The following is a 144179-nucleotide window of genomic DNA, read 5'->3' on the forward strand; positions in this document are numbered from 1 at the left end:
GTATCCTTTGGGTAAATACCTAGTAGTGCAATTGCTGGGTCATAGAGTAGTTCTATTTTTAATTTTTTGAATAGTGGCTGTATCAGTTGCATTCCTACCAACAGTGCAAAAGGGTTCCCTTTTTTCTGCATCCTCACCAACACCTGTTGTTTCTTGTGTTACTAATGTTAGACATTCTAACAGGTGTGAGGGGGTATCTCATCATGGTTTTGATTTGTATTTCCCTGATGATGAGTGATGTTGAGCATCTTTACATGTGTCTGCTGGCCATCTGGATATCTTCTTTGGAAAAGTGTCTATTCTTGTCTTCTGGCCATTTCTTAACTGGGTTATTTGCTTTTTGGTTGTTGAGTTTGATAAGTTCTTTATAGATTTTGGATACTAACCTTTTATTGATTATGTCATTTGCAAATATCTTCTCTCACCCACAGGCTGCCTTTTAACTTTGCTGACTGTTTCCTTCGCTGTGAAGAATATTTTTACCTTGCTGAAGTCCCAATAGTTAATGTTTGCTTTTGTTTCCCTTGCCTTCAGTGATGTGTCTAGTAAGAAGTTGCTGCATCTAAGGTCAAAGAGGTTGCTGTCTGTTTCCTCCTCTAGGATTTTGATGGTTTCTTGTCTCATATTTAGGTCTTTCATTCATTTTGAGTTTATTTTTGTGTATGGTGTAAGCAAGTGGTCCAGGTTCATTCTTCTGCATGTTGCCATCCAGCTTTCCCAACTGCATTTGTTGAAGAGACTTTTTTCCATTGGATATTCTTTCTTGCTATGTCAAAAATGAGTTGACCATATAGTTGTGGGTCTATTTCTGGGTTTTCTATTCTGTTCCATTGATCTAAGTGTCTGTTTTTGTGCCAGTACCATACTGTCTTGATGATTACAGCTTTATAACATAGCTTGAAATCCAGAATTGTGATGCTTCCAAGTTTTTTTTCTTTTTTCGGGATTGCTTTGGCTTTTTGGAGTCTTTTGTGGTTCCATACATGTTTTAGGATTATTTGTCCTAACTCTGCAAAAAAAAAAAAAATGCTGGTGGTATTTTGATAGGGATTGCATTAAATGTGTAGATTGGTTTGGATAGCATAGATATTTTCACAATATTTATGCTTCCAATCCATGAGCATGGAATGTTTTTCCATTTCTTTGTGTCATCTTCAATTTCTTTCATAAATGTTCTATGAATTTTCAGAATATAGATCTTTTAACCTTTTTAGTTAGGTTTATTCCTAGGTATCATAGTTTTTGGTGACTTTGATGCTTTTAAAGAATTTGTTTCTTGATATCACAGATTTTTTTTTAAATTCCTACTTTGTAAATTTTAAAACAGTGGTGAGAAAGGAAGTAAAGTATTAATAACTGTAATGAAGAGAAGCTAGAAAGACACTCCGTGTTTATGTGTGTCTTATTGTTGATAATCTCACTTGAAACAGTGAGGTTGGCTTCATAGACCACTGTTATGTACTGAACTGTGTCTCCCTAAAATTCATATGTTGAAACTATAACTCCTCCTGTGACTATATTGGAGATAGGGCCTTTAAGGAGGTAATCAAGGTTCAATGAAACCATAAGAGTGGAGTCATGATTCAATAGGGTTAGTGACCTTATAAAAGAGAAGAAACATCAGATCTCTCTCTCTCTCTCTCTCTCTCTCTCTCTCTCTCTCCCTGCCTTCCTCTCTCACCCCCAACCATCTCTGTCTCTCTGTCTCTCACTGTCTTTCTCTCTCTCTCTACCATGTGAGGGCAGAGAAACACAACCATCTGCAAGCCAGAAAGAAAGTCTCACCAGAAACTGAATCCTGCTAGAATCTTGATCTTGGACTTTACAGTCTCCTGAACCATGAGAAAATAAATTTCTTTTTTTAGCCACCCAGTCTACGTTATTTTGTTATGGCAGCCTGAGCAAACCAAGACAACCATTAAATGTCTGGCAGGGTAAAAGAAGGGCTGCATAATGTGTACAGTTAGAGAAAGTCAGATAATCTAAGTCAAAACTACTATTTTGAAAATACATTGTATCTGAGTCTTCAGCAACATCTTGGCTTTCTTTTTAACATATTAAGGAATAATTTTGGGAATTCTTTGAAAAACAAAGATTCCTGTGCCATTGGGCCACAGCCTCAGAGATTTTAATTCAGTAGGTCCAGGGCAGGTTCTGGGTTTTGTTGGTCTTGGTTTTACCTTCCCCAGATGATTCTGATGCATCACCAGATTTAGAAACCACTGTGCCAGGGAAGCATATCAGAAAGGATAGAGTCAATGAGTGCAATACCCTTCTCTCATGTTTTCTTCTCCTCTTCTCAAACCTGTGTATCCCTTACCAACCATTCTCTTACCAGTAAAATGATTTTAAATTAATCAGTGTTGAATTGGAATCTGTGTGTAGAAATTTTCTGAAAAACAACAAAAAACCCCACCACTCTCCAGTCCAACAATTAGATGTTATGCAAAAAAGCGGAACAAAAGCCTGAGAAAGCCACTGAATCAATTCTATCTGCTCAAGAGGTCTGTTACAGATTTCTAGAATCTTGTATTCAAAATGGCCTTCTGGATTCATCTATTTACTTTCATTTCACCTTTGCATTTTTTGTCTCCCAGACTATAAAGAAGTGAAATCCCAACATTCCTTTTCCCTCCTCCCCCTCCTCTCTAGTTGGTCACCAAATCCTACTGATTGTGCGTTTTTAAGTCTGTCTCAAATACTTCTCTACTTCTTTATTATCCATAAGCTCTCTTATTTCTGATACATACAATTTCACACATAATTATTGCAATAGCTCTGGTTTTCCTTGCTTGCAGTCTTGACCTGCTGTGATCCAATCCAGATTCAGGTCTTTCATAGTCCTGACAGTGACTGGCAGGGTTCCTCTTCCTTTCAAACTTAACCTCCACAGCATTACCCCAGCTCTGACCCCTAAACACACACTGACCCCAGTCACACTGAACTGTTTTATTCTCTCAATAACTTATTATTCAAATGAATTCCTACATTAGCTATTGTCAACCATGTCTCTGCTCAGAATAGGACTTCCCCAAGACTTGTCCAATTGTAATCATCATTCCTTCCAGACCATTTTAAGTTCTGCCTCCTCCATGAAATGCTATAGCTCTTCCCCTTTAGGGTTATTAGGGAAAAAATCATTTCTGTGAATAGCTCAAATCTCTGAATAGGCCTATGTTGGATAAGAAAAGAATATGGGGAGGTAAAAATCAAGCTTTGACATTGTGCCTCTAGAGCCTGGGATGTAAAACAAAGTCTGAAGAAGCTATGATGAAGAGAGAACCCAGTGCCTGGAGAGAGTCAGCTCTGCATCTTTTATTTCCCCAACAGCTCCCCAACAGTATTGGGGGAGGCACAGCCTTTTCTTCACCATGCAACATGGCCATGGAGAACAACACCGCCATGAGGGGAAGGCCTGAACCATCTCCCACATGAAGGACCATTTAAGCTATAACATCAGGGACCACTACTCACAAAGTAAGGAGAAAGGAAGGAGTTGAAAATCCACTGAGGGAAAGGTAAAATATTCCACAATTGGCACTACCATTATAACGTCTGAAGTTCCTAGAGCTGAAATTTTGAGAGAGGCTCTTGTGAGAAACTCAATTAACTTTCCTTCCAAGGACTCGCTTTGGGAAGTACTTATTGTTAATAATTTCCAGGGCCTGGGGGCGCCTGGGTGGCTCAGTCGGCTAAGCAACCGACTTCAGCTCAGGTCACGATCTCACAGTTCGTGGCTTCGAGCCCCGCGTCGGGCTCTGTGCGGACAGCTCAGAGCCTGGAGCCTGTTTCAGATTCTGTGGCTCCCTCTCTCTCTGACCCTCCCCCGTTCATGCTCTATCTCTCTCTGTCTCAAAAATAAATAAACGTTAAAAAAATTTTTTTAAAAAAATAAAAGAAAAAAAATAATAATTTCCAGGGCCTGATGTAACTAACTTTAAAAACATTTTTTTAGAGGGAGAGCACATGCACAAATGGGTGAGAGACAGAGAGAGAGAGGGAGAGAAAGAGAATCCCAAGCAGTCTCCATGCTCAGCTTGGAGCCCAATGCAGGGCTTGATCCCATGACCTCAGGATCATGACCTGAGCCAAAATCAAGAGTCACCACTAAAAACCTTTTATAATATCAACCCTTTCTCTCTGTACAGACAAATGGCACACATGGAATTCCCATGCTGGCCCAGTCACCTGTGAATTCAAGAATTTGCTGGAACTAAAGTAGGTTTGGGGCCCTCAGACATGCAGTCTTTGCATCCCAGACTCAAAGAAAAGCAATTATTTCTCTTTCATGTTTTTACTCCCAGTTTCAGCATCCTCAATACAAACTCACTCTTTTTCTGTCTCCCATCACATTAGGCTTTGTATCAATCCTTAAGGAGGATGCTGGTGACAAAAGTACCAACTTTGGAGTCAAGACCTCTGACCAGGTGTGTGACTTTGGAAAAGGCCATACACATCTTTCTTTTCATGGCCTATATCTTTATCTGTACCAAAAAAAAAAAAAAAAAAGCATAATGTATATTAATGTCTAAGGTGTCAAATTCCTCTAAAATTCTTGGGGATCAGATATATAAATTTATATTGAACCTATCTATAGTGAGAATATACCTCCATGTCCTGGCAATGGCATTAAATAACTTATCTACTGACTTTTCTAGGCCTTACTCCTGGTACCAGATTGCCAGATTTTATTTTATTTTTTTTTAATTTTTTTTTTGAACGTTTATTTATTTTTGGGACAGAGAGAGACAGAGCATGAACGGGGGAGGGGCAGAGAGAGAGGGAGACACAGAATCGGAAACAGGCTCCAGGCTCCGAGCCATCAGCCCAGAGCTGACGCGGGGCTCGAACTCGCGGACCGCGAGATCGTGACCTGGCTGAAGTCGGACGCTTAACGACTGCGCCACCCAGGCGCCCCCCAGATTGCCAGATTTTAAACCTGTTTTGCTACTTACTGGCTACAAAAACTTGTGAATGTTACTTAACTTCTTTGAACCAGCCTACCAATCTAAAAGATGAGAATAACAGCTCTTTCTGCATAAGGCTGCTACAAAGATTAAATGAGTTAATACACACAATATGTTTAGAGTAGCACTGCACCTAGTAAGAGCTCCATGAATGTCAGCTACTATTACCATCCCTATTGTCATGATAAACTGAGAGTAGCAACCTGCTTTGAGTTCTCCCCTGATTCACGAGAATCAATTAAGATAATATATGCCGAAGTGATTTGTAAATGTAAAAGTGCTATTTAAAGTTAGGGAATTATACAAATGCTCAGCAACTGGTGACAAGATTAGGAAGAAAAAGTACCACATATCCATATAGTGCAAAACAATTCAGCAACTGGAAAGGAGGAAGTACTGGTACATGCTACATACAGATGAACCCAAAGACATTTTGCTAGGTGAAAGAAGGCAGACACATAATATTGCATATTTATATGCACTGATCTGCAAATTTATAAAGACATACAGCAGATTAGCAGTTGCCTAGGACAGGAGGTGAGAGCAGGGAAATTGAATATAAACAAGCACAAAGGAACTTTTTAGGGTAATGGAGATGTTCTACAGCTGGATTGTGATGATGGCTGAACAACTCTACACATTTAACAAACCATTGAGTAATATACTCAAGACAGGCAAATGTTACGTTCTATAAGTTATACCTCAATAAGGTTTTAAAAATAAGTAAGTAAATATATATAAAGTTAAGGAATTATTATCATCTCATAGGTGGTGTTATAAATTCTTATCATCTCATAGGTGGTGTTTAAAATGATTTGAAATTTTGGGTTTTTGTGGAGATAGCAAAAGTGCTTTAAAAGTTGTAAATCTTTACACAAAGTATTATTACCAATAAAAATAAATCACAATAAACATATCTTAAGGCATTCTATGATTGGTACATTCCAATCCCCCAACCACCACACACACACACACACACACACACACACACACACACACCCTCACTGAGAAATACTCCCACAGGAATACCCTGCTTTGGTGAGCCTGAGTCCCACAGCCAACTGATTCCCATAACCAAGCTTTCTCTCCCTTTCCCTCAGCACTTCATCACCCCATCTCTGGAACAAACTGTAACATCTTTAGAGCTAGTCCTCAGTCCAAATCTCAGCTCAGCCACATGTATCTCCCTAGGCAAAGTATTTACTGCTGAGCTCCTTTTCCTTGAGGGCAGGAAGACAGGCACAGAAGCAGAAAGATTAGCCATACATTGAGAGAGCCTAGTAATACTCTACACAGGATTTCCAAATTCAGCTTAGCCCCAATCCCTTCACAGAAGCTTCTCTACTCCTTCAGCTCTTTCATGTAGTAATCCGTGTAAGTGCCTTCTCCTACCTTGACTTTGAAGTTCCTTGAAAGCAGGGATCAGGTATATATCTTTCAAACTTCTAGGCTGGAGGTGTTTAAGAAATATTTATTGAAACTGTGTTATTTCTACTCTTCACTGAGTGAGCTGGCTTCTCAGGATCACTTTCAGTGAAGAAGCATATTGGTCATGAGTCAATATCATTAGAGCCTGAAGTTTAGTTCCATGATAGGTTTATCCTAATCCACCTAGTCTGTCTTACTTATTTCCTTATGGGAACAAATATTAATGTGTCCAACATGGAGAAATAGCCAGTGTATGCCCAGAGAATAAAGCTTTTTCTTAGTGCAAGGCCCACTGTGCTTATAAAGTTTGGACACTGATGACATATTCTAATCAATTAAGTTAATCAACTTAGATTCATTACTTTGTTCCCTATGTCCCAAGGTTGGTAAACACCATTAGCAAATAGAGTCAAGTAAATATTTTAAAGAGAAAATACCTTCATACAAAAGCATCGCCAGAAACTGTTGTCAGTTGAATAATTTGTTTACAATATTTTGTCACTAACAGGCCCATCTCTACAGAGCCCCTCCTGGTATCCCTCCTTGGAGAAAGTATACTAAGCCATATGACTTATTTTAGCAAATGGAATAAATTATCCTATAATTGAATAAAATCGTTAAAAGCCATTGTGATGTTCTACCATTATTCTTCCCTCTGCCTAAAAATGGTCTGACCCCATCAGCCTAGGTCGCCTAATGAACATGTGGAGTGGACCTCCAGCCAATCCACAGCCAATATTTACTATGGGCAAGATATACACTTAACTGTATATCTTTGGGGGTTATGCTTTGATTAGTCACTAATAGCGGACTAGTGCAGGAAGCTACCGATAGATGTTTCATCCTCTCCCTCCGGCCTTTGTCACATCACGGGCATAGAATGCAGTTTGAAGTTCATTCTTTAATGTTTATTTATTTTTGAGAGAAAGAGAGACAGAGTGTGAGTGGGGGAGGGACAGGGAACGAGAGAGATACAGATCTGAAGCAGGCTCCAGGCTGGGCTCAAACTCACAAACCACTAGATCATGACCTGAGCCAAAGTCAGACGCTTAACTGACTGAGCCACCCAGGCACCCCTTGAAGTTCATTCTTTAAAAGCAATCAGTAAAAGAGAGAAGACATATATCATAGGGATGTTGAGATTATCTGGTGGGATAACATACGGAGAGGACCTAGGATTTTATGAGCTCAGTAAGCATGAGCTCCGCCCTCCCACAACTTCTCCCTTTCCCATTTTATTCCCACTACAGACAAATGTCTACTATAGTCTTGACTCTATACTGGTGACATGAAAAAGTCATACATAGTTTCTACCTTAAGAATCTCCTTGTCTAATTCCTATGAGGAAAATGCAGCATGTGCATGCTTGCTTCCTCATATATTTAAGTAAGTCTCCAGCATGCAAGAAGAAAGTTAAAAAATAGGATTAGGATGTGCCTTGAACAAGCTATTGTTCATCATTTTCCCCACTGTTCACCACAACCAACCACCCCTTCTCCTATACACACACAACTATCACCCCCACCTCCAGCTGGTATTCCTTGATCCTCAAGGTGGGATCCTTCCTTGAGGGATCAATGCCATCCTTTGTGGTTCCACAGAACTCTGTACTTCCCCTTCTTCTAACTATTACTTAGGATTGGATTTGTTAGTTTGTGAATTGGTCTTCTCACTAGATTCTATGACCCATCAAAGAAGAAACTGTATCTTCTTTATTGTATTCCTAGAAGCTGGCTCATGCAAGGTAAAAGGAAGGTATTTATCAACATTTTTTAATAAATGAGTGAATGAGTGTGCTCAATTAATTCTCCTTCATAATGACTTTTGAGTTCTCACTGCAAGTTGCTAAATTTGTTATGCCAAGTGTCCAAGGCTCCACTCAATATCCTCATAGATATTTTTTTAACTGGCAAGAAATTCTCTGTTATGAAATTGGTATGTAATTTACATATACCCACAATCTTAAAGTACTCTCAGAGCCCCATAGAAATTCAAATGGGCAATCGACAAATTAAATTATCAGCTCCTAATTAAGCAGATGTTGACTTTCACTAAAATTGGTAACATATATCCTAGAAATTAATGAATAGCTTGAGAATAACCATGAACTTCATGAAGCTAAAATCTGCCAAAGCCAGGGATGCTGAAGTATGTTCAGGAGAGTTTCCAAATGTATATGTTTCTATAGTTGCTTCCACTGCAAGAACTAAAGAATAAGTAAGCTAATTTCCTTTAAAAAAAAAAAAAAAAGACCAAATTGAACTCAAATTCTATTCATCCTTTGGAAGGACTCTAGAGTCGCCAAAGTAGGACCACATCCTCACTTACTCTTGGGGTATCCAAAAAGCTTTGATTATATGAGGTTCTTTCTTTAAATGAAGAAAAATTGGGGTGCCTGGGTGGTGCAGTCGGTTAAGCGGCCGACTTCAGCCAGGTCACGATCTCGCGGTCCGCGAGTTCGAGCCCTGCATCGGGCTCTGGGCTGATGGCTCAGAGCCTGGAGCCTGTTTCCGATTCTGTGTGTCCCTCTCTCTCTGCCCCTCCCCCATTCATGCTCTGTCTCTCTCTGTCCCAAAAAAATAAATGAACGTTGAAAAAAAAAAATGAAGAACAATTGAAGGACCAAGATGGTGGAATAGCATGGAAGTTTTTTTGCATCTCTCATCCCTGAAATACAGCCAGATCAACACTAAACCATCCTGAGCACCTAGAAAACTGATTTGAGGATTAACACAACAATCTGCACAACCTGAACTGGAGAACTTGGCAGGTAGGCGGCATGGAGAGGTGAACCTGGGGAGAAAGCTGCGGAGGGCAGGGAGCTGGTTTTGCTTGTGGAGAGAGGATGGAGATGGGGGTGGTGGGGAGAGTATGGAAGGCATCCCCCCTGCCCTAAAGCAGCTGGAGAGAAAAGAAATAGTACACAAGGACTGAACAAAAAAAAGGAGAAAGGAGAAAGGAGAGGGTTTAAATTCCATTAAGACTCTATAAACAGGGGGAGCGCAGAGTCTGAAACTCTGCAGCTCTATACCTGGCGGTGCTCTGGTGGGAAGGACAAATCCCCAGGAGCATTTAGCAATGTCTTCAGGGTCCTTGGGCCACACAAGGAGAGGCAGTTCTCCTGCTGGGAGGACATTTGGTAGAGGCTGTGTGGCCTCCCCAAAGGCAAAGGTCCCAGTGGACTCCAGAGAAAAACCACATTCGCTGGTGCTGTTACAAGGATGTTAAAGGGGAATCCTGGCCCGAGATGTGTGTTGTGATTTTCCATAATCCCTGAAATGCTGCTGCTATACAATCAAGTGAAATTTTTGGGGGGCAGGCTGGCACCCAGCCACAGTCTCTGGGCATCTGCAGCAACGCAGTATCCTGAACATTCCTGGGGATGCCCAGCACCTGGCCATTGCTCAGCGAGACCCTACCCCAGAAGGTCTGAGCGGGTCAAAGCCACAGTCCCATAGAAGTGAGATAAAACTCAGGAAGGAGGTGCCACCTGGAAGCTTGATGGCTTGGTCATGGACAGCATAAAAGCAGGGAGTGGATGGAAGCCAGAGACAAAGGACAGGTGCTTGACTGTCAGTTGGGGAGAGTACAGAGTTTTGATTCAAGAGATTGGGTATGGGGTGACACCATTTTCACCCCTCCCTTGCATGGGCATACAGGCCTACACGCGCCACAGCAATCTACCCCAGTAAGCTAAGCAGCGCCATCTAGTGGAGAACGGAGCCATTACACTAAGCCCCGCCCAACTGGGCCAACCTTGCTGTTCAGAAACAACACAAGTCTCTCTGCCTGCTTAGTTTATAGGCTATAAAGTACTTCATAGTTCGACTTCTGGAGAACGGATGTAATTTCAATCATACTCCAGTCTGTTTGCAGTGTATCTATTCAATTTTTTTCTTTTCCTATTCTTGACTACAAAAGAGAAAAAATTTATTTTTATTTTCCATTTCTATTAAAATATTGTTCTTTAATATTTTCTACTATATTTTGTGCTCTTTTGCAAATTTTTCAAGTTCTATTTTTTAATTCCATCATTTCATTTTATTCTATTTCATTGTATTCATTTTTTCAAATTTTCAAACATTTTCCTTTTTTTCCCTTTTTTCTCTAATCTATCAAGCTTCTTTCAACAACCAGACCAGACCACACCTAGGATCTAGCACCCTTTATTTGATTTTTTGTGTTGTTTTTAATTTTTTAATTTTAATTTTTTTACCTTATAATTTCTTTTTCTCCTTCCAAATGATGAAACAAAGGAAATCACCCCAAAAGAAAGAACAGGAAGAAATGACAGCCAGGGACTTAATAAATTCAGATACAAGCAAGATGCCTGAACCAGAATTTAGAATCATGATCATAACAATACTGCTGGGGTTGAAAACAGATTAGAATACCTTTCTGAGGAGATAAAAGCTAGTCAGGATGAAATAAAAAATGCTATAACTGAGCTGCAATCTCGAATGGCTGCCACAGTGGCAAGGATGAATGAGGCAGAGGAGTGAATCACCAATATAGAAGACAAACTTATAGAGAACAATGAAGCAAAAAAAAGAGGGAGACTAAGGCAAAAAAGCACGATTTAAGAATTAGAGAAATCAGTGACTCATTAAAAAGTAACAACATGAGGATCCTGGGAAGATGGCGGCGTAGGAGGATGCTGGGCTCACCGCGCATCCTGCTGATCACTTAGATTCCACCTACACCTGCCTAAATAACCCAGAAAACTGCCAGAAGACTAGCAGAATGGAGTCTCTGGAGCCAAGCGCAGACGAGAGGCCCATGGAAGAGGGTAGGAAGGGCGGAGAGGCAGTGTGCGCTCCACGGAGTGATGGGAGGGAGCCAGGGCAGAGAGGCGGCCCGCCAGCCAAGCAGAGCCCCCAAGTTTGGCTTGCAAAAGCGGAGAGGCCGGAAGGAGTGTGTTCCGACAGCAAGCGGGACTTGACATCTGGAAGGTTATAAGCTAACAGCTTTGCTGGGAGAACGGGAGGGCTGGAGGACAACGGGAGGGAGAGTTGTTGAGCCCTGACGACAGAGCTCAGCTTGGTGGGGAACAAAGGCGCTCGCCAGCACCATCTCCCTCGCCCATCCCCCAGCCAAAATACCAAAGGGAACCAGTTCCTGCCAGGGAACTTGCTTGCACCACACAAACACCCAAAGCTGTGCTTCTGCGGATTCATCCCTCTGGCAGGTCTGACTCCCTCCTGGTGCCACAGGGCCCCTCCCGAGGCAGACCACTGAAGGAAAAGTGAGCTGAGCCTGCCCCTCCCGACCCTGTGAACCTAGCCGATCCACCCCAGCTAACACGCCAGATCCCCAGCACCACAAGCCTGGCAGTGTGCAAGTAGCCCAGGCAGGCCACGCCACCCCACAGTGAATTCCGCCCCTAGGAGAGGGGAAGAGAAGGCACACACCAGTCTGACTGTGGCCACAGCGGTGGGCTGGGGGCAGATATCAGGTCTGACTGCAGCTACGCCCACCAACGCAAGTTATTCAAGACAGCACAGGGGAAGTGCCCCGCAGTCCTGCACCACTCCAGGGACTATCCAAAATGACAAAATGGAAGAATTCCCCTCAGAAAAACTTCCAGGAAATAACAACAGCTAACAAAGTGATGAAAATGATTTAAACAATATAACAGAAAGTTAATTTAGAATAATAGTCATAAAATTAATCGCTGGGCTTGAAAACAGTATAGAAGACAGAAGAGAATCTCTTGCTACAGAGATCAAGGGACTAAGGAACAGCCAGGAGGAGCTAAAAAATTCTATCAATGAGCTGCCAAATAAAATGGAGACAACTATGGCTCAGATTGAAGAGGCAGAGGAGAGAACAGGTGAACTAGAAGATAAAATTATGCAAAAAGAAGAAGCTGAGAAAAAGAGAGATAAAAAAAATCCAGGAGTATGAGGGGAAAATTAGAGAACTAAGTGATGCACTAAAGAGAAATAATCTATGCATAATTGGTATTCCAGAGGAGGAAGAGAAAGGGAAAGGTGCTGAAAATGTACTTGAAGAAATAATAGCTGAGAACTTCCCGGATCTGGGGAAGGAAAAAGGCATTGAAATCCAAGAGGCACAGAGAACGCCCTTCAGATGTAACTTGACTCGATCTTCTGCATGACATATCATAGTGAAACTGGCAAAATACAAGGATCAAGAAAAAATTCTGAAAGCATCTAGAGATAAACGTGCTCTAACATATAAAGGGAGACTATAAGACTCCTGACCCATCTCTCTACTGAAACTTGGCAGGCCAGAAAGGAATGGCAGGAGATCTTCAATGTGATGAACAGAAAAAATATGCAGCCAAGAATCCTTTATCCAGCAAGTCTGTCATTCAGAATAGAAGGAGAGATAAAGGTCTTCCTAAACAAACAAAAACTGAAGGAATTCGTCACCACTAAACCAGCCCTATAAGAGATCCTAAGGGGGATCCTGTGAGACAAAGTACCAGAGACATCGCTACAAGCATGAAACCTATGGACATCACAATGACTCTAAACCCATATCTTTCTAGAATAACACTGAATGTAAATGGACTAAATGCGCCAACCAAAAGACATAGGGTATCAGAATGGATAAAAACACAAGACCCATCTATTTGCTGTCTACAAGAGACTCATTTTAGACCTGAGGACACCTTCAGATTGAGAGTGAGGGGATGGAGAACTATTTATCATGCCACTGGAAGTCAAAAGAAAGCTGGAGTAGCCATACTTATATCAGACAAACTAGACTTTAAATTAAAGGCTGTAACCAGAGATGAAGAAGGGCATTATATAATAATCACAAGGTCTATCCATCAGGAAGAGCTAACAATTATAAATGTCTATGCGCCGAATACAGGAGCCCCCAGATATATAAAACAATTACTCACAGACATAAGCAACCTTACTGATAAGAATGTGGTAATTGCAGGGGACTTTAACAGTCCACTTACAGAAATGGATAGATCATCTAGACACACGGTCAATAAAGAAACAAGGGCCCTGAATGATACATTGGATCAGATGGACTTGACAGATATACTTAGAACTCTGCATCCCAAAGCAACAGAATATACTTTCTTCTCGAGTGCACATGGAACATTCTCCAAGACAGATCACATACTGGGTCACAAAACAGCCCTTCATAAGTATACAAGAATTGAAATCATACCATGCATACTGTCAGACCACAATGCTATGAAGCTTGAAATCAACCACAGGAAAAAGTCTGGAAAACCGCCAAAAGCATGAAGGTTAAAGAACACCCTACTAAAGAATGAGTGGGTCAAACAGGAAATTAGAGAAGAAATTAAAAAATATATGGAAACAAACAAAAATGAAAATACAACAATCCAAATGCTTTGGGATGCAGTGAAGGCAGTCCTAAAAGGAAAATACATTGCAATCCAGGCCTACCTCAAGAAACAAGAAAAATTCCAAATACAAAATCTAACAGCACACCTAAAGGAAATAGAAGCAGAACAGCAAAGACAGCCTAAATCCAGCAGAAGAAGAGAAATAAAGATCAGAGCAGAAATAAGCAATATAGAATCTAAAAAAAACTGTAGAGCAGATAAACGAAACCAAGAGTTGGTTTTTTGAAAAAATAAACAAAATTGACAAACCTCTAGCCAGGCTTCTCAAAAAGAAAAGGGAGATGACCCAAATAGATAAAATCATGAATGAAAATGGAATTATTACAACCAATCCCTCAGAGATACAAGCAATTATCAGGGAATACTATGAAAAATTATATGCCAACAAACTGGACAACCTGGAAGAAATGGACAAATTCCTAAACACCCACACTCTTCCAAAACTCAATCAGGAGGAAATTGAAAGCTTGAAAGACCCATTACCAGCAAATAAATTGAATCAGTCATCAAAAATCTCCCAACAAGTAAGAGTCCAGGACCAGATGGCTTCCCAGGGGAGTTCTACCAGACATTTAAAGCAGAGATAATACCTATCCTTCTCAAGATATTCCAAAAATAGAAAGAGAAGGAAAACTTCCAGACTCATTCTATGAAGCCAGTATTACTTTGATTCCTAAACCAGAGACCCAGTAAAAAAAGAAAACTACAGGCCAATGTCCCTGATGAATATGGATGCAAAAATTCTCAATAAGATACTAGCAAATAGAATTCAACAGCATATAAAAAGAATTATTCACCATGATCAAGTGGGATTCATTCCTGGGATGCAGGGCTGGTTGAACATTCACAAATTAATCAATGTGATACATCACATTAATAAAAGAAAAGAGAAGAACCATATGATCCTCTCAATCGATGCAGAGAAGGCCTTTGACAAAATTCAGCACCCTTTCTTAATAAAAACCCCTGAGAAAGTCGGGATAGAAGGAACATACTTAAAGATCATAAAAGCCATTTATGAAAAGCCCACAGCTAACATCATCCTCAATGGGGAAAAACTGAGAGCATTTTCCCTGAGATCAGGAACACGACAGGGATGCCCACTCTCACCGCTGTTGTTTAACATAGTGCTGGAAGTTCTAGCATCAGCAATCAGACAACAAAAAGAAACCAAGGCATCGAAATTGGCAAAGATGAAGTCAAGCTTTCACTTTTTGCAGATGGCATGGTATTATACATGGAAAATCCGATAGGCTCCACCAGAAGTCTGCTAGAACTGATACATGAATTTAGCAAAGTTGCAGGATACAAAATCAATGTATAGAAATCAGTTGCATTCTTCTACACTAACAATGAAGCAACAGAAAGACAAATAAAGAAACTGATCCCATTCACAATTGCACCAAGAAGCATAAAATGCTTAGGATTAAATCTAACCAAAGATGTAAAAGATCTGTATGCTGAAAACTATAGAAAGCTTATGAAGGAAATTCAAGAAGATATAAAGAAATGGAAAAACATTCCATGCTCATGGATTGGAAGAATAAATATTGTCAAAATGTCAATACTACCCAAAGCTATCTACACATTCAATGCAATCCCAATCAAAATTGCACCAGCATTCTTCTCGAAACTAGAACAAGCCATCCTAAAATTCATATGGAACCACAAAAGGCCCCGAATAGCCAAAGTAATTTTGAAGAAGAAGACCAAAGCAGGAGGCATCACAATCCCAGACTTTAGCCTCTACTACAAAGCTGTCATCATCAAGACAGCATGGTATTGGCACAGAAACAGATACATAGACCAAGGGAATAGAATAGTAACCCCAGAACTAGACCCACAAACGTATGGCCAACTCATCTTTGACAAAGCAGGAAAGAATATCCAATGGAAAAAAGTCTCTTTACCAAATGGTGCTGGGAGAACTGGACAGCAACATGCAGAAGATTGAAACTAGACCACTTTCTTACACCATTCACAAAAATAAACTCAAAATGGATAAAGGACCTGAATGTGAGACAGGAAACCATCAAAACCCTAGACGAGAAAGCAGGAAAAGACCTCTCTGGCCTCAGCCGTAGCAATTTCTTACTTGACACATCCCCCAAAGGCAAGGGAATTAAAAGCAAAAATGAACTACTGGGACCTTATGAAGATAAAAAGCTTCTGCACAGCAAAGGAAACAACCAACAAAACTAAAAGGCAACCAACGGAATGGGAAAAGATATTTGCAAATGACATATCGGACAAAGGGCTAGTATCCAAAATCTATAAAGAGCTCACCAAACTCCACACCCGAAAAACAAATAACCCAGTGAAGAAATGGGCAGAAAACATGAATAGACACTTCTCTAAAGAAGACATCAGGATGGCCAACAGGCACATGAAAAGATGCTCAACGTCGCTCCTCATCAGGGAAATACAAATCAAAACCACACTCAGATATCACCTCACGCCAGTCAGAGTGGCCAAAATGAACAAATCAGGAGACTATAGATGCTGGAGAGGATGTGGAGAAATGGGAATTCCCAATTGTAGGTGGGAATGCAAACTGGTGCAGCCACCCTGGAAAACAGTGTGAAGGTTCCTCAAAAAATTAAAAATAGATCTACCCTATGACCCAGCAATAGCACTGCTAGGAATTTACCCAAGGGATACAGGAGTACTGATGCATAGGGGCACTTGTACCCCAATGTTCATAGCAGCACTCTCAACAATAGCCAAATTATGGAAAGAGCCTAAATGTCCATCAACTGATGAATGGACAAAGAAACTGTGGTTTATATACACAATGGAGTACTACGTGGCAATGAGAAAAAATGAAATATGGCCCTTTGTAGCAACACGGATGGAACTGAAGAGTGTGATGCTAAGTGAAATAAGCCATACAGAGAAAGACAGATACCATATGGTTTCACTCTTATGTGGATCCTGAGAAACTTAACAGAAACCCATGGGGGAGGGGAAGAAAAAAAAAAGAAGAGGTTAGAGTGGGAGAGAGCCAAAGCATAAGAGACTGTTAAAAACTGAGAACAAACTGAGGGTTGATGGGGGGTGGGAGGGAGGGGAGGGTGGGTGATGGGTATTGAGGAGGGCACCTTTTGGGATGAGCACTGGGTGTTGTATGGAAACCAATTTGACAATAAACTTCATATATTGAAAAAAAAAAGTAACATCAGAATCATAGGGGACCCAGAAAATGAAGAAAGAGAAAAAGGTAGAAGGTTTACGTGAGCAAATTATAGTGGAAAACTGTCCTAAACCAGAGAAAGATACAGACACAAAAATCCAAGAAGCACAGAGAACTCCCATTAGATTCAACAAAACCAACCATCAACAAGACATATCATAGTCAAATTCACAAAATACTCAGGCAAGGAAAGAATCATGAAAGCAGCAAGGGAAAAAAAGTCCTTAACCTATAAGGGAATACAGATCAGGTTTTCAGCAGACCCATCCACAGAAACTTGGCAAATCAAAAAGGAATGGCAGGACATATTCCATGTGCTGAATCAGAAAAATATGCAGCCAAGAATTCTTTATCCAGCAAGGCTGTCACTCAAAATAGAAGCAGACATAAAAAGTTTCCCAGTCTAACAAAAATTAAAGGAGTTACTGACCACTAAACCAGCCCTGCAAGAAATTTTAAGGGGGACTCTCTGAGGGGAGAAAAGATGGGGGAAAAAAAAGACCAAAAGCAACAAAGACTAGAAAGGACCAGAGAACACCACCAGAAACTCCAACTCTATAGGCAACATAATAGCATAAATTCCTATCTTTCAGTACTCACTCTAAATGTCAAAGTACTAAATGCTTCAATCAAAGGACACAGGGTAACAGAATGGACAAGAAAACAAGATCCATCTATATGCTGTTTACAAAAGACCCACTTTAGACCTAAAGACACCTTCAGATTAAAAGCAATGGGATGGAGAACAATCTATCATGCTAATGATCACTAAAAGAAAGCCAGAGTAGCCATATTTATATCAGACAACCTAGACTTTAAAATAAAGACTGTAACAAGTGATGAAGAAGGGCATTATATCATAATTAAGGGGTCTATTCACAAAGAAGACTAACAATTGTAAACATTTATACTCCAAATGTGCAAGCATCCAAATATATAAATCAATTAATCACAAACATGATGAAACTCATTGATAATAATACCATAATAGTAGGGGACTTGAACACCCCACTTACAGCAAAGGATAAATCATCTAAACAGAAAATTAACAAGGAAACAATGGCTTTGAATGACACACTGGACCACATGGACTTAACAGATATATTCAGAACATTTCATCCTAAAGCAGAGGAATACACATTCTTCTCCAGTGCACATGGAATGTACTCCAGAATAGACCACACACTGGGACACAAATCAGCCCTCAGCAAGTACAAAAAGATCAAGATCATACCATGCATATTTTCAGACCACAGCGCTATGAAATTTGAAATTAACCATAAGAAAAAATGTGGAAAGATAACAAATACTTGGAGACTAAAGAACATCCTACTAAAGAATGAATGGTTAACAAAGAAGTTTAAAAGGAAATTGAAAGGTACAGTGAAGCCAAGGAAAGTGATAACACCACAGCCCCAAACCTCTGGACCACAGGAAAGGTGGTCATAAGAGGGAAGTATATAGCAATTCAGGCTTTCCTAAAGAAGGAAGAAAGTTCTCAGATACACAACCTAACCTTACACCTTAAAGAGATGGAAAAAGAACAGCATATAAAACCCAAAACCAGCAGAAGACAGGAAATAATAAAGATTAGAGCAGAAATCAATGCTATCGAAACCAAAAAAAGAGTAGAACAGATCAATGAAACCAGAAGCTGGTTCTTTGAAAGAATTAACAAAACTGATAAACTACTAGCCAGTTTGATCAAAAAGAAAAAGGAAAGAACCCAAATAAATAAAATCAATAATGAAAGAGGAGAGATCACAACCAACACAACAGAAATAAAAACAGTAATAAGAAAATACTGTGAGCAATTATATGCCACTAAAATGGGCAATCTGGAAGAAATGGACAAATTCCTAGAAACATATATAAACTACCAAAACTGAAACAGGAAGAAATATAAAATTTGAACAGACCCATAACCAGCAAAGAAATTGAATTAGTAATCAAAAATCTGCCAAAAAACAAGAGTTCAGGGCCAGATGGCTTTCCAGGGGAATTCTACCAAACATTTAAGGAAGAGTTAACACCTATTCTCTTGAAGCTGTTCCAAAAAATAGAAATGGAAAGAAAACTTCCAAACTCTTTCTATGAAGCCAGCATTACCTTGATTCCAAAACCAGACAAAGATCCCACTAAAAAGGAGAACTACAGACCAATTTCCCTGATGAACATGGATGCCAAATTCTCAACAAGATACTAGCCAACCGGATCCAACAATACATTAAAAAAATTATTCACCACAACCAAGTGGGTTTATACCTTGGATGCAGAGCTGGTTCAATCTACAAAGAACAATCAATGTGACTCGTCACATCAATAAAAGAAAGGACAAGAACCACATTATCCTCTCAACAGATGCATAGAAAGCATTTGACAAAATACAGCATCCTTTCTTGATAAAAACCCTCAAGAAAGTAGGGATAGAAGGAGCATACCTCAAGATCATAAAAGCCATATATGTAAGACCCACCGCTAATATCATCCTCAATGGGGAAAAACTGAGGGCTTTCCCCCGAGGTCAGGAACAAGATAGGGATGTCCACTCTCACCACTATATTGGAAGTCTTAGCCTCAGCAATGACACAACACTAAGAAATGAAAGGCATCCAAATCGGCCAAGAGGAGGTCAAACTTTCACTCTTCACAGATGACACGATACTGTATATGGAAAACCCAAAAGATTCCACCAAAAAACTGCTAGAACTGATCCATGAATTCAGCAAAGTCGCAGGATATAAAATCAACGCACAGAAATTGGTTGCACTCCTATACACCAATAATGAAGCAACAGAAAGAGAAATCAAGGAATCGATCCCATTTACAATTGCACCAAAAACCATAAAATACCTAGGAATAAATCTAACCTAACAGGTGAAAAATCTATACACTGAAACCTATAGAAAGCTTATGAAAGAAATTGAAGACACAAAAAAATGGAAAAAGATTCCATGCTCCTGGATAGGAAGAAAAAATATTGTTAAAATATTAAATTATTATTTATTAATAATTTTTAATATTTTAAATAGTTTTTTAATTTTTAATAATATTTATTAATTATCATTATTTAAAATATTAAATTAAAATATTAAAATACTACCCAAAGTAATCTACATAAACAATGTAATCCCTATCAAAATATCCCCAGATTCTTCACAGAGCTAGAACAAACAACCCTAAAATTTGCATGGAACCAGAAAAGACCCCAAATAGCCAAAGCAATCTTGAAAAAGAAAACAAGAGCTGGAGGCATCAAAATCCCAGACGTCAAGATGTACTACAAATCTGTAATCATCAGGACAATATGGTACTAGCAGAAGAACAGACACTCAGATCAATGGAAAAGAATACAGAACCCAGAAATGGACCCACAAACATATGGCCAACTGATCTTTGACAAAGCAGGAAATAATATCTAATGGAATAAAGACAGTCTCTTCAGCAAGTGGTGCTGGGAAAACTGGACAGCGACATAGAGAAGAATGAATCTAGACCACTTTCTTACATCATACACAAAAATAAACCCAAAAATGGATGAAAGACCTAAATATAAAACAGGAAGGCATCAAAATTCTAGAGGAGAAAACAAGCAAAAACCTCTTTGACCTCAGCCACAGCAACTTCTTACTCAACACGTCTCTGGAGACAAGGGAAACCAAAGCAAAAATGAACTAGTGGGACCTCATCAAAATAAAAACCTTCTGCACAGTAAAGGAAACAATCAGCAAAACTAAAAGGCAACCAACGGAATGGGAGAAGATATTTGCAAATGACATATCAGATAAAGGGTTAGTATACAAAATCTATAAAGAACTTATCAAACTCAACACCCAAAAAACAAATAATCCAGTAAAGAAATGGACAAAAGACATGAATAGACACTTCCAAAGAAGACATCCAGATGGCCAACCGACACATGAAAAAATGCTCAACATCACTCATCATCAGGGAAATACAAATCAAAACCACAATGAGATACCACCTCACACCTGTCAGAGTGGCTAACATTAATGACTCAGGCAACAAGAGATGTTGGTGAGGATGCAGAGAAAGAGGATCTCTTTTGCATTGTTGGTGGGAATGCAAACTGGTGCAGCCACTCTGGAAAACAGCCACTCAAAAACATTTTTGAGGTTCCTCAAAAAATTAAAAACAGAGCTATCCTACAACCCAGCAATTGCACTACTACGTTTTATCCAAGGGATACAGGTATGCTGATTTGAAGGGGCACATGCACCCCAATGTTTACAGCAGCACTACCACAATAGCCAAAGTGTATACACACACACACACACACACACACACACGTGTGTGCATGTATATACACAATGGACTATACACACACACACACACACACACACACGTGTGTGTGTGTGTATACACAATGGACTATTACTCTGCAATAAAAAAAGAATGAAATCTTGCCATTTGCAACTAAGTAGAGGGTATTATGCTAAGTGAAATTAGTCAGTCAGAGAAAGACAAATATCATATGACTTCACTCATATGAGGACTTTTAGATACAAAACAGATGAACATAAGGGACGGGAAGCAAAAAATAATATAAAAACAGGCAGGGTGACAAAATGTAAGAGACTCTTAAATATAAAGAACAAACAGAGTGTTGCTGGAAGGGTTGTGGGAGAGGGGATGGGCTAAATGGGTAAGGGGCTTAAGGAATCTACTCCTGAAATCATTTTTGCACCATGTGCTAACTTGGACGTAAATTATAAAAAATAAATAAATTCTAGAAAGTAAAAAAATAAAATAAAATAAAATAAAATAAAATAAAATAAAGTAAAATAAAGAAACATTTTTGTTCTGCTTGTTTTTACATAACAGTTCTATCACCTAACACATTTCAAACTGATGACTTGGAAGTACTATCTTTCTTTGGTAGGAAAACATCCTCCCATCCCATGTTCCTGTTTGGCTTTAGACCACTTAAGCCTTTTCTTTTAGTGTAATAGGATTAACAGAAGCTAATCACAGTTCAAGACTATAGTTTACCAACCTGCCTTTCTCTTGTTTAGTGAAATTCCCCTTCACACCATCACTCAGCCCCTGCTGATCCTGAGAGGCACTACAGAAGGCAGGAAGAAAGGAATGCATGCTTGCTTTCTGAATTGAAAAAGGATTTCATTTGTTTTAGAAAAGCCAAGCTACCAAAAATTAAATCAAATCAAATAAAGCCTTCTCAATTCAGCCATAAAGCCACACACTAGAAAGGCAAGTGTGAGGCAGGTATTTTGGGGAACTACATAGTTGTCTACAGAGGTTCCAAAGTCCTTTCAACTTCTATCAGGATGACTATAGATCATATAGTCTGCATAAAACTTGCCATTCCACAGCATTATCAACAATAGCCAAACTATAGAAAGACCCCAAGTGTCTGTTGACTGATGAATGAGAAGATGTAACATATATAATATATATAACTGGATATATATATATATATATATATATATATATATATATAAATAACATATAATGGAATATTACTCAGGCATCAAAAAGAATGAAATCTTGCTATTTGCCTTGACATGGATGGAGCTGGAGTGTATATGCTAAGCAAAATAAGACAGAGAAAGACAAATACCATATTATTTTCACTCATATGTGGAATTTAGGAAACAAAATCATATGAACATATGATAAAAGAAAAAAAAGAGGGAAGCAAACCATAAAAGACTCTTAATAGAAAACAAACTGAGGGTTGATGGAGGGAGGTGGGTGGGGGATGGGCTAGATGGAGGATGAGTATTAAGGAGGATACTCGTTTTGATATGTAAGTGATGAATCACCAAATTCTACTCCTCAAACCAATATTACACTATATGTTAACTAACTAGAATTTAAATTAAAAATTGGAATAAAGAAATGAAATAAAAACATCTTTAAAAAAAAAAAAAAGATTTGCTATTCCATTTTATAACTCCCAATCTCTCCTCTCCCATCTGCCAGGGTTGTAGTTCAAATAATCTGATTTTTTTTTCTCCCAAAATATCAGGGAATCAATGTATATACAGCTTCAAGTTTTCAGAACCACTTAAGTTCCCTCTGGGGAAGTAGTAACCAAAGCCCTCAGTATGCTTCCTTCAGCAGTGCCAGGATTCTATAAAGTCCCTCTCAAGTTAACTCCTCTGGCCTGGCAGCAGGTGAATATCCCTGGAACACTGGGAAGAGCACAGAGACCTTTGCAGCCTGAAATATCAACTCCAACACCTCCTTTTCTCTTTTTCTCCTCTGTTTTCCCCACCTCTCTTCCCCTTTCCACTTTTCCCCACCCCCAATGCTCCCCTACTTCTTCCTCACCCTCCTCTTCCCACCCCTCTCCTTAAAGCACCCTGTGGATGTTGACTGTAATTTTCCCCCTGGGGAAAAAGGAGTAATTCACTTCCAGAGGATTTGCCTGGAGGAGCCACAGACAGGCGAAGTCCAAACCTGTCAGCTACTGTATTCCCTCTCTCCCCAACCCAAGCTGGCCACAGAATAAGGGTATAGGGTCTGCCTTTCCTTGCACCACCTGGACCCTTCTCGCCTGGGCCTCCACCAACAAAGGGCTCAGGAGGTGAGACCCTGGTCCACACCGCCAACCCTGTAGGCCAGGTTTATAGCGTGGACAGCGCTGCCCTCTAGTGTTTGCAACCGGGAGCCCTGAGGGCGCCATCAGCTTCAGAATTTCTCTTTTACAGGCTAAGCAAGATCTGAAGCACCTCAGAGCTCCGACCTCCAAGTTCTCCTCCACCGCCACCGCCCTCATCGCACCCCGGCTCACCTTTTCATCCCACCCACCCCCTTCGCCGTTCAGTGGTGTCCTGCGCGCCTGCAAACCTGCCTGGTGATTTAGTAAACTGCTCCCCGCTCCTGTTCCTGTTCCTGCTCCTGCTCCTCCTCCTCCTCCTCCACCTCCTCCTGCCAGCTCTCGCTCACGCCTCCTCTTCCAGTCGGGGCACCCAGACTTCGCAAAGCGCAGCGCCTGCCGCCTGCAGCGCCACGGGGCAGCCCAGCGCATCGCGCTCCCAGCTCCTTCTGGCTGCAGCCAGGGGGCACGGGCGCTGGCAAAGGACGCTCGAGGGCCCAACGACCCTGGACTCAGCGTGCTCCAGAGCTGGGTGTTGAGAGAAGCTGTGCCTTCATAAAGCTCGGGAGAGAACGGAGCGCGTTTGGTGTGAGACTTGGGGAGCCAGCGGGACGCCCTAGGTCGCCCAGTACGACGCGGCTGCACGCACCGTCCACAAGGTGAGGGGCGCACGCTTCCGGGGACGACCTGGGCCTCCCTGCTCACCCCCTCCCCAGGCCAGGGGCTCAAGCTCTGGTTGAGGGATTTTTGCCCCCTCTGAGGCGCGAAGGCGGCCGGATTGGGACAAGGGAGGGAGACTACAGGGGTCGCGTGGGCACTGTGCCTGCCCCCTGGACCTCTTAGTAAGGAACGCATTTCTAGGTTAGACAATCCCCAAATGTGTGAAGCTGCGTGTCGACATTGTGTATAATTGTGGTTGAAGAATTTTATCCTGCTGCCCTTGCCAAAAGACTTGAGGCGGCTTAAAGATGAAATGAATGTGGGAGGGGTGCTAGGAGGAAAAAACTTGAGTGGAAATCACGCGGAGATGGGTGTGCGGCGAGGACCGCTGGAGGACGAGGTGATTTCAAAGCCAACGCTGATTGAAAAACCTTTGATTGGAAAGGACCGTACCGTTGCTCCAGTCCTCAGAAAATAATGATGTGCTTAGCCTGATAAAGAAAATACCCAGATGGGGAGATGATGGGTTTGACTCATTTTCTTAAATTACAAAATAAACCTTGAAAGTGCAAGTTAAGACGTGAAGTTTAGTCTTTGGCTATTTCCAAACCCAATACTGCAAGGTGAGAGAGACTGGCCTCCTGCGTAATGAAAAGGAAAGGGAATCCAGGCTAAATGGAAGTGATTCCTGCTCCTATCACAGGATGATACATGATTTTGCCTTGTTAATACATATATACTTTTGCTTTTTTGTGCCTTTTTTTTAAACCTGTATCCAGTTTTGTATAGGACCTTGTATTCAACTCCACCCTGCTTGTCCTTGAGTTACAAGGGTGAGGCAGAGGGTGTCAGCATCCCAGGATGATGCTTTCTAACCTTCCTCACTGTCCTTCCCTGCCTCCTGCACCAAATCTGAGTCCAGGAGGGAATAATAGATGGTCAAGTAAGTTGGGGGAGGGGTGTTTTTCCAAAATATGTCAGGGTTCTCCTACCACTCTTCTTTTACCCCAAGCTCCAGCAGTTTATGCTCCTGTTCTGAACTTGACATTACTAATACATTTTCCATGGTTACACATTTGGACATAATGTTCATGACCTTAGACACCCAGGGTGGACTTATGAATCTAGGGCTTCCCTGACTTAACCCTGTTTATGGAGCAGGAAGCAGGGGCCTGGATCTGGCTCTCCATGCAGCTTCTTTCATAGGGAGCATATTTGCAATACTTTCGAAATACAGATTTGAAATACAGAAAGGAAATTATGAGCCAGCCTTTCTGTACTTCTGGTGCACTTGTATTCCTACTGAATTAAATGAGATGACCCTGTCTTCAACAAATAAATGAGTGGAGGCGTTTGAGGCCCATTTAGCAAGTGCAGAAAATATGCCTGCCTGCCTTTCTCCTCCCTTCAGAACTTTAGCCCTTAGACCACAGAACTGTGAAAATGAAGCTAGCCTCCCAAGTGGGACTCAGTTCAATTTCTGTACCATGTTTAAAGCAAAGTGTGTTGCTTATTTCTGAAATTGCACAGCACCTCCACAACTAACTATTTTGCTGCCTTGAAGTGGGAGAAGTACTTCTGCCCAGATATTTCATCACTAGAGATCTATACAGAGAAACTCATTCAAATCCTGACTCATCATTGTTGATAGAACTTAACTATTATGTCATCATCATCTGATATGGGCTTTTGAAACCCAGGGATTTCTACAGATCTCTGTATAAATTGAGACTTGTAATGATAGAAGTGGAAAGGAGCTCAAAAAATAATGTAGCCAAAACTGTGGTTCTCAGAGTCTTGGTAAATGCATGCCTAAATATTCCTTTAGGTGGTAATTCTTCCTCTTATAAAGATTTCCAGGGATGAAGACTTCACAGATTACTTTTATATTAAAAAGTATTCAAATTGACTATTAATATCTACAAGCTGGCAAATTTAAAATTCTACAGGAATCAACATCACAAACAGTAAACTCAAGTTTTCATTTTCTCTTCTCCTGCCCATGGTAACTTGACTTGGGGCATATTCCTAGGCCAGGTGTTCCTGGGTATCTTCCTGGACACACCTTTCCCTTGGGCACATGATGACACATCAACCACAGCGTACCTTGATACTCACTCTGATGTCACCTTTGTTAGCCATTTTGGTATCTATTCAAAACATTTCCTCCCCATTTCTTCTTATTGATGCCTGGCCAGCATTAATTATGTAAACAAACTTCCTTTTCTTTTGAGATAAATAACCAAGTCAGGATTTCTCAGAGATAGTATTTAGGAAGAAACAAAATCTAGGACACACCACAAGCTCAGGTGATGCTGCAATATGTTCCCGTTCCTGTTTGATGAGGTTATTATTGGAGACAAAGTGAGGTTATCACCAACAGCATCTCATCCCCAACTAGCTGAAGCTCCTCTCTATCAACATATTACACCATCACCACCACCAAGATTCCAAGGCTTCAGATTGAAAGCAGATCCCTTTACAGAAAACCTTAGGCCCTGACCTGATGGGTTATCTTCTCATTGCTCAAGCATCTTATTCCCTACACCTCACCTTTATACACATGTCATTTTTTCATGCCTGTGGTCCTTCTTGGAATTTTATTTCTATGCTAGCCTTTAAAAGTAAAAGATCTGAAGCTAATATTTTAATATGGGGAGGCTTTTCCTCCATTTCTGTAGGCTTATTTACATAAGAAAATAAGCTTGAGGCTGCTCAAGAAGTGAGTTTCCACAAAATAGGGATTTATTATTCATACCATATGTTATCAAGGCCATTTCAGGGTAGAGGTGAATCTGGGCATCTCATGCTATATGCTCCTTTCCCCTCCACCTCCCACATTTTTATATGTATGAAATTATATGAACATTAACTTCATGAAAACACTGAATATGCTCTATGGGCAAGGAGGGGGCAGATGGATGGACAAGGAAGGAGAAAAGGGAGAAGAAATGGGTGGACAAGGGAGAGAAAGGGGGCAATGGGGCAGCAACTCTTTAGAGTGGCTGGCTACTCCCTTGTTTCGTCCTCCCTGAGTCGTTTTGTAGAACCAGTATTGTGGCCCCTAAAGCTTAGGGCCCAGGTGAGTGAATTTACCAAAGTCCATCCTCCTGGGAATAAAAGGAATTTCATCAATATTCTATCTACTTTTCATAATTTGGTGTCCCTTTTCAAATTTTTTGGATTAAAAAACTAAGAACCAGAATTTATAAAGATCAATTAATCAATTTGTTGTTCCTAAATCATAACAAATTGGTAAAATCCTTGAGAATTCTATTTCTAATACAGTTTGATTCTAATCTTGTTTTTCATTTTTAGTGTTCTCTCTCTCTTTCTTTTTCTCTTTCTCTTTTTTGTCTTGCCCACTGTGGATTAGCTGATTCACTATGGTCCTTATCCTAATAGATTTCAATGCTTTCATTTCATGATTTTATTCTCCTAAGACATGCCAAATGAAAAATAACATAGCCAGTGGAAAACTTGTAATAGGTTCATTGTTAGCACTCTCTCCTGTTGGTCAGTCCTCAACACATACAGCTGTAGGATTAGGAAGACAAAATCCTTTAGAAAAAGCTGTAAAACCCAATTCTTCTACATCTGGATCATTTAAAACTACAAGTTGTAAGAGGAATGAGCATCTCAAGATTCTAGTTATCGGTACAGACCAGATGGAAAGTCTTTATGAAATGTGGCATGAGAAGGAAAGCATTTTTATAGCAAGAATATAATATTTTGAAAAACAGCAACCAATAGAAGCAGCAGCATGCAATTCTAAAATTCTTAGATCCTTCTAATGACCCCGTCTACCTAAAGCACCCAAATAAAGTAAAACCAGACTCCAGGAAATGTGTTTCCTTAGCTGCAGCTGTTCTTTATCCCTTTATCAGATAATGGGCATGTGGTGATATTTCCAAGAGATTTTGGAGGAATCTGACTTAAACGTTAAAGTATGAGTTTTGTTGGGACAGCTTGCCCAAGGAAGTCACATTTGTGTCAAGATTGGTAATCTTGGGACTTGAAGACAAGCCAGAGTGTCTTTGGGGAGTAAACTTCACCAAATGGATAATGAGAGTTATAGGCAATACCTCTCAAAAAATGACTTCAGCTACAATACCCTAATAATGTTCAGAGATATCATAGGTCCATTCATCTGCACTGGTGGGAGTGGGGAGGAGGAAGGAACCAAGATGATGAACGTCTGCATCTGCTATGCTTCAGGAACTGTACCAAGAACTGCACATACATTCTTTTATTTAATCCTCAGAAAAGCACTGTAGGGTAAGTGTTATCAGCCCCACAATTATCAGCTTCACATTCTTTCATTAAAAACCTGTATTTGCCATCCAACCACCTGACCTGCTGTCCTTTTCAGGGAGCTTCAAAAAATCCAGACAGAGCGAAGTGAACATACACAAGGAGAATACCTAGAGAGAAGGTCTGAGAAGTATGCTGGTAATTGAGGGGATCCTATGAATTTGGACTTTACCCTGTAGGCCTGGGGGAATTATTATAGGATTTTTAAAAGTATTTATTAATAATAATGTTCATACAGAGATGTATACAAATCCTAGTTGTTAAGCTCAGCAACTTTTCTCAAACTGAACATACCCATGTTACTAACCACCACCAAGATAAGAAATGGCACATCACCACACAAATAACCTTCCCAACCCCACCCAGACATCACATCAACCTCCCTAAATGCAACTCCCTGCATTCCAACATCATAGATTATTCTGAGCTTTCTATCTGTGTAAAGTGTAGGGAATGGTATCTTTTATGATTTGGTTCAGTGTTATATTCATGAGATTCATTCATGCGGATGGTTATACTAGTAACTTGTTCACTTGTTGCTGTTGTTATATGCCATTGTGTTGTATGAATGTGCCACGATTTAATTATCCATTCTACCACTGATGGGCGTTTGGGTTGTTTCCAGGTTTTTGCTTTGATAATGCTTCATTATGGTATTTTAAGCTGTTGACCAAAATAATTAGTTTGGTGTTATAGAGAAGCCATTCTCACTGCACTACAGAGTGAAAGAGAATAAGTGTGGAGGAGGCAGTTGCCCTGAGAGCCCAAGCCAAGGTAGTAGCAGTAGACAAGGAGAGAGGGAAACAAGAACACAATTAATTAGGGCTACAGTGGAAGAAGGAAATGATAACGTACAAATAATAAACAGACATAGAGAGTGAAGGAAAGTATGGAATGCAGGACAACTCTCAGCTTCCTAAACTTGATGAATAATGTTTCCTTTCACCAAGACTGAGAACACAGAAGAATGAACAAAAACATATTTGTTGGATCTCAGAAGATTAAAAGAATTGCCCAAGATGACTCCAAATCTGTGCTTCTGCCACAAAGCACTTTGTTTCTCCCCTGGCTCCCACCAAGCCCCTTCCTCCTGCAAAATCACCCCTCACACCCCAAATGGTAATAGTCACCTAAAAAGAAACATGAACTACTTCATGTTTCCTGAACTGTTGACCTATGAATCATTTGCTTTTCCCTTCAATTTTGTCTCAAAAGAGAAGGAGATGATAATGAATCAGCTAAAACTTTGTTTTACTGCAAGATAGAATTCTTCTCAAGAGAGTAGAAATAAATGAAATAGACTGCAGATGGCCTAGTCTTGCTCTGGTTCATTCAGGAGGGCAGATGTAGTTAACAAAATGTGCAGAGAGGCTGATTCCGGCACTTCATGGAGGAGTTGTCCAACACTATCTGACTCACAGTTAAGACTACCTGTGAAGTATGCACTCTGCATCACTGGGAAGTGCAGCATGTTTGGGGACATGTCACAGGTTGGGTTCTCAGTGCTCTAAGAGAAACACAGTCTAAGATGGGTTTTTATTGTGCAGTATGTTGATTAGGGAATGCCCTTGTCTTGAGAGCCACAATGGAGGAAATGAAGGAAACAGGATTGGACTGAGGGAGAAACTGAGCTGCAGAACAACAGCCTCAGCCAACCCTGTGGGGAATCTGAGCTAAAAGTAGTTGGGGCATCATAGTTGCCCCAAACTAGGTGAAAAGGGTCCGGCTTTCCAACCCCTTCCTCCATCAGGCACTGAGTGGGAGCTACCCCGAAAAGAGCACCATTTTGGGAGAGGCAGCTCTCAATGGCCAAGGACATCCCCGAAGGGGCTGATGGCTGAAGGCTGTCCAGACCCAATCTCAGCAGCTAGCTACAAGCTCTTTCTTGAAGGAGGGATCTGGGCAGTATGCCTCTGTGTCCTTCTCAGGATATTTTTTTTATTTGGACTTTGACTACAGAGGATTAAGCTAGATAACCTTGCAGGCCTTCCAGCTCTGACATCTGCATATACTTATTTCATTAGATTTTCCAGGTTCCTGGCAGCATTGGGATTTGCATTTACTTATTTCATATACCCAGGTTTGTAAGCCACTGAAGAGTTTACAAACTTGTAAATATTTTTCCATTTCACCTTTAGTCCCTCCTCCCTCCCATTTCAGCACGTAAATATATCACTTGAATAGCTGAACGTGGATGGAAAGCAAGAATTCCTATAAACATATGTGGTCCCTTGATGCAGAACTTCTCGTGAGAAGGTAGAGAGAGTAAACTGCCAACTGTCTTGGGAAGGAATTTTTAAATCATCGTAAGGGGACTGTGTGTGTGTGTGTGTGTGTGTGTGTGTGTGTGTTTAATGTTTGAACTTGAAATACACTTTGCCATAACTGCTCCTTTTATGATTGGACCTGCATGACAGCTGAAGTATAACAGAAAAACTGCTCATGAAAAACCTCTCCTTGATATCTCTGCCTGTTCAATTAAGTAACGTAGTATCCCACAAAGAGATTTTATGCTGTACACTTTTGACAAGGGCTGACTGAAACTTGGCAGCTTGAAGAACCTCTCAGAACAAATTCTACCAGGGAAACCCCTGCAGTCACATCCGACACAGCAGTTCCTGAGCTGGAGATGCTGCCTCTGACCTCATGCTGCATTCTACCTTTGCCTTCAATTCTGGGGCTGCTGCTCCCAGCTATACCACAACTGTATTTAGCGAACTGCTACCAAGAACCACTCTACACAATTTCTATGGCCCAGAATTACACTCTGTTTTCTACATCCATCCCAGCTCCATTCCTTGGTGCTAGTTTGGTTTTCTTTCAGAAATAATTTTTGTGTCTACAAAAGCATAATCTTTTTAAATTTTTTTAATGTTTATTTATTTTTGACAGAAAGATAGTACATGAGTGGGAGAGGGGCAGAGAGTAAGGGAGACACAGAATCCAAAGCAGGCTCCAGGCTTTGAGCTGTCAACACAGAGCCCAATGCAGGGCTCGAGCTAACAAACAGTGAGATCACAACCTGAACCAAAGTCAGATGCTTAACCGACTGGGCCACCCAGGTGCCCCAAAAGCATAATCTTTTAAGAAAACATCACTAGTTTTTTGGCCTTCATTGTATTGATTTTCCGTAGTGTTATTATTCTGATTCTCCAGTTTGCTTCTGTTGATTGTAATCTGAATTCTCTCCCCTTTGTCCTTATCACCTAAAGTAATTTATTTGATTCCTCTGTGCTTCATTGTCCCATCTCTAAAATGTGAATCACAACTCCTGCCTTATAGACCAATTGTAAGGAGTAAAGAAAACTTAGTACAACTTAGGCCATGAAGAAATGGTATTATTACAATTATTGTCATTATTATTCTTATGGGGGTGTTGTACAAATAATCCTGACCTAAAATGAGGTGAAGAATGTGGTCCTGGCTTTGGAGAAAATAAAGAGAAATGGGTCCAGGCCAAGTTCCACTGCCCTGAACCCTGTTGGCAAGAATTTTTCTCTTTTAATTACCACCATTGCCTCTGATCAGATATATCCTCAAACCCCAGAGAATGCCTTTCCCTGCTACTTTCTCCAACCACTGAATCTCTACACCCTGAATCCACTCACACATCCTTTCTTTATACACACAGGACACGAGACTGAGCCCAGTATGTGACTCTGGAGTTTCATTTGCAATTTCTCTGCACCTGGAAAGTGCACACTCTATAGTGATGCCTCTCAAACCATAGTGTGCAGGAGAAGCACTGGGAAAGCATGTTAAACCTCATGCTCCTGGTCCCCACCTGCAAAGCTACTAATCAGCAGGGGAGGGGGGTGAAGCCAAGGATTTAAATTTCTCGCAAAATCCCAGGTAATGCCGATGCTGCTTACCTGGCAAACCACACTCTGGGTAGCGGAGATCTATGGGAGTCAGCATGACATACAAAACTAAATGTTTTTGTTAAAGCTAAAGAAACAGGAAAATATGTCAGGGAACTTACTCTTAAAGAACTACAGCCCTGATGAGAGATAAGTAATCTTTAAGCAATAAAATGTGTTGCTGTCATGCTGGAAGTATTTTATTACCAGAGAACTCTTTATGGGGAAGGCAAACTGCCTTTAAAAATGAGCAAGAATATCACATCAATGAGACAATGGCCATCTCAAAGGGTACTAAAAATTTACAAAATTCAATATACAGTAAAACCTTGGATTGAGAGTACCTTGTTCTACTAGTATTCCTCAAGACATTTCCTCAACACTAGTGTTCCTCAAACATTTCTAATAAATTTTAACTTGATAAATGAGCGATATCTTGCAACTTGAGTAGTACATGAGTCCAAATGTCACATAATCACAACTGAGCCAATGATTCTTGAAATTTGCTTTGATATATGAGTGCTTTGGATTACAAGCATGTTTCTGGAACTAATTATTCTTGCAAACCAAAGTTTTACTGTATACTTATGATTTTTTAAAAACTGGCAAACTAGCAAACTAGAAATAGAAGAAATAAATTTCTTAGTAAACTGGAAATAAAAAGGAACAGTTTTTCACATTAAGAACATCTTTCTCAGGGTGCCTGGGTGGCACAGTTGGTTAAGCAGCTGACTTTAGCTCAGGTCATGATCTCACGGTTCATAGGTTTGAGCCCCATGTCTGGCTCTGTGCTGACAGCTCAGAGCCTGGAACCCGCTTCAGATTCTGTGTCTCCCTCTCTCTCTGCCCCTCCACCACTAGTGTTCTGTCTCTCTCTGTCTCTCAAAAATGAATAAAAACGTTTAAAAAAAATTTTTTTAAAAGAACATCTTTCTCGGGGCACCTGGGTGGCTCAGTCAGTTAAGCATCCAGCTCAGGTCATGATCTCGCAGTTCCTAGGATCGAGCACCACGTCAGGCTCTGTGCTGGCAGTGTGGAGCCTGCTTAGAATTCTCTGTTTCTCCCTCTCTCTGCCCCTCCCTCACCCACACTCTCTCTCTAAATAAATTAATTAATTTAAAAAAAAAAAGAATATCTTTCTCAAACAATAGACAACATCATGCTTATTGGTAAAACCCTATAAAGACAAGGATGCCTAACAGCAGCAGTATTTAACAGTCATCTGAATGTTCTAATCAATGTGATAGAAAGAAGGAAAAGAAAAAAATAGAGAAAGTGATATAAATTTGTAAGTACTGGTCATGCAGTAACTATATTATTACTTACAGATGATGTGATTATCTACTAGGAAAACACAAGTGAATAAATTAAAATGCCATTAAAAAGTATGCAGACAATAAGATGTCTAGCTACAAACTATACAAAAGCCAATAGTTTGCCTGATTAGCAACAATATAATTGTAGACATTTCTACTAAGCTTGCAAATCACTGGGGAGAAAACAGGCCTGAGAAGTGTTAAAAGATTCTGTCAGAGTCCAGGAAGAATGAGAATTAAACGCTCACCTCATCTGAGGAAGATGGAGGACGAGGACCCTGGAGAAAAAGACTCCACATTCCAAAACCAATCCCTATGAACTCTGTAATATTTATCCCTCCACAATTTCTGGCAACACAATGTGGCATTGTAATTAACTCTCTCCTGTATTACTGTAAATGTACAAGAATAGTATACTTACTTAAGTAGCTTACACCTTAAAACTTTATTACATAGTACAAATTTTAATTTGAACTCTGTCCTACTCAAGGAAATTTTTGTCACCTGCATGAGAATTTGGCATTTAGTAATCCATAAATCTCTCCTGCCATTATTGTCCAGCATAATTTAAGTAAACATTCAGGGAAGGAGAACGGTTTCCTTTTTCATTACATTTTCATTTGATCATTCTGTCCCTCTGAACCTAATTAAATTCCTTACACAGATGTTTTTAAAAAATCAAGTATTAAATATGACATTTAATTAGTAATTAGCAATTTTGCAAATTACTAAGATGCACTCATATTGGCTAGCATATTTTATTTCAAAGATTCTAAAATGGCAAAGCAATGTCATCTCCTGACCCTTTCTGTGACATGATAAAGCCTGGTTCTGTGGGCAGCTGTGGCCTTAATTTATGCCCAAGGCATTGGAGGACTAAAACGTACTCACCCTAGGTTTTGGTCACTTACACATAAATGTAGCACCTTACAAAAAGGGATGAAAAATGACTTTAGAGGAAACAAAAGTCTCAAAGCTCAGAATATTTGATTCGTTTTTCAGCCTGGTAGAGCGACAATGGCCCTGTGATTCAGATGGAGCAATTTTCTCCAGCACATCCATGGCAATTTATGCCTTCGTACCAAAAAGGTGGCCAACTGGGTCCCATTGACTTTTGCAGAATCTCTCACTTTGCCTTGAGTGTACTAAGTGCCTCTTTCGCAGGCATATATAATATTGGTATGCATTTAATTAATAACTGATGATTCTATAATGTTGTTATTATGATTGTTATGCATTACTATTATATTAAAATATATAGTATTTATAGCATATGGTTTGTCTGTTTAAATAAAAGATGAGTATGAATGTAGGGGTAAGAAGGGATGGAGTAGAGATTTAGGGTCAGAAGGCCTAAGTGAATGTCCCAGCTTCCTGGCTGTGTGAGCTATAGGGTCTGTCATCACTATAATAGGACAATAATACCTGCCCTGCCTCCCTAGCCTCCTTTTAGGGAAGTGACTCAAATCAAAGTGTGGTGTTGGAATTCATCCTTTACATCATCATTGTGTTAAGTCAACTGCATCTTGTCTCACTCCTAGGGAGCAAATCAGCACAGGGCTCAAGCTCTGGTGTCCAATGAGCCAGGTTCAAATACTACCTCTGCCACTTGGTGACCACTTGCTTTGGGGAAAATTACCTCTCTAAACCTTAATTTCCTCCTTTGTCAGGCTGTGGGAATTTAAGATATGTATTAATCATCTGTTGCTGCATAACAAATTACCCCCAAATCTAATGGCTTAAGACAACAGACTAATTTTCTCACAGTTTATGTGGGTTGGGAATCTGGGCATGGCTTAGCTGGGTCCAGTGGCTCAGGTTTCTCTCAAAGCTGCAATCAAAGTGTCAAATAGGACTGCAAACCTCTCAAGACTCAACTGGGGGAGGATATGCTTCCAAACTCACTAATGTAGCTGTTGACAAGCCCAGATCCTGGCTGGCTGTGACCCATTGTCAGGTGTACCTCTATACAGGGCTATTATTAACAGAGCTTGCTTCTCCCAGATGTTGCAGCTTGCTTGCCCCAGAGCAAGGGCTGAGAGCAAGAGATTCCAAAACAGAAGGCACAGCCTCTTTGTCACTTTGTCAGAAGTGACATCCCATCACTTTTTCTGTATTCCATTCATTAGAGACAAGTCTCTAGTGCCAACATGTACTCAAGGGGGGAGCAGGGGAGTGGCAGAAATACCAGGAGGAACAGATCATCGAGGGCCACCTTAAAGCTGCCTACCACAATATAATATACTGAAAGCCGTTTGATTAGGACTCAATTCAGTATCAACTGCCACAACTACCTCAGTACTGTTCTTAGACTGAAATTAGATAATCTATGTAAAAGAAATTTGTAAAATGTAATGAGCAATGCAAAATCAAGATTTTATTAGTTTTGTTTTTGTTTTTGTTTAAATTCCAGTTAATTAAGACACAGTGTAATAATAGTTTCAGGTGTACAATATGGTGATTTGACACTTCCATACATCACCTGTGCTCATCACAACATGTGCCCTCCTTAATCCCCATCACCTACTTAACCCATCTCCTTTCCCTCCTCCCATCTCGTAACCATCAGTTTGTTCTCTATAGATAAGAGTCTGTTTCTTGGTTTGCCTCTCTCTTTCTTTTTTGTTCCTTTGCTCACTTGCTTTGTTTCTTAAATTCCATATGAGTGAAATCATACGGTATTTTTCTCTGACTTATTTAGCTTAGCATAATACACTCTAGCTCTATCCATGTCATTGCAAATGGTAAGATTTCAGTCTTTTTGATAGCTGAGTAATATTCCTGTGTGTGTGTGTGTGTGTGTGTGTGTGTGTGTGTACCACCACACCTTCTTTACCCATTCATTAGTTGATGGACATTTGGGCTTTTTCCATAATTTGGCTATTGTTGATAATGTGCCTATAAACACCAGGATGAATGTGCCTGTTTGAATCTGTATTTTTGTATGCTTTGGGCGAATACCTCCTAGTACAATTTCTGGATCGTAAGATAGTTCTATTTTTAACTTTTTGAGAAACCTCCATACTGTTTTCCACAGTGGCTGTACCAGTTTGCATTTCCACCAACAGTGAAAGAGGGTCCTTTTTCTCCACATCTTCACTAATACCTGTTGTTTCTTGTGTTTTTGGTTTTAGCCATTCTGACAGATGTGAGGTGATATCTCACTGTAGTTTTGATTTGTATTTCCCTGATGATCAGGATTGTGGGCATCTTCTCATGTGTCTCTTGGTCATCTCTGAAAAAATGTCTCCTCTGAAAAATATCTATTCTTGTCTGTCCATTTTTTAACTGGATTATCCATTTTAGAGGTGTTGTGTTTTGTAAGTTTTTTTTACCTATTTTGGATACTGTTTATTAGATAGGTTATTTGCAAATATCTTCTCTCATTCCATAGGTTGCCTTTTAGTTTTGTTGATTGTCTTCTTTGCAGTGCAAAAACTTTTATTTTGATGTAGCAGAAAGAGAAATTAAGGAATCAGTCCCATTTACAACTGCACAAAAAACAATAATGTTCCTAGGAATAAACCTAACTGAAGTAGTGACAAACCTGTACTTTAAAAACTCTAAAACACTTATGAAAGAAATTGAAGATGACACAAATAACTGGAAAGATATTCCATGCTAATTGGTTGGAAGAACAAATATTGTTAAAATGCCTATATTACCCAAAGCAATCTACACATTTGATGCAGTCCCTATCAAAATACCAGCAGCACTTTTCACAGAGCTAGAACAAACAATGCTAAAATTTGTATAGACCCACAAAAGACCCCAAATAGCTAAAGCAACCTTGAAAAAGCAAAGCAAAGCTGGAGACATCAAAATTCCAGACTTAAAGCTATATTACAAAGCTATAGTCACCAAAACGGTATGGTACTAGCACTAAAATAGACACATAGATCAATGGAACAGGATATAAAACTGAGAAATGAACCCAGAACTATATGGTCAATTAATCTTCAACAAAGGAGACAAGAATATACAATGGGAGAAAGACAGTATCTTCAACAAATGGTATTAGGAAAACTGGACAGGGGCACCTGGGTGGCTCAGTCAGTTGAGTGTCCAACTTTGGCTCAGGTCATGATTTCACAGTTCATGAGTTCAAGCCCCACACTGGACTTGCTGCTGTTAGCACAAAGCCTGCTTCGAATCCTCTGTCCCTCTCCCTCTCTGCCCCTCCCCTGCTTGCACTCTCTCAAAAATAAATAAAAACATTTTTTTAAAAAAGGAAAACTGGACAGCTACATGCAAAAGAATGAAACTGAAAAAAAAAAAAGAAATCAAAAAAATAATAAAAAATAAAAAAAAAATAAATGAAACTGGACAACTTTCTTATACCATACACAAAAATAAAGTCAAAATAGATTAAAGACATAAATGTGAGACCTGAAGCCATTAAAATCCTAGAAGACAGCACAGGCAGTAAGTTCTTTGACATCAACCTTAGCAATATCTTTCTAGATATGTCCCCTGAGGCAAGGGAAACAACAGCAAAAAATAAACTATTGGAATTTTATTAATTTTATTAACAGTGAGAATCTAGCTCCAAATTACAGGTGGTGATAAAAGAATAGCAAATCAAGGATTAAGATACCTGAATTCTACACCTTACTCTCTGAATGACCTTGGCAAAACCATCTATTTGTTTTATGACTTAGTTATCCTATAAGAACAATGATCATAACAGCTTTACCAGGACAAAATGAGATAATATATATAAAGTTATGCTTAAACCTAAAGAAATGAGGTGATGATGATGATGGTGATGATGATGACGATGATGACAGCAATGATAAAGACAATTACATATTTCAGCTACTGCTTCTTGGTCCTCTGTTGACAACTGAACTAAGCAGATGTGATTTTTATCAGTTTTGTTTCAAATGTATGTATCAAATCCAGCTTCTTCCAATGTTTACAATACTTTTATATGGCTTAATCTTATCTTGCTTTCCACACTAGATATGCTACCCTGAAAAGAGGATGCAAATACAATTTTGGGAAACTGACCCATAATTCAAACGCACAGAGGTTTCCATGTATCTAGTGGAATTGTAAAATGTACATGTGATATTGTGATATAATTAATATTTTTGTAATAGAAATCATCTTTAATAAGCTTGAATTTTCTGACATTATATCACATTCTGTAGAATTGGGCACACCAGTTTACACCAATATGTAAATATTCTTCTAGTGTATAAGTAATCAAGCTTTATAGTGATTGAAGAAAGAACTCACAAAACGGCCTTCTGAAGTAGGCAAATATAACCAACTCTTGATTATCTAAAACAGTGTTTTATGTTTGATTCTTGTGTTATCTACATTTCTTTTCTCACTGTACAGTGACATAAATTTAGCAGATACAAAACAAGTTCAAACTCCTTCATTCAAGTCACCTTAAGGGTGACTTTTTTTTTTCCTCTGCTTAAAATGTTATACATATTTATTGTAGAAAATATGGAGATACAGAAAAGTATATGGAAGAGAATTTAAATTACTCATATTCCCACCACCCTCTGTTTAAAAATGTTATACGTATTTATTGTAGAAAATATGGAGATACAGAAAAGTATACGGAAGAGAATTTAAATTACTCATATTCCCACCACCAAGAGATTGCCACTGTTAACTTCTGCCTCTGGGGCTTTCCTCTATATGGATGGAATTTTTTTTATATAATTAGAAACATACTATGTATTTTTTTATTTCTACATTTTCCAATTAACATTATATCTTTAGTACTTTCACATATAATTAAATATTCTTTTAAAACATCACTTCTAGTAAATATGTAACATTCTACTGTATGGATATACCAGAAGTTTAACCAATCATTATTATTATACTTTCAGGTTGTGACCAAGGTTTTTTTTCAAACACTATAAATCATAGTGTAAAAAGAAATTTTTTATATATATCTTTGTCCTTTATCATTCTGGTTATTTTAGTAAAAATCCTATAGTAAAGGAGTCCTTGAAGTCATTGGGAGGAAATAAGGTTTGGTAATTTAAGTGTGGTAAGGATTTATACACACTCGATGGCCTTCTTTTACCCCTCCCTGCCCATTCCCCTTTGGTAACAATGTGTAGGCTTTATTGCTGGAAATTGCCAAAGCAACAATCTAATTGGGGTAGCCATCTGTCATATTTTTGCCCACCCAGCATCCATGCCCCTCTTCTGGTAATAGTATCCTGGTTTTCCTTGAGAAACCTCACCTCTTCATTCTCAATTCGTATGGCTAAGGTCAAATTCAATGCACCCTTTGCTCCAAAAGTTATGTGTGACCTAGACTAATCACAATATCTTGTTCTCCTGGCCACTGTGATTGGTTCAAAGATGGCCCATAATCCAGAATAGGCCAATCAGATTCAGTGCAACACAGTTGAGAGATTTACAAATACCATGAAGGCATTCTGTCTACACTTGCTTCAGAAATTTGAGGATCAGTGCCTGGAACTCCTGGGACCAGATTTAATGAGACAACTTCCTAAGGATAAACCTCCTTACATGGAGGAAAGAAGAAATGGATCAAGATTCTTGATTTTTACTGTTTGGGTTTGGGTTTTTGGATCCACCTGTGCTTGATCTCCTGTGGACACTGAAGTCTCATGAGCAAATACATTCCTGTTTTTGCATAAACCAATTTAAGAGGATTTCTGTTATATGCCTTTGAAAGGATCTTCAATAATCCAGAGATCTTATACCCTCAATTGATGAAGATGAGTTTTGGCTAAGATAGTGTAAGTACATACTTGATGAGTTGTTGGTTAAGGCAGATCCTGGAGCTGAACCCTAGTTCCACTGCTTACTATGTAATGGAGGGAAAGTTACAAGACCTTTCCCCACCTCAGTTTCCCTATCTCATTCCCTAATGAGGAGAATGTTAATACTTAATCCGTAGGGTTTTTGTAAGGGTTAAATAAGTTGATATGTAAAAAGTGCTTTGAACAGTGCCTGGCACCTCATAAGTGCTGTGTGTGTCCCTGCTGTTGATTTTTTTAAGGTGGAAAGCGAAACACAGGAGAGTAAATTTCACTCATGCAGAGATTGATTGGCTAAGCGAAAATTCAAACTTAGGTCTTCTCTATTCTCTGCTTGGTGTGCCTTCTCAAAAGTTAACCTTATCATCATCTTTATGACAGAGATTTAAGCATTAGCTTTGAGAGGGTTTCTGTCCACATATTTAAATATTTCTATGAAAAGCATTTGAGGGAAGTCTGAAGCCCATAAAATAGGTATATGTTACAGCAGTGACCAGACCCTATCGTTAGGATTGTAGGTTATTATAACCTGTAACTGAATAGCTTTTATTATAATAAATTTAATTAAATTTATTGTTAAATTTATTGATCAAATTTGTGTTAAAGTTAAAATACATTTTATTGTAATTTCCACTACAACAAGTGACTGAAAAAGAAATACTTGGTAACTTCTGCAGCTTTTTTATTTTTTAAATAAAATATACCTTCCCACTAAACCAGTTGCTCTTGCAGAATGCTTGAATCATTTGGCTCTCAGCTGGAAGGTTCCCATTACCTTCTGAGCGCTGGGTGAATGTGTGCTGCGTGAGGCAGCTGGTCTCTCCTAAATGTAAATCAGATTCATCATGTCTGGCTTGGAGAGAATGTGGCATATGGCAAATGAATACAGCTGCTGGTTAATTTTTCCACCAAGAATTGGTCTAATACTTAAATTCAGAGTGAATAAAACATTTTCTAAATAAGGATATTATGTTCAAATTCCTTATCACTGTTAAGTATTAAATCAGGCCATTCCCCTGAATTAAAACAAAATCCTACTATCCTATTCGAAAAAGTACATGGTATCTAGTATCCAATGTCATACTATTCAAGTCCAACAAGTACCCTCCTTAATGCCCATCACCCATCTAGTCCATCCCCCGCCACCTCCCTCCAGCAACTCTAGGCTGCCTTTTTATTTCTATTATTAAAAAACATTTCTGGGGTACCTGGGTGGCTCAGTCAGTTAAGCAGCTGACTTCAGCTCAGGTCATGATCTCATGGTTTGTGAGTTCGATCCCCACGTCAGGCTCTCTGCTAACAGCTTAGAGCCTGTAGCCTGCTTAGGATTCTGCGGCTCCCTCTCTCTCTGCCACTCCCCTGCTTGTGTTCTCTCTCTCTCAAAAATAAATAAACATTTTAAAAAAATATTTCCAAGCAGCTACATTGCCTATTATTAAAACACAGACTATTCTTTGGGTGGAGAGCTTTTCCGTAAGGCTTTTATAAAGTACTGCTGAAGGAGATGGAGAATATGGACGAATGGTAGAGTTGGGGGAAGATCCATGGCCTGGGGTTTTGGAGCAGTCAGACCAGAGTTCACAGGCCTGCCACTTCTTGGCTACCTGGCACCAAGCAAGCTACGAAACTACCCTCTGCCTTAGTTTCCTCATATATAAAATGATAGTAATATCATGCAATGATGATAATACAAACCTCATAAAAATTGTCAAAATCAAAATGAGGAAATGCATATAATGCTCTCAGCATAGCTCCTGTTGGATAATAAACATTAGGAATAATGTGAGCTGCTTTATTGTTGGTCGTAAAGTTTTGCTGAGTTGTCTTTATAACCATGGGATAATTATCAAACCTTTCTGGGCCTCAGTTTTGTCATCTTTCTGAGTAAACTGGGTCAGTCCATATAAAATGCCTTTCAGGTTTAAAATACTATGACAATGCCTGCAGGTATTGAGGTAAAACAAAAATCTCTAACAGTGTCAAAGTGGGGAGAATTTTTTCAAACCTATTCATGCAGAGTGAAGTTGAGCCTCATCCCTTCTCCAAGGGTGACCATCCCCTCAAAGAATTCGGCAAGGACCATCTATTCATGACTTTCATCCATCTGGCACTCAGACTTTTCAGCACTTGTGTGGGGAAGAGAGTTCAACAGCTCATTGTGGAATTTTCCTCATTTGTGACAAATTTTTATATGTTTTTTTACATTTATTTATTTTTGAGAGACAGACTGAGACAGAGCACAAGTGGGGGGCAGGGGGACAGAGAAAAAAGGAGACATAGAATCCAAAGCAGGCTCCAGGCTCTGAGCAAGCATTCAGCACAGAGCCCGACATGGGACTAGAACCCACAAACCATGAGATCATGACCTGAGCCGAGGTCAGTCACTTAACCAACCAAGCTACCCAGGCACAGTTGTCATTTATGACAATTTAAAAAGTACTACAGCCACTCTTTCAGATTCCATAAATGAATTCTTATCATAATCAAAGGGCATCATGAGGTTGATAACACAGACAAATCCAATTCAAGGATTAATTTCATTAGTGAGGATCACTAATATAGCTTATTCCCTCCCAATTGTTTTGGTGGGGTGGGTGTTGGGTGTCCTATTTAGTTGTCCATATTGATCAAGCTAACCTGAAAATCTCCTTCTCAGACCTTAACTTCGTACTTCACCAACAGAACTTTTGAAGTATCTGTGTTTTACTTTTCATGAGGGGCTCTTAAAGTTTTTTTGCTTAGACTCCAAAGTCAAAAATTAATTTAAATAGCATTACTTTCACACTAGACTTCTGAAAGCCTCCACATATCATCATTAAATCTAAATTGGTATTTTTTTCCTTAAAATATGTAACTTTTAAAACAAATGCCATTCTCTATGTGAATAGAGCTATATTGATTTATGAACTCCAGGAAGAATTACCACTAGGGAAAAAGACAGACTAGAGGAGTATTAGTTGTTAGGCAGATAAAATATTTTAAACTGGTGGTAATACTCCTCTTACAACATGTATTTGTGTTCATTGATATTTATACTCATTTTCCAATAGTGAATTGTAGATTGATGCAAATATATTCAAAACTAAATTTGCTAAAAGGAAAAACAGTAGACATATCTATTTAAAAATTTTTAATGTATTATTTATTTTTGAGACAGAGAGAGACAGAGCATGAGCAGGGGAGGGGCAGAGAGAAAGGGAGACACAGAATCTGAAGCAGGCTCTGAGCTGTCAGCACAGAGGCTGAGGCGGGGCTCGAACTCACGAACCACAAGATCATGACCTGAGCCGAAGTCGGACGCCCAACCAAGTGAGCCACCCAGGTGCCTCAGACATATCTACTTAAACATACACTGCAGGGCCACCTGGGTGGCTCAACTGGTTAAGTGTGCAACTTCAGCTCAGGTCATGATCTCATAGTTCATGGGTCACAGCCCCACATCGGATACGGGCTCTGTGCTGACAGCTCAGAGCCTGGATCCTGCTTCGGATTCTGTGTCTCCTCTCTCTCTGCCCCTCCCCTGCTTATGTTTTCTCTCCTCTCTCTCTCTCTCTCTCTCTCTCTCTCTCTCTCTCTCTATTTCTCTCTCTCAAAAGTAAAGAATAAACATTAAAAAATTTTTTTTAAAGAATCAAATATATCCCCCAAAACTGAAGAATGCCTTCCTAATAATATAAATGGAATAATGCAAATAATGTCACTTGAGTTTAAGTGGCACGCAATATTTTTAGCCCCCAGATTGACTACTGGCATAAGTACCAGAAAATAAAATAGAAACTAGGTACAGCCAGGCATGGGCAAATATCCTTTCATACATTTGTTAAGAAACTCAGAATAACTGCCCCTTCTTTGGTGTGACTTTTCCTTAGTTGAGGCTCTCCTGATTACAAGTAACAGATTCCCACTTCAAATTAGCTTAACTAGCAATCCCTATCAAAATAACACCAGCATTCTTCACAGAACTAGAACAAATAATCCTAAAATGTGTATGGAACCAGAAAAGACCCGAAATAGCCAAAGCAATCCTGAAAAAGAAAACCAAAGCTAGAGGCATCATAATTCCAGATTTCAAGTTGTATTACAAAGCTGTACTCATCACGACAGTTTGGTACCAGCACAAAAACAGACACTCAGATCAATGGAACAGAATAGAGAACCCAGAAATGGACCCACAAACATATGGCCAACTAATCTTTGACAAAGCAGAAAAGAATATCTAATGGAATAAAGACAGTCTCTTCAGCAAATGGTGCTGGGAAAACTGGACAGCAACATGTAGAAAAATGAATCTGGAAAACTTTCTTACACCATACACAAAAATAAACTCAAAATGGATGAAAGACCTAAACATAAGACAGGAAACTATCAAAACCCTAGGGGAGGAAACAGGCAAAAACCTCTTTGACCTCAGCCACAGCAACTTCTTACTCAACACATCTCTGGAGGCAAGGGAAACCAAAGCAAAAATGAACTAGTGGGACCTCATCAAAAAGGTTTCTGCACAGCGAAGGAAACAATCAGCAAAACTAAAAGGCAACCAACAGAATGGGAGAAGATATCTGCAAATGACATATCAGATAAAGGATTAGTATCCAAAATCTATAAAGAACTTATCAAACTCAACACCCAAAAAACAAATAATCTAGTAAAGAAATGGACAAAAGACATGAATAGACACTTCCAAAGAAGACATCCAGATGGCCAACCGACACATGAAAAAATGCTCAACATCACTCATCATCAGGGAAATACAAATCAAAACCACAATGAGATACCACCTCACACCTGTCAGAGTGGCTAACATTAATGACTCAGGCAACAACAGATGTTGGTGAGGATGAGGAGAGAGAGGATCTCTTTTGCACTGCTGGTGGGAATGCAAACTGGTGCAGCCACTCTGGGAAACAGTATGGAGGTTGCTCAAAAAATTAAAAATAGAACAACCCTACGACCCAGCAATTGCACTACTAGGTATTTATCCAAGGGACACAGGTGTGCTGTTTCAAAGGGGCACATGCACCCCAATGTTTATAGCAGTGCTATTAACAATAGCCAAAGTATGGAAAGAGCCCAAATGTCTATGGACAGATGAATGGATAAAGAAGATGTGGTATATATATATATATATATATATATATATATATATATATATACACACACACACACACACACACACACACACACACACACACACACACACAAAATGGAGTATTACTCGGCAATCAAAAAGAATGAAACCTTGCCACTTTGTAACTATGTGGATGGAACTGGAGGGTATTATGCTAAGCGAAATTAGAGAAAGACAAATACATGACTTCACTCATATGAGGACTTTAAGATACAAAACAGATGAACATAAGGGAAGGGAAGCAAAAATAATATAAAAACAAGGATGGGGACAAAACATAAGAGACTCTTAAATATCGAGAACAAACAGAGGGTTGCTGGAGGGGTTGTGGGAGAGCGGATGGGCTAAATGGATAAGGGGCATTAAGGAATCTACTCCTGAAATCACGGTTGCACTATATGCTAACTTGGATGTAATTTTTTTTAATTAATTAAAAGAAAACAAATTAGCTTAATCATGACAGGAATTATTAAAAGGTGCTAGGATATTTGGTGGAACCCAAGAGCCAGAACTAGCTGCTAGGAAGTTATCAGGATCCTGGGACCTAGTATGTATCTGTCTCTCTTCTCCTCCCTCCCCTTTTCCCTCCCCCAAGCTGGATTTGTCTTTCAGTGCATCTGTATGCATGTAGTCAAATGCTGTTGTCTACAGCTCCTTAGTTTAGATGTCCAGGTTGAAGTAATGCAAAGAAAAAAACAGTGTTTCTCACTTGAAGGTCCAAATGTTTAGAAAAGAGACTGATTGACCCAGACATAATTAGGTGTCTATCCCTGGACCCAATAAACAATAGCCAAGCAGTGAGTTTACCGAATGTCAACATGGTGCTGTGAATCTAGTCCTAGCAGGATGAGAACACTATGCAGAAAAAAATGAGGATATAGGTTGTAGATACACTCCCCCAAAAGTTGTCTATTCTTTCTTTGGCTGGCACGTGTGCGCACGCGTGCGCACACACACACACACACACACACAACCTACTTTTATACATTTTTATTAAGAGTACTCCTGCCATATATGATTTAAGAATCTCTCATAAGGACAGTTAAGCATCTGACTTTGGCTCAGGTCATGATCTCACAGTTTGTGAGTTCAAGCCTGGCATCAGGCTCTGTGCTGACAGCTCAGAACCTAAAGCCTGCTTTGGATACTGTGTTTCCCTCTCTCTGCCCCTCCCCTGCTCGTGCTATCTCTCTCTCTCTCTCTCTCTCTCTCTCTCTCTCTCTCTCTCTCTCTCAAAAATAAACATTAAACAAATTTTTTTAAAGAATCTTACATTGAACTATGCTCTTATCCACCTTCTTCCTATAGGGAGATAATCCAATCAGTCATCTAGTAACTGAAACCAACATTTCATCAGTTGGCCCCTCACCTCATAGTGAATGATTTCCAGATTCATCCATTTTCCTTCTAAGTCATATTCCATTTTGTTCGGACAATGCTCTTTTCCATTCTGCAACTCAATGCTTAAGTGGCAAAATTAGAAAGCTATCCAAAACACAAACACTCCCACATAGAAAAAGACACAAGAAGCAAAAATGTTCACTGGAACACCACATTATTGGTTACCAGACCACAGAATATATTTCATTCCACAGTACAAGAATTATAAGGTAAAGGGTAGAATAAACATATTTTATGGCATCCACTGGTGCTGGGTGGGGTTCTTTCCATAATCAACTGTGTCACCACCTTATAATGCAAATGAAGGAATTCTTTGTGCATGCCACCCTGAGTGACTTAGGCAATCAGTTCCACATTCCTTCTATAACTCTATTAATTGTAGCCTTCTCTATTGATATAATGTCTCCTTTAGTGAACATTCTTTCAGTTGCAAGTAAAAACATACACAGATACAAAACTACACACTTTAAGTTAGTTTAGGTAAAATTTAAGTTAGAAGTTTTTTGGAAGGGCACAGGGATGTTATCAGTTAGCTTTTACTGAATAACAAATGATCCCAAAACCTAATGACATAAAACAGCACCCTTTCTTTTGAAAATTGGCTGGGTAGTTTTTGTCACCTCAGCTGGTCTCTGCTGAGATTACTCATGCAACTACATACAGCTGGCAGGTCAGTTACAAGTCTATCTGGTATGTTCTCATATTTCTGGGTTTTGGCAAGCTATCAGCTAGTACAGAAGAAGCAGATGGACTATGTGGTTCTCATCATCCAGAAAACTAGATGGGATTTCTTCACATGGTGGTCACAGGGTTCTTAAAAGAGCAATAGAGTAAACTGCAAAACTCTTAAGACCCAGACTGAAGAGTCACCCAATTCCATTTCTGCTATGTTCTTCAGATCAAAGTAATTCCTAAGTTCAGCCCAGATTCAAGGAATGGGGAAACAGATCCACTTCTTGATGGGAAGAGCTACAAAAGACATTTTTGCAATCTCCAGGGAATGATGTTTCAAGGAAGTCAAAGATAATATGTATAGCCAGACACCACTGGAACTAGGAACTGTAGACTTCACAGAACCTAGGAGATTTCAGTTTTTATTCAGGACATCCATCTGCCTCTCATCACATGGTCTCTTGCTCTGCTTCTCTCAATAAGATAACTAACTTTATTTTGTGACTTTCTTCTCTTTGGTGTATGTATACAAGACAAGAGAGAATGGCCCCACAATTCGCCAGTGTGCATGTCTTCAGTTCAAGTGATCTACACAGGAAACTGAATAGTGTCTTTTGATACCAATGGGCAACTGTTCACTCAATTCACCTACTATGTCTGGGTGAAGAGCCACAGGATAGACACAAAATTGCTGGGAGCCCACCCTGTGAAAGGGGGTGTGGGATCCTTCTCAGAGGATGAGACCCAGGAGGCACATTCTATCACAGTGTGTAATGACAAAGCCTGTGTGCCATGAAAAAAACAATTCTTCAAATGATATAAGTACTCTATTACCGAGTCATTAACAAGCAAGTGCAACAACAATGGAAAACAAGCTTGTCATTTTCTTTTATTCCTTCTGAATCTGAAGTTCCTGTAAATACTCTCTGTTCTTTTAAAAGATTGATAAACAATATTTAATGGGAGTTAAATTTGGTCTACAACTTATTTTTTTCATTTGCTTTTCTCCCCTTTTCTTCCCCTATTGAAGGAAATAGTCTAGAGCACCATCACAGGATGTGTCTGGGAAATGAGCACAGCATAAACCAGAGAAAATAGACTATCTGCATCCTGATAGCAAGCTTGATTTTCAGGAACTTCCCTGAGCCATGTCTTATGACTTCACCACACTCTCCTAAAATTTCCAGAGGCCCAGAAAAGAATCCATTTCCCTGACAGTCTTGATGTGGCAAACAGTATCTCATGCCGGCACCACTGCTTATTTTCTACAGAGTGAATGAAGGGAACATGGGCCCCATGCAGGTTATCTTCACATCTGCACTCACCAATCATGTGACCAATGCACATACCAGAGCCTCCCCTCTGTCAACTTGTCATATGAAAAATTTAAATTTAAAATATCTACTCTTGGGCATCTGGTGGCTCAGCTGGTTAAGCGTCTGACTCTTGGTATCAGCTCAGGTCATGATCTCATGGTTCATGGGTTTGAGCCCCACGTCAGGCTCTGCATTGACAGTGTAGACAGGCCCTGCTTAGGATTCTGTCTCTCCCTCTCTCTGCCCCTCCCCCGTGCTCATGCTCACTCTCACTCTCTCCCCCCACCCCGCTCAAAATAAACAAATACACTTTAAAAATTTTAATAAAAATTAAATCAATAAAATATCTGCTATTGCTAGTATTTAATATATTGGTTATTGAGATCAAATGAGATCATATCTCCATGTGGTAGCACCTTGAAAATAGTAGAATATTCTACATTTGAGAAGAAATGGAACTTCTCTCATAGATACTTGGTAGTGAGATCAATTGTTACAAGTCATTTTATGCCCAGTGTCATAGAACAGAAGTAAAATCCAACCTTACAAATGTAGGTGACCATATGTAGAATTTTTCTCTACCTACCCAAGCCTGCTGCTGCCCCTTGCAATATCTTTGAGGCTTTTCTTCTTAGCCTTCCTCTTTAAGTAGAAGCACTTGAATAAATCCATGAGAAGAAGATTGAAGTCATGAGAATTTAACAAATTTTGGTTCTTCTGGAAAAAGCCTCCAGAAAGCTTGCCAGTAGTTTCAAAGATGATTTGTCACTCTGGTCTAGTTTAGAACCACTTTGGAACCATCTTCTACTATTCCTTCATAGTTTTCTCCTAAATTTATCATTATTGTCTTTTATGATTTCCTGTGAATTTTACTTTAATGGATCATGTTTTCCCATCCTTTAAGTTACTCCCAAAGTGTCAGGAGGACTCATAAAATGCTAAAACAACCAACCTTCAAATTATGTTCTGGATGGAGTAACTTTTCATATTATTCTTCATTCTTACATTTGAAATTTTCCCATACTCCAATATTTTATTTTGATAAATGTCAAATTTACATAAAATTTGAAAAACTAGTACAATGAGCATGATTCTTTAATTATTCTCTAATTATTCTAGATTCTCTAATTATTAACATTTTCCCATATTTATTTGTCTTCTGACTTTCTCTTTCTCTCTATATATAGATGGTAGATGATGGATAGATAGATAGACAGATATAGATATACAAATTAAACATAAATACCTTAGGCATATTCACATATGTCTATATGCGTGTATACACACACACACATATATAGGTTAAACTATTTGAAGTGACAAGATGTTCTGGGCTCGTCTTAGACTTTCCCTACACCAATTTGGAATCATCCATTTCTTGAAGAAGTACTGGTTTCTTAATGGAGAATGGTATTTAGAAACCACAGTCTGAGCTTTAGGTGTACTTGTTACTAGGGTGTCATTGCTTCTAGGCATTTTTAATGAAAAGAACTAGGATATGCATAATGTATTTATGTTTAATTTGTATGTATATATATTTCTGTCTCTCTGTCTCTCTGTCTCTCTGTCTATCTCTCTCTCACCCTCCCTCTCTTAGAGAGAAGGCAAATAAATGTGAGAAAATGTTAATAATTGGAGAACTAGAAGAACAATTTTAAATTATGAGTTAATATTGTTTCCAATTCAAATCAAGCACCTAGAGGTTTTTCTCACCATCCCCTGATTCAAATTAAATGTATCCCCCTTCTTTCATGGTGAGAACTCTTATATAGTTTGCAGCTACATACAGGTATTTACTCATGTAATCTATCTGGCAGTACACACAAAATCATTTCAGAATTACTCATCCAAAACTATTGCTGACAATAAAGCTTCTGGGGGCATCTGGATGGCTCAGTCAGTTAATTGTCTGACTATTGATTTGGGTTCAGGTCATGATCCCACAGTACATGGGTTGGAGCCCTACATCAGGCTCCATGCTGACAGCACAGAGCCTGCTTAGGATTCTCTCTCTCTGCACCTCCCCCACTCATGCACACACACTCTCTCTCAAAATAAATAAATAAACTTTAAAAATTTAAACAGGAAACCTTCTAAGTAAAGGTCAATATTTCTTTGCAGTTTCTTTTTTTCCCTTAGAATATACATTATTTTGTAATATAGAGTATGTGTCACTGTATTATCGTATTTGATTATGTAATCATTTGATTACATACATTCATTTCTACTTACATCTGATCTACTTACATCATTATCATTTGATTACATACATTCATTTCTACTTACACTCAGTTTTATAATTTGTTTTTTCCATTGTTTTTCAATTATTTTTTGAAGACAAAATATTTACTGAGTTCAAAAGTCCAAACATATTTTTACAAAGAACTTAGAAAAGTAAGTATGCCTACTCTTGGGGTGCCAGAGTGGCTCAATTGGTTAAGCATCCAACTCTTGGTTTTGGTTCAGGTCATGATTTCACAGTTCATGGGTTGGAACCCCACCCTGGGCTCCACACAGTGTGGAGCCTGCTTGGGATTCTCTCTCTTTCCCTCTCTCTCTCTCTCTGCCCCTCTCTTGCTCACACTCTCTAAATAAATAATATTTATAAGGAAGGGAGGAAGGAAGGAAGGAAGGAACGAACGAAGGAACGAAGGAACGAAGGAAGGAAAGCAAGTATGCCTACTCCTTATTTCCTTCTCACTCACTCCCCATTGGTAACAATTTATAGTTGTTTCTGGTTTACCTTTCTTGTGTTTGTTTTCACAAACTACAGATATACATTTCCATTTGTCTTACACAAAAAGTAGCATTTAAGATCAATTCTTTTATACCTTATATTTTTTGCTTATCAGTAAATCTTGGAAATAGTTCCATATAAGTTTATACAAATCTTCCTCTTGATTCTTTTTTCCATTACTACATAGTCATTTTGTGGATGAACCATAGGTTATTCATCCTGTAGCATATGAAATGGCTTTAAAGTTGTTTCTAATATTTTACATTTCTCTAAGTTTATTTATTTTGAGAGAGAAAGAGAGAGAGAGAGAGAGAGAGAGAGAGAGAGAGAGTGTGTGTGTGTGTGTGTGTGTGTGTGTGTGACTGGAGGAGCAGGGGAGACGCAGAGAAAAACAGAGCTAGAGAGAGAGAGAATCTCAAGCAGACTGTCAGCACACAGCCCAATGCTGGTCTCCACCCTACAGAGTCAACACTGGGTTCCAACCCACAAACTGTGAGATCACGACCTGGCTGAAATCAAGAGTAGGAAGCTTAACTGACTGAGCCACTCAGGCACCCCTAATATTTTACCTTTAAAATAATATTGCTATAATTAACATTGTGCTTTTTTAACTTTCAGAGGTAAATTCATAGAAGTAAATTACTAAAACAAGGCTTAAACATCCTTAGAAATGTTATAAATATAAATCAGCAGTGTGGGAGAGTGATGTTTTCTCTCAACCTTGCCTAATAAAGTATATTGCCAAATTTTTAAATTTTTGCCAATCTACCAGGTGACAAATGATATTTCAGTATAACTTCTTTTCATTTCTTTTATTGTGAGTGAATTTGAACACGTTTTCATATGTTTAAAGGTCATCTGCCTATCCTTTCTGTAAACTGTCATTTCATGTCTTTTGCCCATATTTTATATTGGGTTTGGGTATTTTTCACTCAATTTTAAGAGGTTTTTTTTATATTAGGAAGATTAGACCTTTATTTTCAATACATGCTACAAAAAAAATTTTCCCTGTATGTTTGTGTATGTCTGTGTTTTGCAATGTAACTTTTTAAATGTAGTCAAGTTTATTAATATTGTTTTCATTGCATTTGTATTTTTAATCAACATTATCAAGGCTTTCCCCTGGGTTATAAAGGAACTCACCTATATTTTCTTCTGTTCTTGGATGGTTCCATTTTTTTTTTAATTTTTTTTTCCAACGTTTATTTATTTTTGGGACAGAGAGAGACAGAGCATGAACGGGGGAGGGGCAGAGAGAGAGGGAGACACAGAATCAGAAACAGGCTCCAGGCTCTGAGCCATCAGCCCAGAGCCTGACGCGGGGCTCGAACTCACGGACCGCAAGATCGTGACCTGGCTGAAGTCGGACGCTTAACCGACTGCGCCACCCAGGCGCCCCGGATGGTTCCATTTTTATATTTAAAACAGATTAATTTGGAATTCTGATACAGATCTAATTATATCTTTTTTCAAATTGCTATCCAGTTATCACAACACCATTTATTTAAATGTCCATCATTTTCCCAGTGGTTGTAGATGCCACTTTTATCTTAACCTAAATTTCCATATATATTTGGGTCTACTTGGATGTTTCTATTCTGTTTCACCAGTCTATCTATTTATGCACTAATATAAATTTGGTACCTTTTCACTTAGGTTTCATACAACAGCCACTCCTTCTGTAGTTGGTTCCTGTAAGGGCTGAAGTTAAAGAGTCCCATCAGGCCCAGTATCTCATGATTTTAAAACTTGGAAAGTGTTTGTAGTTTTGACAGACCCTAAGGTGATTCCCAATGATTCTGCTGTCTGGTATTCATCCTTTTATATACTCTGCTCTCTTTGAATGTAAGTGAGACCTGTGATTCTCTTCTAACCAATAAAATACAGCAAAGCTGATGGGATGTCATTCCCTTATGTTAGAGAAGGCTGATTCTCGCCAGCAGACATACTCTCACTCTCTAGGTGGCCTTGAAGAAGCAAACAGTTATGCTGCAAACTATGGATCAGGCCACATGGCAGAGAACTGCTGGCGGCCTCTAGAATGTCCACACCAAGACACATAGTAATTTAAAAGGCAAAAAGTAGTGATAAGGAGAGAGTGTTAAAAGAAGCAAGAGAAAAGAAAACAGTTACATACAAGGGAAACCCTATGTGGCTATCAGCTAATTTTTCAGCAGAAACTTTGATATATTCAAAGAAAAAAACCCTGCCCCCAAGACTACTCTATCCAAAACAGCTATCATTCAGAATATAAGGAGAGATAGTTTCCCATACAAACAAAAACTAAAGGAGTTCGTGACCACTAAACTAGCCCCACAAGAAATGTTAAAAGGGACTCTTTGTGTAGAAAAGAAAAACCATATGCAGAAGTAAGAAAAGTGGGGGGGAGCAGAAAAAAATAAGTATATTTATAAAAATCAGTCAAGAGATTCATAAAATAAAAGGATGTAAAGTATGACATCATATACCTAAAACATGGAGGTGGGGGCAAGGAGAAGTAAAGAATGGGTTCAAATTTAAGCGACCATCAACTTAATATAGACAGCTATATGCAGAAGAGGGTATATACAAACCTAATGACAACCACAAATCAAAAACTAGTAATAGATATGCAAAAACTAAAGAGAAAAAAATCTAAGCATATCACAAAAGAAATCCAGCAAACCATGAGAGAAGAGAGCAAGAGAAGAAAAGAATAGAGAAAAACTATGAAAACAACCATAGAACAGTAACAAATGGCAGTAAGTACATACCTATCAATAATTACTTTGAGGGGCTCCTGGGTGGCTCAGTGAGTTAAGCGTCCAACTTTGGCTCTGGTCATGAACTCACGGTTCATGAGTTTGAACCCCGCATCAGGCTCTGTGCTGACAGCTCTGAGCCTGGATCCTGCATCAGATTCTGTGTCTCCCTCTCTCTCTCTGTTCCTCCCCTGCTGGCTCTGGCTCTCTCTTTCTCTCTCTCTCTCTCTCTCAAAAATAAATAAAAAGATTAAAAAAAATTTTAATAATAATTACTTTGAATGTAAATGAACCAAACACTGCAATCAAAAAATATACAGTGACAGAATGCATAAAGAAGCAAGACCAATGTTGCTTACAAGAGATTCATTTCAGACCTAAAGTCACATGCAGATTGAAAGTGAAGGCATGAGAAAGCATTTATCATGCAAATAAAAATGAAAAGAAAGCCAGGGTGGCAATACTTATATTGGACAAATCGAATTTAAAACAGAGATTATAACATGAGACAAAGAAGAACATTACATAATCCTAAAGAGAACAGTCCAATGAGAAGATAAAGCAATTGTAAGTATTTATGCACCCCACATGAAAGCACCCAAATACATAAAGCAGCTAATAATAAACACAAAGAAAATAATTGATAGTAATATAATAATAGTACAGGACTTTAACATCCCACTTACACGAATGGATAGATCATCCAAACAGAAAATTAACAAGGAAACAGTGGCTTTGAATGACACATTAGACCAGATGGATCTAATAGATATATTCAGGACATTCCATCTTAAAACAGCAGATTACAAATTCTTTTCAAATGCATATGGAACAATCTCCAGAAGAGATCACCTATTAGGCCACAAAACAATTCTTAACAAATTCAAAAATACTGAAGTCATACGATGCATCTTTTCTGGCCACAAAGCTATGAAACCAGAAATCAACCACAAGAAAAAATCTGGAAAAAACACATATACATGGAGGTTAAATAACATGCTACTAAACAATGAATTGGTCAACCAAGAAATCAAAGAAGAAATCAAAAAATACATGCAGACAAATGAAAATGAAAATTCAATGGTCTGAAGTCTTTGAGGTTTATCAAGAAAAATTTCAAATAAATAACCTAGCCCTACACCTAAAGGAACCAGAAAAAGAAAAACAAAATCCAAAACAAGTATAAGGAAGGAAATAACAAAGTTCAGAGCTGAAATAAACTAAATGGAAACTAAAAAAAAAAAAAAAAAAAAAAAAAAAAAAAAAACAGCAGAACTGATCAATGAAACCAGGAGCTAGTTCTTTGACAAGATTAGCAAAATTGATAAGCCTTTAGACAAATGCATCAAAAGAAAGAGAGAGAGAGGACTCAAGTAAAGAAAATCAGAAATGAAAGAAGAGAAATAACAACCAACACCACAGAAATACAAACAATTATGAGACTATTATAAAAAATTATGTCAAAAATTGGACAACCTAGGAAAAAAATGGTAAATTCCTAGAAACATATAACCTCCCAAAACTGAACCTATAACCTCCAAAAATTTAAACAGACCAATTACCAGCAATGAAATTGAATCAGTAATTTTTAAAAAAAACTCCCCAAAAAACAAAAAGTCGAAGATTAGATGGCTTTAGGGAATATTCTACCAAACATCTAAAGAAGAGTTAATATCTATTCCTCTCAAACTATTCCAAAAAAAAAAAAAAAATAGAAGAAGAAGAAGAAGAAGAAGAAGAAGAAGAAGAAGAAGAAGAAGAAAAGCTTCCAAATTCATTCTATGAGGCCTGCATTACCATGATAGCAAAACCAGATAAAGACACCAGAAAAAAAAAAAAGAGCTACCAAATCTTTGGTGAACATACATGGGAAAAAATCCTCAACAAAATACCAGCAAACAGAATCCAATACATTAAAAAAAAAAAAAATCATTCATGGGGCACCTGGGTGGCTCAGTCAGTTAAGCGTCTGACTTCAGCTCAGGTCATGGTCTTGCAGTCCGTGAGATTGGGCCCCGCATTGGGCTCTGTGCTGACAGCTCAAAGCCTGGATCCTGCTTTGGATTCTGTCTCTCTCTCTCTCTCTCTCTCTCTCTCTCTCTCTCTCTCTGCCCCTCTGCTCATGCTCTGTCTCTCTCTCTCAAAAATAAATAAACATTAAAAAAATTTTAATCATTCACCAAAATCAAGTGGGATTTATTCCCTGTATGCAAGTTTGGTTCAATATTTGCAAATCAATCAACATGATAAATCACAGCAACAAGAGAAAGAAAAAAGCATATGATTATTTCACTAGACAATAGATGCATGAAAAGCATTTGACAAAGTACAACATCAATTCATGATAAGAGCCCTCAACAAAGTAGATTTGTACCATTCACACCTCAACATAATAAAGGTATATATGAAAAACCTAGAGCAAACATCATACTCAATGGGGAGAAACTGAGAGCTTTCTCCTTATGGTCAAGAACAAGACTAGGATGTCCACTCTCACCACTTTTATTCAACATAGTACTGGAAGTCCTAGCCACACCCCTCAGAAAATAAAAAGGAATAAAAGGCATCCAGATTGGTGAGGAAAAAGTGAAACGTTCTCTATTTGCAGAAGACATAATACCCTACATAGAAAATCCCAAAGACTCCACTGAAAAACTATTAGAAGTGACAAATGAAGTCAGTAAAGTCACAGGATACAAAATCAATGTGCAGAAACCTGTTGCATTTCTAAATACCAATAATGAAGCATCAGAAAGAGAAATTAAGGAATCAATCCCATTTACAATTGGACTAAAACCAATAAGATACCTAGGAATAGACCTAACCAAGACATGAAACACCTGTACTTTGAAAACTTTGATGAAACAAATTGAAGATGACACAAAGAAATGGAAAGATAGTGCATGCTATTGGATTGGAAGAACAAATATTGTTAAAATGTCCATACTGCCCAAAGAAATCTACAGATTTAATGCAATCCCTATCAATATATCAACAACATTTTTCATAGAACTAGAATAAAAAATCCTAAAATTTATATGGAACAAAACAATCAAAGAAAATTTAAGGAATTTAAGAAACAAAACAAAGGAAAATGAGAGAGAGAGAGAGAGAGAGAGAGAGAGAGAGAGAGAGAGAGAGACCAAGAAACAGATTCTTAACTACAGAGAACAAACAGATGGTTGCCAGAGGGGAGGTGGAGGGGGGGTGAAATAGGTGAAGGAGTTTAAGAGTACAGTTACATGATGAGCACTGAATAATGTATAGAATTGCTGAATCATTATGTTGTACACCTGAAACTAATTAACATGGTATGTTAACAATACTGGTATTAAAACTTTTAAAAAATAATGATTATCAGATATGGGGGGAAATGATGCAAGTATATGCTGTCCACAAAAAAAAATAAAATGAAATAAAAATAAAGTACCTTCTTTTTCCTCACTCTGTCACTGCTTTCCTTTTTTCCCTCAAACTTGCCACAACCCAAAATTAACTTGTGTAGATGTTTACTGGCCTCTGTCCCAACTAGAGTTAAGGTTTTGTGATAGCAGAATTTTCATCAGTCTTGTTCAATTTCAATTCTCCAATGTCTAGAAGAGAACTTACATCGAGTAAATGGTCAATAAATACTTGAATGTTTGGATGAATGAGACAGATACCATTTGCTTTGTACCATTCTTCTCAGCTGCACAATCCCAAAGTGGCAAGAGCTACAAGAAAAAGTAGCCATTTTTACAAGTTTTACATCTGCTTCTGAAGAAAACCTCTCTTCTTTGTTAGAGACACTTTTTTCAAGAGCCTCAAATGTTTACCCAACAGAGGATCCTGGCAGTCAGAGACTTGAAAGGGAAGGGAAGTGTCCACCTCTCACATGTTGGTCTAGTCCCCAAATAGTATGAGGCAGCATGTTAGTCAGGATTCTCCAGAAAAAAAAGAATCTCTCTCTCTTCCTCTTCCTCTCTCTCTCTCTCTCTCTCTCTCTCTCTCTCTCTCTCTCCACATTATAGTTCTGTTTATTTTATAAAAATGCAAAACATGGATTTTTTTTTCCAATAGGGAGAACACAAAAGAAAAACTACAGCCACCATCTTATGTATAGAGCTATGGTCCCATACCAGATTGTGACTCTCATCACAGACTTTTAGTGAGGCAATGATACTGTTCAAAAGTATCCAGAATTGGTCTCAAAGTATCTGTCTACTAGCTGGAAGTAGTAAAGAAGTGAATTATTCTAGAAGAAGAATAGAAAATGTTAGATATAGTATAACATGAAGGAAACAAAATTAAGTAATTAATTCTCAGTAGTCATGGCTTTAAAAAAAAAAAAAAGGAGCATAAATTTAAGCCTGTATCCATCTTCAGGAGGTTAGATGTGATGAAAGAACAGCAGCACATGACAAGGAGGCCCTACTACTGGGAGAGCATAACATGAGCTTCCAGAATTGCCACTGTGACATTTAAGATGTTACTTTGTACTTTGAGCACATTTTGAATTGGGGATTCATCCTCTCTCTTGTCCTATTCAACAGCTCTACTAGTTCTAGAAGCATCACTGCATCTACTACTGAAGAGAGAGAGAGAGAGCGCTTAAGGTACTGGCTTACAAAATTAGTTGCTATGTCCAATATTTACACAGCAGGCCAGCAGGCTGGAGACCCAGGGAAGAGTTAATGTTCCAACTTAATCCCAAAGCAGTCTGCTGGCAGAATTTCCTCTTCCTTGGGGAAGTATTTTTCTTTTAAGGACTTTGACTGATTGGATGAGGCCTACCCTCATTATAGAAGGTCTGCTTTACTCAAATTCTACTGATTTAAATGTTAACCTCATCTTTAAAAAATACCTTCACAGAAACATTTAGACCATTTGACCAAACATCATGGTGTCATGGCCTAGCCAAGTTGACACATAAAATTAACCATCACAGGCAGGATGACGGAAGTTCAGTGGATGCAGTTGGGGTAGAGGATCCTGTGGTAAGAAGATCAGAAACAAGGGCATATATGAGGAAGAAGGGGTAAGTTTATGTAACTTCCTGAAAGATTTTGAAGCTTTCTTAACCTTCTTTTATGCAATTTTTGGAAAGAGAATCAGAGGATAGAGCCAAGTTCATTGAATCACTATGTTGTCCACGAGAAACTAATGTAAATCATGTGTCAACTATACTTCAATATAGAGAGAAGGGAGATTGAGACAAGTTCAGCAATGGAAGGCCTAGCTTTCCAATCCCATTTCAGCCAAGAGCCCACATAAAGCTGTTGGCAGAGGCTGGGTAGCTCTGAATCCCCAGGTTATCTGTGGTGACACTCTTCCCTAGTGTCGCTATAGTCTTGAGTAACAGTAAGGAAGCCAAGCCATTCTACCCAGTTTACAGATAAGTACATTGAAAGGCAGAGTGTCTAAATAAGCAAACTTAAGGGGCACACTGAAAAAGCTGCCCAGATAAGTCAGGATAAAATTTGGCAGATAAGTTTGAAAAGCTTATATTTGGGGTTCACATTGTTCCAGCTGGTAAGCTTTGCTAGTCAGATACCCTTTAAGACTCAACTGAGGCGGATGTTCTGTCCTCATAGGTGTCTTTTCAAGTTCTGTTGAGGTGCAAGTGGGGAGAGGAATGGATCAGGTACAACCACTGTAGGAAAGTGGGAGTTAATGAAAGACAGGCCAGACTGGTGTTAGAGCAACAGAATTCTAATAACTTTTAGTTCCTGTCTAGGTAATTTGGGACAAGTCACTTATTCCTCAAGCCTCAGCTTCCCCTCTGATTCTCTCCCAGCCTTACAATTTCATGAGATTTCTAATCCCAGACACTCTGTTGGCCATAATGGCCTCAGACCCTTCTCCTAATGCCTGATGCTAACCCTATGTGCCTTCAAATACACTACTGCTGCTGTTGATTTTATTTCTACCACTTGAGTACTGAAAAATCCAATATTAAAAAACATTGATTTTTCCCACAAGGTGAGTCAGAATACGGGCTCTGAATTGCTTTACACATATACTATATATTTATCCAATTATAAATGGTAATAATACTATGCTAGTGATAAAAAATGAAGCTAGGATCTATCAAGAGAGCCTGGTCATATTTCCAAATACCATTACATTCTTCAATATTTTGGCCTCAAATAAGCTTCTGATATTTGGGGAATCAGTTTTTCTTTTTAATATTCTTGCTGCTCACTTGATTCAGAAAATCTCTTGTTGCTATGGAAGTCAAAGGGGTTTTTCATCTGTTTTAAAATCCTCTCTTCATGCCTTTACAATTAAAAGTCAGACCTAATTATAATGCTAAGCATCTGAGTGCAAGAGCTTGTATGAAATAATGGATACTTTTTCTGATTCAGTTTATTACTCTAGCAGACTTTAACTCTTTCCTGCTCTTTCACATGCTACTTGAATCGGACTAGTGTGTCTAAAATCAATTATATGAGTTTAATTTTCCCAAGCTCAGGAAAAAAATTTTATTACTTTTTTCCTAAGCACTGGGTTATTCTAATTAATTTTCTCTTCCTTATCAGCGGATTTAATGATTCACTTCCATGCCCTTGTCGCCAAGTGCGTCACAGCAGTATTGTTAGCCAGAGGGGTCTCCATTGCTGTTAAGAAGCTCTGATTCTGGATGAAGAAACAGAAGGAGTATGCTGAGCAGGAGAAAAGGCATGAGGTCATGCCACTGAGCAATGACTGTCACCTTCACTTTGCCCTTGGGTTTTACAATGTGCACACACAAATACATGGCTCATTGTAGGTATCGTGTTAGATGGGTGGCAAGTGAAGATGAGGGAATATTCCACATTTTTTAACCTAGTCTAAGTTCAGCTCCTTTGTAGAGCTTCACTCCTTTTAAATATGAGCCCTCTAATTACTCCTGATTCATTTAACACTTGGCTACTTATGTGCCTCTGTTGTCAAAGCAAAGGCACAGCCTGACATCCACAGCAGGGAAGATAAGTAATGAATGCATGAACTTGTGGCACAAGATCCAGGCATACGTGCTCATGACTGCCATTAAGGGAAATGTCAGATCTTCTTTAAAAAGTAAGAATATGATGTGAGTGCGTGGAATTAAAAATGGAGACATATTAAACCTGAAATGGTATGTATGGCACCTGTCCATGGAAGGTGTGAAAATGTTCCTGGTCCACTCTAGCCCCCGGTAGGTTTATTTACTCCTTCCCTAAGTTGTATCCTAGATACATGGCTCAGCCTCAGACACTGAGTGTCTGCCAATACTGCAAAATGTGTGGGAAAACAGATGCATGAATGTGAATACATCCATGTGGAAGTATACTATCACCACCAAACACTGCACTGAGGCTAATATCAATCATGCAGAAAGAATAAATCAACAACCCATGCCTGTTTTGTTTTGCCTTTAGTTCCCAAGACTAATCTTCTAAGAACTGCCTTCCCGAGGGCATTTTTTCCATGTACCTTTTTCCTTGTTTACAGAAAATGGGCAAAGAAGAAAGGAACATAAAGCAGGTGAGATTTTGTTTGCACATGAAGGAGACTTTCTTAGTTATGAACAATCAAATGGTTTAAAATGTGGTTGTGTTAGGGGGCGCCTGGGTGGCGCAGTCGGTTAAGCGTCCGACTTCAACCAGGTCACGATCTCACAGTCCGTGAGTTCGAGCCCCGCGTCGGGCTCTGGGCTGATGGCTCAGAGCCTGGAGCCTGTTTCCGATTCTGTGTCTCCCTCTCTCTCTGCCCCTCGCCCGTTCATGCTCTGTCTCTCTCTGTCCCAAAAATAAATAAACGTTGAAAAAAAAATTTAAAAAAAAAATGTGGTTGTGTGATCTCCAACCCTTGGAGAAGCAACACATAAAGAAAAAAATTTTTAAAGAACGTTTGCCTGAAGTCATTTGGGTCACAAATAACAAGGATTGAATACAGACTGTCATACCTCATTAAACTGGCCAGACATTGATATAGGGAGATTTATATAATCATTTCTCCTGTAAATACTTGCTGACCACTTACTATATGCCGAACACTACGTGTAGCACTGAAAACACGATGAACACTCTCTTTTCTAGGCCCTCATAATCTTAGGAGCAAGACAAAGAGACAGCCCAAAATTACTATACAATTAGAGACATAATTCTAGAAAACCCTAGAAGGAAAGTATGCACTGGGTACTATGTAGTACAGCAGAGAGTCATCTTACTTGAGGCAATTCATGCTAGGGAAGGCTTCCTAATAGTATGCAGCCCTCCAGTTCTAAAAACTAAATCATCATTGATTTTGAATAAAGCTCATATAATCATCTGTAGGAATAAAATAATATGCATTGGAATCATATCTTGGGGTGTGAGGAAGGTTGCACTATTAGCACACTATACTTAACAATTATTTGTAAAATTCTTGCATGTTGTCCATAAAACACTATGTACATGAATGTATGCAACTTTATGTTATAATTATATTCGGTAATAAAGATGCATAAATATGTGGTCTAAGCAATAAGAATAAATCATATTCAGGGCACCTGGGTGGCTCAGTTGGTTAAGCATCCAACTTCGGCTCAGGTCATGATCTCACAGTTAGTGAGTTTGAGCCCCACATCGGGCTCTGTGCGGACAGCTCAGAGCCTGGAGCCTGCTTCATATTCTGTGTCTCCCTCTCTCTCTGCCCCTCCCCTGCTTGCTCTCTGTCTCTCTCTCTCTGCCTCTTGAAAATAAATAAACATTAAAAAAAAAAAGAATAAATCATATTCAGTGAAGCACAACGCTCTCGATGTGAGAGATGCAAGGAAAATGGGATAGAGGGTCATACACTCATTTAGTGATATAGCAGAGTTGTCTGCAGTGTTTAAATTATTTCTTCCTTCCTGTCTTTATATATTTATTTATGTGTGTATTTATTTATTTATTTAAATGCTTATTTATTTTATATATATGTATTTAAATGTTTATTTATTTTATATATATATATATTTAAATATATATATATGTAAATGCTTATTTCTTTTTTGGAGAGACAGACTGTGCAAGGAGGAGACGGGGAGACAGAGGAAGAAAGAATCCTAAGCAGGCTCTACACTGTCAGTTCAGAGCCTGACATGGGACTCCATCCCATGAACTGTGAGATCATGACCAGAGTCAAAATCAAGAGTCAGATGCTTAACCAACTGAGTCACTCAGGTGCCCCTGTCTTTATATATTTTTTGAAGCATGAGTAGTTAGATTTGCCTAAGTTAAATGAGCACATGGTGTGATTACACTGCGTTACTTCAACTTGTCTTGACAACAGTAATAAATTGCAATTTGAATAAAAGTCTTCGAAGTATCTTAAATTCTCTTAAAACAGAGATTCACAGTATTGAGGAACTAAATGAAAAAGCAATAAAATAAACCTTTACAAGTAACAAATGTTTGCTAATTTTAGTATCCTTATATATTCCTAAAGCTCTGCAATTGTGAAGAATTATTTCATTTGTAGGAATGATAATTTTCACATAAAACTACAATTGATAACTTAAAATTAATAAATGAAACAATATGATACCCTTAAAAGAGAAGGAACATCATTAGAAACATATTCTCCAAATTTCTTGTGCTTCATCTGCCCCCAGATTGTGTTGTTCAGGCTATTGGTTGAGAACCAAATCTGCTCAATTAATATCACCTTCTGCCTTGTTTCCGTTGCCTCAACTGGCCAAGTTCTCCATCACTGCACCCATTCCATGCCCCACTTGCAGCTCTCCAGACCAGTCCTGACTTGAGGGACTTGGCGTCTTGGGTTTCTTGCACCTTTTAGGGGAGCTGTCTAAAGTGGGGGGGTCTCCATCATTCCTGGGGAGTGCTCACTGTGCTTTGACCCAAACTGTGACCAGCACTAACCACTGCCTCTAGGCAGTTCATCACCCTGTACAGGAGTGCTCCATACCTGATAATGAGGCTTCTATCCCTGGCATGGAATATATGTCACTCCCTCAACTTTCTATAAGTCCCAGTTCAGGGATTCTCAGTGATTCTCAACCGAAAACATCAGAATTCTCTAGTGCAGTGTTTCTCAAACATGATGCTGTGTTTTACTCATCTGGGAAGTTTTGGTTTTGTTTTCTTAAATATCACTGTCTGGCCCTGCCTCCATAGATTCTGATTTAATGGTTCTGGGATGGGTTACAGTGATCAGCATTTTGTAGAAGTTTCCCAAGTAGTTCTAATATGCATGCAGCCAGGGTTGAGAACCACTGCCCTAGTAAGCTTCACAAATAATCTCAGTCTCACCTTCTCAGGTAATACCAACAGCCAGGTTGATCTATCCAGGGGTTCCCAACACACACACAAACACACACACACACACACCCCACTAGCTATAAGTAAATACCTTGAGGAATGATTACAAATAGGTTGGTTTTTCTCTAAAATAAGTACTAATAACTGATAGAGTCTCAGAAGACAATGAGTGATGAAATGATGGGGCGGTTTCATAATTTTCCAGACTCTGAAAAAAAAATGAATAAAAGAAATGCCATGGCCATGCAGAATTTAAGAGAGAAAAATGATATACCAAAAAAAAAAAAAGAGAGGAAAAAAAAAGTCAGGTGAAGTAATTGAGTCCAAAGTAAAAAAGAGATACAAAGGAATAGAGAAAAGTAAAGAGGGAATAATTGAGATTTTAAGGAAGGTTAACCTTACTTAAATTAACATTCACAAATAAGAGAAATCTCCAAGTATTCGCATCATCAAATGACTGAGATCCTGTGGTGTAATGAAAAATGTGTAAGTCTTGAACTAAAATGGACAGAGTGAATCTCATCTCTACCTCTTTCTAGATCTGAAACCTTGGGCTATTGTGGCAGATTTTCTAAGATGCTCACAAGATTTCTTATCACACATCCTCTTTTTACAATGAGATGTTAAATCTTCTAATGAGAGGAGAGGTCTATTTCGCCATCCCTTGAATGTGATTACAGTAGATGTGGCACTACATGACATCTGAAACTATGTCATGAGAAGCAGTACAGCCTTTCTTAGTCCTCTTCAAACACTCCTATTGGATCACAGGCACCATGATATGAGGAAGTGAGAGAACACATGTAAAGGCCAAATGCAGGTGTTTTGGCCAAAGCTCCAGTTGAGGTCTCAGCTAACTACAACCATCAACTTCTAGGCTAAACCCTTAAGTGATTCTAACTCCTAGCTTTCCAGGAAGACCCCAAGTCTTCCTAACTGAGGCTCTAGACATAGAAGACCAGAGACAAAGTACACACAAATTCCTCTTCCTGACCTGCAGAATCCAGGAGTATAATAAAACAGTCACCATTTTATATAATTATGAAGGTATAAAATAGCGATAGATAAATTGGAAAGAAAGTTATATAACTTTTCTAAGGTTTGGTTCAATGGTTTTATAAGGTTTTAGAAGGTTGTGTTGAAAATTAGAAATAACATGTGTAATTTACATGGCACGAAATAAGTGCTGAATAAAATATCAGTTGCAATAAGGATTATCGTTCATTTCCATTAACTACTGTCTCTTTGCTTTTTTGGTTTTTTGGTTTTTGTTTTGTGTTTTTAATTTACATCCAAGTTAGCATATAGTGCAATAATGATTTCAGGAACAGCATCCAGTAATTCATGCCCTACATATAACACCCAGTGCTCATCCCAACAAGTGTCTTCCTTAATGTCCCTTCCCAATTTAGCCCATCTCTCCACCACAGTCCCTCCAACAACCCTCAGTTTGTTCTCTACACCTAAGAGTCTCTTATGTTTTGTCCCCCTTCCTGTTTTTATATTATTTTTGCTTCCCTTCCCTTCTGTTCATTTGTCTTGTATCTCAAATTCCACTTATGAGTGAAGGCATACGATATTTGTCTTTCTCTGATTGACTAATTTTGCTTAGAATAATGTACTCTAGTTCCATCCACATTGTTGCAAATGTCAAGATTTCATTCTTTTTGATTGCTGAGTAATACTCCATTGTGTATATATATACATACAACATCTTCTTTATCCATTCATCTGCCAATTGACATTTTGGGCTCTTTCCATACTTTGGCCATTGTCAATAGCACTGCTATAAACATTGGGCTGCATGTGCTCCTTTGAAGCAGCACACCTGTATCCTTTGGATAAACACCTAGTAGTGCCATTGCTGGATCATAGGGCAGTTATATTTTTAATTTTTTGAGGAACCTCCATACTGTTTTCCAGAGTGGCTGCACTAGTTTGCATTCCCACCAGCAGTGTAAAAGGGTTCCTATTTCTCTGCATCCTCACCAGCATCTATTGTTGCCTAAGTAGTTAACGTTAGCCATTCTGAAAGCCAATGAGGTGGTACCTCAGTGTGATTTTCATTTGTATTTCTCTGATGATGAGTGATGTTGAGCATTTTTTCATGTATCTGTTAGCCATCTGGATGTCTTCTTTAGAAAAGTGTCTATTCATGTCTTTTGCCCATTTCTTCACTGGTTTATTTGTTTTTTGGGTGTTGACTTTGATAAGTTCTTTATAGATTTTGGGTACTAGCCCTTTATCTGATATATCACTTGCAAATATCTTCTCCCATTCTGTCTGTTGACTTTTAGTTTTGCTGATTGTTTCTGTCTCCATGCAGGAGCTTTTTATCTTGATGAGGTCCCAATAGTTCATTTTTGCTTTTGTTTCCCTTGCCTATGGAGACGTGTTGAGTAAGGAGTTGCTGCGGCCAAGGACAAAGAGGTTTTTGCCTGCTTTCTCCTCTAGGATTTTGATGGCTTCTTGTCTTACGTTTAGATATTTCATCCATTTTGAGTTTATTTTTGGATACGGTGTAATAAAGTGGCCCGGGTTCATTCTTCCTCACATTGCTGTCCAATTTTCCCAACACCATTTGCTGAAGAGACTGTCTTTATTCCATTGGATGTTCTTTCCTGCTTTGTCAAAGATTAGTTCGCTATATGTTTGTGGGTCTATTTCTGAGTTCTCTGTTCTGTTCCATTGGTCCAAGTGTCTGTTTTTGTGCTAGTACTTGCTTATTACAGCTTTGTAGTACACGTTGAAATACAGAACTGTGATGCCTTCAGCTTTGGTTTTCTTTTTCAGGATTGCTTTGGATATCTGGGGTCTTTTGTGGTTCCATACAAGTTTTAGGATTGTTTGTTCTAGCTCTATGAAGAATGCTGGGGTTATTTTGATAGGGATTGCATTGTATATGTAGATTGCTTTGGGTAATATCACATTTTAACAATATTTGTTCTTCCAATCCAGGAGCATGGAATATTTTTCCATTTTTTTGTGTCTTCTTCAATTTCTTTCACAAGCTTTCTACAGTTTTCAGCATATAGATTTTTCACTCTTTGGTTAGGCTTATTCCCAGCTATTTTATGGTTTTTGGTGCAATTGTAAATGGGATCGATTCCTCGATTTCCCTTTCTGCTGCTTCATTATTGGTGTATAGAAACGCAACCGATCTCTGTGCATTGATTTTATATCCTGCGACTTTGCTGGATTCATGAATCAATTCTAGCAGGTTTTTGGTGGAATCTTTTGGGTTTTCCATATAAAGTATCATGTCATCTGTGAAGAGTGAAGGTTTGACTTCCTACTGGCCAATTTGGATACCTTTTATTCCTTTGTGCTGTCTGATTGCTGAGGCTAAGACTTCCAATACTACGTTGAATAACAGTGGTGAGAGTGGACATCCCTGTCGTGTTCCTAACCTTAGAGGGAAAGCCCTCAGGTTTTCCCCTTTGAGGATGATATTGGTGGTGGGTCTTTTGTATGTGGCATTTATGATCTTGAGGTATTATCCTTCTACCCTACTTCCTTGAGGGTTTTTATCAAGAAAGGATGCTGTATTTTGTCAAATGCTTTCTCTGCATCTATTGAGAGGATCATGTGGTTCTTGTCCTTTCTTTTATTAATGTGATATATCATATTGATTGATTTGCAAATATTGAACAAGCCCTGCAACCCAGGTAAAATCCCACTTGATCACGGTAAATAATTCTTTTAATGCATTGTTAGGGCTGGTTGGCTAGAATCTAGCTGAGAATTTTTGCATCCATGTTCATCAGGGAAATTGGTATAGTTCTCGTTTTTAGTGGGGTCTTTTGTCTGGTTTGGGGATTAAGGTAATGCTGGCCTCATAGAATGAGTTTGTTAAGTTTTCCTTCCATTTATATTTTTTTGAACAGCTTTAAAAGAATAGGTGTTAACTCTTTAAATGTTTGATAGAATTCCCCTGCAAAGCCATCCAGCCCTGAATTGTTGTTTTGGGGAGGTTTTTGATTACTTATTTAATTTCTTTACTGGTTATAGGTCTGTTCAAATTCTCTATTTCTTCCTGTTTCAGTTTTGGTAGTTTATACATTTCTAAGAATTTGTCCATTTCTTCCAGATTGCCCAATTTATTGGCATATAATTGCTCATAATATTCTCTTATTATCGTTTGTATTTCTGTATTGTTGGTTGTATCTCTCCTTATTCATTTTTTTATTTTTTTATTTGGGTCATTTCCTTTTGATCAAATGGGCCAGGGATTATCAGTTTTGTTAATTCTTTCAAAGAACCACCTCCTGCTTTCATTAATCTGTTCTACTGTTTTTTGTTTTGTTTTGGTTTGTTTTGGTTTGGTTTGGGTTTGGTTTGGTTTTTTCTATAGCATTAATTTCAACTCTAATCTTTATTATTTCCTGTGTTCTGTTGGTTTGAGGTTTTATTTCCTGTTCTTTTTCCAGCTCTTTAAGGTGTAAGATTAGGTTGTGTATCTGAGACCTTTCTTCCTTCTTAAGAAAGTCCTGTATTGCTATATACTTCCCTCTTATGACTGCCTTTCCCACATCCCAGAGGTTTTGAGCTGTCATGTTGTCATTTTCATTGGCTTCCAGGTACTTATTAATCTCCTCTTTAATTTCTTAATTAACCCCTTCATTGTTTAGGAGGATGTTCTTTAACTTCCAAATATTCATTGTCTTTCCAATTTTTTTCTTATGATTGATTTCAGGTTTCATAGCATTGTGGTCTGAAAATATGCACAGTATGATCTCCATCTTTTCGAACTTGTTGAGGGCTGATTTGTGACCTAGTATGTAATCTATTCTGGAGAATGTTCCATGTGCACTCGAGAAGAATGTGTATTCTGCTGCTTTAGGATGAAATGTTATGAATATATCCATTAAGTCCATCCAGTCCAGTGTGTCATTCAAAGCCATTGTTTCCTTGTTGATTTTCTGTCCATTGCCATAAGTAGGGTGTTGATGTCCCCTACTATTATGGTATTAATATCAGTGAGTTTCTGTATATTTGTGATTAACTGATTTACATATTTGGGTGTTTCATGTTGGGGGCATAAATGTTTACAATTGTTAGATCTTCTTGGTGGATAGACCCCTTAGTTATGATATAAAGTCCCTTCTTCATATCTTGTTACAGTCTTTATTTTAAAATTTATATTGTCTGATCTAAGTATGGCTACTCCTGTGGCCATGATACATGATACATGATAGGTTCTCCATCCCCTTACTTTCAGTCTGAAGGTGTTTTAGGAGCGCCTGGGTGGCTCAGTCAGTTAGGCATCTGACTTCAGCTCAGGTCATGATTTCATGGTTTGTGAGTTCAGGCCCCGCATTGGGCTCTGTGCTGACAGCTCAAGGCCTGGAGCCTGCTTCAGATTCTGTTTCTCCCTCTCTCTTTGCTCCTCCCCACTCATGCTCTGTCTCTCTGTCTCTCTGTCTCTCTCTCACTCTCTCTCTCTCTCTCAAAAGTAAACAAACATTAAAAAAAATTGAAGGTAATCTTAGGTCTAAAATGGGTCTCTTGTAAACAGCATATAGATGGATCTTGTTTTCTTATCCATTCTGCTACCCTATGTCTTTTGATTGCAGTGTTTAGACCATTGACATTTAGAGTGAGTACTGAAAGATATGAATTTATTGCCATTGTGTTGCCTGTAGAGTTGGAGTTTCTGGTGGTGTTCTCTGGTTCTTTTTAGTCTTGTTGCTTTTCATCTTTTTGCTGTTGTTTAATCTTTTCTCCTCTCAGTCCCCCTTAAAATTTATTGCAGGGCTGGTTTAGTGGTCACAAACCACTAGTTTTGTTTATCTGGGAAACTATTTCTCCTTATATTTTGAATGACAGCTTTGCTGGATAAGGAATTCTTGGCTGCATATTTTTCTGATTCAGCATGGCCTGCCATTCATTTCTGGCCTGCCAAGTTTCTATGTACAGGTATGCTGTAAACCTGATTGATCTACTCTTATAGGTTAAGGACTTTTTTCCCCTTGATGCTTTCATAATTCTTTCCTTGTCTGTGTATTTTGTGAATTTGACTATTATATGCCTTGTTGATGCTTGGTTTTTGTTGAATCTAGTGGAAGTTCTCTGTGCTTCCTGGATTTTGGTATCTGTGTCTTTCCCCAGGTTAAGAAAGCTTTCTGCTACGAGTTGCTCACATAAACCTTCTACCCCTCTTTCTCTCTCTTCATCTTCTGGGATTCCTATGATTCGGATGTTATTCCTTTACAGTGAGTCACGGAGTTCTCTAATTCTTATATTGTGCTCTTTTGCCTTAGTTTCCCTCTTTTTCTGCTTCATTATTCTCCATAATATTGTCTTCTATATCACTGATTCGCTGCTCCGCTTCATCCATCTTTGCCTCTGTGGCATGCTTTTGAGATTGCGTCTTAGTTATAGTGTTTTTAATTTGTCCTGACTAGATTTTACTTCTTTCATCTCTGCAGAAAGGGATTCTATGATTTTTGAACCCCAGCTAGTATTCTTATAATCGTGATTCTAAATTCTAGTTCAGACATCTTGCTTACATCTGTGTAGATTAATTCCCCAGCTATCGTTTCTTTCTGTTCTTTCTTTTGGGGTGAATTCCTTCATTTTGTCATTTTGGAGGAAGAAAAAGAATTAATACAATAAAAAAGGAAAATTAAAAATAATAAAAACAACACAAAAAATCAAATAAAGGAAGCTACATCCTGGGTATGTTTTGGTCTGGTTTTTGAAAGAAGCTTGATTGAATAGAGAAAAAAAAAAGGAAAGAAAAGAAAAGAAAAAGAAAAAAGAAAGTAAGAAAACATTTAAAAATTAAGAAAATGTATACAATGAAATCGAATAAAATGAATTGGAGAAGGTAAAATAGAATAAGAAACAAATCTCAAAAACTATAGTAAAAAAATTTCTTAAACGTTTTATATAAAAACACAAAATAAAAATAATTTTCTCTTTCTGTATCCAAGAATAAGAAAAGTAAGGAAAAAGAAAACACAAAACCAACAACAAAAAAAAAAGCCAAATAGATGGACCAGTGAACAGAATGAAACCCAAATGAAATTACATCCAGTTTCCCCTAGAAGTCAAACTATGAAGCACTTTATAGTCCATACACTAAGCAGTGGAAAGACTTGTGGTCCTCTCCCCAGGGCTTGGTTGGTGCTGTTGGTTGGGGCTTGGTGTAATGGCTTCATTATCCACTATGTGGCACTGCTTAGCTTAATGTGGTGGATCAGCGCTGCAGGAGAGGTGAAAATGGTATCATGCAGCTTCCCAGTCTCTAGCATCAGAACTCTGTGCTCTACCCCACCATCAATCAAGCACCCCTCTTTTGTCTCTGGCTTCCTTCCACTCCCCACTTCTACACTGTCCACATCCAAACCATTAGCCTGCCAGGCAGGACCTCTCTCCCGAATTTTATCTCAGATGGAGCTGTGTTTCCAAACCCCTCACATCTGAGGACCCTGTAGCTTGGACCCACTCTGACCCTCTGGGGGAGGATTGCGAGGAGCAATGGCTGGATGCCAGCTTGACCCTGGGAATGTCCCTGCAATCATGTTGCTGAGGCTCGGAGGTTGTGACAGGATGCCGACTTGCCCCAGAATAAGTTTGTGCAATCTCATATCATTTGCATTTCAGTGGTTATGGTAAATCACCACATACAACCCACATCAGGTGCCACTGCACCCTGGAATTTTTGTTCTAATACCAGCAATTGTGTTCTCTGGGGTCCGCTGGGACCTTTGCCTGTGAGGAGGCCATAGAGCCTCTACCAAATGCCCTCCTAGCAGGGTGGCAGGGGAACCACTTCTCCCCGTGTGGCCTGTGGACCCCTCGTCCCTGGCTGTCAGTTCCTGGGGATTTTCCCTTACCACCAGAGCACGCCAGGTATTGGGCTATGGAATTTCCAATGCTGCTCTGCCCTGTTTATAGAGTCCTAATGATATTGAAACCCTCTCCTTTCTCTTTTCTCCCTTTCTTGTTCAAACAACTGTGGGTGCTTCCATTATTTCTCTTTCTCTCCAGCTACATTTGGGAGGAGTACTTTTCCTGTACTCTCCCCCCTTTCTCTGTCCTTTCTCCACAAATACAGCTCCATATCCTTCGAAGCTTCTCTCTCCCTCAGTTCACCTCTCCCGAGTTCTGTGGCTCAAGTTATGCAGATTGTTATGTTAATCCTCAGATCAATTTTCTAGGTGTGCAAAATGGTTTGATGCTGATCTAACTGCATTTCAGGGCTAAGAGAAGCAGATAACTTGCATGCTGCTCCACCATCTTGGCCCCTCCAACCATTGTCTCTTTGAGACCTGGACTCTGCCACCACTTTATAGTTGCCCTTCAAATCTGAAGATGTATGAGAACATGAACAAATACTTCTGTATAGAAGATGCTCTTTTAAAATTAACGATGCATAAAGACCAGCCCTTTGGTTTGAGATGATATCTATCATTTGCCCCACAACTCAATCATAGGTTACTTTTTCAATATGTGTTTTTCTGGGTGATGTAATGAATATTTACAGTGTGCTATGCACAATAACACAGAAAATAGAATCCTTGCCAAAAGGAGTTTGTGATCTTAATTAAGAATACAAATCATCAACTAGACCTGAGAGAGTTTCTAAGATATCCCTTCATTTTATACTTGAGGAAACTGAAATCTGGAAAAGTTCATCAAGTTGCTCAGAACCACACATTATTAGCAGCAGAGCTGAAACTAGAACCTAGGACTCCTCAATTCCAATAATTATTCATTCATGCCTTCAGGAAACATTTGTTGAGCACTTCCTGTGTTCCAGCCACTAGGGATTCAAAGATGAATAAGAAACACTCTTGCCAATAAGGAGTTCACAGTCTGATGGAAGATGCAGTCACAAAAGCAGATAAATATAGAGCTCAAGAGAATGTTGCACATTGTAAGATAGCATGGGATCAGAGATGGCTCTTCTTTCTTGGGCAAAGATTCAGAAAGGAGATGATATTTAGGCTGTTTTAAATGCTGAGTAGGAGTTTGGCAGGTAGAGAAAGGGCATTCCAGGTAAAAATAGCCAATTTTTGTGAATCCTTAATAATATGAATATGCATTTTCATTGTCCCAAGGTTTCTGAAACTCAGCTCCATGGACGTATTCTTAAAGGATCTAGAGAATTTTTATCCTTTTAGAGGATTACTATTTTATTGAGGCTTATTAAACAGACATAATTCTTCATAACCAAAACAATACAAGACACATATAATGTACATCTTCTCTAGAGACACATACAGCATCTGAATTGGAGGGATTCTTAGAGATCATTATCTAAGCTCCTGTGTACACATGTGCCATAGCTGAGAAGTGATATAGCGTAACAACCAGGAAAACTGAAACTACATACATAGTTAAAGAGCAAAAGCAATTAAAGGTTAAAATTAGGTTATTATTCCCTTTGATGCCTTCCTCCCAAGGCAGATCACAAAGTGTGAAAGCAAAGGGAAGGGAGAAAAACAGCAAATAGGAATACCTATAACATGGTATTTGAAAAAAAAAAAAAAAGACATTTCAAAAGGGCACCATTATTAATGCCACTAAGAAGGAATTGGAAAATTGCAGTTTAAAACATTGGTTTGTGCCAGTTCTCTTTTTTATATAAATATCAATTCTCACTGTGAGGTTTTGCACCTTAATTTAGTTAGGAATACATTTTAAAAATGGCTTGCTAAAAGGTGTGATTCAAAGGAAGGAAAGTATTATCAAGTGGTGCAATGTTCCATAAATAGCTATTATTATTATTTAATATTCGTTAAACACCCACAGTGAGCTAAGCACCGTACTAAACTTTGGAAAGATATGGATCTTTCTCTGACAAGGAAAGATTAAATACATAGAAGATAGGAGAGCTTAAATCTACTTAGGATCTGAAATTTATTTTTCTACTCCAACTTTTCCTTGCTTCACTTGTCAAATTAACATAATTCACTATATTAGAGGAAGACTAATGATAGTTATTCCTTACCTGTGTTCAGTGTTTTATATTTTACAAGGGTTTTTATATGTATATCTTATTAGATAAGTTGACAGATGGTCTCCGGAAGATGTGAGCACTAAACAGAGGTAGTTTCATTTTAAGAGAAGACCAAAAACTTGGAGGGGTCAACTGGCCCGTCAGAGCATCAAAAGGCAGTTGTACTTAGGGGGAGGAGAGAGATTTTTCAGATAGGCAATAGGTGCACAAAACAACTCTCTCTACCACCTCAGCTACCAGTTTCCCTCCCTGAAGGCAGTCACCAAAATCAATTTCTTGTGTATACTTCCAGAGATATCAAATGCACTCACTAGCGTACAGTTTACACATGTGGCTTCATACTATATGCACTGTTCTGTACCCCGCTTCTTTCTCTTTATGAAATATTACAGAGATTATTTCATGCTACATTACCATTTGTAATGGCTACATCAGATATTAGGTATTACTGTACCATAATTTATTTAAATAGCCTATTCTTAAAGGATATTTAGTGGGTTTGGTTTTGTTTCATGTTTTGTTTGTTCCTGCAAATTTCTGCTGTTACCATGATTCAAGTAGATATATAATTTCCTATAAGGGAATTGCTGGGCCGAAGTATATTTGAATTGCTAATTTTGGTAATTGTTGCCAAATTCTCCTCTGAAAAATCTATATTGATTGAAATTCCCAGCAGCAATGTATAGGAGCACCCATTTCCCCACTGTCACTAATGCAATGTTATCAAAATTTGTGGTCTTTGATCATCTGATAAGTGAAAAATAAGATTCCATGATAGTTTCATCTGCCTTCCTTCTAATTATGACAGTTTGAATTTTTTTTCAAGGTTTAAAAATTCCAGTATTTCCTTTTCTGTGCACTCTGTTTATACCATTTCAGTTTGTCTTTCGGAGTGGTTGTTCTTTTACTGGTTGATTTTTGGGAATTCTTCTCATAATAATGAAATTAGTCTTTAGTACATAATCTGAATTACATATATTTTTTCCTAATATGTCATTTATCTTTTGACTTTTTTAATGACATTTTTTGCCTTACAAATTTAGGTTTAATTGTTTGACAAATTAATTTAAACTAATTAATAAATTAATGAATTAATAATTTGGGTTTACTTACCTATAAAATTATTTACTAATACAAGATTATTTAAAAAAGAAATTCCTTCATTTTCATCCAGTACAATGATTTTATAGGTAAAATATTAATCCATTTGGTATTTATTTGATGTGAGATAGGGATCTAACTCTGGTTTTTTTCTTGATGGGCACTAAGTGGTCCAAAATACAGTAATGAATAATATAATTCACCTTCCCCCCCCCCAATGTGAAATGCCACCACCATCATATATTAAATTATTTTATAAAGAGTAGTGCTTTAGTAAGACTATTATTCAGTTTAGGAATCTAGAAATTCCTCTGGGTGAATTCACCACAATTGGTGCTAAATATGACCTACTGAATCCAAGTAGATGTATGCGGCAAGGAACACAGAAAAAGTTATATGCAGGAAACAGGCAGAATGCATAGCTGGAATTCAGATAGCAAATAGGAACAATGAAAAGTTGAGATTAAAATATAAGGGGAAAAGTAGAGAAGATTCCAAAACAAATGTCTGAATGATACAGAGGGTAATAGGAAGAGACATATTCCAGTTGCCTTCATGATAAAGTCCAGACTCCACCACATGAACTCTCACACCTGTCTTATCTGGCTTCTGCCTACCCTTCTAGCCCAGGGCATGTTCCCCTTAACTTTTCTTTCAGATTTCAGCTTACACATTATTTCCCCAGTCTTCTTCCCCGACCTGGCCAAGACTGATATTCCTCTTATGTGTCTCTGCATGATTCTGTACTTTAGACTGTAACAATCTAGTCTCTTAGTGCTTTCACCCCTGTTGTGGACATTTTCCTTCACTCCCCAGATTTTGTAGCTCTTTGTCCTGGTAACTAAATTTCTCTCCATGCGTCTTTGTGTGTGTGTGTGTGTGTGTGTGTGTGTGTATCCGTGTGTGTGTGTGTGTGTGTGTGTGTGTGTGTGTGTGTAGATAGAGGAGGGGGAAGGGGGTAAATTGGACCTGATCTGTAATTAAGCAACTGGTGCTTCTTTCTTTTTTTAATTTTTTTTTCCAGAGTACATCTGACTCACAATGTTACATTAGTTTTGGGTATACAGCATAGTGATTCAACTTCTCTGTACATGATGCTGTGCTCATAGTTGGAGCTTCTTATGAGGTAGGCTCAGTCTATTTCAACACAACTTTCACATTCAGGTTTCTGTATCCACTACTTGGTCAGAAACTCCCAAATACCATTGGGCCCACATGCACAGTTGTCAGTGCAGCACTAAGCCCTAGAGTGGTTTTCATCTCACAAAGGAGCAGACTGGGCCATAGTCCACTTGGGCAGCCAGCTCATCTCCTGAGTATCTTCAAGAGAAGGGTTTGGCAAATTACAGGCCATGAGCCAAACCTCCCCCCTGCCTTTTATACATACATATATATATATATATATATATATATATATATATATACACACATATATATATATATGTAAAGGTTTATTGGAACACACATGCCATGATAATGATAACTACATATATCAAAAACTTATTCTTAGATCTGATTATTTCACTCTTTTTGTTATACAGGTTTAACGCCCTTCAGAATCTTTATGGATTATAGAACTCTCTAAACTCTGAAAGGAAGATATCATAGCTATGAGAGATTACTCTGAGTTCTGCAAATAAAATTATGTTTTTATTCGGCCTCCAATTGTCTCTGCTAATGAGAGAATGCAAAGTAGTGGATAATCAAAAGTCATACGTGTTTGGAGACTTTGTTCTATGATGGGTGCAGTAGTAAATTTTCCTTCCTAATTGCATTTTCCTACAGTGGCACCAAAATGAGCTTGGATTGTCTGAGCATATATTAACTGGGAGACAAAGATGATAATTATTGTGCTGGGCAGGAATAGAAGCCATTTAAAAATGTTTAAAAATTTCATTTTCTATTATCCTCAAAGCAGATAATCCACAAAGCAAAGGGGTGAGGGTCAATTAAGTATAAGAAATTTTTTGTTCTAGTGCACCATTATGATTTTTTACATAGCATTATAATTTTTATTTTGCAATAATTTTTTAAAAATCTTGCGTACTTCAGTTAAGACATTCATTAACTGTAAAATTTTATACCAAATAATCTCATGTTTCAATTACTATCTTCTTAAAATAGTTCATGATGTCTAAAGCATTATTTATTCTATTCATAAGTTAATGCTGTTTAAATTCTGTTAGTGAAATGTATTAAATTTTTTATGCATTTTTTCACCCTTCATATTTTTAGTTATGCAAGGTTTAAAGGTCAGGCAGAGTATTTTAATACTTTGGGCATTCTTAGAAAAAAAAAATTACCTAAACTGGATGAAGCAAACCATTTTTACAAGAATCTGGAACCCTTGTTGTGGTTGGTGGTTGTACACATTGATATATTATTTCTGGAGATCAGTTTTCCTATTTGTACAAAAATCCATGAAATATTTAGCATTTGACTCAATTACCCTTTGAGGAGTTGTCTTAAGAAAATAATTAACACAGGGGTGCCTGGGTGGCTCAGTTGGTTGAGCATATGACTTCGGCTCAGGTCATGATCTCACAGCTCGTGAGTTCGAGCCCCACGTTGGGCTCTGTGCTGACAGCTCAGAGCCTGGAGCCTGTTTCAGATTCTGTGTCTCCCTCTCTCTCTCTGCCCCTAACCCATTCTCACTCTGTCTCTGTCTCTCTCAAAAATAAATAAACATTAAAAAAAATTTTTTTAAAGAATTAACACAAAAAAATGTCATTGCAACACTGTTTATTATAGGGAGAAATCTAAATTTCTAGCAGTAATAGCATATCTATAACTTCAGAAATCATGTTTTCAAAGATAAGTTCATAGCCTGGCAAGATGACTATAATGTAATTATTATTAAGTAAAATTAAACACACACACACACACACACAAAGGCAGAGCATTATCTCATATATCTATATGCATGTGTAGGGGCAGGGGCAGGAGCTGGAGGAAGGAATGTGGAAGAAAATTTGCTAGTGATTATTAGAGTTGTGAGATGATAATTTTTACTTCTCATTTTCAACTTTTACCATCACAAATTTCTGTAACACAAAATTCTGTAGCTTATATAAGAATGAGTTTTATTTCAATAACTAGATGCTGGTTCCCAGAGCAGGTAGATTAGGTAAACAGCCCTCTTTAGAAAATGCTTTCTACAATTGAAACTAGACCACTTTCTCACACCATTCACAAAAATAAGCTCAAAATGGATAAAGGACCTGAATGTGAGACAGGAAACCTTCAAAACCCTAGAGGAGAAAGCAGGAAAAGACCTCTCTGACCTCAGCCGTAGCAATCTCTTACTTGACACATTCCCAAAGGCAAGGGAATTAAAAGCAAAAAGGAACTACTGGGACCTTATGAAGATAAAAAGCTTCTGCAAGCAAAGGAAACAACCAACAAAACTAAAAGGCAACCAATGGAATGGGAAAAGATATTTGCAAATGACATATCGGACAAAGGGCTAGTATCCAAAATCTATAAAGAGCTCACCAAACTCCACACCCAAAAAAACAAATAACCCAGTGAAGAAATGGGCAGAAAACATGAATAGATACTTCTCTAAAGAAGACATCCTGGGGCGCCTGGGTGGCGCAGTCGGTTGAGCGTCCGACTTCAGCCAGGTCACGATCTCGCGTGTCCGTGAGTTCGAGCCCCGCGTCAGGCTCTGTGCTGACAGCTCGGAGCCTGGAGCCTGTTTCAGATTCTGTGTCTCCCTCTCTCTCTCTGACCCTCCCCCATTCATGCTCTGTCTCTCTCTGTCTCAAAAAATAAATAAACGTTAAAAAAAATTTTTTTTTTAAAAAAAGAAGATATCCAGATGGCCAACAGGCACATGAAAAGATGCTCAACGTCGCTCCTCATCAGGGAAATACAAATCAAAACCACACTCAGATATCACCTCATGCCAGTCAGAGTGGCCAAAATGAACAAATCAGGAGACTATAGATGCTGGAGAGGATGTGGAGAAACGGGAACCCTCTTGCACTGTTGCTGGGAATGCAAATTGGTGCAGCCACTCTGGAAAACAGTGTGGAGGTTCCTCAGAAAATTAAAAATAGACCTACCCTATGGCCCAGCAGTAGCACTGCTAGGAATTTACCCAAGGGATACAGAAGTACTGATGCATAGGGGCACTTGTACCCCAATGTTTATAGCAGCACTCTCAACAATAGCCAAATTATGGAAAGAGCCTAAATGTCCATCAACTGATGAATGGATAAAGAAATTGTGGTTTATATACACAGTGGAGTACTACGTGGCAATGAGAAAGAATGAAAAATGGCCCTTTGTAGCAATGTAGATGGAACTGGAGAGTGTGATGCTAAGTGAAATAAGCCATACAGAGAAAGACAGATACCATATGTTTTCACTCTTATGTGGATCCTGAGAAACTTAACAGAAACCCATGGGTGAGGGGAAGAAAAAAAAAAAAAAGAAGAGGTTAGAGTGGGAGAGAGCCAAAGCATAAGAACTCTTAAAAACTGAGAACAAACTGAGGGTGGATGGGGGGTGGGAGGGAGGGGGGGGTGGGTGATGGGTATTGAGGAGGGCACCTTTTGGGATGAGCACTGGGTGTAGTATGGAAACCAATTTGACAATAAATTTCATATATTGAAAAAAAAAAGAAAATGCTTTCTACAAAGAGGCTGTAAGACTGAATCTTGTTTTACAGCTGCTGTTTCTCATTAGCCAGTTCGTTATCATCGTTGCACTTTACAGCTTGGTCTATGATGGAGAAATTATCTAGCAAGGTTGGATACTTCCTTGGTATTCAGAAGGATTTACCTTCCTGGAGAAAAATATTCCCTTTCTCTCTCATGTCTCTCCTATGCTACGATCCACTTTCTCATCTTAAATACTTGGCTTAAAACATAGTAGGTTCTATGCTTCTTGTCTAGAAGCAGGAAGATCTGTTAGGGGACTGTTATAATAGTCTGGGCAAGAAATGATAAATCTAAACCAAATCAGTGGTTTATCACCTCCCTCACATAGACATCTTCCTTACTCCACTCAGGCCATGATCATATATGGATGTTCTCCTCACCCTGTTCAGTCACAAAACCCCATGCCAAGTTACTCTACATAATCCCTTTGTTGTATACCATCTTCAACCTGTTCTATCTCTGACACTCCCATGCCAGGCCACTGGCCCCCATGTGAATGCCAACCTTACCCTGCTTGCGCTCCAGTACCCACCCAGGCCATCCTACATGTGTACCCTCCTAACTCCACCAGGGTGCCCCATACATGTTTTTCCTTATTTACAATAATAAATTATTACAAATTTTAAAATAATAAAATTTTTAGTTAAAGGAAAAGAGACACTGGTAGAACTTTTAGTCTAAAGATATTCTAATACCTTAAAGTCCTTGGCCAAACCCTGACTTTATTAGAATATGTGAAACATACTCAAGGAACATGGATTCCTTCTTTTGCTACAGTTATCAATGTAATCATTGTTTAAAAGAGTAAACATATCAGTTTTACATTAAATATCATGCACATGCAGCCACACACTCATATTCTTTCACTGTCATTCATTCCTCCGAGGATCAAAAATTGGCAAAAGATGGGTACCTGGATGGCTCAGTCCACTGAGTGTCCAACTCTTGGTTTTGGCTCAGGTCATGATCTCACAGTTCATTGGTTTGAGCCCCATATTAGGCTCTGCAGGCTCTATACTCACAGCACTTGGGATTTCTCTCTCCTTCTCTCTCTGCCCCTCCCCCACTTGCACGTGCATGCTCTCTCTCTCAAATAAACTTTTTAAAAATTGGCAAAAATAATAAAATTATTAGCATTTTTAATGAAAAGTACTGCCTATTGCATTCTGTTGCTAAGAGTCTTCTGCTACAACAAGAATGATGGTAACAACAAAGAGGATACAAGGAAGGTATTAGGGAAGACAGAAGGAAGGAGAGAGATGAGAAAACAAGAAAGTGAAAAGGTGGGAACAAGGAAGGTAGCAAGAAGAGAGACAGAAAGAGGAGACCTAGGAGAGAAAAGGCAGAAGAGGGAAGCTAAATGTGAAAAGGAAGTGTCAAAATGACATTCAGGAGAGTCTGACTTGGCCACCAAATCCCATGGCACAGGGTTCTAACCCTGTGCCCCAAAGCAGTGTCATTGTCTAATCATCCCCAAAGCAGTGTCATTGTCAAAATAAAAACATATCTACTCCAAGATTGCTGACAAGTAATGGAGAAACTGTTAGTTCATACATTTCTTTAATACACAACTGAATGAAGCTGACATCCAGAGTTTGGTACAGCCAACTTCTGGATGTTGTTTATGTATTTGTTTAATGACACCTTTAAATGATTCCTATTTTGAGAGTCACTTTTAGAGGCTACACAAGAATCAGCATCTGCAAATGGTGAGAAAGTTCTTGGTTGGTCAAAACTTCAATGAGGAAGAATATGGATATTATATGTATAACTGGAACACTTGCAATGCTTTGCCCACATCTCATTTTGCTGCTTTGATAAAGAAAGAACTACATATTCTGTAAATAATGATGTCCATGTTTCAGATTCAATCCCCTACCAACCATGCTGAAAGATGTCTTGTCCAGTGTTGTGGTTCTTGTTAAAGCCAGGGTATTAAGCCATTCCCTTTTAAACAGTTTTGTCTCAAAAAAGTGTAACAGAATATAAAGATTTTTCTCTACTATTCATATGATTGTTAGATTTACAAAAGAGTATTCTTGAAACACAATAAAACTTAAGGCAAAACTTTTAGAGAAAAGGGATACCCTTTCCCAGAGTAACTCAACAGAGTTATTTCATGGGTTAGGTTAATTGGCAGATATTTTTAGCTGAGGTGAATCTTTCTATTTATTTCCTGTAGGTGCTATTATAAATACTACCGAAGATATCAAGAGAGAACGTTACCTTCCCAACATCCGTTTCTTTTTTTTCCTTCCTAATAGAATCCTGATTTTGTTTGGATAGCGCTGTCCCCACCCATCCACACTCCCCCCAACCCAATGACTGAGGGATAACAGACCTCACTGTCAAGTTATTCCTGCTTCACAGAAAGCAGTCAGCACATGACATGGCTCTGGCTCCTGCTGTAAGTAAAGAAGACACTGGTCTACATTTGTCCAATTATAGTTGGGGGAAAGGGTTTTCTCTCATTTAGGAGGTGAGCAAGAATGTATGTTGATTCAGATAGTGCTGGTATTGTATAACCATAAGAGTAGCAAGTCTAAATTCAACACTCTCACACTGAGGATAACAGAGCAGAAATATAGAGCATGGATCCTTGATGGTCACCATTGAATTATTGCATCACCAACCTGACCAAAACTAATTCTACTTCTGGACTTTCTGTTATGTAAGATAATTAACTTTTTTACTGTATAATTTTTTCTTGAATTGGGCTTTTTTATTTGCAGCCAAAAGCATACTAGTTGATCAAACTATGTCCAAGCTCCAGTAGGAAAGCCAGAATTGCACACAGACATCCATGCCAACCTTGCAGTGCTAGGGAAGGTGCTTTTATAGGTTATAGTCAAGAGTTACATGGCCTTCTCAGTGTCCCTGCAGAAAGAAATCTGAAAATAATTGGAAATACTGGAGACTTCTCTCACAGATTCCTTCTATTTAGACAACTTTAAAACTTAAATGTGGACTCACAGTCTTTTCTTTTCTGGCATAGAGGAAATCAATAATGCAAGCTTTGCAAAGGTAAACATTGATTTAAGGACAAAGGAAATGATGCTATATAAATTCAACCAAAAAGAGTCTTGGGAAATTCTGATATTCTTTGACAACAATCTACCTTTGAGTTATAGTTTTTTAGCACTAGCTGCCATCAAAATTAAAATGTCAAAATCAGCTTAGTGCCCAAGATAAATGTTCACGTTGCTATGACAACCTCTTTTTCAAGTTTAACATCAGAAACCTTAATTTGGGCAGAGTTAATATTTACTTTGGGAGGTTTTTTTGGGGGGGAGGGGGGTTGTACAAATTAGACTTGTTTCAATTATTTCCAGAATATCACTATTAGATTTTACATTATCTTTTCCATAAATAAAATATTATATGATCAAAATCAATTTCCAGTTTAGTAACATAAATCATATGCAAATTTGTTATATATGTGTTTTATATACTGTTCTAGGGAGAAAAATTCTATTTTCATCTGATTCACAAAGGAGTCATGACTCAAAAAGTTAAAGCTATTGCTGGACACTGAATAATAACTGTAGGTGGTCAGAGAAATTACCATGAAAAGGTAAAACAGAAGGAATAAAATTAGATGTATTTTTTAAGTTTTGCTGCAGTAAATACAATAGAGGACAGATATATGGAAAGTGCCTCCTGGATATGGCAAGTGGTTATATATGTATTTGTATCTGTTACAGTTTGTTGTGGGAAACACTACAAACACACAGGAAGCCACTGGAGCCTTCAAGATATTTAATGACAATATATTGTGGTACATGTATAAATTAGATGTGTATCTGTCAGTCAAAGTCCTGGCAGGACATTTGAAAACAAAAATGGAGACATTTGGTTCTACAACAACTTTGGTACACATTTTGGGCTAAGATGTATATTTTAGAATCCTTTCCATTTTGTTAATGTTAGTTTTTAGTCATTATACTTCATGTTGACAACTTTTGAATATAAACAAATACATGTTTCATAATCATTAACTTTCTCATAGTAAATCCAATCCTTTTTTCTTCAGGCAAAATATTCTTCTAGTTCCAGAAACCTGGCACTACTTTATTACTGTCAAAGAGCGAAGTGTTTATGTAAACTTCAAAGACAATTTGCATTGATTCCATTTCCAAACTATACTCTTTCACGTTGGATTCATATTTCTCTTTTAAGTTGTTATGAACATAAATTGTGTGTGGAGTGTGGGTAGGTGCATGAGTGTAGTTTACTGAGCTGATCAATGGAGATTCCATGTACACAGACGATCTCAAGCCACCACCAGCTCATCATGTCTGTGTCTTTTCAGGAACTGACTGAATGGGTTGTTTGGTGCAATGGCAAGTGTTCTGGACTTTAGGTCTGGAGGTAATGGCTATTATTAGTCTTTTCATTAACAAGCTGTAGGACTCTGGCAAGTCCCTTCACCAGCTTATCTTTTATTTCCATAAAAGGGGTTGAGGCACAGAGTCTCTGATGTCACTTCTAGCTTTAAAATTCTGTGGTTCTCACTCACGTCCCTAATTATCATGCCTAATAGAAGCCATAAGTTTTGCTGCTTTAGTTTGAAAGGGCCTTTTTCAAACTGACATTGAGAATGCTAAATACACTATTTTAAAATTTAGATAAAGAAATTAGCAGATGATATTAAAATACAGCAAATCCCCAGTGACTTTTTGAGTCTAACAATTACAGCTTCCCATGAACTTTGACATTTTCCTGAATTGCATAAATTATGTTTATCAATTTGCAGGTAAATATTTATATGCCTAAGTAATGATTCAACAAAACTATGAGAAATGAAGAGGATAATTTACACTCTAGAGTAGATATGTATTTTTAATTCAGCTTCATTGAAGAAACTCTCCTTAATATCCTTAATATCTTCTTCAATGTCTTAGAACAAAGGAAAGAGCTATTTATCCACTGCAAAGGCTGAAGTATTCCATGAAAGCTATCACATGGGTATTCAAAAAACATTACTGCATTGTATAAATTCCTATGTACTTAATACTCGCTATTCACTGTATTAAGTGTATTATGTATATTGTTTAATTCTCACAACTGTTCTTTGACATTATCTCCATTATTTCTGGTCTCAAAGAAGTCAAGTAACTTAACCATAGACAACAGCTAGTAAGGGACAGAGCCAGGATTTGAACCTAAAATTCTAAAGCCAGTGCCTTTAATCTTGCTACCCTAGTATCTCTGGCAACACTGCCCAGACATATCCACTACATCTCAAATACTTCATCATTTTTCACAGATAAGGAAGCTGTTCACTTAACTTTGCTTTCTCCCTTGAGTGATGCCTCTGCACACTGAACCCCTCCACATGTCCCTCTAGCAACATCCACTGATACCTCAGGAACGAGAACGAAGTAGGTTTGGCCTCAAATGTCAGTGTTCTCAAGCTCTGTAACAGGGCAACTGACACATCAACATGGCATGTCTTTTGACATCAAAAGCCCTATCTCTTTTCTCTTGATTATAGACCACATTTTTTCGTAAATATCTACCTCGTCTCTCCTTCCACCATAATTACCCAATTGTCCCTACTCCAATTGTCTCTAGAAGACATCTACCTTCTAAATGCACTTTAGAAAAGTTTTGACCTTTACTGGTCTTTGAGAAATAAAGAAAGATTGGAGGCACTGCCCTGGACTAATCCACTTCTGTCTTAGACTGGATCTCTTGAAAACATTCTGAGATGAAGAATTGTGTGCATAAGGATGGTTGGGGAGTGCTCTCAGGAGATACACTGCAAAGAAGTGAGGAAAGGACTGAGGAAAGGAAGACCCAGTGATAGTTCAGCCCTGGGGAGGGGTCTGGGTTCACTATAACCCTTGTCAGACTGGTGGATCTAATTTGTGTCTTCAGTTTAATTATGTTTTAAGAGCCTGAGCTTTCTCTCCTGGGAAAATAAATGGAATAAAGAAAGATTATGAAATATGAGAGTTCTAAAAATAATAGCAGATCAAATAATTTAGTTATATTCTACTTACCATGAAGTTTTCACACCCTGAGCCTCCCTGTGTGAAGTCTATGTTATCTGATTAGAGAAAGCAGAAAGAGAGAGAAAGAGAGAAGCCATATGAAAGAGAAGCTTAGTTAAGGATGGCAGACTGCACTGCAAATTCAGAAACGTCTTTAATATGTACAAGAACTGGTGCAAATTCATCTTTTGTTTTCTATAAATAATCCAGGTTTGATGATCTTAAACTATTGGTAAGAATATCTTTCCCTTTCATCTTTCCTGGACTTGAGCCAGGAAAGAGTTAACATATAACTCTTTGTTGTTTCAATTGAATTTAGCAAAACCCAGAAAGAAAATTCCTTCCTAAGGCATAATTAATTTCTACAACATGCTGAAATAAGAGCTGCTAACTTAGGCACATACACATATCCCTATTGCTAGGTTCTCCTGGTTGGATTTTAAAGATATTCTTTCAAAGAATATATAAAAGTATAAATATATTTTTAAAGATATTCTTCCAAAGATAGACATATATAGAGAGAGAGATATAGATATAGATATAGATATATATCTCAAGGTCTAGAATAAGGAAGATTTATTTTTAAGGGTTTTTTTAAGTTTATTTATTTTGAGAGAGAGAGAGAGAGAGATAGCACAAGCAGGTGAGGGGCAGAGGGAAGGAGAGAAAGAATCCCAAGCAGACTCTATGCCATTAGCACAGAGCCAGATACAGGGCTTGAACTCATGAAACATGAGATCATGACCTGAGCTGAGATCAAGAGTCAGATGCTTAACTGACTGAGACACCCAGGTGCCCCTAGAATAAGGAGGTTTCACTGACTGAAAGATATTGAGGAAAACATAAAGCTCTTATTTAAAAGTATCAAGTCAACTACATCGGTGGTATAATCTAGGCTGAAAACAATTATTTACTTTTCTCCTGATGGGAGATTATATGATAAATATGCAAATAATGTTGATCAAACTAATATGGTCAAATAAATTAATAACTCTATAAACACTAAAGGTTTAAGGAGTGTTTCCATGTAAAGAATAAAGAGGTATGCATGTATGTATGTATTTAAAACATTTCCCATAAGTTACAGTATCCTGGGAATTATATAAAATGTACTTTTAAGTCCATTTTAAGTCTCTAAGGGAATCACAATTAATATTTCATTTTAAATAAATTATGCTAGGAACAGGATATAAACTTGTGGAAGGTATAGTTTATTTGTTTTCTTTATTTATACTACATCCCCAACAGGTGAAACAGTAACTACACAAAATAGGTGCTCAATAACTATCTGTTGAGTTAATAAATTAGGACAAGGCCAGTGAGGACTATAAGACAGTACTAAGAATAAGAAATTATCCTGGCCATTCAATGAATATACTTTGTCTTAGAAAGAGAACTAGCAGATATTTAAAGCAAAAGGAGTTCAATCCAGGTTTGGGTTAACACTAAAACACTATTTACATCTGTCCAAATTCTATTCACAATCTTGGGTTCTTACATAAATGTTCCAAATTCTTTTAAAATAGCACAACAGGCATAAGCCCAGAACCATGACAGCTTTGTTTCAACAGAGAGTTAAGAGATGGCCTGTTTATGAAATATCTTTACCATGAATTATTCATGTTGGGAAATTAACAATATACTTACTAATTCCACTGTAATGTCTAACTATGTTATTTGACCAAGACTTTGAAATTGTCCTGGAAAAGCCAGGAGAGAAGTGAGAAACTGGCAAGGAATATCACCCCATAGTGTCACATAAAAACACTAAATACTCTATTATCATCACTATTATATAATGTGCTTTATACTTTACAAAGCAAATTGATAATGTTATCTAAATTGATGATCATGACAGCCACGTGAATCAGGTAGCAATACTGAATCATGCTGGAAGTTTGGGAGTACTAGTGCCAATCTTCTGCAATCTAACCAATTGAAAATAATGATAACAATAATCATGATCATACTGATCATAACTAGTACCTAAACAGGACTTATTCATGTGCCAAGTGTGACCTACCTGCCTCTACATGTTAGCTCCATTACTCCTCCAACAATCAGAAGCCACCAAATTGGAATCGAGGCATCTGCTTTATTCAAGTTGGTTGGCAAATTCACTTTCCACCTGGTAAAAAAAATAATGCACTTTTTGTCCCTCTCTCCTGGACTGAAAATAACCAGGGAATGACCACGCTGACCTTTCCACCCAGTGTCATGCTATAAAGCTGGAACAGAGAGAACTGACGTGTAGCTGGGACAGGCTTATGTGGTCTGATGGTCTGTGTACTGACAACCTGAGCATGAGAGCTCCAGCCTCTCCTGCACCCTGGCAGGTCTGTGAGCTGGGGGAGGGGGCGGGCACAAATGCCAGGCTTTCCCCAATCTCACACTCTCAAGTTTTTTCAGTAGGTGGAAAACTGTTACTGAACATGCTGCTGTTCTCTCCTGGGAAGGAAAGCAGATAACCACCCCCCGACCATGCCTCCATGGGACACTGCAGGGAAGAAAATGAGTGTTCCGGTGCATCCTGCCCCCAGCATCTCCAACAGCCAAATGAGGGAAACTGAGGACTATGTAGGCCTAGTTTCTTCCTCAAAGGCAAGGAACTGGCAAGCAGCAAAGACAGGTCTTGAGCCCCTAGCACTCTGACCAGAGATTACACATCATATTTACTCTTCACTATACTAGAAACCTTGCACTCCGACAAGTTTGATGAACACTGAAAGGCAAACATTCTAGAAGTCAAACTCTTGAATGCTCTTCTGGAAATGTTTTCATGCCCTAACCAGATTCTCTTTTCCCATAATTTCTTGTCAAATGTGCTGAAAACATGTCACTGAAACCATTTCTTTCCAAGCCAAGTTAAGAGATAAACAACAAAAAAGGAAAGGAAAAAAAATTGTAATTATAGTTCATCTCACAACGGTATATTTAAAATTTGACTCAATCTGACTTTGGTGTATTTCTATTACTCCAAAAGTACTCATTATATTGTATAACAGGGTAAAACATCTGTTCATAGAGTTACCATTTGTGCCAAAAGCACTAATATTTTGCTTGCCTAAATATCAGACTCAGGAACAGATGTTACTTTATTCTCTTTGTATTTTGTCATCAGTCTTCATTCAACAGGTATCCCAATATGGAACTGTTGTTAGTTTGCTTTCCAGTAAATATATATATATATATGTGTGTGTGTATATATATGTGTATATATATGTGTATATATATATATGTCTATATATATGTGTATATATATGTATATATATGTATATATATGTGTGTGTGTATATATATATATATATATACACACACATAATTAATATGTGCTGGGTCTTAAAGTGTTTATGTACTGCTTATTAACAAGCTCAAACTGTAGACCATGAATAAATTTGACTGCATTTTGTGAAAAGCAGCTCAGAGTCTTGAACTTCCTAGTGAGAGTAGAATTATATCATCTTCCACCCTGGAAGAAAATTTTATATTTTACATACATGTATTTTGTAACCACTACCACTGTTATTTACTATTTGTGCTGTTATGGAAGGGAAGAAAGTTACATCACTTCCTTGCTGTGATTCTTACAAACAATAAAAAAAGTAGCATTAAGGGTCACAATTCTATCAGTTTTCTGATAAGAGCTTCAGTTCATAAGCATAGTGATTGGAAGAATTTGTTTTTCTCTAGGTAGAACTGGAATTGAAATTAGATTGAATCAAGACGATAGTCCTCAATACCTTTGCTGCCATTTAGAAAGATAATTATTAATTTTTTTATTTCTAGGAAAAAAAAAACTTAAGATTTTCAGATATCAATCTAGGCTAGTTGCTAGTGATTTATCATAATCAGTCATAACTCTGGACTGAGTCCAGACACTACCTCTGAATCCTCCGCCCAGCACTCCAGCATCTAGGACCCATGGGTTGGAGTTTATATGGGTGAAACTATTTGCCTTTCCTATTACATTTGAAGTACCTCACCTGTGGCAGTTTAAAAAAGGAAAAAATAAATAAATATAATCCTATAATATTTACAGAGGTATCAGTGCCCTTTCAAATTCTGATTAGTGCTACTAATCCTTATAGACTCTTTCAACATTTTGCAGGAAAATAGTGAAATCTAACTATATTCTAAAAGGGACTGTGGCTGATAATAGCTTAGCAACTAAAAGGGTTCATCAAGTTTAAAAGAAACATAACAAAGCCCCTGTTAAATATTTGAAAAATGGCACCAGTATAACCAGGGAAATGATTTTTTCATTTAATTTAGTTTTAACTTGGGGCGCCTGGGTGGCGCAGTCGGTTAAGCGTCCGACTTCAGCCAGGTCATGATCTCGCGGTCCGTGAGTTCGAGCCCCGCGGAGCCTGGAGCCTGTTTCCGATTCTGTGTCTCCCTCTCTCTCTGCCCCTCCCCCGTTCATGCTCTGTCTCTCTCTCTCTGTCCCAAAAATAATTTAGTTTTAACTTAAAGGAAATGATTTTTTAATTTAATTTAGTTTTAACTTAAACAGTCATGTATGGCTGCCATATTGGGTAGCACAGGTATATAAAATCTTGTTTTACCTTCATAATAACCTTGTGAAGCAGGTCATCTCCACTAAAAAGAGAAAGAAGTACAGAGATATTAAGTGACTCGCCAGCATTACAAAGCTGGAAAATGACCAAATGTATACTTGAATCCAATTCTCTGGAAATCCAAGTTCTCAATTCTTTTGATGGTACCACATCAAGCTCAAGGTAAGTATGAATAAAGAGAGGACAACCCCCCAAAACTAGTGATTGTACACAACCCTCTGAAAGTTCACAAGGGAAGAATAGTACAAAGAACTGTCAAAATATGCTATTTTATCCTACTTATAAGCTAACAAATAAGCATGCCACAGTTTTATGGAAACCACATAGACAACAGGAGATTCCTGAGTCAGAGAATAAGGACTTTACTATAGCAATAGCAGTAGCCAGAGTATTAGCATTTTCTTGTACCAATTTCCCAAGCCCAAATTCACACAGAGTGATGCCAAGAAGGTCAGCTGACTCTCACATGCAGTGAGTGCCTTACAGGCTGCATACTGAGTTTAGGGAACTCAAATATTTTATAATGGGCATTAAGCATCCTGCTCATTACTCCAAAGCAGGCATTATCTTTATCATACTAGACAATAAGCATGCCTCCCTTTCCCAATCCCTACCTTTCAAGACTATTCTCTATGCAAATATCCTTGAAATTGATAGTATGGAACAAAGGCAATCTCAAGATTTGCATAAATGTGAGAGACCACACACCACCCATGACAAGTGACAAACTGGGAGAAAACCAGCCAAGGAAAGAGACATGGCTAAATATCAACATGAGAGTTAAAGTGAACAGATAAATGTGTATGTTTGATAGAAAGATTATGTGTCCAAAGTAAAAAACAGAAAATTAATGTTGAAACTACAAAATTAAGGTGAAAGTAAATTTGAAAAATAATAGTGCCATATAAATGTCAAGAAACATTGGCATTTTTATGGGGCATCAATAGATGCCCATTTACAAATATAATTTCTCCAAACTAGAGGCTACTTCACTCTTGGAATTGAATTGTAAATATATGCACATACCCCTCTCCCAGCCACCATAAAATTGTAGCATAAAAATCGTAAGACGTTAGATCTGAGAGATGGTCAGAAATAATGAAGTCCTGGTAACACAGGGAAACTGAGATCCAAAGGCATAGAGTGTCTTTTTCAGGGCCACACAGCCAACCATCAATAGATCTGAGATGCATTCACAGGAGTCTCTACTCTTGGCCCCTCCATTTCATTATAACACACTACCTCTTGCTTCTCAGCACGAAGTAGATTGAGCCCCCCACACCCCCCAAAAAAGATACTTGCAAACCTCCCTCTTGTAGAACATGCCCTTGGAACTAGTTGGAGCAGAGCCAAGTGGTCTGAGTTAGCAATGCTTCCCCAGGTGGAAGCCTTAAATGCTCATTCCCTTGAGTCTGCCACAAAGGCACATTGCACTGCAGAAGATTTAAAAGAAAATTGTGTGCACAGCACAGGAACGAGCCCAGATCTTCCCTGAAGAATTGAGTACTTCAGTAATATCATTAAAGCTGGGTCAAAAAACATCATTTCATTTTTTTTAATATGCTAATTTAACCTCAGGCACCAGATCACTTAAATGAAAGGCACTTCATAAAGTTCATTTTTATTATTCTCAGCTGAAAAGTAAACAACACTTCTACAGGTGTCCTTCATATTAAAAGGCTTTATGTGCTGGCAATAGAGACTCTCTATTGACTAAAAACCTTATCTATACTTCACAGAGCAGATTGTTTTCCCCCAACACCCTTCAAAGAGGTGTAGCCTGTCCATTCTGGACAAAGGAAAATAGTGTGATAAAAGAGATAATGTATCAACAGCCAACTGAAAGAGCTCTTGATGGCCAATGCTGGAACAATTTAAGCAGCAAAATAATGCAGTATTCAATTAAAAAGTTTAAAATAAATATTCGTAAGTCTATATTGATAAACAAATAATGTAACTAGGCATCAACAGCAATTTTATAAAGATAATTGTCCCAAAACTAGAGGCTATGGTTTTCTTTGGACTGAGTCATAAATGTACAGACATGTAAGTACAAATATAAATTACTGAATAAGTAGAATGAATGGTAGAGGAGAGACAAATCTTCCCCACAGAAGAATTCTAAATAATATATACACATATTCTCCCCTCCAGGAGGTGGCGCTTAATTCCCTACCCTTGAGGGTGAGCTACACTCAGTGACTCACTCCCAAAAATTAGAGCAGGGAAAGGGAAAAACAGTCCCTTTGCTGTGGAGAGTCCTGGAGAGAGCTGCCTTAACCAAGTGATGAAGGTTAACATCACCAGTAATGCCATGTGGATATGATGTACTCTGATGTGAGGTAATGAGAAGGTATTCTTCCCAAATCCCATAACCCCAGTCTAACCATGATAAAGACATCAGACAAACCAAGATCAGGAGACATTCTAAAAAATACTTGGCCAGTACTCAAGACCATCAAAGTCATGCAAATCAAGCAGAGTGAGAAATTATCACAGACCGGAGGAGACTAGGAAAATGTGACAACTAACTATGATGTGTCCTGCAATGAAACAGAAAGAAGGCATTAATGGAAAAGCTGGTTAAATCCAACTAAGGTCTGGAGTTAATAGTGATGAATAATGTTGCTTTCTTAGTTTTGATAAATGTACTCTGTAATGTAAGATGTTAACAATGGGTAAAACTGGGTGATGGATATACAGGAACTCTGTACTATCTTCACAACTTCTCTATAAATATAAAATTATACCGAAACAAAAAGTTTATGTAAAAAAAACCTAGATGGTACAAATATCTCATCATATGCTGTCTGTCTGAAGCATGGCAGAATTCTATAGCTAATGCATTGCCCAATCCGAGACGCACATTTTAAAAAAGGTTTGGGGAAGCTGAATGAGTTTAACAGCCAGGGGTGGAGTGGAAACAGCACACTGCACAATAAAAGGAAAAGCAATGTCAGGGCGCCTGGGTGGCTCAGTCGGTTAAGCATCTGACTTTGGCGCAGGTCACGATCTCGTGGTTTTTGAGTTCAAGCCCTGCATGGGGCTCTGCACTGACACTGTGGAGCCTGCTTGGGATTTGCTGTCTCCCTCTCTCTCTGCCCCAGTCCCACTCTCTCTCTCTGTCTCTCAAAATAAATAAAGTTTTTTAAAAAAGGAAAAAGCAATGTTTGTTCTTCACTGAATAACCTGAGTATTATTTATAATAATTATTTGTAGTAATCTGAGAAACAGAATGTGTTCTGAACATAACAAAAATTGAGGCTCTCCTTTATAGGTCAGCAAAAGTACTAAGGTAAAAGCCCAAACCAGTAAACTAACCAGATTTCAAAGAAACAAAAGTGTGCTAGCTATACAATAGTGTCTATGTTTAATACCATAAAAGACTCAAATTAAAAACATAAGTTTTAGACAAACCTTCAAATTTGAGAAACTTCTCTAAATTCTCTTTACTCTAGAAGTTATCTAGGATATTATAACAATATCTGAAATTTATATTATCATTTCCAAAATAGTAAAATCATTTTGCCCATAAATCATAGCCCCTTCCTGCCACCCAGTTCTCTAAATTACTTCCTTTTCCCAAGAAAAGGCCTTTTCCCACACAGGCCATCCCCTGCTTTCAACCTGGAAGGTTTCAGCCCCAACCTAAACTCCACCACACTCCCATCCTCACTCATCACCTAAATCCCTTAGCTTTGTCAAAGAAATCTCAACCATCTCTTCCTTTGGACATCTTTTTGGATTTGTCTTCTAAACAATAATCCCTTCAAAATGACTTTGTGAATGAATGGAAGTGACTTGGTTAAAAAAAGGCATATATCTGCTTTCCACATAAATTTTATATAGATGGGGAAAACTTCCTTGCTCTTTTTCTCCTCATCTTTTCATATAATTGTGTTTCCAAAAGATACAAGAAAGGCATGAGCATAACCTGTAATACATGTGATATGAATTTTCTTAAAAACAGTCCTTAAAGTCAAATTCAACTATGAATTCTATGTTAGGGGGACTGACAAATGCATAATATTCTGATCAGTATATATGAGGTTTACATTTTGTTTCATCACTTTTATTGCTGAAGAATACATTTTAAAGGGATGGATTAAATATTCAAAGACACAAACACTAGTAAGTACCTTTTAGTTCAATATGAAGATAACAAACCCATTAGTGTATCTACATATGAGTATGCTCAGCAAACAGGAGACTGAACAAATGTTTATTGAGTACCTCACGTTACAGGAAATGTGCAAGCACTTTGGCAAATGCTGTCTCATTTCCTTTTTTTCTATAAATATGTGAGGTCGATATAATTATCCTCATTTTTCAGGTTGTAAAACCAAACATCCAGAGATTAAATCACTCAAGGATGTGTTACTTAAGGTAAATAATTAGTTCCTTTAAGTGATAAGCCCCAAAGTATCAGTGACTTAACACAGTAAAATGCTATTTCTCATTTATATCACCATCTAATGCAAGTCAGAAGGAGAAGGGGTTGCATTCTGCCCCACCTCATCATTCAGAGACCACCCCCCCCCCCCCCAGGATACTTCCATCCCATCCACTAGTGGATGGAGATTGAGAGCTAGGATAGTACATTAAAAGTTTTTGTTGGGGCGCCTGGGTGGCGCAGTCGGTTAAGCGTCCGACTTCAGCCAGGTCACGATCTCACGGTCCGTGAGTTCGAGCCCCGCGTCGGGCTCTGGGCTGGATGGCTCAGAGCCTGGAGCCTGTTTCCGGTTCTGTGTCTCCCTCTCTCTCTGCCCCTCGCCCGTTCATGCTCTGTCTCTCTCTGTCCCAAAAATAAATAAACATTGAAAAAAAAATTAAAAAAAAAAAGTTTTTGTACACCAGGCCTAGAAATGGCACATACCACTTATGCTCACCTTCCATTCCCCAAAAATGATCCCTCTTCTGTTAACAAGGAAAGAATGGATGCTTTCTCCCTAAGGTAGGGAGAAGCTAAAGAAGGATGCTCTCACTACTGATAATCAATATAGTACTGGAAGGTCTAGCTATTCAAAAAGGCAAGAAAAGCAATACAGATAAGAAAGAAGAAAGTGTTCCTATTTGCAAATGACATGATCATCTATGCAGAAAACACCAGAGTCTACCAAAAGAGTCCTATAACTAATAGGTGAGTAAGCAAGATCAAAACACAAATCACATTTCTGTATCCTAAAAATAAACGTGTCAAACCTGAAATTAAAGAAACAATGCCATTTACAATCCCTCCAGAAAAAACTAGTAAGATGCTTAGGTATAAATTTACCATCACATGCACAGAACTTGGATGCTGAAAATCATAAAGTGCTAAAAAAAATCAAACAAAAGGATACTTGATTAAATAGAAAGTAAATACAAAGATGGTAGAATTAAAAACAAGCAAATCAATAATTACATTATGTGTAAATAATCTAAACATCCTAATTAAAAGGCAGAGAAAGACTGGACAAAAATGCAAGAGGCTATCTATAAGATATCTATATCTTATAGATAGAGGCTATCTATAAGAAACCCACTAAGTATAAAGACATAGATAGGTTAAAAGTAAAAGTATAGAAAAAGATATACCATGCAAACATTAATTAAAAGAAAGCTGGAGTGGCTTTATTAAAATCATACAAAGTAAACATCAGAACATAGAACACTGGGGACAAACAGAGGTATATAATGATATAACGGTCAATTCATCAAGAAGACAGCAATTCTAAATGAGTATATATCTAATAACTTACTTTCAAAATACATGACTCAAAAATTGACCTAACCAAAAGAGGAGATTAGCATATCTAAAATTATAGTTACAGATTTTAACACTTCTCTCAACAATTGACAGAAAGTTGACAAAACATCGGCAAAGGTATAAAAAATTTGAACAATTCTGTCAAGCAAATAACATGGAAGAATCACAGAATATACATTCTCTTTAACATACACATAACATCACCACAGAGACTATAAGCTGAGCCATAAAATAAGTCTGAATAAATTTCAAATGACTGAAATCATACAATGTTTTATAAGCCTGAGTATGACGGAATTAAAAGTCAATTTTAAAAGAACATATAAAATCCTTATTTTTGAAGTTAAGAAGTGCACTCCTAAATGTCGCATAAGCCAAATAAGAAACCACAAAGATATTAGAAAATATTTCTGAGTAAAAAATAATGAAAATACAAATACTAAAATGTATAGAGTGCAGCTAAAATAGTGCTTAGAGCAAAATTTATAATTCTAAATGCTTACATTGTTGGTGAAAAAGTTCTAAATTAATTTTCTTAGCTTCTACATTAAGAGACTAGAAAAAGAAGAGTGAGTTAAACCAAGGTAAGGAAAGGAAGGAAATAATAAATATAAAGGCTAAAAGTAATTAAAGAATAGATAATAGAGAAAACCAAGTCATTCAGAAGCTGATTCTTTGTAAAGATTAATGCAATTGAAAAATCCTTACCTAGATTGATCAAACCAATAGCAAGAATGAAAGAATATCACAAAGATATTACAGGCATTAAAAGAACATGAAAGGAATATTATGACTAACCTTATGACTATGTATTTGACAACTAAGATTAAATTCTTAGTTAATTAAACTAAGATTAAATGGAAAAATTCCTTAAAGGATATAAGTTACCAAAAGTGACACAAGAATAAATAGAAATCCCATAAAGCCCAATATATGGTGTTTTGGTGTTGCTGTTTATGGGTTTTTTTTTTATTTGAGTAAAGAATTTGTACTTAAAAATCTTCCACAAGGAAAACTCAAGTTCCAAAGAGATCCACAAGTACATTCCATCAAATATTCACAAAAGAAATGACATTGATATTTCTCAAAACCCTTCAGAAAAATTTTTAAACTCATTTTTTAAAAAACAGCATAGCCTTGATACCAAAACTCACAAATTAATACAAGAAAAGAAATTTTCAGACAAATATCACTCCTTAACATAAATGCAAAACTCCTTAACAAAAAATAGCAAATCAAAGTCAGCAATAGATGTTTTTTTAAAAAACAATACATCGAAACTAATTATGATGTTTTTCTAAGACTTGGAAGTTTTTCCAAGACTGCAAGATTGTTTTAACATCCAAAAATCAATTACTGTGATTCACCACATTAACAGAATAAAGAAATCACAAAACCATCTCAGTAGTTGAAAAAGATACATTTGATTAAATTAAATGCCCACTTATTATAAAAACTAGCAGCAATTTAGGAATAGAAGAAACTTTCTTCAAACTAATAAAAGGTATCTAAGAAAAACTTGTAGTTAATATATTAATGATAAATGATGAACATTTCCCCCATGTATATTGGGAAGAAGATAAGAATGTCTGCCCTTACCACTTCTAATCAGCATTTTTTAAAGGACTATTTATTTATTTATTTATTTAGAGACAGCACACAAGCAGGGAAGGGTGAGAGAGAGAAAGAGAATTTTTTTTTATTTATTTAGTGTTTAATTTACATCCAAGTTAGTTAGCATATGGTGCAACAATGATTTCAGGAATATATTCCTTAATGTCCCTTATCCATTTATACCATCGCCCCTCCCACAATCCTTCCAGTAACCCTCTGTTTATTCTTTATATTTAAGAGTCTTTTATGTTTTGTCCCCCTCCCTGTTTTATATTCTTTTTACTTCCCTTCCCTTATGTTCATCTGTTTTGTATCTTAAAGTACTCATATGAGTGAAGTAATATATTTGTCTTGAGAGAAAGAGAATCTTTTTTTTAATTTTTTTTTTACTGTTTATTTATTTTTGAGAGAGAGAGACCGAGTGTGAGTAAGGGAGGGAGGGCAGAGAGAGCGAGAGGGAGACACAGAATCTGAAACAGGTTCCGGGCTCTGTGCTGATAGCACAGAGCCCAAATGTGGGGCTCGAACCCACAAACCATGAGATCATGAACTGAGCCAAAGTCAGATGCTTAACGGACTAAGCCACCCAGGCAGCCTGACAGAAAGAGAATCTTAAGCAGGCTCCATACTCAACATACAGCCCAATGTGGGGCTCAATCCCAAGACCCTGGAATCATGACCTGAGCCAAAATCTAAAAAGAGTTAGATGCCCAACTGACTGAGCCAAACAGGCACCCCCTATTCAGCATTTCACTGTAGTACTAGTCAGTATAACATGGCAAGACAAAGAAATAAAAGGAATAAAACAGAAGAAATAAAACTGTCTCTGTTTACAAATGAAATGATTGTTTTCACAGAAAGATCATAAGAATCTACAAAATATCCACTAGGATCGATAAGAGTATTTAACAAGATCACAGATTGAAAATCAATATCCAGAAATCCACTGTATTTCCCTATGCAAAAAATAAAAATGGAAATTGAAATACAAGTACCATTTACAAAAACATCAAAAATATTATAATGCATAGGGATATTTCTCTTTTTGCTACTTGATTATTAGTTTATAGAAATGCTACCAATTTATACACCCTTAGGTTTATTGCAGCATTATTTATAATAGCCAACATATAGAAGCAACCCAAGTGTCACTGACACACAAATACATAAAAAGATGTTGCATAGATACAGATAAATAGATATAGATAGATATAGATACAGATATAGATATACACAATGGAATATTATGCAGCAATAAAAAAGGTTGAGTTTTGTTTTGTTTGCCATTTGTGACATCATGGATAGACCTAGAGGGTATTATGCTAAGTAAAATGAGTCAGACTGAGAAAGACAAATACCATATGATTTCACTCATATGTGGAATCTTAAAAACAAAACAAATGATTAAACAAACAAAAAGGACAATCAGACCTATAATACAGAGAACAAACTGATGATTTCCACAGGGATGGTGGGTGTGTGGGATAGGTAAAATGGGTGAATGGGTGAGAGATAGAAGATTCCAGTTACAAAATAAATAAGTCATGGGAATAAAAGGCACAACATAAGGAATACAGTCAATGATGTTGTAACAGCAGTGTGTAGTGACAAATGATAGCTACACTTGTGGTGAGCATAGCATAACATATAAACTTGTCAAATCACTACACTGTACACCTGAAACTAATGTAACGTGTGTCAACTATACTCAAATTTAAAAATTAAATAAAAAATACAGGCCTCTCCCTGCCTCTCCCTCGCTCTCTCTCTCTCTCTCTCTCCCTCAAAAATGAATGAATAAATAAATAAACAAACAAACATTAAAAAAAAAAAAGAATAGAGTGACACATATAGTTGACTGATTTTTGACAAAGACACCAAAGCGTTTCAATTGGGGAAATAAAGTCTTTCCTACAAAAGTTGCTGAAATAACCAGATATTGGGAAAAAAGATAAACCTCAACACTTACCTCATATCCAAATGCTAAAATGTATTCAAGATAGATCATGAACTGTTGGTTTACAAATTCGGGAATTTCTCAGTTGAAATCTGAAATTGGCCCCTGAATGGAGGGCAAGGAAAAGTCTAAGAGACAGACCACTCCAGATTGGTAGGCGGCAGGTTTAATACGAAAGGAAAATTACACAGGAGGCTTGTCTGCCCATGAGAAGAGTAGACCTCCACACCCATCCTCCAGAATCTTTATATAGAAGCCTTACCTGGGTTCAGTAATGCATTCCATCCAGACAGTCTCATCTACAAATTGTTCTCTCAAGGCTGCATCCTTCAAAACGGTTCCCACTATGGGAATGGGTAGGCTGAGCACACATTCCAAGGATAGGGGAAAGTAGGTGGTGAGATGCCTCTGGTTGTCTGGATCCAGCTTACACGTCAATCAGTGGTCATGTCCCCTGATGACCTCTTCCCACATGAAAGCTAAAGATTTTAATCTTCTAGAAGAAAATACAGAAAAACATTTTTGTGAACTTGAAGTCATTTCTTTGACACAGGAAGCTCTAATCATAAACAAAAAATAGATAACTTAGACTTCATCAAAATTAAAATCTTCTCATCAAAAGAGATTGTTAAAAAACATAAAAGCAAAGCTAGAATAGAAGAAAATGTTCACAAAACATTCTTCTGACAAGACTTGTGTCCAGAATATATAAACATCTCCTAAAACTCTATGTATTGTTTTGTTTGATTTTTACAATGATAGTATTTTCCTGTTATTATGAATATAATAACCTCATAATAATCACATGTCATGTCTCAATCACAGTTTACATAAACAAGAAAAAAAAACAATGAACTCCACAATCCAGTATCTCCTGTGCACCTTCCTTTGCTCTCATTGAAGAACAAACCGAGAAACTACTATGCACCCCTTTCTTTCCTATGACAGGCCAAGGAGAAGCTTTATGAAGGCTGAGGAAGTGAATTTATTTTTTTTTATTTATATATGAAATTTATTGTCAAATTGGTTTCCATACAACACCCAGTGCTCATCCCAAAAGGTGCCCTCCTCAATACCCATCACCCACCCTCTCCTCCCTCCCACCCCCATCAACCCTTAGATTGTTCTCAGTTCTCAACAGTCTCTTATGCTTTGGCTCTCTCCCACTCTAACCTCTTTTTTTTTTTCCTTCCCCTCCCCCATGGGTTCCTGTTAAGTTTCTCAGGATCCACATAAGAGTGAAAACATATGGTATCTGTCTTTCTCTGTATGGCTTATTTCACTTAGCATCACACTCTCCAGTTCCATCCACGTTGCTACAAAAGGCCATATTTCGTTCTTTCTCATTGCCCTGTAGTACTCCATTGTGTATATAAACCACAATTTCTTTATCCATTCAGCAGTTGATGGACATTTAGGCTCTTTCCATAATTTGGCTATTGTTGAGAGTGCTGCTATGAACATTGGGGTACAAGTGCCCCTATGCATCAGTGCTCCTGTGTCCCTTGGATAAATTCCTAGCAGTGCTATTGCTGGGTCATAGGGTAGGTCTATTTTTAATTTTCTGAGGAACCTCCACACTGCTTTCCAGAGCGGCTGCACCAATTTGCATTCCCACCAACAGTGCAAGAGGGTTCCCGTTTCTCCACATCCTCTCCAGCATCTAGAGTCTCCTGATTTGTTCATTGTGGCCACTCTGACTGGCGTGAGGTGATACTTGAGTGTGGTTTTGATTTGTATTTCCCTGATAAGGAGCGACGCTGAACATCTTTTCATGTGCCTGTTGGCCATCCGGATGTCTTCTTTAGAGAAGTGTCTATTCATGTTTTCTGCCCATTTCTTCACTGGGTTATTTGTTTTTCGGGTGTGGAGTTTGGTGAGCTCTTTATAGATTTTGGATACTAGCCCTTTGTCCGATATGTCATTTGCAAATATCTTTTCCCATTCCGTTGGTTGCCTTTTAGTTTTGTTGGTTGTTTCCTTTCCTTTTCCTCTCAGGACTGCCTTCGCTGCGTCCCAAAGCATTTGGATTGTTGTATTTTCATTTTCGTTTGTTTCCATATAGTTTTTAATTTCTTCTCTAATTGCCTGGTTGACCCACTCATTCTTTAGTAGGGTGTTCTTTAACCTCCATGCTTTTGGAGGTTTTCCAGACTTTTTTCTGTGGTTGATTTCAAGCTTCATAGCATTCTGGTCTGAAAGTATGCATGGTATGATTTCAATTCTTGTAAACTTATGAAGGGCTGTTTTGTGACCCAGTATATGATCTATCTTGGAGAATGTTCCATGTGCACTCGAGAAGAAAGTATATTCCTTGCTTTGGGATGCAGAGTTCTAAATATATCTGTCAAGTCCATCTGATCCAATGTCTCATTCAGGGCCCTTGTTTCTTTATTGACCGTGTGTCTAGATGATCTATCCACTTCTGTAAGTGGAGTGTTAAAGTCCCCTGCAATGACCACATTCTTCTCAATAAGGTTGCTTATGTTTATGAGTAATTGTTTTATATATTTGGGGGCTCTGGTATTCGGCGCATAGACATTTATAATTGTTAGCTCTTCCTGATGGATAGACCCTGTCACTATTATATAATGTCCTTCTTCATCTCTTGTTACAGCCTTTAATTTAAAGTCTAGTTTGTCTGATATAAGTATGGCTACTCCAGCTTTCTTTTGGCTTCCAGTAGCATGATAAATAGTTCTCCATCCCCTCACTCTCAATCTAAAGGTGTCCTCAGGTCTAAAATGAGTCTCTTGTAGACAGCAAATAGATGGGTCTTGTTTTTTTATCCATTCTGATACCCTATGTCTTTTGGTTGGCGCATTTAATCCATTTACATTCAGTGTTATTATAGAAAGATACGGGTTTAGAGTCATTGTGATGTCTGTATGTTTTATGCTTGTAGTGATGTCTCTGGTACTTTGTCTCACAGGGTCCCCCTTAGGATCTCTTGTAGGGCTGGTTTAGTGGTGACAAATTCCTTCAGTTTTTGTTTGTTTGGGAAGACCTTTATCTCTCCTTCTATTCTAAATGACAGACTTGCTGGATAAAGGATTCTCGGCTGCATATTTTTTCTGTTTAGCACACTGAAAATCTCGTGCCAATTCTTTCTGGCCTGCCAAGTTTCAAAAGAGAGATCAGTCACGAGTCTTATAGGTCTCCCTTTATATGGGAGGGCACGTTTACCCCTTGCTGCTTTCAGAATTTTCTCTTTATCCTTGTATTTTGCCAGTTTCACTATGATATGTCGTGCGGAAGATCGATTCAAGTTCCGTCTGAAGGGAGTTCTCTGTGCCTCTTGGATTTCAATGCCTTTTTCCTTCCCCACTTCAGGGAAGTTCTCAGCTATTATTTCTTCAAGTACCCCTTCAGCACCTTTCCCTCTCTCTTCCTCCTCTGGGATACCAATTATGCGTATATTATTTCTTTTTAGTGTATCACTTAGTTCTCTAATTTTCCCCTCATACTCCTGGATTTTTTTATCTCTCTTTTTCTCAGCTTCCTCTTTTTCCATAACTTTATCTTCTAGTTCACCTATTCTCTCCTCTGCCTCTTCAATCCCAGCTGTGGTGGTTTCCATTTTGTTATGCATTTCGTTTAAAGCGTTTTTCAGCTCCTCGTGACTGTTCCTTAGTCCCTTGATCTCTGTAGCAAGAGATTCTCTGCTGTCCTCTATACTGTTTTCAAGCCCAGCGATTAATTTTATGACTATTATTCTAAATTCACTTTCTGTTTTATTATTTAAATCCTTTTTGATCAGCTCATTAGCTGTTGTTATTTCCTGGAGATTCGTCTGAGGGGAATTCTTCCGCTTGGTCATTTTGGATAGTCCCTGGCGTGGTGAGGACCTGCAGGGCACTTCCCCTGTGCTGTGGTGTATAACTGGAGTTGGTGGGCAGAGCCGCAGTCAGACCTGATGTATGCCCCCAGCCCACCGCTGGGGCCACAGTCAGACTGGTGCGTGCCTTCTCTTCCCCTCTCCTAGGGGCGGGATTCACTGTGGGGTGGGGTGGCCTGTCTGGGCTACTTGCACACTGCCAGGCTTGTGGTGCTGGGGATCTGGCGTCTTAGCTGGGGTGGATAGGCAAGGTGCACGGGGGCAGGAGGGGCAGGCTTAGCTTGCTTCTCCTTAGGTGATCCACTTCAGGAGGGGCCCTGTGGCAGCAGGAGGGAGTCAGATCCGCTGCCGGAGGTTTGGCTCCGCAGAAGCACAGAGTTGGGTGTTTGCGCGGAGCGAGCAAGTTCCCTGGCAGGAACTGGTTCTCTTTGGGATTTTGGCTGGGGGATGGGCGGGGGAGATGGCGCTGGCGAGCGCCTTTGTTCCCCACCAAACTGAGCTCTGTCGTCCGGGGGCTCAGCAGCTCTCCTTCCCTTTGTCCTCCAGCCTTCCCGCTTTCTGAGCAGAGCTGTTAACTTATGACCTCCCAGACGCTAAGTCGCTCTTGCTGTCGGAACACAGTCCATCAGGCCCCTCCGCTTTTTGTAAGCCAGACTCGGGGGCTCTGCTTGGCCGGCGAGCCGCCCCTCCGCCCCGGCTCCCTCCCGCCAGTCCGTGGAGCACGCCGCCTCGCCGCCCTTCCTACCCTCTTCCGTGGGCCTCTCGTCTGCGCTTGGCTCCGGCGACTCCGTTCTGCTAATCCTCTGGCGGTTTTCTGGGTTATTTAGGCAGGTGTAGGTGGAATCTAAGTGATCAGTAGGACGGGCGGTGAGCCCAGCGTCCTCCTACGCCGCCATCTTCCCTCTCGAGGAAGTGAATTTAAAACAATTAGAGAGATAAAATTATCTCTCTATATGAGGGCAAGCAGCTACTCCCAAAATCTGGGAAAAAAAAAAAAAAAAGAAATTAGCACCCATTGAAGATTTTTTTCTTTTTTTATTGAAGTATAGTTGACGTGCTATACAATATTAGTTTCAGGTATACAACATAGTGATTCAACATTTATATATATTATTAAGTGGTCACCATGGTAAGTCTCATTACCATCTATCACTATACATAGTTACTACAATATTATTGACTATATTCCTTAATGCTGCACTTCATATCCCATGATTTACTCATTTTATTATTGGAAGTTTATACCTCTTAATCCCCTGCACCTACTTCATCCTCCCATTCTCCTCCCCTCTGGCAACCACCAGTTTGTTCTCTGTAGTAGAGTGTGTTTTGTGTTGTTTTGTGTGTTTTATTTCTTAGATCCTACATTAGAGATTTTTTAAATTTAATTATTTGAAGAAATTAGGGCAAAATGAAAATAATCAAAGAAGAAATGAAAGAATATTTATGGTAAATCATAAAGACTTGTTGAAAACTGGGGTGCCTGGGTGGCTCAGTTGGTTAAGCCTCCCACTTTGGCTCAGGTCATGATCTCATGGTTGGTGGGTTCAAGCCCCGTGTCGGGCTCTGTGCTGACAGCTTGGAGCCTGGCGCCTGCTTTGCATTCTGTGTCTCCCTCTCTCTGTCTGCCCCTCCCCCGCTTGCGCTCTGTCTCTGTCTCTCTGTCAAAAACAAATGAACATTAAAACAATTTTTTTTAAAAAAGAGTTGTTGAAAACCAAGACTACGTAAGATGGTGAAATCTTACCACCTGAGTGGCTCAGTCGGTTAAGCATATGACTTCGGCTCAGGTCATGATCTCACAGTCTGTGAGTTCAAGCCCCACATCAGGCTCTGTGCTGACAGCTCACAGCCTGGAGCCTGCTTCGGATTCTGTGTTTCCATCTCTCTCTGCCCCTCCCCTTCTCATGCTCTGTCTCTGTCTCTCTCAAAAATAAATAAAAATTAAAAAATTAAATTAAAAAATAAGTGTGCTAGAGGTGCATGGGTGGCTCATTCAGTTGCGCATCCAACTCTTGATTTCAACTCAGGTCATGATCCCAGGGCCATGGGATCAAGTCCTGCATTGGGCTCCAAGCTGAGCATGGAGGCTTCTTAAGATTCTCTCTCTCTAGAGCCAAAGCATAAGAGACTGTTAAAAACTGAGAACAAACTGAGGGTTGATGGGGGGGGGGGGGGGGGGGTGGGTGATGGGTATTGAGGAGGGCACCATTTGGGATGAGCACTGGGTGTTGTATGGAAACCAATTTGACAATAAATTTCATATATTGAAAAAAAAAAAAAAGATTCTCTCTCTCTCCTCTGCCCCCTCCCCTCCTCACAGCTCTCTCTCTCTCTTGCTCTCTCAAATAAATAAATTAAATAAAAATTAATTAATTAACTAAATTTAATCTAAAAATGAGTGTGCTCATGACCTATCCCTGGTGTTCTGCCACTGGGGTAGTATACTAAATCAGAGGCTCTGAAGCATCTCAGTAAATGAAAGCAGTATACCCCGACCCATTTGGTTTACAGTGATTCTCCCTATTTGTAATTTCAATGAAAAACTATTTAAATATGGCTTTGGGCTGCACTGGTATTTTCCATGTCATAATCAGAACAGAAACTAAATTTTATAAACCTCCCCCCATTAACTCCTGATAGGATATGTCCATTTTTAGCTGTGATTATTGCAGTTAATTTTGCATCCCAGTGGACTAACGCAAGCTTGGTGTATTGATATTAGTGTTTGGATTGTTCTGCAGCATGTGTTTTGAGTTAAGTGTTACATAGTTCCTCCTCTCCTACTATGTTAAAGGCAAAAGAGACTTAAATTTTGGGGGGCTATTTAATAAGCATTGTTCTAATTAGAAATCATACTACCTCTAGAAAAATTTTTAAAAAAAGAAAAAAGAAAAAAAAAAAGAAATCATACTACCTCCTAAGGAATTGCTAGTGATTATAAAACCATGTGCTATTTCCTTAACAAGGTAAAGGAACCAAGACAATTGAAGTTGGATCATTTCCTGAGTATGGCTATATCTTTTTCCCTTTCATGATCCCCAATGTAATCCCTGAAATTGCTCAGAGAATTCTACCTACCTGGTGCCCCCACCCCACTGACTCCCTGCCTATTCCATCACTGCTTTCCTCCTTCCTCTTTTACATTTCACTCACTCCAGAAATGCTCTCTGCCCCAATATAAAGTATATTGGGTGTAGCAGCAAAGAAAACAGTAAACAGTCCAGTTTAAAAAGACAATCTCTCATCCTAAAAAGAAAACAACCTTGACCCCACATCTCCCCCCATAGCTACCTTATTTCTCTGTTCCCCTTTTCAAAGGCAAAACTCTTGAAATACTTGTTCTTATCCAATCCTCTATTTCCTTTCTTCCCATTCTTTCTTGAAACTACCACATTCAGACTTTCATCTCCACCACTGCACCAAATGGGTCCTGTCAAGGTCATCAGTGTCATCCACATTGCCCAGCCCAATGATCAAGTCCTCGTCACCCACCACCTGTCAGCAGCACTTACACAGCTGAGTGCTCTTCATGCACTTTCTTCACTTGGTCTTGGGATTATCTCCATCATTCTCCTCCACCTCAAGAGCTATTCTCCTCTGTTTCACTGGTTCCTCCTTTCCTTCCTGACCTTTGATTAGTGAAAAGCTCCAAGGTGCAGTTCTCAGACTTGTTCAATCTGTAATTGCTCCCATGTCATCCCACCCAGTGATTCGAAAGACTGCGTTCCATATGGTGTTATGGAACAAACTTTAAGATATATGTTAAATGAAAAAAAGATAAAAGATGCAAAAGCTGGATGTGTGCAGGAATTTGGAGTGACTGACAACACAAGGATACAACACTCAACTTCTATTCTGAAAGGCCTGGGCACAAAATAAACCAGGGAGTCACATTAAAGAGCTGACAATATAGCCTCAACCAGTAATGTTTTTGCTAATTTAACTGAAGGCAGCTAAAAAGATGAATCAGGCATACATCCCACCCTCCAGAATGTATAGTCTTCTGGGGGGGAATGAAAAATAAATAGTGACAAAATAAGGAAGAAAATGATGTCACTGGAGAAATGACAGGATGTATGGAGGCTCAGATAAATAGAGAAGCTTTTAATTTTTTTTAACATTTATTTATTTACTTTGAAAGAGACAGAGAGAGCAGGGAGGGGCAGAGAGAGTGAGTCAGGGGAGGAATCCCAGTCAGAGTCTCTGCTGTCAGCAGAGCCCAATGCGGGGCTCAAACTCACGAATCCTGAGACCATGACCTGAACTGAAATCAAGGGATAACTGACTGAGCCACCCAGGCGCCCCTAGAGCAGCTTTTAAAAGCTTGATAAAGCTGAATTATTTGATTTTTGTTTTACTTGATGCTTTGAAAATAACATTTCCTAATTATCTCTATTATCAAACTAAAACTTCTGAAGTTTTCTGTCTCTTCTCCATGCTACTCTCCAAACTCTCAATCTTCTGATCAGAATGGAAAAGCCTTTTTATTTAGAACTGCTCTCCCAACAAACCTCAAGAACTCAAGAAAAACATAACTTAGGATTAATTTTTGCAGAAAAAAAAAGAACTTTCCTTCATTTAAAGAGAAAGGGGTTGGACAGAGAAATAAACACGTGGGACACAGGGGGAAATGTAGTGAGATTGCCCCAAGCTGATGATGGCTCAGCAACAACCCGGGTCTCCCTGATTCCAAAGCCCATATACTTTCAATGCTACAGCCTGTCTTAGATATAAATGTAAGTTTAAACTGATTATAAAAGAAGGGTAAATAACTAGTGGAGACGAAAACATTTAATTTACAAAAAGGAGGGGATTGTTGGCAGAACAAGTCCCATGGAAGAACTAGAGAAACATACGAATTTCAAAAAAGGGTACATCCACAGAAATGCTGTAGTAGCATAATGACAACAGAGAGGCAGAATGAATCTCATTTCACTGCAGAAAAATAAAGACTGTCTTAAAAACAACTGCCCCATTTTTGGTCTTTAGTGAAATCATTTTCTTTTACTTTCCATATCTAAAGGATAGATGGTAACTATCTCCCCGTCTCCTTGGGTTTTGCCCAATGGGCAGAAGCAATTAAATCCAGAGCCAGAGAGATCTCACCATGGCTGGAGACTTTTATTCCTGCCCCCTGACTTCCAGTCCCCATTCCACCCGAAGACTCCTACATACTCCACTCTCCATTTTACACATGCCTCACCTGTTCCTGTCCTCATTCTTTGCTAACATCATCGTGCCTGTTAAACCTAATCCGTATCAATCCATGCCCCTTCTTAAAACCGCAAAAATGTCAGTTTTCTTTGAAGTTTTCCTGGACCGAATCCCACAGAGACAAATTAGAGGATTTGATTGGCATTCTGACCAGCAGCCATTGGCTGTGAATATTCCTATGTTGATTTTGATTGTCTTGTTTTCATGAGTATACATTTATATTTGAGTTTACAGTAGCTCCCCCTTATCCCAGGAGATATATTCCAAGACTTCCAGTAAATGCCTGAAATTGCAGGTAGTACCAAATTCTGTATGTACTATGTTTTTTTTCCTATACTTACATACCTATGATAAAGTTTAATTTATCAGTTAGGTTTAGTAAAGATTAACAACAATAACTAATAGACAATAGAAGAATTATAACAATATACTATAATAACAGTTAATGTGGGGCACCTGGGCGGCTCGGTCGGTTAAGCGTCTTGACTTCAGCTCAGGTCATCATCTCACAGCTTGTGAGTTCCAGCCCCAAATCGGGCTCCGTGCTGACAGCTCCGAACCTGGAGCCCGCTTCAGGTTCTGTGTCACTCTCTCTCTCTGCCCCTCCCCCACTTGTGCTCTCTCAAAAATAAATAAACATTTTTTAAAAATGTTTTTAATTATGTGAATATGGTCTCTCAAAATATCTTACTGTGCTGTACTCACCTTTCTTGTGATGATGTGACATAAAATGCCTACGTGATGAGATGAAGTGAGGTGGATGACGCAGCCATCGTGACGTATTGTTAGGCTACTACTGACCTTCTGCTGATTCGTCAGAAAGAATCATTGGCTTGCAGACCGCGGTAACTGAAAGTGCGGAAGCGAAACTACAGATAAGGCGGACTCTCGTACTTTTTTAAAGTTCCTTACAATTATGCATTCAATAAATGTCAGTATCTCAGTGATTGCCCAGCTTAATCACAGCTATCCAGGAGACAGACAGATCATAGATGGTAGGTAGGTAGGTTGATCAATTGATCAACTAATAGATAGATAGATAGATAGATAGATACTAAAAGAACACAAATGTTAACCAAAACTAAACACATTTTTTAATGTACATTTCTTTGACCTTGATGATAATGCTATTTCACAATTTACCATATTACTCTGAGAACAATTTGCCATAAACATCAAAGTAGTATTATATGCTTTTTTTCTCTCTTTTCTCTAAAGAAATGCACAGTGGGATAGTAAAATGTCAGAAATAATTAGACAAAATTGCACAATTCCGTTGTGACATTAAAATATCTTTGGAGTTGAAATTTGTTATGGAACTTTAAAACTGGTTTCAGGGGCGCCTGGGTGGCGCAGTCGGTTAAGCGTCCGACTTCAGCCAGGTCAGGATCTCGCAGTCTGTGAGTTCGAGCCCGGTGTCGGGCTCTGGGCTGATGGCTCAGAGCCTGGAGCCTGTTTCCGATTCTGTGTCTCCCTTTCTCTCTGCCCCTCCCCCGTTCACGCTCTGTCTCTCTCTGTCCCAAAAATAAATAAACGTTGGAAAAAAAAAATTTTTTTTAATAAAACTGGTTTGAAATCTGCTTATTATAAACAATATAATTTTTTCTTTAATGTCCCTGAATTTCTAAAATATGATACAATGTGAATGTATGTTTCCAAATGTAAAGAAAAAAAACCTTTTACATATAAATGTTACATATTTATGAATAAATATAAATAAGAAAGTAATTCAGGTGGCAAGATAGACTTTAAAGTTGGTAATGTTTTCATGAGAAAGAGTTTGGGAACTTAACTTTTTAAGAAGTATCTTTTTGGTAGCTACACTTGTGGTTAGCACAGCATAAGGAATAAACTTGTGAATCACTATGTTGTACACCTGAAATTAATGTAACATTGTGTGTCAATTATAATTTTTAAAAGGTATCTTTTGAAGAATAAAAATAAACTTCAAACCCACAGATAAAAAAGGAAGTTATATCAAAAATATGTGTAAAGAGGGGCGCCTGGGTGGCGCAGTCGGTTAAGCGTCCGACTTCAGCCAGGTCACGATCTCGCGGTCCGTGAGTTCGAGCCCCGCGTCGGGCTCTGGGCTGATGGCTCAGAGCCTGGAGCCTGTTTCCGATTCTGTGTCTCCCTCTCTCTCTGCCCCTCCCCCGTTCATGCTCTGTCTCTCTCTGTCCCAAAAATAAATTAAAAACGTTGAAAAAAATTTAAAAAAAAAACAAAAATATGTGTAAAGAATTTACAAATACTGAAATATGATAATGTTTTCCAGAGGGGAAAAAATATGATTTTTCACTCATTAACCAGTAGCATACTATTTTCCAGGAACCCTCCATTCAGAAGAAATGCTGTGGTGCTTCCTTTTACCCCATACAAAATGGAACATAAGAAACTACAAAGATGAACAAACTACAATCTTCTTATAAATGAGAGGCACTGAAGTCTGAGCAGTTTCCAGCTGAGGGAAAATAACCAATAGCTTCTCCACAGTGTAGATCAAAGCAGGGAAAACATGAATATCACTAACTGTACCACAGAAGCCAGTGTGGCTGTGAGACCCAAGACCGTCACTGAGAAGATGCTCATTTCCATGACTCTGGTGACCATCACCACCCTGACCATGTTGTTGAATTTGGCCGTGATCATGGCCATCTGTACCACCAAGAAGCTCCACCAGCCTGCCAACTACCTGATCTGTTCTCTGGCCGTGACGGACCTCCTGGTGGCAGTGCTCGTCATGCCCCTGAGCATCATGTACATTGCCATGGAAAGCTGGAAACTAGGGTACTTCATCTGTGAGGTGTGGCTGAGTGTGGACATGACCTGCTGCACCTGCTCCATCCTCCATCTCTGTGTGATTGCCCTGGACAGGTACTGGGCCATCACCAATGCTATTGAATATGCCAGGAAGAGGACGGCCAAGAGGGCTGGGCTGATGATCCTCACTGTCTGGACCATCTCCATCTTCATCTCCATGCCCCCTCTGTTCTGGAGGAGCCACCGCCAGCTGAGCCCACGCCCTAGTCAGTGCACAATCCAGCATGACCATGTCATCTACACCATTTACTCCACACTGGGGGCATTTTATATCCCCTTGACTTTGATACTTATTCTGTATTACCGTATTTATCATGCAGCCAAGAGCCTTTACCAGAAAAGAGGATCAAGCCGGCACTTAAGCAACAGAAGCACAGATAGCCAAAATTCTTTTGCGAGTTGTAAACTTACACAGACTTTCTGTGTGTCTGATTTCTCCACCTCAGACCCTACCACAGAGTTTGAGAAGATCCACACCTCTATCAGGATCCCTTCCTTCGACAATGATCTAGATCACCCTGGAGAACGGCAGCAAATCTCTAGCACCAGGGAGCGCAAGGCAGCACGAATCCTAGGACTGATTTTGGGTGCATTCATTTTGTCATGGCTGCCATTTTTCATCAAAGAGTTGATTGTAGGTCTGAGCATCTATACAGTGTCCTCTGAAGTGGCTGATTTTTTGACGTGGCTCGGTTATGTTAATTCTCTGATCAACCCTCTGCTCTACACAAGTTTTAATGAAGACTTTAAGCTGGCTTTTAAAAAGCTCATTAAGTGCCGAGAACATACTTAGATTGCAAAAAGCCAAAAAGCATCACTTTTACCAGCCTTGTGAGTGGACAAGGGTAAGGGGTGCAACTTATCAATTTGTGAACATAGTTGGTTCAGGAAATTTTGTGAGGTAGTGTGGTCTTTTTGTTTGTTTTGTTCTGTTTTGTTTGAGGTTTGTTATTTGGTGTGCCGTTTTCTACCTCTGGTTTTATTGTGGTACATGATTTCAAATAAACATTATCATATAAAAACAGAAATTTCATAGAAATAATAATAAGGTGAAATAGTAACTACTTTTTTTAGCCATTTCAGTTAATCCTGCAATTAAAGAATGCCAAAATAAATCTTCATTTGCAGAATTTCTTATTACTTATAAATCAAATACCTGATAAGTTACCTTCATGTGGCATTAAACCTGGGGTCATGGCTCCATATTTGTGCAAATTTTAGTGGGAACTGCATGACTCCATAAAGCATTTTTTAAAAAGTGATGTGCTGCCATCTGCTTGCAGACCTGAACCAAAGTCATTTACTGTGACTACATCCTTTTAAGTGCAAATAGTACAGCTGATGTATCCTTTTTAGATCATGATTAAATACGCTTCCTCATTCTCTAAAGAGAACCTGGAATGAATCCTCTGCTTTCCTGGGTCTTTAACTATGAACATGAAACATAAACAAATACAAAATAACCTAAATATACTTCGGTCCATGTGTTGCTATACTACCTGACAGGCACACTGGACTTCCTCCTATTCGGAGAAGTGTCCCCCTAAGCCTCGCACACACTCCCTCATGCTGACAGGATTCAGGTGGGAGTACAAGCAGTTTCACAGGGTGGGGTGATCAAATGAAGGAATATATTATCTGAAGAACTGTGCTGGAGAATGCTACTCATTAAATTACCAGTGTGCACTTGGAAAAACAAAAGTTGAACATCTGTGCTTACACCCATCAAGGAGATGAGTGTGAAATTGTGACCCCTGGAACCTCTGTGGCTTCCATGCCAGACTGCACCCTGGGGCCAGGAGGCTACAGATGGGACCTGAGGCCACACGCACCTCTCCTCAGCTGGGGTGACTGCTCTAGTCACGAGGAGGAGCTTACCACTAAGTCACGAGTGATGACAGAAGGGAATGAAAGTTTGTAAATGCTTGTGCACTCTCAAGTCAGTGACTCCTCATCTCATCCACAGCTTCTCCTCATCTCTTCACCCTCCAAGGGTCATATCTCTTCTTGGTTTACAGAGAAGACCTGCATTTGCTCCCTCTCCACCTCCATGTTTTAGCCTTAAATCTAAGCTCTCTAACCTTTTCTGTAATCTTGCACCTCTCTCCTTTGCCCCCAACTTCTTTCCCCCATACCTCTCCTCCCTCACTTCCCCCCTCCCTACCTCCCATCCCTTCCTCTCCCCACTCTTCTTGAATCTCACCTTTTCATTTGCTCAAGTCTCTTGGACACTGATGTATACTTCCCCTGACCCTGCTTCCCACTCAAGCTCCTGCTTCGTCTCTCTCCTGTCTCTCCCACCTGAGCTTCTCCACTCATCAATCCTTCATTCTGCTCCACCTCTCACCTTCCACTGACTTTCACATCCTTTGCCATCTGGGTGTGCCCTTCCTAGCTCTCCTGAAACACATCTCCCAGTAGGCAAATATAGTGGCCTTCCCTCTGTCCTCATCTGCTTCACAATCTGTCATCAGGTAAAACAGCTAAGGGGAGCCTGAGTGGCTCAGTCAGTTAAGCATCAGACTCTTGGTTTCGGCTCAGGTCGTGATCTCAAGTTTCGTGAGGTCGAGCCCCACATCGGGCTCTGCCCTGACAGCACGGAACCTGATTGGAATTCTCTCACTCCCTCTCCCTCTCTCTCCCTCTCTGCCCCTCCCCTGCTCACATGTGCATGCTCACTCTCTCTCTCTCTCAAAACAAATAAATAAACATTAAAAAAAAAAAAAAACAGCTAAGCCTCCCTTTCTTGTTTAAGCCTGTGCTTTCCAGAATACTTTACTCCTCATTTTTTGTCTCTTTTCCTTTCTCCTGGAGCATTGTCCTCAGCTCTTACCTCCTGTGTCTCCATACTCAATCCTATCCCATCATTTTAACAATGAGGTCCATTCCTATGGCTCTTCAATTTGTGTCTTTAGTTCTGATCTCTGTGTTTCTCAAATTCCAGACCCATGAATTACATCCAGTGAACATCTCCCTATGAACTGTCTGTTGGTTCCTCAAACACAGCTTTTCTAAACTGAACTCAGGATCATTTTCCCACACTCAAACCTTCTCCTCCTTCCACCTTCCCCACCTCAGATAACAGGATTACCATGCTTTTTATCATTCATATTAAATAAATGTGATCCTCTCTCTTTGTGGCTTGTCTCTCACATCCAGATAGTCTTATATGTTTACCTCTACAGAAATGTTTGAATATGATCCCTTCTTCTCCAATAATTTGGTTTCTTCACCCATTCCAAATCTTCTTATCTGATCTTACCTCTCAAGTCCTTCACCTGTCACTCTGTGGCCACATATCTGCACACCTATCAGATATATCTTCCTATGACAGTGGTCTATCAGAGACATCTTCCTAGAACAGTGGTCTATCAGAGACATCTTCCTAGAACAGTGGTTTTCAGAGGGGCAGTTCCCGACCAGCAGCATTAGCATCAGCCAGGAAGTTGTTAAAAATGCAAAGTCTAGGGCCCCATTGAAGACATACTGAATCAGAAATTCAGAGGGGGGGGGGGGGGCCCATCAACTTCCTCTTATAAGCCCTCCAGGAGATTCTGGTGCACACTAAAGTTTGAGAATCACTATCCCAGAGCATGCCATTGGTTTTTAATTACAGTATTTATAATCCTCTAATATTTCCCTATCAGTTTAAAGTAAAGATTCTTTTTTAAAAAATGAACATTTAAAATAAAAAATAAATAAGGATTCCTTAGTATAATGTTCAAGGCTCCTTCACTATGTGACCTTAATTTACCTTTCCAGAGTTATGTCTCACCACTTCTTCTCACCCATCCCATACTCCAGCAAAGTCTGGATATTTTATGTGCTCTCTGAATTTCCTTAACAGTTGATCCCACTGCTTCAGAAACCTGGCCCCATGGCTTTCCATTATTTCATCAATTCTTTATCATGCAACTCAAATGCAATCTCTTCTGTAAAGTCTTCCTGAGATCCTTCTTCCTTCTCTGTCACTATGAGAGTCCTCTCCCCCAGCTCTAGGTTCCTTAGAACCCCATTTCTGTCACTATTATTATATGCATCCTATCTCATAGTGCATTTGTTTCTGTATTTCTGCTGTCTGCCCTAATATACTGTGAGCTCCTTGAGGGCAGGAACTGTGTCTGTTTCATCTCTGTATCCCTAGGGACTCCTACAGTGTTTTACACACAGTGGGTACTCAATAAATGTCTTTTAATGTGAATGGGATTATATCCCTAGAAGAGAATATGTAAATGTGCCATCTTCTCCCAGTGAGAAAACCAAAGTTCTTAATTCCCATGGTGCAATACTGACTTTATTTTTCCCCAAAACTTACCATACAACTTCCCAACTTTGTTCCAAAAAAAATGCTAGAAAAAGCTTCCCTATGGAAAGAAAAAGAATTTCCCAGTGAATAAATGAATAGACTTTATTCATTAGGATTCAGTCTAAGCTGCTTTCAAAGAAGAAACCTCCAAATATAGTAGTTCAAACAAGACAGTTTTTTTCTCTTTCATGTGACAGTCGGGAGGTAGGAGGGCAGCCCAGAGTGAGTAGGGGACTCTGCTCCACAACATTATCCAGGGGCTCAGTTTTATTCTGTCCTGTGGTTCTGCACCCCCCCCTCCACCACCACCCAGGTCTTATTCTCATATGCATGGCCAGAGCTGACACACCATCATATCAACATTCCAGTCCATAGGAAAGAAGAGAGAGACGTAGAAAGTAATTTCCTTTTAAGGAAGTTATGTGGATCATGTAACTTCTGCTTATACTCCATTGGCAATTATTAGGTCACATGGCCACACCAAGTTGTAAAAGAGAATAGGAGAGTAAATCTCTAGCTGGGCAGCCATGTGCCTTGCTAAAATTGGGGACATTATAATAAGAGGAAGAAGGAGAGAATGACCACAAAGGGACAATGAACAGTCTACCCCAAAGGGATATTGGTTTCTGTGCGTACGGCTCATATATTCCAGGCAAGTCAATTGGTTACCCAGCTAGTGGTGATCTATGTACAAGGATGTTGAGGTTTAAATCACGGGTTACTTGACTGAAATTGTGCATATGCTGAAAATCCAGTATTTATCATGCCTATATCTCTACTATCTAGAAATTATATGAGCAACCCTCTTGCTTTCCCATCATCAACCACATATCATCATTGAAAATTCTTGGCAATTATAAGCATTTTAAAATGTTAAGAGTCTAAGTAAATAAACAAAAAGAAGATGCATAAGTAATTTTTACTTACTCATTTTTACTAACTCATTTCAATTTGCTAGATAAGTCCTAGTTAAATGCAATTCTCTCACACCTATCTTTGCCCTTAGCAAAGAAGAATCTGTATTTATTTCCTAGTATAATCAAACCTGTTGGGAAAAAAAAAATCTGCTGTTTGGTTTACTCATTTAACTAATAGTCTAGCTGGTATTGACCACCATTGCCAGTTTCAATTAAAACTTGAGTGAAGTAATGGTACCTTCTGATATTGTCAGTTTTTCCAGTGTAAACAGCAAATTAAAAGTAAACCCCAGGGGCGATATTTTGAACACTTCCATTAACAATAACTAATAAATTAGAACTTCCTGATTTGTGTACCCAGTGAAAGAATTCTTGGATATAAGTCACTCCCTTGCAGACCTGGTAATTATCTGGTTATAACTGGTAGCAATAAGAATCCTTACGAGCATTGCTACCTCTGTCTGCTTTGGATAACTGGATAGTTTCCTATACTTATGAATTTCAGCTTGCAAACTCTGACAGGCATGTAGAAGGGAAGTTCCAAAGTGAAGTTCAGCAACTGTTCTGGCTACCAGCACAAAACATCCATTATCGTACTGATCTCAGACTAATGTGTGTTTGCTGTGTTTGCTTAGTTTTTAAGGTCTTCTATACGCAACAACTTTTACGTCCTTATGTACAGTATTTGCAAATACAGTAAGAGGATCAGAAAAGCTAGTGAAAAGAACCTTATGACTACAAAGGAAAGACAAGTAAAGGCAATGTTTTCAATTAAAAGGGCTGAGAAAATGACTATCATTGCATAGGAAAATGGGATCAAATCTTGTTCGGCTTTCAAGGACCATCATATGCAATATGGGAAAAAGTACTGTGCCTCAATTATTGACTGTAATCAGCAGGAAATAAGGAAAAGTGATTAATGAGATGGTAAAATGTCTGAGCACCACCCAGTAGTTCTAAAAGTTGTTTCAGAGTGTGTGTGGGCATGTCTAGTTATCTCAATAGAGAACCCTAATGGTATTTTGCAGTGGGAGACAATGGAGGCTAAATCTTACAATTAAAAAAGGGGGGGGGGGGGGAAGAGTCCCACTCAATAAAGAAGTACCACACCCAAAATACCAATATCATTACCTGCTAAGAAACACATAAGTACCAGCATTGACATGGGATGCTCAGAAGCTGAATGTTAATTCAGGTGTTGGCTAGGGATTATTTGAGATTTTAGAAGACTAATCATGGTGAAAGTGCTGCTATGAACTTTTATTGCAAGTCATGGAGGGTTTCAGAGTTTCAAGACCAATTTAAATCTGTCTAATATCAAAGTATGGGTCAGGCCAACAAATATAGACACCACATTGGTTAAAGAGTTTCCATTGACATTGACAGAGATCATTAAGAAATGCGACACAATAAAGTACCTATCAGCAAGAAGGAGGTATTGGTACTTCAAAGGATTGACTCATATCCTTATTTGGTGGAAAGGCTTTCAAAGACCAAATATAGTCTCACCTAAGTCACTTCAGACTTAGAATTAAAAGAGACTCTCAGGAACCTGTCAGTAGAAGGAGGAGATATTTCAAAAGTTAGGAAGTATGACATTAGATGTTTCTGGAACCCTTAAACTATCCAAGGTCCCTCATTTCTCCCCATAAACCTCACCCTGGAGAATATATAGCAAGCTTCAGCCTTGCCACAAAAATGGTTTGAAATTATTTCCTTCATAATAGAAAGGAATAACTCTGAAGAGAGAATTGTTTAAAGAAAGTAATCTGTTGGCTCCCTAGAAGCTCCTAGTACCTAACACAGAGGGTGGTGCATGATGGCACTCAAGTTATATAATTTACATGTTTATTGAATTTAATTGAAATGACCACATTGATTACAGACTTCAAGAAATTTAGAGGTAGAACTATGTAGTGGGTAAGAAGGTTCTCATATGGAGGTGGAGTCGCCACATATTTAAATTTTTTTTAAAGAAAGGGACATCAGGACAATGATGATACAAAAGAAACAGCAATGGGAGGAGTTGGGAGATAATATCAGCAGAGTTTTAGGCAATAAAAAAATTGACCATCTGCTGTGAGTTTGAATAAATTGTAAAAGTTTTCCATTGAAAAATAAAAAATGGTATAAGAGCAGTGATATGAAGAAAGCAAGACTACAGCAATGGAAAGAGCAAAATTGGGGAGATAATGGTGGTGGTGGTTTGGGGTTCACAAACACCAAGTGAGCATTTGCCATGAGCTTGACATTGTACTAGGCACTGGGATCTCTATAAGGAAAAAAGCAGAGGGACAGAAAGAGGCAGACAATCCAGGTAGAACACTACAAGGCCCAAATTAAGAGCATATTTGTAGGAAGGTGACTTTATTTATTTTCTATTTGGATAAAATAGCATTTCGGAGGGAATTAGAAACATTGCCTTTGCTTAAGGGGATGGGAGAGAAAGAAGACAGAAGAGCACATTTTGCACATCAAAATCTTGGGGGGGAAAAAAGTAATACCAGAAACTCTGGAGGATGGATGGTTCTTCAAAGAAAATGTATAACCAACATGGATATAAGAAATAAGGTCACAGGTGCATGTGTTTCTAGTTTGCATGGTATCAAATAGTGGTACATCAGAAGATAATTTAAGAAAAGCTGATTTAGGGGCGCCTGGGTGGCTCAGTCAGTTGGGCATCCGACTTCGGCTCAGGTCATGATCTCGCGGTTCGTGAGTTCAAGCCCCACGTCGGGCTCTGTGCTGACAGCTCAGGGCCTGGAGCCTGCTTCGGATTCTGTGTCTCCCTCTCTCTGACCCTCCCCCGTTCATGCTCTGTCTCTCTCTGTCTCAAAAATAAATAAATGTTAAAAAAAATTTTTTTTAAAAAGCTGATTTATGAAGACATCCACAGGAATGAGGATGGAAACAGAACTGAGGAAAATTCAGATTTATAAGCAGTCTAATAATAAGTAGACCAGTTACCCCAAGTGTTTCTGGTTCATGGTTAAGCACTCAGTAAGGGATTGGCAAATGAATAAATTAATTACTCAGGCCACCAAGTCTGAGTCAGCATTTAGATGGCAAAGGAGAGCAACTTGGTGGTATAACCAAAGTATCTGTGTGAGTCAGTAAGAAGGATGCTAATAAAATCCACACTCAGAGGTAAGAAGCAGTTATATAAAAATACTAACCCATCAGCCATCCTTTCTTTCTGCACTTTGGAGGGGAGGGGCAGAGAAGAGGTGTTTTATAAAGAACAATAAGAACAACCACAATGTAAACAGTGTTACCTGACAACTTTACCTGATTACTTCTTATTGATCCATTTCTCACGAAAAACTAAGGCCTAATTGCCCTTTCTAATCACACACACACATGCATCTAGAAATAAAAACAATGTCCCATTAGGAAACCAAAAGCAAGTTTGGTGCAGGCAAATGTCATTGGTATAACTGTTACAAGAGTCCGATTAAAAATGAATGCCAAGTGTACTATGTATGTACATGTTATTTCATGTTTAATTGTTGGACATTATACAAACTGGAATAGGAGGATATAAAGATAACAACATCATTGCTAATACTTAGGAAGAATCATCAAAGTTTCCAAAATATGTCTATATCAGAGAGATCTTGCCTTAGAATGACTGCCTTGCCAACAAACTCCTTCTAAATGTGTTACAAGACACAGCTCCTACTGAGAAAAGCAGCTCTAAGCGATTATTTAAGCATAACTCACCATGTGGCACCAGGTGAAATCCCCTGTCTGTCCCCAGCTTCCCTATCTGCAGCTGATGAGTTAGGGCAGTTGGGCACTGGACCCAAGAACAGTAGGCCTATATACTGGCCATGTGCTATGAGCTGGTCTGGTGTGAAAGCTCCCCTTACACATAAAGTGATTGGTTATGATAATGGCATTCTTACCTCTCAAGAATTTGAGCAAAAAAAACACATAGAGAGTCATTCCATTGTCAGTGGAAGCAGAAGTAGAAAGACAAGCAAAATGAGACCAAAAAGAAAGAAAGAAAGAAAGGAAGAAAGAAAGAAAGAAAGAAAGAAAGAAAGAAAGAAAGAAAGAAAGAAAGAAAGAAAGCAGCCAACTGGCATCCATGGCAAAGCACAAGAATGAAACTCAATTAATTCCTGCTGCTAAGAAACTAACAATGTTGCCTGTCCTTTAGAGTTGCCTTTTACAATCCCAGACAACCTTCCAGGTCCCAAACTATGCTCCAGGTCCTTGAAGTTTAGCTGTGAAAATACTCCAGAGACTCCTTTCTTGCTTACTGCAACAGTTACCGTTACAATTGACCACCACTACTTAAGGAAGTCTGCATCGTTCTCTTTCTTCCAACTGAAGGATCCTGAATGCACAGAGTTCCTGAGTCTCTGAGCCATAAGCTTCTGGAATAAGCACACTGGCTCCATGTGGACAGTAAGTGCAGTTGGACCAGATTCAAGTCTTTTCATTTCCATTGACCTTTCTAGTGTGGAAATGTACATAGTCTCCATGACTCTAATATGTCTCAGTTGCCTTCATGAAATTTTTCCATTTAGTTTTTTACTCCATGGATGTAGTTCTATTCATCATAGGTTGCTTTTTATTTTTAAGTTGTTGTTATTTGTTTTTACTTTACTTCTTAGGATAAAATGACCTTCCTTTCCTTAACTCTTAGCCTTGGGAGTGGGAAGGAATAGAATGGACAGGGTGGGAGGGGCGGTGGGCAGAGATCAAAGGGCCGTGTTAGTCTGTTTGGGCTGCTATAACAAAAATACCATAGACCGGTTGGCTTAGAAACAACAGAAACTTATTTCTCACACTTCTGGAGGCTGGAAGTCTGAGATTCAAGGTTCCCGCATGGTTATGTTCTGGTGAAGACCCTCTTGCAGGTTGCAGACTGCTGAGGAAGGTTTTTAATATATGAATTAGAGGAAGACACAATATCCATTTCATGACAGGTACTAACAGTCATCTTTAAAGGGTTTGTCACATTTAAAGGGTGCCTGCGTGGCTCAGTCAGTTAAGCATCCAACTTCGGCTCAAGTCATGTTTGAGCCCTGCATCAGACTCTGTGCTGACAACTCAGAGCCTGGAGCCTGCTTCAGATTCTGCCTCTCTCCCACTCACTCTCTCTCTCTCTCTCTCTCTCTCTCTCTCTCTCTCTCTCATACAAATAAAAATTAAAAAATTAAAAAGAAAAATTAAAAAATAAGGGGTTTGTGAACTAGTTACACTTGCGTCCTCAACAGGTGTTTTGAGGGATTTAGGTGAGGGAAGGAAATATTTCTCCTCTACCCTCATGGTCTTCCAACTGGACTAAGAATTACATTTACATGAGACAGACTAATGGAAGAAAAAAAAGTTTTAGTGTGTGTACATGGAGGCCAAATAATGAAATTGAGACATAAAGAAATGACCAAGACAGGCAGGTTTTATACTTTTTAGACAATGAGACAATAAATCTTTGAGTAATTGACAGGACAAAGAAAACTTAACTTTGGGAGCTTCAATTAGTAAGAAATTCTAAAGATTTTTAAAAAATTTTTAAGTAATCTCTACACCCAACATGCTGGAACCCACAACCCCAAGATCAAGCATCACATTCTTTACCAACTGAGCCAACCAGTTGCCCCCAATTAGTAAGAAATTCTAAACAGGATTTGGCCTGGAATAGTAAATTAGTAATATAATAATAATAATAATAATAATAATAATAACAATAACAACAACAACAACAACAAGGGTTGTTTCTACAGACTGCTTGGCTCTCAATTTCCCATCTCTAGTGGTAAGGATGTCTCTTTACATCCTGGTACAAGGAGGGTACTTGCATATGGGAGATTTAGTTCCTGCTCTCAGGAAGCAGAGAAGGGTCTAAGTGTCCTTCTTGCACAGGCTGTCTCTTAAGTAATTTTTATTTAAAATAAAATGTGCCACTGTGGCCCATATTGGGGCAGCCTGATCTTGGCCTCTCTAGAGTGGAGCAAAATCATGACATTAACAACCGCTCTGTACTCACCCAGGCTTAGCTCAGTCACAAGCATCCTAGGGTATAGAATCACCTCTTTGACTCTTATTAAAATGTCATAGATCTGAATATACTCCAGCAAATGGGCATATTTCCAGTGATATGACCCCTTTCTTAATAAAAATAACCAGGAAAAATTACCAAAATCCAGTAAGGGTGTGTGTGTGTGTGTGTGTGTGTGTGTGTGTGTGTGTGTGAAACTTAGTCTACTAAATAATAATTTGAAGATAAAGTTCATTCAACACACATTTATTAACATCTGTGTGTCAAGCTTTGCAGCAGATTGTCTTGTGAATGAGACCCAGCTGTAGCCCTTAAGAAAAATATGGTCTATTGGAAGAGAAATCCAAGTAAACAACAGAGTATGATACATTGCATTGTAGAGATATGTACAATCTGCTATGTTTGTGCAGAAGAAGAAATAATCAGTTCTGTAGGAGATAGAGGAAAGGAGCCTTCACTGGTACATGATGCAAGAGTTCACTAGGCTGGTACATAATATAAGAGTTCACTAGGCTGACAATTCATTCAGATAAACAGCATGAATAAAAGCATGTAGACACAGAGATTTAAATGGCGTTTAGGGAATGAGAAGTGGCCTGAGGTGGTCAGTATATGGGGTAGGAAGGAGAAAGTCAAGAAAGGAGGCTGATGGTCCAGGCATGTCCATGAAGGGTCTCAAATGCCTCACTAAGGACATTAGATCTTACCCTGAAGACAGCAGAAAATTGCCTGATGTTTTCAACCAAGGGAGAACATGATCAGACCTGAAATTTTGAAAGAATCCTTGAATGAAAAAGAATGGAAGAGTGAAGACCACAGGTGCTGGAATAAGCCAGGGAGCAAAAAGTGGAGTCTGTACTAAAGAGGAGGAAATTGAGCAGAAGGAGAGGTGGGGGGAGATGTTAGAGAAATTTCAGAAATAAAATTAGAGGACAGACAAATCAGATTTATCCAGAAAATGACCTTTTTAAATTGAAAGAGAGCAAAGTTTCAGAATGCCAAAGAGAACGTACAGTAACTTTAGCAGCAGATCATAAATTCCACAATTTGAGGACATAGTAGAATAAAACAAGAGTCACCTTCTTTGCCAAACAGACCAATCCTTTTTCCACATTGCAGATTGTCTACCCTTGCTTAATCACAGTCAACTGGATAGAAAATCCTTTCTAGGAAATAACAATAGGTTAATTACACACCTCATTTGTCTCCACCATTAGCACTACTCTTTCCCTGAGTCCTTCTAAACACACTGGTTACTTAACAACTCAGTTAAGCAAACAACCCTTACTAAGGCAGATATTCAATTCATTTGTCATTTAACAAATATTTACTGAGCACCTACTACCTGCCAGGAATTATGCTAGGTCTTAGATATTCGGTGGTGAACTAAACAATACAGATTCTTTCTCTAACTGAAAGTTTAGTCTAATGGAAGAGAGAGTTAATTTAAGTAGCATTTTTAATACAGTGTGTTAAAGTGCAGTAAAGAGCAATATTTCTACAACTTCTGATATGGAAGGTCTGAAGTAAGGCCAGAGATTGTATATTTCTTAAAAATTCCCAGGTGATGCTGATGTTACTGGTCTAAGGACCGCACCCTGTATGGCACAGTCTAAGACATCTCCATCCAAAGCCATTTGAGGAGACATTGGCAGGAAAATAAATTCTCCTGCATTTCCTACATTTCATAATTTGAGCCATGACAATTAAGAACCAAAAAGAAATAACAAGAACAATACAAGTGGTGTATCTCCAGATCTGATGGGATTGAAGCAGAAAATCTGAGCTGATCTTTGAGCAAGTAGGGACAGAAGAGAGTGGGGATGACAGTGCCTACACTTGGGACCTCAAACAGAAACATGGAAACTGAGCCATGAAAGTTTGCAGGATAAGAGCCAAGACAGAGCACTGACCTCATCTTTCAGGCTTATGGTTTTTTGCTCACAGCACAGTGTAGTGGGAATCATATTTAATAGCTTTTCCCCAAATTAGTTGTATCAGTACTTTTTAATAATTTTCTGTGTGCTTTTATGCTTATATTGACTATCCTGTAAGTAAACGCACTTTATCCCATGGGTTCATATCTCCCTAACTAATCCTTATGTTACAAGGCCAAGAGAAATGGGAAAGAAATGGGAAAAAGAAGGAAGTTGCTCCTGTTTAGTTAGCCTGTTTCACACCTGACTGTATTGGACATTGCAAACCCAGAATCCTAACAAATGCAACAGCAAGACACAGAAACATAAAGCAGGAAATCTGGAGACATCAGTGAAAGATTCTTCCTTAAGGGAATAGTTTTTATTTTGCACTTTAATACTGTGTAAAATCTAAAATGTGTGTTTAAGCTCGAAGATCTATACCTGCATCATTAACAGAAGATGTTTAAATGTGTACCTAAGTCAGCATCCTAAAAAATGGTTCACCTGGCTTCCAGAGCTCCATCAGACCATATTCAGTGAGCTTTTACCTTCTAGAAAGCTGTACTTCTCAGCCCTGTGCGTCCTGAGGGCAGTGAGCCCCAGGTGGGAGGTACATCATGCCTGTCAAGAAAAGCCAGGAATCATAGTTTTGCACAGTTTTCCTTGGCTTTTGTTATGTTGGTAACCAAAAAGTACCTTATAGGATACTTCTGAAGATCAACCCTTAACACCATTAGATTCTTTGGGCCTTTCCTACACTTGCTTTTTGTTGCATTTATCGGCCAACCCCCAGTGAAGGCCCACAGATCTTTACTGAGGCACCCACACTGGGCCAATAACCCATGCTCCAAAATCATTTCTCTGTTCCTCTGGAAACAGCTCCTTCAGTAATTTGGAAAATTCTCCCTTGCCTCCATTTCCTGTGGCTCCAGGGATCCAATCAAAATCTTTTCCTAAAGGTTATGTTTGGTCCCTGAGAATTGTAAAAATAGGAACCCAGTGGCCATAGGCTCTGTTCTTTGGAGGAGACTGAGCTAATGAGACCAACACAACAGACAAGATGAAATGGAAGTTGAAGATCTGGAGAGAGCCATAAGCATTTTTTGCTAATGAGGAATTAGAACACCTAATTCCTTCTATCTCTTAAATCTTATGATTCTTGAAAATATATCCATGAGTAGTTGTAGTGTAATAAATTCCTTCTACCAAACAATGCATTTGGAGTTAAGTGTAGACTTTCTCTGGTAGACTGAAAAGAATATTGAACATGAAGTAAGAAAGCCTAGATTTAAATTTCTATCCCAAAATTAATGAGTGACATCAGGAAGTTGTTTAACCTCTCAGAGCTTCAGTTTCTTCATCTATAAAAATAAGGGTATAAAGACTTACTCTCCAGGTTGCTGTAAGAGTTAAATGACATAATACTCAAAAAAGGTGTTGGGGTGCCTGGGTGGCTCAGTTGTTTAAGTTTCCGGCTCTGGATTTTGGCTCAGGTCATGATCCTGGGGTTTTGGAATGGAGCCTGCTTAAGATTCTCTTCTCTCTCTCTCTCTCTCTCTCTCTCTCTCTCTCTCTCTCTCCCCCTCTTCCTCCCACCCACCACCTCCTGCTCATGTGCATGCACACATACACACACACTCTTAAAAAAAAGGTGCTTTGGTGAGCCACAAAGCCAGAGAGAGAGAGAGAGAGAGAGAGAGAGAGAGAGAAGAAGGGTGGGTGGGAGGGAGAGAGAAAGATTGAAGAGGATGGGAAGTGAAATCAGAAAATCTCAGCCCTAAGATAATGAATTATCTTTATTTTGATTAAAAAACGCTAAGAAATCAGACACATTATATCCACAAACAGCAAGGGACTTTTTTTTTTTTTTTTTTTTTTTGCAAGGGACTTTTAATCCAAGTTCTGATCTGATGCTGGGAGCCCTCCAATGGCTGAGAAGTAAGCATACATCTGAATTCTCCTGTTTGCACTGGTATTCCCAGAAGATGAATAAAGATTCATTGTCACATTGTGATATAAGTAGAAAAGACCTTGGAGAGTACTTCTTCAATCTCCCACATTTAAAAGATGAGGAAATGAAGACACTGAGGGGCTGTATATACTTATTTAAAAAGTTAGAAGTTAAACTTTTCATTTTTAAATTTAACCCTTTATATTTTTCCGAAGAATGTCAAAATTCAACAGTTTCCATTTTGACATGAGTAAGAGGTATTCTTATCTCAAAATGTATAACTAAGGCATGTCTATAGTTATAGACTGAGACCCAAAATTACCACTCAGTAGTGTAACCATGATGCTTTGAATATAGTTACGTCATGAAATTATTTTTGTATGCATGTTTTGGCTGAAATTGTTCTGCAATTTAAACACCAATATTTTTGTCTTAGCAAAACCTGTACTTGGGACAATTCCTTGATGCCCTCTACTGGCCATAATGTTATTATCCAATGTACAATATGAATTATTTCTACATAGACTACTAATCTACTTTATAATATGCCTGAACACTAAAAAGGTTGACTTTGGGGATAAAATAAGTAAATAAAGAAATATAGAGAATATAATAATGTATCAAAAACATTTAGGCAATGAAATAAACCAAAAGCAAGCCATCACTGGGGTCAATATTTGGAAAGCTAAGAAATTATGACATCAACTAGTTTCACCTAATATTTGCTCTACAAAATATAATAACTAGGCTGTGAATTTTATTCTTAATTTACATATTACAACAGTACCAGATTCTATAAGGATGGTCTGTTGAACAATATATTATTGAATTTAATACCAAAAAACAGGATTAGTAGAATTATATTACCAAATGTTGAGAGATGCCATGTTTAGAAGTGCAAGCAACAGAAAAATATGAGTGAATGCACTAAACACCCAGATATCCTTAAGACTAGCCTTCTCCTTCCCTGAAACAATTTTATCAACCTTAGGAACAGCTCCACAGTTCATGTTGACCATTACGCTGGTTCCTCTGGCCTATTGGGTGGGTGTCAGGCTGAATCACAGGTTCATCTACCTCCTTATCTACATCATGTTGCCAAAATATTACTACTACTTATAATAATAATAATTAAAACATTAATTGAGTTGTAGCCATGTTCTAGGCACTGTTACAAGTGCTTTTCATGCATAAATCTCACTACAATGCTGTAAATTTGCTGCAAAATAGATGCGCAATAATTGCATGAATAACTTAATGAATGACGACTATAATTGTCCTCATTTTGCAGATAAGAAAAATGTCAACTCATAGGCATTAAGTAGCTTTTGCATTGCCACATAGACAGCAAGTGGCAGAGCTGGGTTCACCAAAGCCTGTGAAAGCCAAAGCCTGAAGCCTCACCAACTGCCATGCTTTGTGCGCACCCCCCTGAGTTATAACTGTTAAGCCATTTACTGCCTTGTTTCTCTTATGACTCATCCCTGAACATTCAAAGATATGAGACAAGTGAAAATTGTTCTGTGACATTCCAAATCAAAATTCAAATGGTAGATAGACACTGACATGCACTAGGGTAAGAAATGTATTCAACTCAAAACCATGATGAGATATCACCTCACACCTGTCAAAATGGCTAAAATTAACAACACAAGAAACAACAGGTGCTGGTGAGGACTTGAAGGAAAAAATGTGAATGCAGTGTTGTTGTGAATGCAAACTGGTACAGCCACTCTGGAGAACAGTATGGAGGTTCCTCAAAAAGTTAAAAATAGAACTACCCTATGATCCAGCAATTGCACCACTAGGCATTTACCCAAAGGATACAAAAATGCAGATTCAATAGTTGTATATGCTTGGCTGAGGAGCTAGTGGAGTGAAGCTACCATCTGTGGGACTATGACTGAATGCCTCTAAGTCAGAATCCCACCCAGGCAGAACAATACAGCAGCGCTTTGGGGCCTCAGTTAGCTTTGGATAGCCCGTCCCACACCCACCCTTCAGGTGGCCACTGCGCTTGCCCTGAATATGTGGCAAACCCCACCATTCAGTGTGCTGAGCCCCTCAACCTGGAAAACCGGTGAAGGCTGGAAAGGAGGCCACTCCCTTGCCCATCACTCAAGGCATGTTCACATGTTCAGGGAACCTAGTGCTAAACCATTCATAGACAACCTACTTCTAGGTCAGGGTTTCATAGGTAGCAGAGCAGCTCTCTTGCTGCAATCTATTGGAAGTCAGCCCTCCACCGACACAAGGGTTTGTAAAAAGGAAAAAAAAGAAAAGAAAAAGTACAGATTCAAAGTGGTACATGCAATCGGATGTTTATAGCAGCATTGTCAACAATAGCCAAATTGTGGAGAGAGCCCAAATGTCCATCAACTGATGAGTGGATAAAGAAGATGTGGTATAGGGGCGCCTGCGTGGCTCACTCAGTTAAACACCCAACTTCGGCTCAGGTCATGATCTCACCGTTCCCGGTTCTGGAGTTCGAGCTCAGAGCCTGGAGCCTGTTTCAGATTCTGTGTCCCCCTCTCTGTCTCTGCCCCTCCCCCACTAGTGCGCTCTCTCTCTCTCTCTCTCTCTCTCTCTCTCTCTCTCTCAAAAATAAACATTAAAAAATTTTTTTAATTTTAAAGATCATCAATTTGAAGATGATCATCATTTTAAAGATGATACACACACACACACATATATACATAATGGAATATTACTCAGCCGCCAAAAAGAATAAAATCTTGCCATTTGCAATGACATGGATAGAGCTAGAATGTATCATGCTAAGTGAAATAAGGCAGCCAGAGAAAGACAAATATCACATGATTTTACTCATGTGTGGAATTTAAGAAATAAAACAGATGAGCATATGGGAGGGGGGAAAAAGAGAGAGAAGCAAACCATAGAGACTTTTAAAGATAGAGAACAGGGGCGCCTGGGTGGCGCAGTCGGTTAAGCGTCCGACTTCAGCCAGGTCAAGATCTCACGGTCCGTGAGTTCGAGCCCGCATCGGGCTCTGGGCTGATGGCTCAGAGCCTGGAGCCTGTTTCCGATTCTGTGTCTCCCTCTCTCTCTGCCCCTACCCCGTTCATGCTCTGTCTCTCTCTGTCCCAAAAATAAATAAACGTTGAAAGAAAAAAATTTTTTAAAGATAGAGAACAAACTGAAGGTTGATGGAGGGAGTTGGGTGGGGGATGGGCAAGATGGATGATGGGTATTAAGAAGTGCACTTCTTACCTTGAGCATTGGGTGTTGTTTGTAAGTGATGAATCACTGAATTCTACTCCTGAAACCAATATTGCACTGTATGGTAACTAACTAAAATTTAAATAAAAATTTGAAAAGAAAAATTCTCATCACAAACCTACTCAATCATAAAATGATAATAATAATAATAATAATAATAATAATAATAATAATAAAGTTGAAAACACTTATTGCTTATGTCAATTTTAAAACTTAGTCCCCAAATTATATGATACTACCCCAACTTCAAGGTGGGGTATATGTCCTCTTTCTTTGAATCTAGATGTGTTTGTGACTGCCTTGATCAATAGACTAGGAATAAATTGCACTCTGACATCCTCTGCTAAGTCAGAAAAGACCACCAATTTTCTACCTGGTCCTTTTGGGATGCTCACTCTGGAAGAAGCTAGCCACCACACATAATAAATCTACCTACTCTGAGATCACCATGCTGGAGAGTTCAGGTGCCAGTGCTCCAACTAACAGCACCAGATGAGCTCCCTGCTGACAGCTAGCATCCACTGCTTTGAGAGTGAGCCATTGTTTCTCCAATTGACTTGAATCTTCAGATGACTACAGTCCTAATTGACATCTAAAAGCAAATATGGGAGACACTCCAAGCAAAAACTGCCTACCCAAGCCCTTCCTGAAGTATTTACCCAAAAATTGTGAGCAAACAAAATGGCTGCTTTGAGCCAGTATGTTTGGGGGTAATTTCTTATGCTGCGATAGTAAGCAGATCATGACTCCGCTCAGTTTTAATTTCTCTTGTTACCCCAAGGTCCTGATCTTGTCTCAGTTGGCTTAACATGGGAAAACTCTAACAACCATGTTCATCTCTGGTTTAGATGTCTGTTAGATATGTTTCACAAAAAAGACTCGTAGAAAACAGGAAACTCATGGAACTGAAACAAAGTATATAGACACACTTCCTATAATTTAAGCTAACCAGTTTTTACTTTTTAAAAAGAAATAAATATTGCTGTCTGGAATAAACACACAAAGAAGCATAAATGAACTCAGCTTGTGCACTCCAGAAAAATATGAGAGAAAGCCCTTATTCTCAGGCCATTCTCCTTTCCCAAATGATATGGACCATTGAAGGTGTCATGTTCTGCTGTCACTATATTTTCTTGGTGTCAACTCTGTTGTGGGGACTTCTGAGGCACCCAAGGCCCCCACACTTACTAGGGTACCCACGCAGGCATCCATGCAATGTCTTGCCACCTGTTAAGTGCTACACACAAGTAAGACACAGGGATCCAATACCCATGGAAACAGCCACCTCTGTGCCTTCCTAGCCTCAGGAAATTGAACTCTTAAATGTTGGAACATCTCCTACTTCTCAAAACAAAACTCTTCACCCCCAACCTAGAAAGTCTACCCTAATTACCTGGAAGGTCTTCAACCTATAGTCTAAAACCTCTCTCAGATTTTGGTCTCCAGGTACCAGAGTTGCTGGAAATTTCTTCACTGATTTATGATCCACTCAGATCCACATGGACAACTATTTACTTCTTTTCTGATATCGTGGAAATTCTAAATTTAAAAAATAAAACTAGCCCTCAAGACAATGAGCATATTCAGTGCCCAGATCTTGATCTTCAATGTCATTCTCTAATGAAAAGAACTGGCATTCCTTAGAAAAATGGCTGATTCTAGGGCTGGGGCAGGAAATGCACAAGACAGACTTAAAGCACCTTGTAGTTCCAGAAAGCCAGGGTGTCCTCAAAAAACACAATGATAGAGGTATATCAAAGAGACACAGTAGCCCACTGATAGAGCTCCCAATTGCCAAAGCTGGAATAGTTTTAGGAAAAAAATAAATACTGTAGTATTGGATTGTAGCCCAAAATATAAAATAAGTATCTATCCATGAGTCCATAATGATATAAATAAATTATAGAATAAATTAAAAATGACAGAGAATAGGAAACCTACCATACAGAATTCCAAATAATCTATGTGGATAGTGCTCCCTCAAGGTGATACAGCATAACTCCCCATCACTTAAGTGTGGATTGTGCATAGTGACCCCAACCCAAAGAGTACAGTATAGAAAGGGGGACAAAGAGTAATTGTACCAAACTTTACCTGAAAAAATACTACTTCACCCAGGTGATCAAGGTTAATATCAACAATGATAAGTCATGTACCTTAATATGATGTGATGAGAATGGCACTTTACATCTGTGGTCATCCTCCTTAAAACTCGTACCTCCTGTCTAACTAGGAGCAACATTCTAAAAACCACCTGAATCATAATCCTCAAACCTGTCAAGGTCACTGAAAACAAAGAAAGTCTGAGAAACTGTCACAGTAGAGGTGCCTAAGGAGACATGCTGACAAAATTTAATGTGATATCTGGACAGGATCCTGGGACAGAAAAAAGAATTTTGGGTTAAAAACTACTGAAATATAGTCTGATAATAGTCTATTGTTAGTGTCATATACATTACATATGCATTAGTTGTGACAAATGTGTCATGTGGAATGCAAAATGTTAACTATAAAAGAAATTAGGTACAGAGTACACAGGAACTATCTAGCTATCTTTGCAACTCTTTTGTGAATCTAAAACTGTTCTAAAATAAAAATTTATTTTGGGGGTGCATGGATGGCTCAGTCAGCTAAGTGTATGACTCTTTTTTTAAAGTTTATTTATTTAAAGAGAGACAGCACAAGTAGGGGAAGGGCAGAGAGAGAGGGATAGAGAGAGAGAGTATCCCAAGCAGGCTCTGTACAGTCAGTGCATAGCCCAACACAGGGCTCGAGCTCTCAAAACCGCAATATCATGATCTGAGCCGAAACCAAGAGTTGTGCACTTAATCAACTAAGCCATCCAGGTACCCCAAGTGTCTGACTCTTGACTCTCACACTGGGAGTGGAGCCTGCTTAATATTCTCTCTCTCCCTCTCCCTCTCCCCCTGCCTCTCTCTCTCTCTCTCTCTCTCTCAAAAATAAATAGATAGATAAGTAAATAAATAATAAAAATTCATTTTAAAAGAATATTCTACTACAATGACATCAAATTTTCACAACTGTTTACAAAATGTTGGTGTATTTCATCATTCATTTCTATATATTTAATTGTAAACCCAATTAACAATCACATTATTCTTAGATATGACACTTAATAAACCCAAGAATTGAATGTTGCACTATTGATTTGAATGCTTTCCTAAGTTGTACTCTCTAATATGTTCCCTGTAGTTTGGCACTTCATGTGCATGCCCTAGAAAGAGTTCTCATAATAAAATATGTGCCTAAGACAGCATATGGTATATTTACTATCTATCTTTGAATGTCCCTGGTAACATGTATTGCAATGCTCACAATTCTAAAATATACTTTCCTGGGGTGCCTGGGTGGCTCAGTCAGTTAAGTGTCCAACTTCAGCTTAGCTCATGATCTCACGTTTTATGAGTTCAAGCCCCATGTCGGGCTGTGCTAACAGCTCAGAGCCTGGAGCCTGCTTCAGATTCTGTGTCTCCTCCTCTCTCTGCCCCCCCCCCCATGCTCATGCTCTGTCTCTCTGTATCTCTCAATAATAAATAAATGTTAAAAAAAATTTTTTTTAATATACTTTCCTGTTATAGCGTACTGTTGTAAGTAACAGTATAAGTAACAGTGTGCTACCTAAGCAAGTAAAAGCAAGCAAAGAAGTTTCTTGTTCAGGGGTGCCTGGGCAGCTCAATCCATTAAGAGTCCCACTTTGGCTCAGGTCATGATCTCATGGCTCCTGGGTTCAAGCCCCACATTGGGCTCTGCGCTGACAGTTCAGAGCCTGCTTCAGATTCTGTGTCTCCCTCTCTTTCTGCCCCTCCCCCGCTCACATTCTATCTCTCTTTCTCTCTCTCTCTCTCTCTCTCAAAAATAAACATTCAAAAAATTAATTACAAAAATAGGATGTTAAATGGGACCTTCCTAATTTCAGCTGAAATGAATAGGTGTCAGGTATCCCTACATTCTAAATAGAGGTGCCAAATACCCCCACAGGACTGGCTAAGAAGCATCCCCTAAAAAAGAAAACTACAATCCTTAGCATATCACCAATCTCCAGGGTATAGGAAAGAAAGCTAATACATTATTTAAGCTTGTAGGTGAATATTTAAACATAATTCTGAGTGCTCTGCATGTTTACCCCAACCCCTTTAGAAGAGTACCACCCACTGCCACTAGCCTAGGGACAGAGCTTTCAGAAACTACTCAAAAAGAACAGAGGTGTTTGCTGGGAGGACAAAGGATGGACAATGAGGACAGGAGCCCCAGGAGAACATTACTGAGCAGGGAGCATGTGTAGCCATGGGAAATAGTTTGACTTGTGTCTTGTGGAGTTGGAGAGTGCACATTCTGGGGTCTGTTATTATCTGGGAAAGCTTAAGGTGAGAGCCTGGCTGGAGTGACTTTTAACTAGAGGGGCAAAGAGAGAAAACAGCGCTTGCACCCATAGTGAGCTAAGCAGAAGAGCATCAGGCTTGAGTGAGCTGTGAGGGACCCTGCCGCAGAGGACTGCTAGAGACATGAGCCAAACCACACTGAAAGATGCCTCATGGCATAGACGAGAGCAGACATTGGAAGGGGGTAGCCAGTGAACACAAAACCAGCTTCAAGGAAATTTTGAAGGCCCTTGGCCAGGGACAGGGAGGGACATCTGAAAAATCCATGAAAAGTTCCACAAGAGAAAGAGCTAGCATTTGGGCATAAGCCACAGAGAGAACCAGTTCTAGATTCAGTCATACCAAGCAAGGCCAAATTGCTTCTGTTCCAAATAAAATGATTCCAGCTGATTTCAAACTATATTAATTATCCTACTAAAGGAAACATTTGTAAAACCTGGAAAACAAGACATCTTAACAGGTTCTGCTTGAATTAAGAGATTTTTTATGGCAAAGAGATTAAGAACAGGTAGCAGTTTTGAAAGGAGAGAGGGGGTGAGGGAAGAGGTGATATTATTATTGTGCATCCTGTGGCACAAAATAGTTTCTGGCAGACCAGCTTTTGAGTTTTTGTTTTTTTGTTTTTTTTTTTTTTTTAGGTGGGAGAGGGAGAGAGAGAGAGAGAGAGAGAGAATGCAAGTGGGGGAGGGGCAGAGAGAGAGGGAGAGAGAGAATGCTAAGCAGGAACTCCACTGTGGACTGGAACCCACAAACTATAAGATCATGACCTAAACTGAAATCAAGAGTTAGACACTTAACCAACTGAGCCACCCAGATGTCCCAGGCAGACCAATTTTAACCTTAGAATCGTACAAATTGATTTTCAAGGGAATAGAAAACCCAGAAGAGTTCTAGAAAACACAGGTGAGACTCACCTTTCAAAACCATATTGATTCTGCCTGGAAACCAGCTATTATACAAATACAAATTGCAACACCGGTTTGTTCACGAGAAAGAGCTTGTTGGCATAGCACCAAATAAAGACAATCTACTTGCTATGCAAACAGATGTGTTGGTCCCTGCTATTGTCAAGAGATCAATCACTCAGCAACCTCAATTAGAGCCTGTAAGTCAATACTCTGTTTTAAGAAGCATAACTATTCTCATCCACACAAAAGTATGGATTTCCTCAGGGAAATTCTCTCATGAACTTCCCACCCATGACCAAAATCTACAATAGTCCTTGCCAAGGTATTGTCGAAAAAGTATCCCCTGACACTTGAAAGCTGTATGTACATGATGATAACAAAGTCAGGATCTGGGGCCTCACACTCTTTACAGTAATTCGATTAGGAAGCTGCAAGCCTAGATCCTCCCTGTGCCTGGTGTGGACGACAAGCAAGTTAAGCAACTGTAAGCCACAGCCCACAGGGCCCAAATGTTCATTTTGGTGCTTGCTACCTGTGTTAGTTTGCTAAGGCTGCCATAGCAAAGTACCACAGGTTGGGTGGCTTAAACAACAGAAATTTGTTTTCTTACAATTCTGGAGGCTGGAAGTCCAAGATCAAGGTGTAGGAAAATTCAGTTTCTGGTGAGATATCACTTCCTGACTCGTAGATGGCCACCTTCTCACTGTGTTCTCAAGGACCGCTTTCCTCTATGTTCTCAGGTGTCTTCTCTTCTTATAAAGACGTCAATCCTATTGGATTAGGGCCTCACCCTTGTGACCTCATTTAACCTTAACTACCTCCTCAAAGGCCTTGTCTCCAAAACAGGCACACTACAGGTTAAGCTTTTGATGATATACAGATGTGGATGGGGGAAAGATGACACAGTTCAGTCCATAACTACTTCATCAGAATTCTAAGGTAACTATTCAACATAAGTATTACTTTATTGATTCAGATACCACTAATTTGAAATGGTGCTGTTCAAACTGGAGAATCCAAAGCTTTCCCTTGTACCCTATAAGCAAAAGTAATTACTGAGGCAATTGCAAGAGGTTAATTGCAATTAACAAGATTGCAGAAGAATTGAGGATCCAATAGAGAATAAATTTCAACCACTCCCATGGGTACATAGGGTACATTTGAATTACCCTTATCTGGCCTTTAAAAGCTGCTTGGCCGGCTCTTCCTTCAGTAATCACTACTCATCATTAGTCAGGTAACTATATGTTCACTGCTCTAATCTTCAAAGATATTTCTTTTCAAGAATTTCTGAGTTCCAGGTGCCTGGGTGGCTCAGTCAGTTGAGTGACTGACTCCTGATTTCGGCTCAGGTCATGAATAAATGGTTCATGGATTCAAACCCCCCATTGGGTTCTGCACTGACAGCACAGAGTCTGCTTGGGATTCTCTCTCTGCCCCTCCCCCACTCATGTGTGCATGTGCTCTCTTTCTCTCAAAGTAAATTTTTTTTAAAAATGTAAAAAAAAATGGGGCGCCTGGGTGGCGCAGTCGGTTAAGCGTCCGACTTCAACCAGGTCACGATCTCACGGTCCGTGAGTTCGAGCCCCGCGTCGGGCTCTGGGCTGATGGCTCAGAGCCTGGAGCCTGTTTCTGATTCTGTGTCTCCCTCTCTCTCTCTGCCCCTCGCCCGTTCATGCTCTGTCTCTCTCTGTCCCAAAAATAAAAATAAACGTTGGAAAAAAAAAAAAATTTTTTTTTAAAATGTAAAAAAAAAAAAAAAGATTTTCTAAGTTCCTAATGTATTTATAAATCATAGCCAAGATTCTCGTTTGGATAGTCAAGACCCTCCTAAATCCAGCTCTATTTACGTGACCACCACTGGCTCCCATTACTCCCCAGTATGACCCCCTACTGACATGAGACCACCCTGCTTTTGGCCCCTGGGCATCCCTGCAGTTTGATTCCCAACTTGCCCCTTCTGTCCTGGGTGCCTCGGGACCTCACCATTGGGAGTGGATTCTAACAAAGCGGAATCTGGAAATTAGAGATGCCTTCTATGCTTAGGACTCCAGCAGCTATGATCCACGGTCTCCATTCCTTAGTCACTTTCACTATTGAGAAATCCCACTGCTTACAAATTTTACCTCAAATCTCACATCCTTGAAGAAAGACTTATTTTCCTAGTCATTTATACAGAGTTGCTCTTGTCTAAATTTCCAGATCCATTCTACTCACTCTCGCTATGCCATACAGCTTTCTTTCCAGTTATTTTTCATGAGTGGGTCTCAAAATAATTGCAAATTCTTTCAAGTCAGGTACTGTTGACTTTTAATGTTTTTTTTTTTAATTTTTTAACATTTATTTATTTATTTTTGAGACAGAGAGTGAGAGAGCATGAACAGGGGAGGGTCAGAGAAAGAGGGAGACACAGAATCCGAAACAGGCTCCAGGCTCTGAGCTGTCAGCACAGAGCCCAACGCAGGGCTCAAACCCACAGACTGGGAGATCATGACCTGAACTGAAGTCGGACGCTTAACTGACTGAGCCACCCAGGCACCCCAGTTTTTTTTTTAAACATCCAAAGGGCTTGGGGCACCTGGGTGGCTCAGTCGGTTAGGTGTCCGACTTCGGTTCAGGCCATGATCTTCACAGTTTGTGGGTTCTAGCCCTACGCTGGGCTCTGTGCTGACAGCTCAGAGCCTGGAGCCTGCTTCGGATTCTATGTCTCCATCTCTCTCTGTCCCTCCTCCCCTCACACTCTGTGTGTCTCTCTCCCTCAAAAATAAATAAACATTAAAAAAAAAATCTTAAAAAAAAATCCAAAGGGCTCAACACAGTGTGGAAACATAATGTAGTAAATATTTTTCTCTTCAAAGTGGCTTGAGTTCAACCTTTCACTACTTCAATCTCAAGTAATGTTAATTACTGAGGCTGTGCTGCATCTGGCATTTTATTCATGCTTGACATCCCAAACCAATTCTGGAGCAAAAAGTCTGTGATATCAAGAAAGAAACATAAAAGCGGTCTGGAAATTGATAAATTCCTCCAAAGAGGTGGAAAGGATCACTAAGCAGTAGTCAAAGAATGCACCTAGGGAAGTTTTAATATAGAAAGTTCTCACTTGAAATGAGAAAACAATTTAACCTTAGTTTACATGTGTTGGTAGTAATTATTTAGATGATAAGAACAAAAATAATTTCTTTTCTTAAGACTAAATAAATTTAGAAGTTTGAATTTTCTGAAATACTAGAACAAATTTTTGGGTAGAATGGACTAGGGTAGGATGAGGGTAGGATAGTGATTGTATTTTTTTTTTTTTTTTCAGATGAATCCATCACCTAAGAGCAACTTCTATCTCTTTCCCAAAAAATGAGCTACAGGGGTCACATTCTGGCCTCACCCTAACATGAGGCAGTGATGAAAAACTGCCTCTTTCTGCTCTGTGAATCACTTTCAACCTTTTCAAATTGTAACATCTTACTCTAACTTGTCTTTACAACTACCACTCCCCTAAAAGTCAACCATGCTATATAATTATATACACAAAGCCTATAAGCTAAAAATACTTACTTTTACTAAAACTCTAAACACAAAAGGATAGGATAGATTGCATTGAATTACTTAGAATAACCATTCTGGAACCTAAGCAAAGATTCTCAGCATTTTCTAATGCAGACTACAATACTGTAACTCCAAGCAGAGAGAGCTCCTAACTCCTTCTGACTGAATTCCATGAAGTCTGATAATCCGAGCAGCGTCCCCAGAAGGTTTTGGACAAAGCATTAACTTTAGATAAACATATCTATTATTTGCATTAAACTTGTCTTTTTCTTAAATTTTAATTCCAATATAATTAACATACTGTATGGAGGTTCCGCCAAAAGTTAAACATAGAACTACCTGGGGCGCCTGGGTGGCTAAGTCAGTTAATTGTAGACTTTGGCTGATGAGTTCAAGCCCTGCATCGCGCTCTGTGCTGACAGCTCAGAGCCTGGAGCCTGTTTCAGATTCTGTGTCTCCCTCTCTCTCTGCCTCTCCCCCTCTCACACTCTTTCTCTCTCAAAAATAAATAAACATTAAAAAAAAAAAATAGAACTACCCACGATCCAGCATCAAGCCTGTCTTTGACCCATCTCCAAAATATTTCTTTAAATGACAGCTTTTGCAGGTCCCTAGGTGGCTCAATTGCTAAGTATCTGACTTCAGCTCAGGTCATGATCGCATGGTTCATGAGTTCTAGTCCCATATCAGGTGAACTCGAGCTCCACTTCAGGTGAGCCTCGCTTCTCTCTCTCTGTCTCTCTCTCTCTCTCTCTGTCTCTCTCTCTCTCTCTTCCTCCCTCTCTCTCCCTCTGCCCCTCCTAGGATTCTCTCTCTCTGCCCCTTGCTCACTTCTGCCTTCTCTCCCTCAAAAAAATTAATCAAAAATTTAAAAATTAAATAAATGACAGCTTTTGGATTGTGCCAAAATTACACAACTAGGATTCCCTACTTAGGGGTGTCTGGGTGGTTCAGTCAGTTGAGCGACCATCTTCAGCTCAGGTCATAATCTCATGGCTCGTGAGTTCGAGTCCCATGTCAGGCTCTGTGCCAACAGCTCAGAGCCTGGAGCCTGCTTCAGATTCTGTGTCTCCCTCTCTCTCTGCCCCTCCCCTGCTCGCACTCTGTTTCTCTCTCTCTCTCTCTCTCCCAAAATAAATAAACATTAAATTTAAAAAAATAAATTAAAAAAAAAAGGATTCCTTACTTCATTCAGTGGTTGATCTTACTTAATAAACCCTATGCAGCATGTTGGAAAAATGGCCATACATGCTTCCTCTCCCTGTATCCATACCCCATTTATCATATCAGTTTGAGTGCCCTCAAACTTGAGTCTCAGATTGGCCATGGGACATGTTTTGACCAGTGAGATGCTAGCAAGCACGATGCAAGCAAAGGCTTGAAAAGCACTGTGTACTGAGGCCGCCTCTCTTGCCGCCACCACCATCACCACCATGGGAAGCAGCCCCAACAAACCTACTGGATGATGAAAGGTATGTGGTTCAGTGAGCCCTACCAGCCAAGCCAACAGCTACCCCATCCTCAGTAGCAGAGGCAACCAACAGCTGACTGCCGGTAAATAGGAGCCAGCCTAAACCAGAAGAATCACCCAGCACATTCCAAACTGTGGATGCAGGAAAGTGTGCGCTAAATAAATGGCTCTTGTTTTAAACAAGTTTAAGTTTTGAAGTGGTTTCCCATTCAGTAAAAGCTAACTGACACACATGGGATTTCAAATAATTGTCAACCATTCCTCCTTAGCTTTTGACTTCAACTCCTATGATCCCCTCTTTAAATTGGTCATTGGCAGATCTTTTATGTTTCCTACACATTGGTATTATGGGATTGCAGTCTGCAACTCAGAGATTAAAGAGATTGTCTCAAAAAGAGGAGTGTGGGAGTGTACTCGTTTTCACCAGCTGGGTTTGACTAATTTCCAGCTGTCCTATCTCTGCAATGTATTCCAAATGCCTGGAATATACACACCAAAGTCCAGGATCTTTTACTTGAGAAGTTATTTGTAGCCTAGTGAAACAATGAAAGCTTTCAAGCAAAACAAAAGTTTTTCTTTGTCTCTTTTTAACCCAGCAAGCTGGTGGCATATGGCATACTGTAGCTACAGAAAAAAAAAAAATAATAAATAAATCATTCCTATCTCAATCCATCTGAACAGAAACTGGACTGTTATTTGGGTTAATCTTAGATCAAAGCCCACATATCTAGTTTTTGCACTGGTTAGAGATTCCAAAATTGAACCAAGAGTTAATGATAAAACTTAGTTGTAGCACATCCAAAATAAACCATTCGTTTGACACTGATAAAAGTCATTGTTTTCATGTTATTACAATTACAGTATTACGGCATCTATTTTTTTCTTTTTTTCTGTTTTCTTTTGGGGGGGTGGCTTTTTTGAGAGTGAAAGAGTGCATTCAGAGTCAGAGAGGAGCAGAGGGAAAGGGAGAGAGAAATCTTAAGCAGACTCCACACCCATCATGGATGGAGGCACCTGGGTGGCTCCACGTTCAGCATGGAACCTGATCAGGGCTCAATCTCACAACCCTGGGATCATGACCTGAGCCAACATCAAGAGTCCAACATTTAACCAACTGAGCCACCCAGGCACCCCATGGCGTCTATTTTCTTCTGATTCCTATCACATAATATGGTATTTTTAAATTTTGCATGCTTGGCAATTATTCTTGCTTAACTTTAGGACATTTGGATAGGTTTCCTCATTAATTTCTCCAGGCTAAAATCCACCTCATACCAAAAGTTATTCTGAATTAATTTTCTCATCAGCCACTGAGGAGGCAAAAACTGACAATTTAAGTGCAGCCTCATCACAAACAAATACACTAAGGAGGATCCTTGTAACATTTGCAGAGTTAAATCTTCAGACAGTATTATTACTTCTCAAGTTTTTTTTTTTTCCTGCCATTTTTATTCTTGTTGCATTTAGGGGGAGCTTTAATAGACTCAGTGGAATTTTGATTGAGATACTGGACCTCTCCTTCTCTGAAGAACGTATTTCAACCAGGGTTTCAGAAACTCTGCTCATGTAATGCCATATGAACTAAAGTAAGAAACACTCCCTTTAGGAGTTCCTCGGTGGCTCAGTCAGTTGGTTTCAGCTCAGATCATGATCTCACAGTTTGTGGTTTCAAGCGAGGCCACCGGCTCCTCACTGACAGCTCAGAGCCTACTTGGGATTCTCTCTCTTTGCCCCTCCCCTGCTTGTGCGTGTGCTCGCTCTCTCTCTCTCTCTCTCTCCCTCTCTCAAAATAAATAAATAAACTTACAAAATAAAAAGAAAGAAAGAAACAATGCCTTTAAAATGCAGGTATCTGATAGGCAGGTCATACATATGGGCAGTTTCTGACTACAGGCTAGCCATTTGGATTTTTTTTTAAAAACAAGAAGTTTGATGGAATAAAAACAGTTGACATTTTAGGGGCACCCGGGTGACTCAGTCAATTAAGTGTCCGACACCAGCTCAGGTTCGTGGGTTCGAGACCCGTGCTGGGCTCTGTGCTGACAGCTCAGAGCCTACAGCCTGCATTGGTTTCTGTGTCTCCCTCTTTCTCTGCCCCACTCCTGCTTGGGCTCCGTTTCTCTCTCTCTATCTCTCAAAAATAAACAAACAAAAATAAAAACAATCGACATTCTCAAGTTGAACAGGCTCAAATCTTTATTTAAAACAGTGATGATTTGGGGCGCCTGGGTGGCGCAGTCGGTTAAGCGTCCGACTTCAGCCAGGTCACGATCTCGCGGTCCGTGAGTTCGAGCCCCGCGTGGGGCTCTGGGCCGATGGCTCGGAGCCTGGAGCCTGTTTCCGATTCTGTGTCTCCCTCTCTCTCTCTGCCCCTCCCCCGTTCATGCTCTGTCTCTCTCTGTCCCAAAAATAAATAAACGTTGAAAAAAAAATTAAAAAAAATAAATAAAACAGTGATGATTTTACTTGTGTGCTAGTTGAGAAAAAGTCACTGAGGAAAGAAAGAGGGAATATATAAGGGTATATACTTAACAAAAGTGACAAATGTATTTCTCTCTCCATCATCTAATGATTAGATATTATTTAATAGCTTATTATGTGCTGGCAGGAAACAGACTGAGATTAATCTCATGATTATTAGAAACTGATACTGACATTTACAAAAGGAAGCTGTTGAAAATTGTACACTGGCTTTTCTACAGTAAAAACACTATAACTTCCTGTCACTTAGATAGTGAACTGGGCTGTACGTGATCACAGGCTTGAGTTCACTCTATTATAAAAGCAAATAATCCAGCGAACCTTTTTCATGAGAGAACATCTTTCAGAGTCAGAGGAGAAAGAGAAGGCCTGATTTGTTCAACTTGGGAGCTCTATGGTGTCACATTACTTACAGGTGAACTCAATCCCTCAGGACATGTAACAAAGAATGAATAATTACAACCCCTTCATTCAGAATCCAGTAATTAGCTTGACAGCAAAGCAACTCTGTGGGACTTTCTTTTTGGTGGGTGTCAATTGATTATAGCAAGTATAACCTCTTCCAAACTTTCCATAGCTACCAACACTGTATTACGTGCCCTGCGTGTCTTATCTCAATTAATCTTCACAAACAATCCTGGCAGACAAATGAAAAAATGGAGGTTAAGGAGTTAAGATAACTTGCCTGTGATCATACAGCTTTATAAATATTGAATTCAGGATTTGGACCAAAGGAGGGTATTGCCAACAGCTACATTTGTAACCAGTGCCTTCTTCTTAACAAAAGAAATAGCAATGAGGAAACTGGAAGACCCTTGG

At 38.9% G+C, this 144179-nt stretch overlaps 1 protein-coding gene across 2 annotated transcripts; it reads left to right on the forward strand.

The window, feature by feature from the left end:
• Nucleotides 1–23658: 23658 nt before the first annotated feature.
• Nucleotides 23659–113326, forward strand: HTR1E (5-hydroxytryptamine receptor 1E). Of its 2 annotated transcripts, none has more exons than XM_040474103.1 (2): nt 23659–24196; nt 111720–113326. In XM_040474103.1, exon 2 carries the CDS (start codon nt 111907–111909, stop codon nt 113002–113004), a length of 1098 nt encoding a protein of 365 aa, XP_040330037.1. In that variant the 5' UTR covers nt 23659–24196; nt 111720–111906; the 3' UTR covers nt 113005–113326. The 2 variants fall into 2 exon arrangements, 1 of the variants encoding a protein (XP_040330037.1); XR_005789876.1 differs by lacking the exon at nt 111720–113326 and adding an exon at nt 82705–83458 and having other exon boundaries at nt 24103–24196.
• The last annotated feature ends 30853 nt before the right edge of the window (nt 113327–144179 follow it).

The sequence above is a fragment of the Herpailurus yagouaroundi genome, unplaced genomic scaffold (genome assembly GCF_014898765.1).
Source record: "Herpailurus yagouaroundi ecotype Mexico unplaced genomic scaffold, PumYag 139, whole genome shotgun sequence".
Taxonomy (NCBI): Eukaryota; Metazoa; Chordata; class Mammalia; order Carnivora; family Felidae; genus Herpailurus; species Herpailurus yagouaroundi.

Excerpts from the sequence above, each read along its gene's own strand:
- HTR1E (XM_040474103.1), top strand. The coding sequence starts at position 111,907 with ATGAATATCACTAACTGTACCACAGAAGCCAGTGTGGCTGTGAGACCC.